The sequence below is a fragment of the Bufo bufo genome, chromosome 2 (genome assembly GCF_905171765.1).
Source record: "Bufo bufo chromosome 2, aBufBuf1.1, whole genome shotgun sequence".
Classification (NCBI taxonomy): domain Eukaryota; kingdom Metazoa; phylum Chordata; class Amphibia; order Anura; family Bufonidae; genus Bufo; species Bufo bufo.
Window position 1 is genome coordinate 791,356,607 of NC_053390.1, and position 144,179 is coordinate 791,500,785.

The following is a 144,179-nucleotide window of genomic DNA, read 5'->3' on the forward strand; positions in this document are numbered from 1 at the left end:
TGATGTCCCAGCCAATGGCTCTAATTCATAATCCATTATAATAATTGACCACTACACTTTACAGTGGCTGTTGTTATATTTTATGTAAGTTATCTATGGTTGCAATTCAGTATGTCACTCATCGTGTAACTCCTTCTCCTCTCCTGTAGGTTCAAATCTTATGTCCCTCAGTCTTTTCCTGTTTGTCAGACATGCATCACAGAGCCGGAGAGAGGATTTTCCTTTGACATCTATTATAATTTCTCAATGTACATCCAATAAATTAGTTAAAGGCATATCCATTGCATTTCTACATACAAGTTGTGTCGCTAGGGGAATGATTATACTGAGTTCACTATTTTCCATTGCTTGTACAATAGATTGCCACACAAACTCATCAGAGACTTCTCTCATGTACATCAGAGGCAGGATTCCCATCATGTACATCAGAGGCAGGATGTCCACCGGCAGCACTGATTGGACAATGTCAGACTGTGCAGGTACACAACCTCAACTGGTAGCACCCAGCTGGACCTTTATTGCAGACTACTAGAAATTTGTTTATAATGTTTAGTGTTAATAATAGAGGTATGGCACAACATAGAGTCATAAGGGTCGATGCTCCAGTGTTATTACACGGGGAATGCAAGTTGCAGGAAAGGTGACAGGATCTCTTTAAAGGGAGTATGTCACCTCCAAAATCTGTTTTAAAGTAAGCATGCCGCCATGTAGAGTAGAGTCGCCCAAACATAACCATACTTTTCTTGTGAAATCCTGTCCTCTAATCCTGAGAAATTATTCTTTAATGCAAATATTTTTTCAAATACAGCGCCATTTTGCTTTAAATGTACAGTTAACGTACAAACATTTTGACCGCACCGTGTGAATGTGTCCTTATTCTCTTCATACATCGATTAGCAGTTTTTTTAAAATATTTAAACTGAGATCAAATGACATTTTCTCAATGACTTATAATGAATGACATGCAAATATGCCCATGTTCCAGTCCTCTATGTAAATGTATCTTTCCAGCAGATGGCAGCAGAAAGAGAATCACCAATAACATTATCATCAGTGGTGAGCCTGAAATAAAGAGAGGAACAAGGATACACCTTCCTTATGTTATATCATATATATAAAGGAGTTGTCCCATTACAACAACTTATGCCCTATCCACAGGACCACTGGGGCCCCCTGCCGATCATTAGAATGGGGACCCATGTTCTTGCATGTCTGCCACTCCACGTAGATGATAGATAGATAGCTATGGGACAGATAATAGATGAGGCTAGGTTCACATCACTGTTTTTTTTCCATTCTTCTGATCTGTTAGAAGAACAGAAAACAAAAAAATGGATCCATTATTTTGAGCATCCGTTATGCTCGGTTATGCTCATTTTGCATCCGCTTCAAATCAGAAGAACGGAAAACGAAACAGTGATGTGAACCTAGCCTTAGATGATAGATAGATAGATAGATAGATAGATAGATAGATAGATAGATAGATAATAGATAGATAGATAGATAGATAGATAGATAGATAGATAGATAGATAGATAGATAGATAGATAGATAATGGATAGATATGAGATAGATAATAGATAGATAGATAGATAGATAGATAGATAGATAGATAGATAGATAGATAGATAGATATGAGATAGATAATAGATAGATAGATAGATAGATATGAGATAGATAATAGATAGATAGATAGATAGATAGATAGATATGAGATAGATAATAGATAGATAGATAGATAGATAGATAGATAGATAGATAGATAGATAGATAGATATATAGATAGATAGATAATAGATAGATAGATAGATAGATAGATAGATATGAGATAGATAATAGATAGATAGATAGATAGATAGATAGATAGATATGAGATAGATAGATAGATAGATAATAGATAGATAGATAGATATGAGATAGATAGATAGATAGATAGATAATAGATAGATAGATAGATAGATAGATAATAGATAATAGATAGATAGATAATAGATAGATAGATAGATAGATAGATAATAGATAATAGATAGATAGATAATAGATAGATAGATAGATAGATAGATAATAGATAATAGATAGATAATAGATAGATAGTATATTTGCAGTTTATCTAGGGATATCATTGTTGTCCTGCACACACTTTTCAGCAGTCAGGAAATATTGACGTTGTTCTGTCTCCTGATTTATCTTTGCTGTTGTTCCTTGGGAGAGCTCAATTTTCCAACAAAATAAATTTGCTCTGCATGGTTAGGTAAGTCATAGGTGGTCACACTGGTCAGAGATTCACCAAAGGTCACACAAGCATTAACCTAGTACACAGGAAAAACACAATTTTGTCATAAAAAGAAAAAAAATGTTTATGATAAATATTAATAAAGTCGCAGGACTGCCATTACAGCTGGTTGTCACTCAGCTTTCCAGTAACTATGAAATATATTTCTTTATATTCCCTTTCCCTCTAGTTTTTGTTTTCTGTCAGTCTTGACTGCAGCCCTAGGATTCTGTTGAATCAGGAATCAGGGAGATCAGGATGAACAGTGCTATCTCAAAAGAAAGTCTTGAAAAACCAATTATAATCACTGATCAATTTGGCATCTGTTGCTGAAATCTGAAATGGTTGCAATAAACTAGTGTCTCCAAGGCTTCGCTTCCATGAATAGGGTCCTCTGCAGATACGGATATAGTTGCCAACACTGTAATCAACCTGAAAGACCAAAGCATTAAGGGGCCTATAGCCATTTACCAAAGAAAGTGCACCATAAATCTTTATGAGGGTCCCAGCTCAGTATTTCTTATGCAAAACTCCCAGTCCTCTGATTTTTGTCAAAATAATTACATTCTTATTGCCTGTAGTTACCACTAGGGGGAGCTCAGTGAATACAGAATTATACAGTTCCTGTTAAAGAAGCAGCTCGCAGCTGCCACTGCTTTCCTCACCTATCCTTGTGGCCCGGACCTGACTCCTGCTGTCTCCTGCTCCCTGGTGGGTCTGGCCACTGTCTCCTTCTCCATGGTGGGTCTGGTAACCCTAAGGTACCTAAGGCACCTTCACCTGTGGATAGGTGCCTGAGAAATAAGATTATTAGTTCACTAGTTCTTGCAGAGGTGTGCTATATCTTGTTATCTTCCTGTGTACTGACCTCCACCTGTTTACTGGATTCTGACCCTCTGTTGCCTGACCTGACCTGTGCCTGACCTCCATATTGACAGTTTGATGCTTGCCCTGATCTTAGACTATTTACCATATAACACATACTCTGCCTGCTCTGACCCTGGCCTGTCCTTGACTAGAGTCCTGCCTGACCCCTGGGTGCTTGGTACTGGTGTCTTTGACCCCCGTTGGTCAGCTGTCAATCATACACAGACTACCTCAGGAGGTAGCAGCCTGGTGGTTCCCCTGTAGCAAAGTCTAGACCCCTGTACAGGGGTTAGTGGGTGAAAACCAGGGGACTTCAAGGTCAAATCTGTTGGTTGACCCAGTGGATCCACACCCACTTGAATAAATCTAAATGCTGTGAGCTCCCCCTAGTGGTGGCTGTAGGCATTTATAATTCAATCCTATTTCTGAGTAAAGGGAAGCAAGTAAATTGAAAAAACATTATTCTTTGGTTTTGGGATGTCAGGAGAATTCCAGAAGGCTTCTTCAAATGAAAATAAAATATTGAAAAATGTCATAAAAAGGTCCATTCGTGGTGAGTGATAAAGGGCCCATGACCCTTATTTCTCAGATGCCCAAACAATTCTCAGGCTGAACTTGCCTGGTTAAGATACAACCAAAGAAATCTTGCCATGGCTGGACATCAGGTAACTTGTCTTTGTCTTTTGACCTTTTCTGGAATTGCTTCAAAAAAACTGAATAAGAAAACCTCTAAGGTTGCAGGAAAATGCATGCAGCGCCCGGTAATGACCAATGACCTGTGTACATATATTACCCGCATAGAAATGGGACAGATGAAATGGTTTTGCTGAGGACACTCGAATATAGACATTGATGAAGCATTGGGGACATTCGGAGTATAGTGCAGCTAATATTCCTTATCTCTCATAGATTCAGACACAAGGAGAAGACAATGGATGACTCCACCGTAAGTTACATTAATGGTATTTTATGGGTAAAGTTCATATCGTGAAGTGCTTATTGATAAACGCACTTGCCAAATTTACCCTTGGTGTTGTGACCTTATGGCTTCTGTCTAATGCTGAGACTATCTCTCCAGCCCACCTGACCATGTACACAGTGCAAACAGTACAAAACAAAAGAGTCACACTATTCCAATTCATTTAATACAGAATGGTGTAACTGGCAAATTTATAAATCACTTCATTTTAAAAAAATCTGCCTGCATTCACCTGAAAAAAGCTGTATAGTCATGGCCACTAGGGGTCTCACTTTCACCTAAGTTGCACTCCACTACCCATTGTCAGGCAAGATCCGTCCCTGGTAACAGAGACACAGAAGATGGCTGAGAGGAAGTGGGGGGTGTCATAGCTAGCTGACATTGTGAACCTGATAAAACAACTGCTTCTAGACATCACAGGAGCCTCCTGCTCTTCTGTAAGTGTGATTTAGCCTTATTATCAGCTTTCTGAGCTCCCAGAAGTGAGATCAAGTGAGATCACTGCATACAGTACTGGAAGAAGAGATATACCCCTGCTTCTGAGAGAGATGCATCTAGCTGTGCAGCTAAAACAGGTAATAATATGGCTGAAAGGGACTTTAAAGAAGCCCAAACATAACTGTCCCTTCACAATTATGATTTTACAATGCAAACTTTTTTTTTTTTTACTGAAGGTACGCTCTAAAACCAGCCTATGTGGGTGCTGTGGGGCCCCTGGAGACAGCCAGCTCTGTTGCGTGGTATCTCATCCAGCCAACCAATACCCTGTTTTGCCCTGATGAGGGATAAGAACTCAGACACAGCTGTCTATGGGCTGTCTGTCTTTTGGAGAAGTCTGTGGCATGAGCTAAATTGTATATTTTTCCCATGGAGCGTTGTCTTCTTGAAAATAATACATCCACTGAGTCTCTTCAATGAGAACCAGTACCAGCAAAACTATTGGGTGGTAAGAACCTGTTCAGGACTACAATGCCTTGTTAGCAATTAAGGGAATGGGGTAGTGCCCCACGGGTCATAAAATTGACCTAGTGGAGAAATGAAACACAAAGCCTTTCAGTTGTGGGTAACACAACCCAGAACCACAATGGGTCCTCCTCTCTATGACGTGTCCCACTGATCTTACAGCAGATGTTACCAAGTTTTTATCAGATCAAGACTGCATCCTTCAATGGGGTTTGAGCTCCACCTAAGAGACGATGTCTACAGCGCTCACTGGATGCCCCCAATGTTAGGTTTTCATGGGCACAGTACTCATTAATGCATGTGGGGAAAGGAAATTTGGATGATAATGTCCACAGGATAGGCAGTTGTCCTATAACTGAGATAATGATGGTCCCCTGATCAAATTTCCCTGGGTGATCTTCCAGCCACAGACTGAAGGAGAGACTCTCACCATTCGAGTATATGAGAGTAAAAGCTGAGCAAGCTTTCATGGTGGAATAGGGGGTCAGGAGAAGCTCATTTTCCCATTGAGTGAGGGTCCCAAATAAATTTATGGCATGGTAAAATAAGTAGGACAACTCTATTCCACCTGACTACCTACACACCCAACCAATGTTCAGTAACCTCTATTCAAGGGTACTGTATTTCGTGATAATTCACTATCATGATGAGTACAATGAAAGGTTTTTTTCGAGAGTAAAACATTGATGACCTATCCTCAGTATAGGTCATCCGCATCTGATAGGTGGGGGTTCAGTACACCGGTGCCCGGTCACCAATCAGCTGTTTGAAGAGGGCACAACGTTGCGGTGAGCACCACGGCCTCTTCATAACATACAAAGCACAGCTCCGTTCATCATATAGTGGTTGTACTTGGTATTGCAGTCTAGGCCCATTTACTTTAATGTAACTGAGGGGCGCCTAGGTCATGTGACCAATGAACATGACATTATTGGTCTAAGCGGAAGCCCCCACGGCCTCTTCAAATAGATGATCAGCAGGGAAGCCAGATATTGATCGTGGGGGTCTGACCAATGTGGATGGGAGTCATCAATATTTGACTCCCAGAAAACCCCTTTAAGTCACGCTAAAAATTCCAATAATTCAGCACTTTTTATTTTATTTTACAAAATTGTCTAGTAGTCCAGAAAAAACGGACTAAAAGCAATAGAAAGGAGCATTACTGCCTATACATGTATAACACCATATAGGTGACTCCCCTGATAAGGGTTGGAGGGGGACTCAGCTTCTACGGTCACGGTTCAATTACCGGTCAAGTAGACGTTCGATTAGCAAACCAGAGGAGAGATAAAATATGACGAGGAGATGATCATTGATTGCCATTCTTCGCATCATGGTCATTTCTCATGAGGATGAACCTACGGGCGACATTGCAGGAATTTTTGCGCAGAGAATTATTCCCTTTGTCGTGTGTAATTGTTACTAATTAGTCCCATCGTTACTTCCCCAACACAGCGAGCTGATGAAAGGGGGCAATTAGCATAACAAGGGAGGCATTAGCCCGGCGAGTACCAGGAGGCCCGCTATACTGTGTGACCTGTGTGTACGGCGACATGAGACGTGTCCCCCTGTATTGTGTCTGTAGCAATGAGACACCGGTGTCGCTGAGGATTATGATATTTGACACTATGACAGATCAAAGCGAATCAGCTGTCTGTGCCGAGGTTGCCGCTTCTTATCCAGTGCGCCGAATGCGCCACACTGAGTGCGAACGCTTTGAGGATTTTACTAATGTAACCTATGACAGGATTAGAAAAAGCTTTCTGCCAGAAACAGCGCCACACTACTCCGTGGGTTGGGTTTGGTACTGCAGTTCGGCTCCTTCAAACAAATGGAACTGAGCTGCAATACCACACACTACCTGTGGACAGGTGTGGTGCTATTTCTGAAAGAAAGTAGCCTTGTTTTGAAGAGCATTTACCCTTTAACCCCTTCTGACTCACTGACGTACTATTATTACTCTGTGCCATAAGAGTATGCCATAATAATAGCACTGGGCCTGGGTCATCGCTTGCTATACTAATCAGCAGGCCCCTGGCTCTCAAAGCCGGGATCGAAGATAACTCAGATCCCGGCATTTTAACCCCTCAGATGCCGTGTTCAATGTAACCGCAACATCTGATTGATTTGACAGGGATGGAGGGAGCTGACTCTGTCCTCCGTTCAGCACAATTGCAGCTGGCAGGCTGGTGCCCTCTGAAGGGCCCGGGCCTGCCATATCCCGGCTTCTATTGCATCCTGCCTCTGCCAGGAGTTATTAGTGTACTTGTCAAATGACTACAGGATATAGGATAAAACAGGGATATTGCAGCGTATAATACAAGCGACCCAGAGATCTCAGGTATAAGCCCACTAAGTTGACTGAAATATCTAAAATAAAAAAAATATATTAAAACATATCCCTATATTTATATATATATATATCCCTATATTTATATATATATATATATATATATATATATATATATATACTGTGTACACCATATTTTTCGCTTTATAAAATACACCTTATTATAAGACATAGCTAGGTTTTAGTGAAGGAAAATAAGTAAAAATATTTTTCATCAGACTTCAGATCAGACCCCCAATCTTCATAGAAACCCTAATCAGACCCCTAAGATCATTAGACCTCAGTTCAGGCACCCCCCCCCCCCCCCAAATCTCCATCAGGCCCCCAATCTTTATCAGACATGAGATCATACCTCCCAATCAGACCTCAGATCAGACCCCCAATCTTCATCAGACCTCAGATCAGACCCCCCAATCAGACCTCCAATCTCCATCAGACCTCAGATCAGACCCCCCCAATCAGGCCCCCAATCTTCATCAGATCTCAGATCAGACCCGCCAATCAGATCAGTCCTCAAATCTCCATCAGTCCTCAGTTCAGACCCCCCAATCAGATCCCCAGTCTTCATCAAACTTAGTTGAGACCCCCAATCTTCATCAGACATCCAATCTTTATCAGATCTCATATAAGACCCGCCAATCAGACCTCCAATCTTCATCAGACTTCAGATCAGACCCCCAATCTTCATCAGACCTCAGATCAGAGCCCCAATCAGACCAATCTCCATCAGACCTCAGATCAGACCCCCCCCCAATCAGACCCCCAATCTTCATCAGATCTCAGATCAGACCCGCCAATCAGATCAGTCCTCCAATCTTCATCAGTCCTCAGGTCAAACCCCCCAATCAGATCCCCAGTCTTCATCAAACTTAGCTCAGACCCCCAATCTTCATCAGACACCCAATCTTTATCAGATCTCATATAAGACCCGCCAATCAGACCTCCAATCTTCATCAGACTTCAGATCAGTCCCCAAATCTGCATCAGACTTCAGATCAGTCCCCCAATCTTCATTAAACCTCAGATCAGACCTGCCAATTAGTCCCCCAATCTTCATTAGACCTCAGATCAGACATGCCAATCAGACCCCCAGTCTTTTTCAGACCTCAGTTCAGACCCCCAATCTTCATCAGGAACCCAATCTTTATCAGATCTCATATCATACCCCCCAAACAGACCTCCAATCTTCATCAGACCTCAGATCAGACAGTAAAATAAATAAAAGAACTTACCTATGATGCTCCAGATGGCGCCTCCACTCTGCAGATCCACAGCTCTCTTCCTGCACTCACTGCTCCCTGGTCTTCTGCCAGCCCTGTGCTGGACTGTGACCTGACGTAGCACAGTATCAGGTCATAGTGTATGCCTACATGTACCACGTCCTTATGCTATACACCAGGGGTCAGCAACCTCCGGCACTCCAGCTGTTGCAAAACTATAATTCCCAGCATGCTCCATTCATTTCTGTGAGAGTTCTGAGAAGAGCAGAGGAAGTATGCATGCTGGGAGTTGTAGTTTTGCAACATCTGGAGTGCCGGAGGTTGCCTACCCTTGCTATACACAGTCAAAACAAAACAGGGAGTGGTAAGTACAGCTAGCATTGCTAGTGTTGGTGAACAGCCTTATTTTAGGTTCTGGCCTTGGCCAAATGACATACAGTATAGATTAGCCCCTCGAAGCTGATGGCTGACAAGAAGTGGATTTTTACAGTTTAATAAATCACTTAAAGGGGTTGTGCTAACATTAAATATTATTTTAGATCAACATGAAAAACTAGTTACTTTTGTAATTTATTTTCAAAAATGTTACAAAAATGTTCTAGTTGTGAGATATTCTCTTTACTTCATTATAATAGTGCCTCCTGGTGTTTACTATGTATAGTAATGTGCACGTCCACCTACTGAGGTGGTCACACATGTTCAGTTCCATCTTTCTACTGTCATCATCCATATGTAATGTTAGAAGCTGTGACAGTGACCGAGAGAGAGCTGCAGCAAAAAGAAAACACCACCTGTGCCGTGACTGTAAGCTGTGATAGGGAGAGAGCTACAGGAGAAAGGACATGCCCCCTGAGCTGTGATAGGGAGAGAGCTGCAGTAGAAGGGACATGCCCCTTGAGCTGTGATAGGGAGAGAGCTACAGGAGAAAGGACATGCCCCCTGAGCTGTGATAGCAAGAGAGCTGCAGCAGAAAGGACCCCCGCCCATCGATGTAGTAAAAAAAAAAGCTGTAGCAGAAAGGACACACCCCTGATCTGAAAGCTTGAAACAAATCTATCAGAGCAATTAGAGCAGTGAATGTGTCCATGTGTAGAAAAATATTGTCAGGTACCATAGGATGTTTGATTTACACTTTTTATGTTAGTGATGGCATAAACCCTTTAAGGCAGGTAAGTCTGGACACAAATGGCTGAGCTTAGAAAGACTGTGAAGAGATACTGTAATAACGAGCGCACGTTTCTATTTTTGTTAGAAGGTGTTCTTAAGGGGGTTGTCTGATGTAGGGAATCCCTGCACTATTAATACCTATAGATGTCATAGAGGGGTCCTTCACTTGGAACCAACCAAATGCCAGGAAGTCAGACCCGCCAGCTGATCGTCATAGGCCTGGCAGCTAAAACCGATGTCAATCTGCTGTAATTGCTGAGAGAACCTGTAGGCAGATGCACAGTGGCCACTACAGTCGAAACACGGTATTACAAGACATTCTTTCAAATGAATGTATGACCATGTTGCCCTGAGTCCTCCAAAGCTGGAGATGCTCTTTGCTCTGGCTTGGGTCCTCCTGTATGCCCTAATTTGGACCTTGTTGTAATAAGAGCCCCCCTCTTTAAGGACGTTCTCATAACTTGTTGGGATTCTTTGAGGACTAGATGTTTTTAGTCAAGAAAATAAAATAAATCGGTTCCTGCTTTAGGATTTTTTTATACATAAAATATTTGATTTTATCTGAAATCGTTAAAATTGCTCCGCTCCAGATAAGGAAGATCATAGAGAAGGAAGCGAGAAGCGTCTCCTCTCGTACAAAAGGTTTAACATCTGTTATTCTGAGTCAATGTATCCAAATAGACTTTTATAATTTATTTTTCTATCATTTGTAGTTGTATTTGGAGATAAGCTATTTCTTTTCTATTGTCTGTTCTCCCGCAGATCTCTATTGAATCGCAGTCTGGTTAACCATTCAGAAAAAAAACCCAAAAACTTTATGCTCGTCTTTCATTCCCGCTGCTGGATATGCAAATTAATTCTTTTATTTGACTCCATGATGAAGGAGAGGGAGGGGGGGCGGTGGTAATGTACAGAATAAGATATAACTCTGGCACGCTTAAGGGCCCGCTGCTGATAAAGGGATAAAAAATCTTTTAAGGAGAATTTTTGCAATTGGCTGTCAGGTGTTTGGATTCTGGTTATTTGCCAGCTGGTTAATTGCCACCTGGATACCATAAGGCAGGGGGATTTACAGTAGTTATTGGTACTTATCTATTCCCTCAGCTTGTCCAGGATTCAGCTTGAATTGAATACATTTCCCAGACTCCCAGCACAAAGGACACGTCTCCCTCAAAAGTGTGCTGGCAATAACCACTAGAAGAGCTAGCTATTGCTCCTACTGACTTTTATGAAATTGTATAAATATGAATGCAATCAGCTCCCTCTAGTGGTGGCAGTAAACAGCTAGAATTTTATCTTTGAGTTCTATGGCACTCTGGTGGTGCTGTTTGTGATGAAAGTATTGTCTATTGGAACCAGGCTACTGGATCTGTTTACAGTATGTTGTATATTAGCTGTCATTATAGGGATGTTATCTGTACTCATTGGCGGGTCTCTTTGAAAAAAGTTTCATACTGTCTAAAGTACAATGCATTTCAAGTCTCCCTGAAATCGATTGGTAAATAGCCCACCCAGATAAGAGCAAAGTCAGCAAAGCTCACCGATTTAGGTGGGACCACTTTCTATCTTATATATAGGGGGTAGTATTGACTTTCATTGGAAAGATGATGTTGGTGGAAATCAGGATCGGGTGTGTTGAATTTCAACATGTCTGATAATAATAAATATAAAAAATAATCTAATCCCCGATCCTCTGCTGCTGCCACTCTTATGCTGCTGTGATCTGCATTCGTCTCCACTTCGTGTTCTGGGCTTGACACAGGAAGTGGTTTGGACTGCCCGCTGGACCAGTGAAGTGCTGAACGGCCTCCAAGCCATTTCCTGTATTGAGCCCGGAACCAGGAAGTGGAGAGGAGCAGGCACTGGAGCAGTTAAGGAACAGCAGCAGCAGAGGATCAGTGAGGTGAGTAATGACTATTTCTTTATTTTTACCCATTTTGACACTTTTACCTCCCTGGCAAAGTCCTTTAAGTTCTGTGTTGTATTCAGTCTTATTAACTCCCTTATCAGCACAGTACTATTATCCATGTAAAATCACAAACAATTATGTCAGTAATTGGTTTATTTTCATTGTATACTTTGGGGAAAAATCTGCAGAAAATTGTTGATTTAAGCAAGTTAAATGTTTAACTAACAAAAGTGTGTTTGCCTAATGAGGTATATAATTCATAGATGGACCCTGGCGTAACGTTGTGGCTTCATCAATACTTTTGATCGCCTATTGATAACTCAATCTGTGTTATTACACCCCTATTAGTGTGAAATACAACCGTTCTGAAGGGCTTATTCCACCCTTAAACATATTCTCAGCGAAACCTTGGACGAAGCAGTAATGAGAGGCTGATTGCAGAGATCCTTAGGTTGGAACATTTTAATAGATGGCTAATTAATTCTTAATTAATATAGTAAAACCACAGAAGGAGGCAAACACATAATAACAAGCAGTAAATGGGATGATCTCTGTGGGAATAAGTAGCTGTAAAAATCCACTAATGAATTGTGTAGTAATGTGAAACACTCAGCCCCTATGAAAAATAGGTAAAAGTGCAGTCACCCAGCGGGTCACTGCCAAAACTGTTAAAATGGTTCACTGCTAAGGGTTAAAGGATGTTATCTATGCACTTTCAGTAGTGCAAATGGTTATGTGACCTTATTATAGACATGTATTCTAAAAGGCTGTATATGGGAAGGAAGCAGTTAACTGGCAGACCTTACAGACAGTTTCCAGGTGGTGGGCTGGTTAGTGAGTTGTTGGCAAGTAAGTCATTGTAGCAGACACCAGTGTGTGGGCAGCATCCTTTGTGTAGCTGTAATAGAAGAGAAGAAGAATTGTTATCCAGGGAAACACCATCCCTCTTAATGAAAACTGCCAGAAAAGCAACTGTGCTAAAAAACCATTCTCCGAGAGAGATAACAGTCTTCTATAGAAGGTTGAGGACCATTAAAGGGACAATGTATGGATAAGAAAGCCAGTGTAAGGTAACACACGTTTATGGCTGCAGACTTCACTGCATGTGAATTGGGTTACATTGCTTCTGGTGCCCTCTACACTACTGAGATGGATCGGTGATCCATTGAAGAACAGCAACCTACAGTTGGGCATTGCAGATATATTAAGGAAAGATTGCTTTCTATAGCTAAAGAGAGACTTAGAGGGGACTGTCACTGTTACCATTTCCACAGACTTTGGGAAAAACCTACCTTGGGATATATCTAATAATTGTGCCCATAATTTGTACTGTGCCACCCATCATCCACTCAGTAAATGAAAGACTAAATTTAGCTTTAACCTTGTAGGACTGGTCATTTGTCTGAACATCTGATCTGGGCACCAAAATTCTTGCCTTAGAGCCCGCTGCTCATTTAACAACAAGGACAGCACCCCAGCCACCACCACCAGGCAGAAGCTCCTAGATCCAGGGTAAGAAAGGGTTCATCCCTCCACTTACTGCATGCCTAGCCTGGGGGAGCACTAGAGCAGGTTTAGCCCCTGTGAGGACTGCAACCAACCTCAGAACCACCACCACTACTCTCATCCTCTCTATCTCTCTTTACACCTTCTCTGTGGGCCAGCACACTGGAAGGGGCCCCCAATTATCCTGTTACATTTATAATCCCTGATCTAGACAAGATTTTTCTGTGGCAGAATTGCAGTTGTATTTTATCTTTGGCCCTCAACCTATGGCTCTATAGAGGATGTGAAACTACAACTTGGAGACAAAAGCCATTTATTGTGTGTTTGGGTGGTTGATTTTTCTCCAGGGGTGATATATGGAAAGTCCACAACTAGAATGCTACAGCTCCTGAGTGGTAGGCCAGCCTCAGCCCACTGCCCAAGTGTACTGATTTTGGATGTACAATTTTGGTCTGTTCACCCATATTGGACATTATCACTTGTTTCTTTCTTCACTATGGCCAAGAAGAAGTCCATGCTTAGGCCCTTCTTACCATATATGGAAGACTTATTCTCCTACATGTCTTTTAGGTGTAACATAGGGTCAGATTTTATCACTATAGAAAAAAAGGAATATGTCCTACAAAAATATTATTGAATGTTTCCCTATGTTGTGATTTAAAAAGACATATGTCTTAAAGGGGTTGTCCCATGAAAAATATTGTACAGTTTTCAAACCAGCACCAGGATGTAAATACTTTTGTAATTGCATGTAATAAAAAATGTTGTATAACCACTGGTTATTCAATAAATTGTATCTGTATAGCCACCTGCTTTTTGCTCTTTTTCTTATTTCTTTGACCTGCTCACTGTGATGGCCGCACATGCTCAGTTTCAACTTTCAACGGCCTCCTGAGCTGTGATAGGGAGAGCACAGACACGCCCCCCTGAGCTGTGATAGGGAGAGCTGAGACACGCCCCCTGAGTTGCAGCAGAAAAGACACTCCCCTTGAGCTGCCAGCTTGATTTAACCACCTCAGCCCCCAGTGCTTAAACACCCTGAAAGACCAGGCCACTTTTTACACTTCTGACCTACACTACTTTCACCGTTTATTGCTCGGTCATGCAACTTACCACCCAAATGAATTTTACCTCCTTTTCTTCTCACTAATAGAGCTTTCATTTGGTGGTATTTCTTTGCTGCTGACATTTTTACTTTTTTTGTTATTAATCGAAATTTAACGATTTTTTTGCAAAAAAATGACATTTTTCACTTTCAGGTGTAAAATTTTGCAAAAAAAACGACATCCATATAGAAATTTTGCTCTAAATTTATAGTTCTACATGTCTTTGATAAAAAAAAAATGTTTGGGTAAAAAAAAAATGGTTTGGGTAAAAGTTATAGCGTTTACAAACTATGGTACAAAAATGTGAATTTCCGCTTTTTGAAGCAGCTCTGACTTTCTGAGCACCTGTCATGTTTCCTGAGGTTCTACAATGCCCAGACAGTACAAACACCCCACAAATGACCCCATTTCTGAAAGTAGACACCCTAAGGTATTCACTGATGGGCATAGTGAGTTCATAGAACTTTTTATTTTTTGTCACAAGTTAGCGGAAAATTATGATTTTTTTTTTTTTTTTTTCTTACAAAGTCTCATATTCCACTAACTTGTGACAAAAAATAAAAAGTTCTATGAACTCACTATGCCCATCAGCGAATACCTTGGGGTCTCTTCTTTCCAAAATGGGGTCACTTGTGGGGTAGTTATACTGCCCTGGCATTCTAGGGGCCCAAATGTGTGGTAAGGAGTTTGAAATCAAATTCTGTAAAAATTGACCTGTGAAATCCGAAAGGTGCTCTTTGGAATATGGGCCCCTTTGCCCACCTAGGCTGCAAAAAAGTGTCACACATCTGGTATCTCCGTACTCAGGAGAAGGTGGGGAATGTGTTTTGGGGTGTCATTTTATATATACCCATGCTGGGTGAGAGAAATATCTTGGCAAAAGACAACTTTTCCCATTTTTTTATACAAAGTTGGCATTTGACCAAGATATTTATCTCACCCAGCATGGGTATATGTAAAAAGACACCCCAAAACACATTCCTCAACTTCTCCTGAGTACGGAGATACCAGATGTGTGACACTTTTTTGCAGCCTAGGTGGGCAAAGGGGTCCACATTCCAAAGAGCACCTTTCGGATTTCACAGGTCATTTTTTACTGAATTTGATTTCAAACTCCTTACCACACATTTGGGCCCCTAGAATGCCAGGGCAGTATAACTACCCCACAAGTGACCCCATTTTGGAAAGAAGACACCCCAAGGTATTCCGTGAGGGGCATGGCGAGTTCCTAGAATTTTTTATTTTTTGTCACAAGTTAGTGGAAAATGATGATTTTTTATTTTTATTTTTTTTTCATACAAAGTCTCATATTCTACTAACTTGTGACAAAAAATAAAAACTTCCATGAACTCACTATGCCCATCAGCGAATACCTTGGGGTCTCTTCTTTCCAAAATGGGGTCACTTGTGGGGTAGTTATACTGCCCTGGCATTCTAGGGGCCCAAATGTGTGGTAAGGAGTTTGAAATCAAATTCTGTAAAAATTGACCTGTGAAATCCGAAAGGTGCTCTTTGGAATATGGGCCCCTTTGCCCACCTAGGCTGCAAAAAAGTGTCACACATCTGGTATCTCCGTACTCAGGAGAAGTTGAGGAATGTGTTTTGGGGTGTATTTTTACATATACCCATGCTGGGTGAGATAAATATCTTGGTCAAATGCCAACTTTGTATAAAAAAATGGGAAAAGTTGTCTTTTGCCAAGATATTTCTCTCACCCAGCATGGGTATATATAAAATGACACCCCAAAACACATTCCCCACCTTCTCCTGAGTACGGAGATACCAGATGTGTGACACTTTTTTGCAGCCTAGGTGGGCAAAGGGGCCCATATTCCAAAGAGCACCTTTCGGATTTCACAGGTCAATTTTTACAGAATTTGATTTCAAACTCCTTACCACACATTTGGGCCCCTAGAATGCCAGGGCAGTATAACTACCCCACAAGTGACCCCATTTTGGAAAGAAAATGTCCACATAAAGATGGTACCCCTTGCCGAATAAGGGTGACACCAAGTCCCAGACTGTCTTCCCACTGCTCCCCAGGTAGTCAGGGCAACCGACCGGCTCCAGGGTCTGATCTTTTCCCTCATAGATCCGAAATTTGTGGGTATAGCCTGTGGCCCTTTCACAGAGCTTATACAATTTGACCCCATACCGGGCACGCTTGCTTGGGATGTACTGTTTGAAGCCAAGGCGCCCGGTAAAATGTATTAGGCAGTGGCGTACCTCCAATAGAGGCAGACCACGCAGCTGCTATGGGGCCCCTGGGGGAAGGGGGCCCGCAGTGGAGGATAGGCCCCGCCCACTAATTACACTTGTATGGCTACCTGAGAAAGTAAGAGGTGGCGAAGGACCTTTGGTGATGTCATCAACCATGTGACCAGTGCAGGAAGCCAATGAATAGCAGAGCAGCAGAAGTCTAAAGGACCTTTGGTGATGTCATCAACCATGTGACCAGTGCAGGAAGCCAATGAATAGCAGAGCAGCAGAAGTCTAAAGGACCTTTGGTGATGTCATCATCATGTGACCAGTGCAGAGGACTGGTGAAAGACCTGTGGCATATCGCTGTGAGGGGGCGGAGCTTCTGTGTGGTGCCTGAAGGAGAGGTTAGTGGTGTTCTGGGATAACATAACATCCTAGAAAAGCTGGGAGTTGTAGTTTTGTCGTATTATATGTTTCTCAATGTAATTTAAACGTATGCCCTAGTACAGGCTGGTAATGCTGGGAGTTGTAGTTCTCTCCTCTTATACCCCCTCTTTGGAATGTATACTGATGACCCATAATAAGTCTGGCCATACTGGGGGTTATAGTTATTTCTTTTTAAAGCTCTTACCTGGTACAACTAGATGATGTCCTATAATCTGGACATGCTGAGAGTTGTAGTTCTCTTTTCTTAGGCTGGATTCTCATCACAGTTTAGTTTTCCGTTTTGCATGCAGGACTTTTTTCTGTCTAAAATAACGGATCTCCGACAGAAATGGCATAAACGGATGCCAAATGTGCAGAACTGATGCTTGAAATACAGGATCATTTTTTTTTTTTTCTTTATTTTTCTGTTTATCTGACGGATCAGAAGAACTGAAAACTAAACGGTGATATGAACCCGGCCTTATACTCTGTGTAATATCTACTTGTATCTGATCATAACAGCCTGGACATGCTGGAAATTGTAGTTCTCTCCACTTTCACCTCTCCCTGTGTTGCTCCCTAATTTCCAATAATAATCTGGTGATGATGAGACTTGTAGTTCCCTTGTCACTATTATAATGTTCTGCAGCAGCTGAGGTGTGTATTACTTGTTCACTTCTGTGCTGGTGACGGTCGCTGTTCTACCGTCATAGGAGCACAACAACGAAAATCACCGCAGTTCCGGATCTGGCACTTCATGGACGACAACACCTGACGGATCCCGCTGACTATGATAAGATATGTCAGGTTTCCATCTTCCAGGCTATAAAATTGTGTCCAGCATTTATGACCTGATCCACGAATGAGGCCCCAACACAGATGTGAACGAAGCTTTATATGTTCTGCAGCAGCTGAGGTATGCATTAGGAGGTTCTGACAGTTCATAAGGCAAGGGGGGCTATGGTGGCACTGGTATACTATTATGCCAGCACCACCATAGCACCCCCTGTGTGCTGCTTATAGTGGACAGTGCCCTCAGACAATGAATGGGGACAATCAAAAGCGGGTTTTTTTCCCGGTATTGAGACCCTATGACGGATCTCAATACCGGAAAATAGAAACGCAAGTGTGAAAGTAGCTCCTAATGTCTACACGGCTGCAACTGCTGGGGGTATGGCAGGGGAGAAGCCAGGGCAGGTGGTGGGATGGGCCAGTGGACGGAGTTAGTGGGGCCCCATTAAGATTCTTGCTATGGGGCCCAAGGATTTCTATGTACGCCCCTGGTATTAGGGACTCGTCTACGCAGATGTTTTGCTCAGGGGTATACAAATCTGCAAATTTCTGGTTGAAATGGTCTATGAGGGGCCGAATTTTGTGGAGCCGGTCAAAAGCTGGGTGGCCTCTGGGACGGGAGGTGGTGTTGTCGCTAAAGTGCAGGAAACGCAGGATGGCCTCAAATCGTGTCCTGGACATAGCAGCAGAGAACATGGGCATGTGATGAATTGGGTGCGTTGACCAATATGACCGCAATTCATGCTTTTTTGTCAGGCCCATGTTGAGGAGAAGGCCCAGAAAAATTTTAAGTTCGGAAACTTGGACTGGTTTCCACCGGAAAGGCTGGGCATAAAAGCTTCCCGGGTTTGCGGTTATAAATTGTGTGGCATATTGGTTGGTCTCTGCCACGACTAAGTCCAAGAGCTCCGCAGTCAAGAACAGCTCAAAAAATCCCAGGGCCGTACTGATCTGAGCCGTCTCAACCCGAACTCCAGACTGGGCGGTGAAAGGGGGAACTACTGGTGCGGCTGAAGTTGGTGACTGCCAATCAGGGTTTGCCAGCACCTCAGGGATTCTAGGGGCTCTACGGGCCTGTCTGTGCGGTGGCTGCGACGGGGTAACTAGTGCACGTGCCACCGTACCAGCTTCAACTGCCCTTCTGGTGCTCGCTACTTCACCATGTTGTACGGCAGTGCTGGTACTAGGTCCAGGAAGGGCTGCGCTGCTGGTGTATGCCTCACCACGTGATCCGGCAGCGACAGCCCCACTCTGCTGCTCTTGAAGCGGATCCTGCATAACCTGTGGTCTAGCGACACGGGGCCGGGTACGCCTGGTGCTGCCAGGGACCTCAACCTCCTCGTCCGAACTTTGGGTCAGAGAGCCACTGCTTTCTACAGGTTCATATTCTGACCCGCTAGATTCATCAGATGAGGGTTCCCACTCCTCATCCGACTGGGTCAGAATCCTGTAGGCCTCTTCAGAAGAATACCCCCTGTTTGACATTTGGACTACTAAATTTAGGGGTATTCCCTGAGACTACCCAAGAAAAAAAGCAAGCCTGTCTTACAAAGGGGAGGCTAGCGAAGTACCGGAGGCCGCTGCGGTTGATAAAAAATATCAAAACTGATTTTTTTATCGCCGCAGAGCGTGTAAAGTGAATGTGCAGTGATCAAAAAAAAAAATTTTTTTGTCACTGCGGTGGGGCAGGCGTGGGTGAACGCACGTGTGGGCGACCGATCAGGCCTGATCGGGCAAACACTGCGTTTTGGGTGGAGGGCGAACTAAAGTGACACTAATACTATTATAGATCTGACCGTGATCAGTTTTGATCACTTACAGATACTATAAAAGTACAAATGCTGATTAGCGATACGCTAAACAGTGAATAAAAGTGACTGCGGTGCGGTGGGGTGGGCGCTAACTGACGCTAACTACCTAACCAAGGGGCCTAAACTATCCCTAAAACCTAACAGCCAATACCAGTGAAAAAAAAAAGTGTCAGTTTACACTGATCACTTTTTGTCTTTCACTAAGTGATTGACAGGGGGCGATCAAGGGGTTAATTTGGATGATGGGGGTGATGGATGGTGATCAGGGGCTAAGGGCAGTGTTTGGTGTGTACTCACAGTGATGTCTGCTTCTCTGCTGGATCCAACCGACGAAAAGGACCAGCAGAGAAGCAGAGAAGCCATATAACAGATCATATTTACTAATATGATCTGTTATCTGGCTTGTGATTCGATTTTTTAAAAATCAGCAACCTGCCAGCGACGATCATTGGCTGGCAGGTTGCTGATGAAATACTCCTCTAACTTTTGCCGGCCCGCGATGCGCATGCGCGGGCCGGCTGTGACCGAAATCTCGCGTCTCGCGAGAGGACGCGCCGGCGCGTCCAGGAGGAATGAATCAACCACCTCCAGGACGCGTCTGTGCGTACAGCGGTCCGGAGGTGGTTAAATCTAGCAGAGCAATGCATGTGGAGATCTCTGGATCCATGTGAGGCTGGTTCTAGCTTTGTTAGAAAGAGATTGACGATTTAGACTTCCGGTGCTGGTATGTAGTGACATGACTAGCGGAGCTTCGCTACCCTTCCCAGCGGCATCACCGCCCACAGACCGCCTACAGGCTCATTTTTCCCATCCATTATGTGGGATACCCCGTAAGGCTTCTGCGGGTGTATGGAGAGGTATTTATTGAGGAGTGGGAAGAAACTGCATGATGGCAAGGATCAGAGGCCTAGGCAGCGTGTCAACAACGTGTCCAAGATGGCGTCTGAGAATACTAGCATCCTGCCTGATAGCGTTCCCCTGGACCAACAGCCTACTCCCTCCCAAGAAGATATCTTTGGGCTGATTCCCAGCCACCAACCTTAAGTGCCTTGCTGTTGAGGTGGCAAATCATATGGCTCCAGACCTCAAGGCCTCACTGTCAGCTACAGTACAATCAGCTCTCACACAGCTGCAAGAAGCATTTACACAGCAAGGCTATTGCATTAATGAGCTTGAGCAATGGACCTCGTGTGTGGAAGAAGACCTATGAGGCATCAATGCAAAAGTTGCTATGCTGCAGCGTGCGGTTGAGGAGCTTAGGGATAAGGTGGACGATTTAGAAAATCGCTCTCGCCGCAGTAACCTACGCCTGGTGGGGCTACCGGACGAGGTACCGGGGTTGGAGATGCGACGCATTTGTGAGTTTGACCTACATAAAGCACTTGGCATATCAATACCACAAAAAGTGGAATGAGTGCATAGACTGGGACCTAGCTTAAATGCTGCTGATGGACCTAGAGAGAACATGAAGAGGTCCCCGAGAGCGAGGCTGGTCATCATGAAGTACCTAGATTTCACAAAGAGAACATCATACGAGCCTATCAGGCTCGCAAAGAACCACTGACTTACCAAGGTCATAAAATCATGCTGTTCAAGGACTACTCTGCAGTAGTGACAAAAAAGAGACAAGCTTTCAGCGGGGTTTGTACTTCTTTATTTCAATGTAATATCCGATTTCAACTAGTGTACCCGGCAGTGCTGCGCGTCAGAAGTGCAGATGGATTGTTCAAGACTTTTGAATCCGCCTCGGAGGCTGAAGCCTTTTTCACTCAGGGTCCATATTTATCAGATCGAGAGGGCAGCGAGGTCGTAGATAAAAGCAGACCAAGAACCATGTTGCGCAACTCACCTGGATCATCACCGGGTCAAAAAAGTGGGGGATGGACCACATAACACCAGCAGCCAAGGAGCAAAGGCAACATCGGCTCTGAGGGACTTCTTGCTAGGATCCACAGATACGCCATAATGTTGCGTCGAACTATGAAGGTACTGTCACATTAGGTACTTTCCTTCCCCAACATGTCCAGATTTGGAGGGAATGGAGTGTCGTGAGATACCAGAAAAAAGGAAGTCTACGACTTTTCTTCTTTTTATAGTGGGACTACCGCTTGGTTCACAATGTTACTTTTTTTTTCTGTTGGAGTTATTATTGTTTTGATCTTGCTGATTACTTCCATGCCTACATGAGTCTGCACAGTGAGGGTGAGATGCTGTCTTATATTAGATAATGGTTAAAATAATCACCTGGAACGTCAAAGGTCTGCGCTCCCCGCTGCATCATCTCAAGCGCCTAGGAGCAGACATCGCCCTTCTGCAGGAAACGCACCTAATAGAATCTGAGTTCCAGAGAATGGCTAAGCTTTAGGTAGGGGAGGTTTATGGATCTCCAGAAGTTGAAGGTAAAGCAGGATTGCTTACACTAATACATAAAAAACTAGTCCATAAAGTGCAGGCTCAGGCACCAGATGATGAAGGAAGAGTGCTAGTTTTAAAGATAACTGACCCGAGTGGAGAACTCATAATGGATAGGCCCTGAATGTGGCTGAGAAGCCATTTTTTTAATCCTTGAGAGACAGGCTTCTGCAAGATCCCATACCGGACAAGATAGTGGGGGGTGATCTTAATGCAGTAGCAATCCCAAATGAAGATCACATAGAGGCAGGTGACCCTAAGGCCACTACAAAAGCGGGTGGTGGGGTTCAGACCGCCTTCCTAGAGGACTCATCTTTGCTGGATGTGTGGAGGATCTCGCATCATGGTCTAGAATCGATTACTGGTTCACAGATCCCCAGCTGATGTCTAGGGTGCAGGAGGTATCCATTGGAGATCTGGTGATCTCAGATCATTCACCAGTTATCCTGATTCTGGTGGACACGGTCCCGAGGGGAGCAGAGTTTGTATGGCAGTTCCCATCTTTCCTAGCGAAAGACGAATCCTTTGCCGTTATGGTGCAGGGTTGGTGGCTAGAGTATAGTACTTTAAATCAAGAACATGTCTCCAATCCCGCACTGTTTTGAGAGGCGGGTAAGGCAGTGATAACACATGTAGCAGGGCTTAAAAAGGCAACCAAAACCCAATATATTAAAGCTAGCAGGGTGGTTAAAAAGGCATATAGAGAGTTCATACAAACCCAAACGCCCCAGCATAAATAAGCCTGGATTGAGGCAAGACGAGATTTCGAAACCTGGGCAAATAGGAGGGAAGGTTTCTACAAATCCCAAGAGGAATTAGAACTCCATAAATATGGGAACAAGGCAGGGAGATTGATGGCCAACTTAGCTAGGGGACGTCACCCACCACGTCCCTTGTATCAGTTGCGCAGCAGGCCCGGAGGTGCCCTGGAGTCAAACACTTCGGAAATCCTGAAGATCTTTAGGGACTATTATTCAAACCTGTATTGCAAGCCTGTGGGCAGTGGAGTGGGAGAAATACATTTTCTGGAGGAATTAGATCTTCCGGTTTTGACCCCTGAACAACTAGGCTATCTCAATGTGCCCATCACGGCAGAAGAGATACAAACTACAATTACCCAGCTACCAGGCGATAAGGCCCCATGACCCGATGGATACTCAGAAGATTTTTACAAAATATTGAAAGTGCAGGTCTCACCTACCCTGTCATGCATGGGTAATGCGATTCTGCAGGGGGAGGTGTTATCACCGCAGATGAATTTGGCCCACATTAGATTGCTCCCATCAGAGGGCAAACCTTCCGAAAACCCGGCCTCTTACCGTCCGATCTCCCTTATCAACCAAGACCTGAAAATTTTCAGTGGTCACAAACATCCGCAGAGTCCTGGCGGCCCTTGATGCAGTAGGTCGGAGAGGAGGGGGGGTCTCGGCTCCTGCCATGGTCACACGGGTTGCTGAAAAAGCATTTGATAACAATCATTGAGAGTGGCTAGGAAAAACTGGGGATGATGGATTCCTTTAGGATGTTTCTGAAACAGCTCTATTCCAACCCACAAGCTAGAATAGGCACCCAAGGCTTCTTGTCTGACCATTTTGTTCTGCATAGAGGCACCAGGCAGGTTGACCCCTGTCTCCTCTTTTAATCAACTTGGCAGTGGAACCCTTGGTACGCTATCTGAATACCTGGGGAGAATTTGAGGTTATTAAGGTAGGGAATGTTGAGCTGAAAGTAGCCTTTTTCGCAGATGATGTTCTGCTGTTCATGGAACAACCCCGGGAGGAGCTGTTAGGTGTGCTAAACAGCATCAATGATTTTGGAAAGTTCTCAGGCTTCAGAGTTAACACAGCCAAGTACGCACTCCTACAGTTACAGCGAAGGAACGAAATGGCCAACCAGGAGTCTCTATGTGGAAAACCGATAGCAAAAGACAGTATAACCTATCTGGGTATTAAAGTGGGAAGCATGGCGGATTCTCTGTACAAGCTTAATTATACTCCCCTAATCCATAAGATAGTTCAAGAACTACGTAAATGGCACAACCTACCTCTATCACTCTTGGGAAGGATACATTTAATTAAAATGATGAGCTTCTCAAGACTTTCATAGCCCCTTCAGACTTTGCCCTTATTGATTAAACATATGGATATAGCCAAGTTGCACAGTGAAATAACACATTTTCTGTGGCGAGGTAGACACCCTCGAATAGATATAAAAAAAACTCATGGCCCTCAAAATAAAGGGGGGAATGGATATGCCAAATATACGATTATATAACCTGTCCTACCTACTCATACATATTATATGTACTGGAGAAAAACCTCTGCTCCCCTTGGGACCCCAGCTCCACACGGAACTGAAAGATTTGACTATGTATCTCAGGAATTCAGCCCTTTTCAGACATACCTTGGCAGCATGGAGAGCTCTTAGAAAAGATTTCCGTTTATGTCAAAAGATATCGAAATAGCTACCTGTCACGAGCCTTGGCTTAGGTCCTGACTCTGTGTCTGCATGTGCGGTTGCCTTGGGCAACGTGGTTTGCATGTGAGGCACTTTTCCTTGGATGTGGTGTTTCCCCATTTTGGTATGCACGGGGTTAAGGTGTGTTTGCTAGGTGTGGTGGGTGTGACCTCAGGCCTCCTTATATGTTGGTGTGTTGGAGCCTGTGGTCAGTCTGATTTTGTCAGTCTGTGTAGGAGCTCTGCTCCCTGGCTGAATGTCTTAGTCTGTGTGAGCCACCCCTATTTATTATATTGTTTCCCTTGCTTTGTCTATGTGTCCCCTCCGGTGTGTTTCTGTTTTCCCTCCCCCACCTGGTGTACGTTGTTATGGTTTGGGCCTTGTTTGGAAGTTTGTGTTGTGGTGTTTTTGCTCCGGAAGGGGCTTGCTTTCCCGGAGGGGTTTAAGACTGTGGGTTTCCCAGCCTGGAGCCTCCTTCCATCATGGCTGCGGCAGGTAAGTGTGGATAGCATTGTTATGTTGCTGTGTAACTTACCTGCCGTACTGTTTATCCCATGGTCTTGCATCCTGTCTGCTACTGGGCCTCTTGAGACACCATTCATCCGTGGTGAAGGATGAATGGGTGGTCTCTGCCCTGTCACCAGGCCTAGGGCATAGCAGGGATAGCAGGGTCCTAGATTGGTGAGCATGAGCCCCCTTACCTTCTGAGGCGGCTCATGCGCTAGGAGTCTAGGGAGAGCTCAGGGTTACATTAGGAGGTGACCTGCTCCCTGTTCCCTGCTATCTGGCGTTGCAGCCTCAGCCATTGCACGGTGGGGGGGTTTTCCCCACTCCCCGCCGTGACACTACCATTATGGGGCCACCCAGAATTTGAGCAAGGTAGGAGTAGTGGTCTCTTTAAAGGATGGAGAGCAAAGGGAATCCTCACAGCCCAACATATATTGCATGATTTAGAGCATAGGTGGTTGACATATCAGGAGGTCAGAGACAAATACATGCTAAACCCCTTCCAGGGCATCCAGTTTGCCCAGGTCAGGAAATTTCTCACTGACAGATTGTCTGATCTCTCGAGAGAAACCAATCAAAATGGCTTTGACAAGATCTTACTGAGAGGGGCAGGGCCCCAATCCATATCCTTTCTTTACTCCAAAGTCAAAGAAGCTTTAGGGGATGGGCTGCCCCCACTGTCATTTAGACCATGGGCCCAGATTTTGTAATATCAAGAGGTGGGGGACAAGATTCTGAAAGGCTGGTGGGCACTGAGAAAATCAATACTAAATGAAACCTGGAGAGACACACATTTTAGGATAATGCATAATGTTATATATGCTTTCAATTTGCCGCCAGCCCCTAGCAGACCAAATAGACTAACAAGTTGCCCAAAATGTCTCACACCACACACAGATCTGCATCGCGGTCTTTGGGCCTGCCCGCAGACCTATTCTTTATGGGGTCAAGTAGCACAAACAGTCAAAGATATAATATTCCCTCAATATTCCCCTAAGACCTATGATCTATTTCTTCCATTACTGGGAGGAAACGGGCAGTGAGGGCCCAACCAAACAAAGGCTACCGGTCCTATTTCATGCCATTTGCTTGGTGACTAAGAGATGTCTCTTGCAAAATTGGCTGCAACCCACGATCCCCTCAAGAGGGTCAATCTTGCAAAACCTGAAAAGTTTATTGTCACTGGAACGTAGAGAATCAGAAAGCCGTAAGGAGGGAAGTGTAGGAAAGTTCTTTAAAAAATGGCAAAGCTTTATAGTGCAAATCCTCTCTAGCTCGGAAATGGAAACAATAATGAGACCCTTTAATCTTACCCAATGGTATTTGACTGAGCAATTAAAAGGCACGTTAGATAGGCTGAAACAACGACACTAACATAACACCATTATTAGGCTGAAAGGTACAAAACCCGTGGAAGGCCCTCGCTGGATTAAAATATACAGTATGTAACATTCAGACAAAATGCTTTGGTCATGAAATGTTTCTATTGTTCTTCTAGGTGCAGGACATGTTTGTATATGTTTTAATGATGGTTGTATGTTTTTAGGGACAATGTATCGTGTCTCAAATAGAAAAAAAAAAAAAAAAAGACAGAGATTGCCATGTACTATATGATGTCTGATTTTCATTTTTTACATTACCGTATTTTTCGCCCCATAAGAAGCACCCCCCCCCCAAAAAAAGTGTGTCTTTTGGGGCGAATACTAATGAGCGCTTCCATTATGGAAGTGCTCATTAGTACCGGAGGACCAGGAAGCGGTTAAGGCTCTGTACTCGGCTGTCGGCTGTGCAGTGGCTGCACACAGCGTGAGGGCGCTCTGTGGCCTCACGCTGTGCGCGTCATATCACAGCACACAGCCAACAGCAGGATGAAGAGGATCACGCTGTGGGTGAGGAGCAGCAGTGTCCGGAGCAGAAGAGGTAAGTTTTTTTTTTAAGTTCTCTGTGGCATGGGGGCTGCTAAGAGGCATGGGGGATCATATGGAGGCTGCTAAGAGGCATGGGGGATCATATGGAGGCTGCTAAGAGGCATGGGGATTATATGGGGGCTGCTAAGAGGCATGGGGGCTCATATGGGGGCTGCTACGAGGCATGGGGACTCATATGGAGGCTGCTAAGAGGCATGGGGGCTCATATGGGGGCTGATAAGAGGCATGGTGGCTCATATGGGGGCTAATCAGAGGCATGAGGGCTCATATGGGGGCTGATAAGAGGCATGAGGGCTCATATGGGGCTGATGAGAGTCATGGAGGCTGATGAGAGGCAATGGCGGCTGATAAGAGGTATATGGGGTCTTATATGAGGCAATGAGGGCTGATGAGAGGCATGGGGCTCTTATCTGAGGTCTGATTGGGGATCAATCACATTGGGGTCTGATCTGAGGTCTTATTGGGGTCTTATTAACATTGGGGGTCTGATATGGGCTGTGAGCTGAGGTCTGATTAACATTGGGGTTCTGACTGCTGGTTTGTCTGATTAACATTGGGGTTCTGACTGCTGGTTTGACCTGAGGTCTAATGAAAAAAAAAAAAATTCTTCTCTAAAACCTGGGCCGGTGCGTCTTATAGGGCAAAAAAATCGGTAATCATGGGATAACCCCTTTAACGCAAAAGTGCATGTTATAAGACATGCTTCATGTTTCCAAATGTGCCCCACCACATTTCTTGTAAATATCTTGAAAAAATGTATTCAATGGAATATTTGATGTGAAACCGTGACATTTCTACGCAAATCCATAAAAACGTGTAAATTTATTGGATCAGCCCGGATCATTATCTTGTATAGACTTCACCAACTCCCTCAAAACCTAGCAAAACAATGAAAGCCACTAGCACAACTTTTCTCAAAAGTCCCCATATCAGTTACAAAAATGTGTCACACAACAATTTGTGGTATCTGATGAAGGTCTGTGATCTGTTGTGGGTCTGTGATGGTAGTAGATGTTGACATTGGGTAGTTCACTTTAGCGTTGTCCTGTGACGGACCTTAGATGAAACCTGGACATGTAAAAAATTTCCTACAAGAAAAATGTCATGTTCCAAATTGAAGCTTATGAAATAAAATAAAAATCCATACTGAATTTACTGATGCCCTTATTTGATCTGATTGAATAGGCTAAAGTTAAGTTACTCCTATGGCTCCAAAGACTCCTAAATAAGTTATGGTTTCACCAATATGGCGGTGATAGTGAGTGGGAAGGATAAAACTGTCCTCTGGGACCACAGTGAGGATCTCATAGCAAGGGCAAATTAGAGGAGGACACGTCAGAGATACATCATTTGACTTTAGGAATGCGAGTGGTCTGCAGTATAATACACTGCTCAAAAAAATAAAGGGAACACTTAAACAACACAATGTAACTCCAAGTCAATCACACTTCTGTGAAATCAAACTGTCCACTTAGGAAGCAACACTGAGTGACAATCAATTTCACATGCTGTTGTGCAAATGGGATAGACAACAGGTGGAAATTATAGGCAATTAGCAAGACACCCCCAATAAAGGAGTGGTTCTGCAGGTGGTGACCACAGACCACTTATCAGTTCCTATGCTTCCTGGCTGATGTTTTGGTCACTTTTGAATGCTGCCGGTGCTTTCACTCTAGTGGTAGCATGAGACAGAGTCTACAACCCACACAAGTGGCTCAGGTAGTGCAGCTTATCCAGGATGGCACATCAATGCGAGCTGTGGCAAGAAGGTTTGCTGTGTCTGTCAGCGTAGTGTCCAGAGCATGGAGGCGCTACCAGGAGACAGGCCAGTACATCAGGAGACGTGGAGGATGCCGTAGGAGGGCAACAACCAAGCAGCAGGACAGCTACCTCCACCTTTGTGCAAGGAGGAACAGGAGGAGCACTGCCAGAGCCCTGCAAAATGACCTCCAGCAGGCCACAAATGTGCATGTGTCTGCTCAAACGGTCAGAAACAGACTCCATGAGGGTGATATGAGGGCCCGACGTCCACAGGTGGGGGTTGTGCTTACAGCCCAACACCGTGCAGGACGTTTGGCATTTGCCAGAGAGCACCAAGATTGGCAAATTCGCCACAGGCGCCCTGTGCTCTTCACAGATGAAAGCAGGTTCACACTGAGCACATGTGACAGACGTGACAGAGTCTGGAGACGCCGTGGAGAACGTTCTGCGCCTGCAACATCCTCCAGCATGACCGGTTTGGCATTGGGTCAGTAATGGTGTGGAGTGGCATTTCTTTGAAGGGCCGCACAGCCCTCCATGTGCTCGCCAGAGGTAGCCTGACTGCCATTAGGTACCGAGATGAGATCCTCAGACCCCTTGTGAGACCATATGCTGGTGCGGTTGGCCCTGGGTTCCTCCTAATGCAAGACAATGCTAGACCTCATGTGGCTGGAGTGTGTCAGCAGTTCCTGCAAGACGAAGGCATTGATGCTATGGACTGGCCCGCCCGTTCCCCAGACCTGAATCCAATTGAGCACATCTGGGACATCATGTCTTGCTCTATCCACCAACGTCACGTTGCACCATGGGCGTCCGCAGGGAGGGGCAAGGGGGAGCAAGTGACCCCCCCTGGGGCCAGCAGCACTGGCGGATCCAGGGGGGGCAACGGGGCAATTTCCCCCCCCACCGAGCTGCTCAGAAGTGGGGGGGGGGGGCGGCGGCGGGGCACAGGGAGATGAATGCTTCCATTGTGGAAGCGTTCATCTCCATAGTCATCTGTATCGCCGTCCTCAGGACAGCGATACAGATGACTGTGCTGAGGCAGGGGAGGGAGAGGTGTGTCCCTTTCCCTTCCTCTGATAGGCTGCAGGCACTAGGCGGGCAGCCTATCAGAGGCCGGCGCAGGCGGCGCGATGACGTCATTGCGCCGCCTGAGCCGCACAGCGCAGGACACAGGCCGGAAGAGGCCTGCATCGCATCGCTGCCAAGGAGGTAAGTATAAGTGATTTTTTTTTTGTGTACAATACTGGTGGCTACTGGCACATAATGAAGGTCTCTGGCTACTGGCACATAATGGGAGGCTCTGGCTACTGGCACATAATGGGGGGCTCTGGCTACTGGCACATAATGGGGGCTCTGGCTACTGGCACATAATGGGGGGGCTGTCATTACTGGCACATAATGGGGGGGCTGTCATTACGGGCACATAATGGGGGGGCTGTCATTACGGGCACATAATGGGGGGCTGTCATTACTGGCACATAATGGGGGGGCTGTCATTACTGGCACATAATGGGGGGCTGTCATTACTGGCACATAATGGGGGCTGTCATTACTGGCACAAGGGGGGGGCTGTCATTACTGGCACATAATGGGGGCTGTCATTACTGGCACAAGGGGGGCTGTCATTACTGGCACATAATGGGGGGCTGTCATTACTGGCACATAATGAGGGGCTGTCATTTCTGGCACATAATGGGGGGCTGTCATTACTGGCACATAATGGGGGCTGTCATTACTGGCACAAGGGGGGACTGTCATTACTGGCACATAATGGGGGGCTGTTATTACTGGCACATAATGGGGGCTGTCATTACTGGCACAAGGGGGGGGTCTGTCATAACTGGCACATGATGGGGGGCTGTTATTACTGGCACATGATGGGGGGGCTGTTATTACTGGCACATGATGGGGGGGCTGTTATTACTGGCACATTATTGGGGGCAGTATAGGGGCATCTACTAAGGCCACAAAGAAGGGGTGTTTTATATGGGGGCTCTGTACAGTAGAATTTTATACTGGAACACATTATGGTAGGTACTATGAGGAAGGGGGGAGAGGAGTACTATGGGGTCATCTACGGGGGCACTAAGAAGGGGTATTTTATACTTGCAAATTATGGGGGACACTGAGGGCATCTACTGGGGCATTTTATACTGGTACATTATGGGGGGCACTAGGAGGAAGGGGGGAGAGGAGCACTATGGAGGCATTTACTGGGGGCACTATATAGGGGTATTTTATACTGGCACATTATGGGGGCACTATGGGGACATTAGCTCAACTGGGGGCATTACAAGGGGGTATTTTTTGCACTGTCACATTATAAGGAGAATTATTTCTACAGGGGGGCGGGGGCATTATGGTGGGCTTTATTACCCCACATGGTATGACCCCCTAGTAGCAGCACCATCCTCTCCCTGCTCTGCTATCCCTCTGCCCCTTCTCCAAATCCTTATTATGAAATCTTTCTCATTAGGATAAAACACATCAGCTCCGCCGAGCCCCCGGCCAAAGTGTTGAAGTGGTGTCCGAGATCCCCAAGGGCCAAGCCAAGTAATTGTAAGTTTTCATCAAAATATGTTTATGTTATACACATATAGCCTACACTGTGCCACACAATATACAGTATACCGCTACACTGTGTAGTCTGTTCTATAAGCACCATTGTTTTGTGGCGGCGAACAGAAAATAATCTGGAAGTTCCCCTCCTGAGACCAGGCTCTGGATCCGCCACTGCACAGCTAATGCGTTATTATACTTTGTGATAATGAATATTCCCCTCCCCTTCATTACATTCTCAGAAACAAGCAGAGCATGGATGTCAATAAAATTATGCCCCCCCCCTGGAAAAATTTCTGCGGACGCCCATGCGTTGCACCACAGACTTTCCAGGAGTTGGCAGATGCTTTAGTCCAGGTCTGGGAGGAGATCCCTCAGGAGACCGTCCGCCAGCTCATCAGGAGCATGCACAGGTGTTGTAGGGAGGTCATACAGGCACGTGGAGGCCACACACACTACTGAGCCTCATTTTGACTTGTTTTAAGGACATTACATCAAAGTTGGATCAGCCTGTAGTGTGTTTTTTGTTTTTGTGTGATTTTGTTGTCAGCACATTCAACTATGTAAAGAACAAAGTATTTCAGAAGAATATTTAATTAATTCAGATCTAGGATGTGTTATTTTTGTGTTCCCTTTATTTTTTTGAGCAGTGTATAAAAGGGAGGGACTAAATGCACTATGTATTTGTACTTATACACTGCGTGCAGAATTATTAGGCAAATGAGTATTTTGACCACATCATCCTCTTTATGCATGTTGTCTTACTCCAAGCTGTATAGGCTCGAAAGCCTACTACCAATTAAGCATATTAGGTGATGTGCATCTCTGTAATGAGAAGGGGTGTGGTCTAATGACATCAACACCCTATATTAGGTGTGCATAATTATTAGGCAACTTCCTTTCCTTTGGCAAAATGGGTCAAAAGAAGGACTTGACAGGCTCAGAAAAGTCAAAAATAGTGAGATATCTTGCAGAGGGATGCAGCACTCTTAAAATTGCAAAGCTTCTGAAGCGTGATCATCGAACAATCAAGCGTTTCATTCAAAATAGTCAACAGGGTCGCAAGAAGCGTGTGGAAAAACCAAGGCGCAAAATAACTGCCCATGAACTGAGAAAAGTCAAGCGTGCAGCTGCCAAGATGCCACTTGCCACCAGTTTGGCCATATTTCAGAGCTGCAACATCACTGGAGTGCCCAAAAGCACAAGGTGTGCAATACTCAGAGACATGGCCAAGGTAAGAAAGGCTGAAAGACGACCACCACTGAACAAGACACACAAGCTGAAACGTCAAGACTGGGCCAAGAAATATCTCAAGACTGATTTTTCTAAGGTTTTATGGACTGATGAAATGAGAGTGAGTCTTGATGGGCCAGATGGATGGGCCCGTGGCTGGATTGGTAAAGGGCAGAGAGCTCCAGTCCGACTCAGACGCCAGCAAGGTGGAGGTGGAGTACTGGTTTGGGCTGGTATCATCAAAGATGAGCTTGTGGGGCCTTTTCGGGTTGAGGATGGAGTCAAGCTCAACTCCCAGTCCTACTGCCAGTTTCTGGAAGACACCTTCTTCAAGCAGTGGTACAGGAAGAAGTCTGCATCCTTCAAGAAAAACATGATTTTCATGCAGGACAATGCTCCATCACACGCGTCCAAGTACTCCACAGCGTGGCTGGCAAGAAAGGGTATAAAAGAAGAAAATCTAATGACATGGCCTCCTTGTTCACCTGATCTGAACCCCATTGAGAACCTGTGGTCCATCATCAAATGTGAGATTTACAAGGAGGGAAAACAGTACACCTCTCTGAACAGTGTCTGGGAGGCTGTGGTTGCTGCTGCACGCAATGTTGATGGTGAACAGATCAAAACACTGACAGAATCCATGGATGGCAGGCTTTTGAGTGTCCTTGCAAAGAAAGGTGGCTATATTGGTCACTGATTTGTTTTGGTTTTGTTTTTGAATGTCAGAAATGTATATTTGTGAATGTTGAGATGTTATATTGGTTTCACTGGTAAAAATAAATAATTGAAATGGGTATATATTTGTTTTTTGTTAAGTTGCCTAATAATTATGCACAGTAATAGTCACCTGCCTACACAGATATCCCCCTAAAATAGCTAAAACTAAAAACAAACTAAAAACTACTATCAAAAATATTCAGCTTTGATATTAATGAGTTTTTTGGGTTCATTGAGAACATGGTTGTTGTTCAATAATAAAATTAATCCTCAAAAATACAACTTGCCTAATAATTCTGCACTCCCTGTATGAATTCCTACTTATCCTTTCTTTGACTATGTGAACTGTGTTGCTACTGTTCCACCGCCTACTGCCACAATTGGGATCCATTTTTACTGATGATTAGCATTATGTATTGTCATTTTTTTATATATGTATTTGAAATAAAGATGTTATTTAATATTTAATAGTGGTGTGGTGTCGTGGTGTTGCATTTGATTGGGACCACACACTGGTTGTGTAATTTGGAAATAATTCTTTGGTGTATTATATATATATAACCTGCAAAACCCTTGAGGACACCACCTGAGAGGTGATAGATGTTAGGCACAGCGAATGGCATCAAATAGTTTTTAGGGTACGATCACATTTTTTTTTTTACTGTTTTTTGTGCCCTTTTTTACATATATATATATATATATATATATATATATATATATATATAGACAGGAAACCGGACAGCACTCCAGATAAAAATAGGTGGTTTATTCACCCATGTGGTGTAGGCACCACACCACATGGGTTAATAAACCACTTATTTTTATCTGGAGTGCTGTCCGGTTTCCTGTCTATTATACTGGGTAAGCAGCTATACCCTTGGACCTAGCACCCTGTCGGGGGGTAATAATTCAATTAAGAATTATTAATTATGGCCATAGAAATAATTAACCATAAAATTTAAAAATTTATAAAAATTGTCATAAATTCTTTAAATCATGACCTGGTGAATTGTAGACAACCTAATTGATACAATTCACATCTGAGTCCGACTATTTCCTCAGATAAATAAGTTCTTTTTGACGTGAGATGACGTTAATGATAAAATGTAGTTCTACATTATACAATAATACACAGGTATTATAAAAAATATGCTGATTTATTAGTTACAAGGTTATAAGCATATATAAGTAAATAAACACAATGATACATGCAAATGAATATATATAGCGTTAATATAAAGCATTACAAGCTTAACAATACATGTGAGTGGAAATAACTTGTCACATTATACACAAGCTATTATTAGGTTAGGATATCAAAGTAGGAACATAAGTTATATACATTACTTCTGTTCAGAGAAAACCTCATGATATCAGGATGGGCATGTCTAATCCTAGACATCAATATAGAATGCTAAATACATTCTGCCCCTTCCTAACCAACTACACATCACATGACTTCAAGATGGGCAAATCCATCCAAGGATATAACTTAGAAGAGACAACTATATCCTTCCGCCCCATCCTGGACTATTTTCACATATGTGACTTTGGTAAGACTATTAAGACAAATAACAGGGATCTAGGATCTTAAATGGGAAGGACTTGACGTCTTTCCGGTGGAAATCCATCACTTAGCTTGGCGAAGAATGTTCTATCAATATATATATATATGCAATTATTTAATGCTTTGCTAGATTATGAGTCTAGATTCTTCTGCAGGTAGAATGAAGCCTCACAATATCCTAAGACTACATCTCAATATGGAGATGATCAATTTATTTAATCATTTATTTATTCGCCAATCTAGATGGTATAATTTCCCCCACACTATCAAATTAGTCTTAATAAAATGAAATATCATTTTCTGTGTCTCTTACCAAGTTCTAGCAGGAATCTCACTTCTGCTCCTAGGAAAGCTGGGTGGTCCATCATAGCGCATCTCATTATGGCTTCCATCTTGATAGACCTCAACTTCTCCTCTACTAGCTAGCCCTCTTTTCTCTTGAACCCCTCCTTTTCTCTTGATCGCTCCTTCCTCTCTCACTCTTTCTAGCTTTCTTTTTTTAGCCACATAAGAAAACTTTGGTTCAAGTTGATCCTATTCTTAAAGGCAATGAGATGAGCATTAATTTTGATTATAATGTCATTAGATAATATTGTATACGTATGAAAATGTACAACAACCCGCCATTCTTGTTGTCCAGTGCCGCCATCGTGTTTCATTGTATATATATATATATATATATATATATATATACAGTGCTCAAAAAAATAAAGGGAACACAAAAATAACACATCCTAGATCTGAATGAATTAAATATTCTTCTGAAATACTTTGTTCTTTACTTTGTGCTGACAACAAAATCACACAAAAATAAAAAAATGGAAATCAAATTTTTCAACCCATGGAGGTCTGGATTTGGAGTCACACTCAAAATTAAAGTGGAAAAACACACTACAGGCTGATCCAACTTTGATGTAATGTCCTTAAAACAAGTCAAAATGAGGCTCAGTAGTGTGTGTGGCCTCCACGTGCCTGTATGACCTAACTACAACGCCTGTGCATGCTCCTGATGAGGTGGCGGACGGTCTCCTGAGGGATCTCCTCCCAGACCTGGACTAAAGCATCTGCCAACTCCTGGACAGTCTGTGGTGCAACGTGACGTTGGTGGATAGAGCGAGACATGATGTCCCAGATGTGCTCAATTGGATTCAGGTCTGGGGAACGGGCGGGCCAGTCCATAGCATCAATGCCTTCGTCTTGCAGGAACTGCTGACACACTCCAGCCACATGAGGTCTAGCATTGTCTTGCATTAGGAGGAACCCAGGGCCAACCACACCAGCATATGGTCTCACAAGGGGTCTCATCTCGGTACCTAATGACAGTCAGGCTACCTCTGGCGAGCACATGGATGGCTGTGCAGCCCTCCAAAGAAATGCCACCCCACACCATTACTGACCCAATGCCAAACCGGTCATGCTGGAGGATGTTGCAGGCAGCAGAACGTTCTCCACGGCATCTCAAGACTCTGTCACATCTGTCACATGTGCTCCGTGTGAACCTGCTTTCATCTGTGAAGAGCACAGGGCGCCTGTGGGAAATTTGCCAATCTTGGTGCTCTCTGGCAAATGCCAAACGTCCTGCACGGTGTTGGGCTGTAAGCACAACCCCCACCTGTGGACGTCGGGCCCTCATATCACCCTCATGGAGTCTGTTTCTGACCGTTTGAGCAGACACATGCACATTTGTGGCCTGCTGGAGGTCATTTTGCAGGGCTCTGGCAGTGCTCCTCCTGTTCCTCCTTGCACAAAGGCGGAGGTAGCGGTCCTGCTGCTGGGTTGTTGCCCTCCTACGGCCTCCTCCACGTCTCCTGATGTACTGGCCTGTCTCCTGGTAGCGCCTCCATGCTCTGGACACTACACTGCTAGACACAGCAAACCTTCTTGCCACAGCTCCTGGGCCAAAATGGTATGATGGCTATTACCGAGGCCTGATCCTGACGGTTTTTCATCAATACCCTCGGAATCATGGAAAAGGGAGGGAAGATGTACGCCAGCCTGAACCTCCACAGTATTGTCAGAGCATCCATCGCCAGGGGGTTGTCCTCCCTGTATAGGGAACAGAACCTCTGTACCTTGGCGTTGAACCTGGTAGCCATGAGAATTATCTCTGGCATCCCCCATCTGAGGACTAACTGTCTGAAGATCTCCGGATGCAGTGACCATTCCATGGTCGGTAAGCCGCAACTTAGGCGGTCCGCGATGACTTGAGGGAGCCTCGGATGTGAGTGGCGGATAGATGGGATAGGTTCAGCTCTGCCCACCGCAGAATTACCCCAATCTGAAAGAAGGGGTAGGGATCTTGTGCCTCCCTGCTTGTTTATATAAAGCACAGCAGTCATGTTGACTGGACTTTCACTGCTTTGCCCCGAATCTGAGGGGCGAAGTGAAGGAGGGCTAGCCGGATAGCACGCATCTCGCGGAGATTCGAAGAAAGATGCCACTCCTGAGGAGACCGAGATCCCCGAACTGGGGATCCGACTAAATGGGCGCCCCAGCCTACAAGGGACGCGTCCGTAGTCAATATGAGCCAAACTGGTTGGGTCATAGACTTCCCTGCTGGTAGATGGAACCACCATCTGAGGAAATTCCGGGTTTGGTTGGATAGGGAGCACAGGGAATCTAGCCCAGCCGGGCTGCCGTTCCATTTGTTTAAGACCTCCGCTGAAGAGGTCGGCGGTGCCATAAAGCCCAAGGGACTGCATCCGCAGCCGCTGACATGAGCCCCACCATCTTCATGAGGGTCCGTATAGAGACTCGTCGTGGTACATAAAGAAACCTTGCCAGGTCCTGAATCCGCGTTCTTCTTTCTGGTGTAAACTGGAGGGACATCTCCAGAGAGTCGATTATGAATCCTAGATAATGGATAGAGGTTGAAGGGCTCACGTTCGACTTCTGCCAGTTGATAATCCAGCCTAGGCGGAACAGAAAGGAATTGCGACATGAAGATGATGGGAAAGTAGAGGGACTAAGGGGGCTAGAAGAAGCCAGTCGTCCAGGTAAGGGACAATGGTCAGCCCTGGAGTCTCAAAGCTGCCACTACCGATACTATCACTTTGGTGAAGATCAGGGGGGCAGATGAGATTCTGAAGGGAAGGGCGGCAAACTGAAAATGCCTGCACACTCCTTTCATCTGGACCGCGATCCTGAGAAATTTCCAGGAGGAAGGATGGATCGGATGTGGAGGTAAGCATCCTTGAGGTCCAGAGTAGCCAACACATCCCCAGGATTGAGGCGGTGGCTGACTGACCTTATGGTTTCCATGCGGAACCTGGTTCCCCTTACGAAACGATTGAGGAATCTCAATCTATTATCATCCGAAGATCTCCTGTCTTTATGGGTACCAGAAATACTGGAGAATAAATGCCTAGACCATTCTCCCCTGCCGGTACCTCCTCCAGGGCTCCCTTGGAAAGGTAGTCCTGGATATAGGACTCAGATTTATCCTTTCTTTTTGTCTGGCCGGCAAAAAACTGCGCATGGCGATGAATCTTTCTAGGGGGAGAGAAACGAGGTCTATTAGATAGCCCAAAGCTACTATGCTTTGGACCCAGGGATCTAAGATCTACTGGGCCCATAGGTTTGCAACAGAAAGACGACCTCCTCATTCTGGAAGGTGAGGAGGTTTATGGGAAAAACCAGAGGCGTAACGACAGGGGTAGCAGGGTTAATCCAAGAGCCTCAGAGAGGCCCAAAGTTAGGAGGGCTTTGACTCCTTGGTGGGTTTTCGGGAGCGTCTAGAAAATCTTCTAGACTGCCCCCCCCAATCTCTACGTTTAGCCTGCTGTCCAGATCTGCCTCCACGATCTTGTCTGCCTCGGGTCCGAAAGGGCTGTTGAGGGAGACTCTTTCCCTTTTTATCGGAGAGTCCATCCATGATGGTGTCTAGTTCCGAACCGAATAAACGGTTTGGTTCGAAGGGGAGCCCACAGAGATTATATTTGAAAGCATTATCCGCATTCCAGGGCTTTAGCCATAGAGGTCTCCTGGCAGCTGACACTAGAGCCATTGTCTTGGCTGCCAATTTCAGCTGTAAATCTAGGAAACCTAGGAAATCCATGGCCAGATTTATGGATTTAAACACGGCCAGGATGTAGTCTCGGGAGACACCTTGGTCAACCTCGGTCTGAATCTGGTTCAGCCTGGACCGTAAGAAGGAAGTAACCTCAGTGGCTGTGATAGAAGTTGAGGCCGAAGCTGCGGCCGCCGTGTAGCTCCTTCTCAGGGTGCACTCTGTCCTCCTATCTAGAGGGTCCTGCAGGCTAGACCCATCGTCTGCTGGAACTAGGGTGCGCCTGGACAACTTGGCTAGAGCCATGTCCACCTTAGGAACCCCATGATTCCACTAAGCATTTAGCCATCGGAAACATCTGTTTGAATCTCCGGGTGAGGACTGGACCTTTCTCCGGTTTTTTCCATTCTGTGCGCATCACAGAAAGGAGGGTCTCATCCGCCTTAAAGACTCGCTGGGTCCGACAAGCGGGATCGGAGGACTCCCCTATGTCAACATCACGGTCCCCCGACCTGATGGACTTCAATAGCTTCTGTGTTTTTTCCGGAGGGAAAAAACATGAAGTAGATTCTTCCTCCTCAGAGGAAGATGACCACACAGAAAGGGGGGTGGGTCTGACGGTAGGGTCGGCAACATCCATGGGCGTCTGGGAGAAGCCAGGTAGTCTCTCATTCAGCAGGCTTATGACCCCCTTGATGGAATCATCCACATATGTCTTGGCCCACTGGTACATGTCCTGCATCGTGGGTTCCTTAGTAGAACCGTAACGGCAACTGTCGCACCTGGAATAGGGGCAAGAATCGTCTAAAGGCGTATTGCAATCGTAGCAGGCCAGGTGTTTCCTCTTGGTCGCCGATTTTCGCTGCTGGTCTGAATCTCTAGGAGAAGCCATAGCTGAAACGAAAAGAAAGGATTAAAACATCCCTAAAAACTCAAAGGGAGTTTAACACCTATGTAACGGCACGAACCAGAGGAGTAAGACAGGCAAAATAGAAATTATTAGAATCTGAAAATTCAATAAATAGCAGAAATTCTCAGTCGGCACAGGAGACTCTGGAGCTAGCTTATCAAGCAGCCCAGCCAGAGACCGACTGAAGGAACTCAGGGAGCTTAAATAGCGAAGCTCCGCCTAGGGGAGTGGTTTCCTATGACAACCCTCCTCCTAAACGATACTGCTGAATAACCTGTTCCTTTTTTTTTTTCTCAAAAAAACTTATGCCTAAGTGAGGAGCCCTCACATCACATCCCCCCCTGTGGAATAGAACCCGGGCCGAGAGACCGGAAGTGACGCCGCAGCAAGGCTGGGCGTCACTTCTGGTCATGGCGGCGCCCATGCCACGCCGGCAGCGGAGCGCCGCAGAGTCACATCGCAGGAGGGGAGCCGTAGATGAAGCAAGCATGCCCCCAGGTACCGCAGCGCGATCAAATGGGGGAAAAATTATAAAAAATAAAGCGCAAATATAAGCGCTCCTATGTTTAAAAGAAAAAGGAGACAAAGGATAACTCTGATAGAGTCAGAAGCGTCTCCAACTCCCCAAAAGGAGAGGAAAACTCGCCAGTCCACCTGTCCAAAGGACAGAAAAAAACACGGTGGGCTGGGGGGGTGAACCCCTCCCTTTAAGGGAGCTGGAGTTCTTTCATTGGTTACTCTTGGGCTCATTAAAAATTCCGCCGGTCCTACCAGTCCACGGGGGGCAGTTAACCCCATCTGTGCTGCTGGTAGGACGTAAAGGAAGCTGCTTTTTTCCTTGTCAGTATGAACTGGTCATTAAAAAAATGCCTGTGCTTCTTCCCATTGAAATGAATAGGAGACTGTTTGGAGTCGTTTTTAGTGCTGATTCGCACCCAGAAAATGCACCAAAAAAACTCTTATTTTTTTAAAGTTTGTCAAACTTTGTCTTAGTCATTAGTGGTTTACACTATATAACTGTATGGTTTAAGCACTAAGTATTATTTGATCGATGTTTGATGAAATAGCAGTATTATGCAGACATTGTGCAGCAGTATTATTTGAGCACTATATGGTGGTGTTATTTTGGCTATCTATGGCAGTTTTATGTAGAATCTGTACAGTGTAATTTTCAGCAGTTTAGTTGAGCAGTTACTAGATTGTGTCTTCTCTAGCGGTATTATGTACAGTTGTATTATTTGAGCACAGTTTATATTATTTCTTAACCAGGAATGATATAGTTTGTCCACAACATGTCACAGCCAATGTACTCAAAATTATGATGCGCAGTTATCTAGTAAACAGTAAGTGCGCGTGATTGTTACACTTTGTAATTAGAGACATGTCTCCGCCACTCTAGAATGAATTTACATACCTAATCTGTTTCCAGGAGCCTGCTAATTGATGTAAATAAATGCCATTACAGGAAGCTAATATGTGGAGTCCCATGTAGCTGTTCATTAGAAGATAATTAAGAGTTCGCTAAAGCAGGAGGCATGAAGAGTTACAAAAATCCAGATAAGGTTGATTAATTCATTTAGATATTGTTTTATTTTTTTCTCATATTCCTCTGTGATGGGATTTATATGATTTTATATGCCTAATGGTGACAAGATCCATATATTAGGCTACATTTTATTTTAACTTTCTCGTTTTGAGTAAGTGACCTGATGAGTTGCAGAATTATATGCACTGAAGAGCAAATGCTAAGGTTCAGCATGAGACACCTTTGTGGTTCAATATAGATTTCCACCTACAGTACATACATACATTTTATTCCACACCTCAATGTATTATTACATGATAAACTCTCGTGACGCACACCGAATTTTTTCGTAGCACCTTTTTTTCCATATTTTTGTAAGCCAGAAAGGCCGCTGTAGAGGTTCTCAGGTGCCCATCAAAATGTAGTCCTCTCATACACAGATGCAGCCTAACACGTGTTCACAACGTACATGGATGTACATATATACCTGCTCACTCCATGCAAGGTCACACACATATGCACAATTACTAATCACACGAACGCACACATTTTAGAGAAGAGCGAATTTTTGACAAATTTGATTCAGCAGCTTCGCCGAAGTTCCCCAAGAAATTTGATTAGTTCCAAATTAATTAGTAACAAATCACTATAAATCATGTATACCCAGGCCACTCTGCCTTAGGGTATGGCCACACGGAGCAACCATGCTGCGGGCGGGTTGTGGCCATGCTGCGGTAAAGAATCGCGCGGCCAATTACCCTGCAGATGCCTTTCACTTAATAATGAAGACTGCACTGTATAGTCGGTCTTCATTGTTAAAGGTTGTGTGGTACCTTTAATGTACCTTTAAACATGGGCTGTACCCACTTCTCCAACCCCAGCGCTCTCCTGCCCTACAGGTGGGAGCCCTTCTTCTGCCATCTGCTTTTCCTCCTTTTCCACATCATTTAATATCAATGACAATATGTCCTCAGGAACATCCAGCTCCTCAGCTCTTTGCATCTTGCTGACTTATCTAGAAAGTAAAGCCAGAAAAAGATGAGAATGGTGTGCCCCGGGTGCCGGCTCTGAGGGGGTGCCAGCAGGCCCAGAAGCAATGAGCGCTTCCATCAATACAGATGGAAGCGCTTATTGCTGGAGCACTGACACCCGTGACCCACATACTGCGGCGGGGCAGGGAGAGGAGCGCATAGTTACCTGCCCCGCCGCCGATCACTGCCATAGGCTTCAGGCCTACTAGGCCTGAAGCCTATGCGGTAGTGAAATCCCGGCACAGGAGCGCTTGATGATGTCATCGCGCGCGCCTGTGCCGGGACTCAGCAGCACAGTTCCGGGACTCAGCAGCACAGTGCTGGGACCCTGAGTCTGCGAGCAAGCGCAGGTAAGTATTTAGCTTTTAGGGTTAGAATTTTTTTTGTTTTTTTTATCTGCCAGGACAGAGGACGTGTGGGGGGGGAATATGGTGGGATACTGTGTGGGGGGAAATTTTTTTTTTATTTTATGTGCCAAGTTCTTTGGGGGACATGAAGGGGGTGCACACAGGGCGACGTGGGGGAATATGGTGGGATACTGTGTGGCCCAGTAAGGGGCAAATTATTATGGGAGGGATGGCAATGTGGGGGACACTACTGTGTGGGGGGCAGTGTGGGGGACACTACTGTGTGGGGGCAGCGTGGAGGACACTACTGTATGGGGGGCAGTGTGGGGGACACTACTGTGTGGGGGGCAGTGTGGGGGACACTACTGTGTGGGGGCAGCGTGGAGGACACTACTGTATGGGGGGCAGTGTGGGGGACACTACTGTGTGGGGGGCAGTGTGGGGGAAACTAATGTGTGGGGGGGCAGTGTGGGGGACACTACTGTATGGGGGCATTGCTATTGGGGAGGCACTGTAGGGGCCATTCTATTTTTTCTGGGGACACTATAGAGGGATTATTACCTGGAGCACAATATAGGGTGTTATTATTATTACTGGGGGCACTCTAGGGGACATTATAGCTGCTGTAGACACTATAGGGACCTTTGGGGTAATTTATCAAACTGGTGTAAAGTAGAACTGGCTTAGTTGCCCATAGCAGCCAATCAGATTCCACCTTTCATATTTGACAGCTCCTTTGGAAATCCAGTTCTACTTTACACCAGTTTGATAAATGACCCCCAATTATGTATATTAGGGTCACTATTTTTTCAGCAGTATAGTACCTGGGGCATTGGGGGGCACAACGGGCACAGTGTTGGGGGTGGCAGCTGTGGGGACACCAGGATAGGGAGGTTGATGGAAAAATTGAGAAATCTAACGTGGCTGTGTTACAAACTCAGTAGAGACGAGATGCGGCTGAAAGAATTTCTCATGGCGGTCTAACGGAGGAGAAGAGGAAAGAGAAGGTCTACATGACAGGAGATGTCCCTGGATGTAAGAGGTATGTGGTCAAGTATTGGGGGGAGGGGGCAGAGAAATGACCCACCCCGGGTGCCAAACACCCTGGGCACGCCACTGTCTGCAGATCCTCTCAAGCTCTGTCAGGTTGGATGGGGACTGTCAGTGGACAGCCATTTTCAGGTCTCTCCAGAGATGTTTGATTGGGTTCAAGTCAGGTCTCTGGCTGGGCCACTCAAGGACATTAGTAGTATCTTTGTACAATACTTTGCTCCATTCAGCTTTCCCTCAACCCTGACCAGTCTTTTTGTCCCAGGCGCTGAAAAACATCCCCCCCCCAGCATGATGCTGTCACCACCATGCTTCACTGTAGAGATGGTATTGGGCAGTGCCTGGTTTCATGCATGCTTTCAAGTGCCTTTTACTGAGAAGAGGCTTCTTTCTGGTCATCTGCCAAAAAACCTAGATTGCTGGACTGCTACAGTGAAGGTCATCTTCTGGAAGTTTCTCCCAAATGCACACAGAATCTTTGGAGCTCAGCCAGAGTGACCATTGGTCACTAGTGATGGGCTAGTCATGAGCAGCACAGGCAATATTTGTTTTCACGATATTTTGCGAATTCTTCGCATAATATTTGCAATAAATTCACTAATTCATTATTTTCGCGATTGCACAAATCGGCACTAATGATGTGCATATTTTTTGCACAATACATGCAAATTCACATTTTATCAGGTCTGTGTAGATATTACTGATTGGTGCACTAAGTATTGTTGTGACATCACAGCACTATTGCAGCCAGACAGTAGTGCAGGGGCAACACGTGAGGTGCACGGTGGACCAATGAGGGGCCAAATAGAAACACATAGTTCATCAGTTTACTCACGGTTAGGCTCCATTCACACGTCCGCAAAATGGGTCCGCATCCTTTCCGCAATTTTGCGGAATGGGTGCGGACCCATTCATTCTCTATAGGGACGGAATGGATGCGGACAGCACACAGTGTGCTGTCTGCAGCCGCAATTGCAGAGCGCAGCCCCGATTTTGGGTCCGCAGCTCCGCAAAAAGATAGAGCATGTCCTATTCTTGTCCGCAGCTTGCGGACAAGAATAGGCATTTCTATGGGGGTGACGGGCTGGTGTGTTGCGGACCCGCAATTTGCGGGTCCGCAACACACCACGGACGTGTGAATGTAGCCTTAGCAGAAAGCCTCCCTGGGCTGGCAGCACAGTGTTGAGGTGGACAGCACGAAATCCTCCGGGGCACGCTCTGTGGAAGGGAAGCATCAGCCAAGATGGTGGTTGAGGTGCCCTCGATGTTAGGGGTGCTTAGGGTGCTTGTTGCGGCTGAGACCCTTGATGGTTTTTGTTGTGACGCCAGTACCGTTACTGGTGGTACAACCAGTAGTGGTAATAATGAGGTAGACAGTGGTAAGATGCAACTCACAACTTTTACTGTTGATGACTTTGGTTGCAGCAGTACAAAAATGCAGTCTCTTGATGTTAACAGAGTTGATTCTGCAAATCCACTGTTTCTAGGCTTTTTAGGCTTGTCTTGGAGCTGTGGGTTAGGTGTACCTTGTTCTTATTGATGTGCTCAGTCCTATTCCTTGTCTTTTCCCTACAAGCTGAACATTGGGACAGGCAAACTCATCTGTCTCTCAGAAGTATGGTGTGGCTGCCAAGCTATAAGTCCTCCACCATGCGCAAAGGTGTCTGTGGCCCTCAATAATGGCTCTTATCACTGATGATTCCTTAGGAAGCTTGTTTCTATTCCAGGGAGGCAAACTCTTCTCCTACTGGTCAGGGATGCAAGTGTATAGTCCGGCCACAGAAGGAAAACGCTCTTCTGCGCCTCACATCTTAGTATCACCTCATAGCGAAGTTGACTCCACTGATCTGTGTCATGGAGTCTTCACTCTGCATTCTCTCCCACTAATGTAATCTGATCTACTCAGATCTGCTCTAATCTCTAACTCCTTCTCACTACTCTCCTCACTAGGCCTGACCTAGGTATATATAAGACCTAAGCTATATCCCCATCTAAAGGTGAGATGTATAAATTACACCTAATCTGCCTGGTAACAGGGATTTTGCAGATACATTAATACAAAGTCATACAGTACCACACAATTCAATTGTTAAGACAAAAAGTGCTTTTAAGCAGTGCCCACACACACGTAATGGGACGCTGCACTATGTCTGTAGCATGTATGTATGGACAGCAGAGAAACAGTAATCCCTATCACACTACCTAACACCCTGCACTGGAACCTATCAGCTACACTATATCAGCTAGCCTATACTGACTATCTCCCACTAACTATCTGTATTATGTATATATGAGCTAACTAACTATCTAATGTAATTGGATAAGGAATAGGATCCAGATGAAAGCACAGAGCACATCAATGTCACTGCTCTCTCTCTCAGAACTGCAAAAAAACAGCAGAAAATGGCTGCTGGGGAGGTTCTTATATAGTAAGGGGTAGGCATCTTTCCTATTGGTTGCTAGAGATGTTGCTAAGCTCAGACAAAGACATTGCAGCCTTCTCATTGGCCCACAAGCAAGAAGAAGGTTACTGATAAAAAAAAATCTAGAATATTCACGATTACGAATATATAGCACTATATTCTACATCTTCGCGAATTCACGAAGTGATGATATTTGCGATAAAAATTTGCGATTAGACTATTTGCAATCAACACTATTGGTCACCTCTCTTACCATGGCCCTTGTCTTCCGATTACATTTAAGAATTAGGGAGGCCATTGCACTCTTTACGGGCAGCAGAAATTGTTTGTACCCTTCTCCATATCTCTGCCTCCACACAATCCTGTCTCTGAGCTCTACAGGCAGTTCTTTCCTCCTCAGGCCTCTTGCACACGACCGTGTGTCCCCCAATACACAGGACACCGGCCGTGTGCATTCCGCATCACGGATGCGGACCCATTCACTTGAATGGGCCCACAAATCCGGAGATGCGGTGCGGAATGGAACCACGTAACGGGAGCACTACGGAGTGCTTCTGTGGTGTGGTGTTCCGTTCCGTGCTTCCGTTCTGCAAAAAGATAGAACTTTTCCTATCTTTTTACGCAACGGACGGATCATGGACCTCATTCAAGTGAATGGGGTCACGATCCGCATGCGGCTGGCCCACGGTCGGTGCCCGTGCATTGCGGATCGCAATTTGCGGTCTGCAGCAGGGGCAGCACACGTTCGTGTGCAAGAGGCCTCAGGGCTTGGTTTTTAGTCTGATATGCATAGTCAGATATGAGATCTTATATAGACAGGAGCTCAAAGATGATCAAGAGAAATGGAAGACCATCAGAGCTAAATGTCAAGTGTCCTACCAAAGGCTCTGAATACATATGTCCATGCGAAATTTGGGTTTTCCTTTTTCATAAATTTTTCTAATATTTCTAGAGACATTGAGTATAGATTGATAGGGTGAAAACTAGATTTTTTCTTCTATATTAGCACAAGGCCTCAACATAAAAAATGTGAAACAAGTGAGAGGGTCTGAAGACTTTCCAAATGCTCTCCACATAAATGGATACACACATGTGAACACTCACTACGCATGCACAGATGCACTCATATACACTGTACATGTTCAACACATACATGGACGGACATGCGCATGCTTATTAGATATATACGCACACTCACTACTTACATGATTGCACACATATGCATGTTCCCCACATACACAGATACAAACATGCTAAATTTATGCATCTATGGTCCTACTGTATTTGGTTATTACTTAAGTTCCTTGAAGCCTATGTCGTGCCTTATTTTGTATAACGTATCACATCAACAGTCCCATACTTCTCCTGCAATGGTAGCAGCACAGCAGATCTTTGACGAAATAGAGATATATGACGAAATTGAACTCAAACTAAGCAAGAGATTGCATTCCATATGCTGATAAAGAAGAGCAGATTTTTGGTGTTTTAGCACCACCTGCTGTTTGTTCTTTTTTTATTTCTTTGTCCTGCTCACTGAGATGGCCGCACATGCTCAGTTTCATTCTTCAACTGCCTCCTGAGCTGTGATAGGGAGAGCTGAGACACGCCCCCTGAGCTGTGATAGGGAGAGCATGGACACGCTTCCTGAGCTGTGATAGGGAGAGAGCTCCAGAAGAATGGATATGCCCCCTTAGATGCAGCAGAAAAGACACTCCCCTTGCTATAATTACTGATGAGCGGCAGGGGTCATATTCGAATTCGCAATATTTCACGAATATTTCGTCGAATATTCGCGAATTCGAATATTCGTTAGGAGTAGTGTTGATTGCGAGTTTTCGTAATATGAATTTTCGTAATGAGATTTTTCGTGATGCGAATTTTCGCAATGAGAATCAATGGGATCGTGAAAACTCAGATCTGATATATTCTAACCCCCAGGCGTTCCCATGGTGACGGGGGCGCTTGTTGGGGAGGAGTACTCCAAAATGAAACAACTGTACAGATTTAAAAAAAAATAAGACGAATATTCTAGAAAACGAATATATTTGTTTTTTAGAATATTCGTAATATTCAAAAACAAGAATATATATTATAAAAAAAAGTTACTTAAGCAGGGAGGAATCATGACTTCAGATGGAAAAAAATACGAATATTCTAAAAAAACAAATATATTCGATATAGTGCTATATATTCGTTTTTCAAATATTCGTAATATTCTAAAACAAGAATATATATCAATATAGCGAATATTCGAAAAAAAAACGATTGTAGAACAATTTAGCTAATATAGTGCTTTAATCTTTTTTTTAATAGTTGTAATTTTTTTCCAATCTGAACTTCAGATGAGAAAAAAATTACAACTATTAAACAAAGAAGATTATAGCACTATATTAGCAAAATTGCTCTATATTATTTTTTTTCAAATATTCGCTATATTGCTATATATTCTTTTTTTTGAATATTACAAATATTCTAAAAAAATTATATATTTGTTTTTTAGAGCATTCGTCTTTTTTTTTTTTTAATCTGTACAGTTGTTCCACTTTGGCATACTCCTCCCCGACAAGAGTCCCCGTCACCATAGGAATGCCTGGGGGTTAGAATATACCATCGGATCTGAGTTTTCACAATCTCATTGATTCTCATTACGAAAATTCTCAATCAACACTACTCCTAAAGTCAAATATATTGCAGTCTTCTCATTGGCCCACAAGCTAGAAGCAGGGAGGGATCATGTGTACTGATTAAAAAAAAATCTCGAATATTCGAAATTATGAATATATATCACTATATTCTAAATATTCGCGAAATTCTCCAAGTGCCGATATTCGAGATAAAAATTCGCAATTCGAATATTCGTGATCAACACTAGATATAATCTAGCAGAACAATGAATGTGGAGATCTCTTGATCCATGTGAGGTACAGGGCTGGTTCTAGCTTTGTTCAAAAGATCTCATTGTGTACTATATGATGTCATATAGTATCATGGGATAACCCCTTTAATGTAAAAAATTAAAAGCAGACATTATATAGTACATGGCAGTCTCTTTGTAACAAAGCTAGAACCAGCCCTGTACGTCACATGGATCCAGAGATCCCCCCATTCATTGCTCCAATTGCTCTGCTAGATTTTTTTCAGACTGGCACCTGAGAGGACGGGAGCATATCCTTTCTGTTGCATCTCTCTCCTTATCACAGCTCAGGGGTGTGCCCATTCTGTGGCAGCTATCTCCCTATTACAGCTGAGAGGTGTGTCCTTTCTGTTGCAGCTCTCTCCCTATTACAGTTTAGGGAGTGTGCCCATTCTGCTGCAGTTCTCGAACTATCACAGCTCATGGCGCGTGCCCATTCTACTGCAACTCTCGCTCTATCACAGCTCAAAGCGTGTGCCCTTTTTGGGCACAGTCTCCCTGTAACTGTTACAGCTTCTAACAGAAGATATGGCTGACGGCAGTTAAAGGATGGAACTGGACATGTGCGAACGTGCTCCTAAAGCTCTTTAGGTGGATGGGCAGATTAAACACCAGGGGGCACCATTATGACCACCTCAGTGATGTTATGGGTGGTCACACATGGACCTACGCCATACTGATACATTTTATTGAATAACTCACTAGGTATACAAAAATGTTAACTACATTCAATTGCAAAACTATTCAGATCCAGGAGACGGTTTGAAAAATGTAGAATATCTTTGGTGCAATATCCCCTTTAATCTCAGCTCTGCTACCTCTGACAAGCCCAGCTCTGCTGCATCTACACAACAAGACATGACGTGCTTCTTCATTTGATAGCTGATCTATGTGGCCCTGCATGAGATGTATATAGCTCCGAGGCATTAGCGTACAGGCCTAGTATCATTCAGCTGCAGCGAGGATGAGGAAGATAAAATATGGCTTTTGGGATGACTAAGTAAACTAATTTCTATCTTACAGCATTTTATCCAGGGCTACTTATTATAGCATTAAGAGACAGCACTGAAATATTACATATAACAAGGTGAGACAATTGGGCTCCAGTATCTCGCCTTGTAAGGTAAGAGAATTTAATTATTTTCCTTCATTTAGATATAGTAGTCACGAGCAATCTAGAGGAATATGTTACCAACAGTCCTTACAGGCAATCTATTTTACCTCCCACCCTTGCCTCCCCCATCCGAAAAGAAAGGATTAAACTGGTACAAATGGCATGCAGGTTCCTGTACCCACATTCATCATTTCCTTTTCATTTTTTATTTTTTTCACTTTTTTGCTTTTTTGTACAGATAGGACGCTTAGATTTTTTTCTTAAGATAAGACATGATTTAAGGTTAATGTGAATTTAGATTTCTCTGTATTAAAGAATATATATATATATATATATATAAAAAAAAAAAAAAAAAACAGCGCCGGCAGTGTCGTTAGTAGCTTAAGTGGCCTGCGTTACAATCAGTAACCCTGAAGTATATTCCGCCATCTCTTCTTTTTTTTTTTTTCAATTGCCCACCACAGCTTATATTACAAATACATAAATCATAATGTTTCAACAAAAGCAAAATTTAATTTTCTCCTTTCAGCCGTTATCTTGGCCGGGTGGTATATGGCATGCTGTGGCTGAGTCATTTATTACACTGGATGAATGGATAATGGCAGGAAGAGTCTATTATGGCCAGCTTTGTTAGGGCTTTCAATGTGCTGCGGGAACCTGGGGAAGTCTAGATCTCTTTACATCTGTAAAAGATACAGGAGTACTCTATTACTTCATACCAGCGCTGAATTAAATGCACCGCTCGTTTGTGTCTATAGATAGATCTTTTATTTTTCTACAAAAAATTCTTGTGCTAAGGAAACAACCTAATTCTGAGAATAAGAATAATATTTTTATAAGTTCAAATTCAGTTATGATCATTAAATATTTCCAGGTCTTGTCATGTTAGCTATCTATCTATCATTGGCAGTGGATGTGGAACCACTGAAACAACTGACTTGGCGATCCCCTGATTTTGACCCTTTAACCCCTATACAGGGATCTAAAATTTGCTGCAGGGGGCCCACCAGGTTTCTACCTCTTGGAATAGTCTCAGTGTAGTTGGGAGCTAACTCACAGGGGTCAGCGATACCAGTTCGAAGCACCAAGGGGTCACACAATACACACAGTCAGGAAAGAGGCTGAGGTTAGAGCAGGCAGAGTTTGTGCATATCCATAAAACAAATCCAAGGTCAAGGCATGAAGAGTTTGAGTATATTCGTAAAACAAGTCCAAGGTCAGGCAGACAGCAGAGAATCAGACTCAGAAAACAGGCAGACTGACTTGGCGACCACCTGGTTTTCACCCTTTAACCCCTATACAGGGATCTGATCTTTGCTGCAGGGGGCCCACCAGGTTGCTACCTCTTGTAAAAGTCTCAGTGTAGTTGGCAGCTAACTCACAGGGGTCAGAGATACCAATTCGAAGCACCAAGGGGTCACACAATACGCACAGTCAGGAAAGAGGCTGAGGTTAGAGCAGGCAGAGTTTGTGCATATCCATAAAACAAATCCAAGGTCAAGGCATGAAGAGTTTGAGTATATTCATAAAACAAGTCCAAGGTCAGGCAGACAGCAGAGAATCAGACTCAGAAAACAGGCAGACTGACTTGGCGACCACCTAGTTTTCACCCTTTAAACCCTATACAGGGATCTGGTCTTTGCTGCAGGGGGGGGGGCTCCAGGTTGCTACCTCTTAGAATAGACTCAGTGTAGTTAGCAGGTGAGCCACAGGGGTCAGAGATACCAGTTCAAAGCACCAAGGGGTCAGGCAATACGCACAGACAGGAAACAGGCTGAGGTTAGGGCAGGCAGAGTTTGTGCATATCTGTAAAACAAATCCAAGGTCAAGGCATGTAGAGTTACCATGTAGAGCATATCCATAAAACAAGTCTAAGGCCAGTAGACAAGCAGAGTATATACATGGCAGAAAAAGCATGCCTTCACTAGGACTAGTAAACACTAGAATAGCTAAAGCTCAGGCAAAGGGTTGGAACACAGAACAGCCCAGAACACAGAGGAGGGTTGATCAGCACCTTAGTCAGCAGCTGAACAGAAAGAAAGAGGGAAGATTAACATTTGCATTTCAGAGAAATTTTACTGAATTCTATCCCCAGTAGACATCTGTTGAGTAGAGTGATGCCTGTGCCTTTCCGGGATGGCGGGTCAGTGGCGGACATGGGTTGCCTGTGAAACACTATCATCTATCTCCTATCTATCTGTGTATCTATCATCTATTTCATATCAATCTATATATCTTCAGAAAGCCCCGGAGAGGGGCGCAAAGGGATGGTAGTGGTAGTTGTGGCTCTGAGGGTGGTGGTAGTACTCACAGTTCACAGCGGCTATCTCCACTCTGGCACTCCCTAGGGCCATGCAGTGAATGGAGGGCGCACCCTTTCTTCCTTCGGAGCACTCCCTGAAATTGGAGCTTCTGCCTGCTGGTAGTTGATATGCCCTTTGTGTTACTTGTTTCTCTGGATGCAAGACAGGAGGGCAAGTTAAGTGCCTGGCAAATGGTAGAGTCAGTAACCAGGCCAGTTGGTTGTATTAATGTCTCCATTTACTAAAGTGCAAAATGGGAGTAGTAGTTCATCCAGTAATAACAAGACACAGTTCCAAAGCATATAACAGTGCAATTCTTTCCAAATAGTAGTGTATTGATAGCAGCAATGAAGGAGGTTGTAGTACTCTTTCCCTCAGTTTCTATCTCTCTCTCTCAAGTCTCTCAGCAGAACCATGGTCATGCAGTGAAGCTTTTGGTAGATGCTTCTGCAATTCCTGGGGGGATGGGAGTGCAGATTTAAAATAAAGTTGGCCAAACCGTCTCAAAGTGTGGAAGAGTGTTCTAGCAATTTTCTCTTTCACAACATCAAGATCTCTCTCTTCCATAAATGTGCAAAATACCTTCTAGACCTTGCAACTTCCTTTTCTCTGAAGCACTTGGATAGCAAAGGTGCTTTCTTGGCCGTAGAAGTCTCAGAGATGGTAGTTCTCTGAACTGGGGCCTAGCTCTGAGGAGCTTCCACATGTATAGCAGGTTTTCACTGTAGCTCAGCTAGATATACACTCCACTGACTTTAACTAAACAGGAGGAGGACCCAGGTCCCACCCGCCCCCCCTTCCCCATTTATTTCTAAGGGAGTTCTGAAAATAGCCGAGCGCTGGCTTGGCTATTTTCAGAACTGGAATAAAAGTGAATGGACAGCTAGTCGCGCATGCGTAGTGCGCTCTCATTCACTCTGGCAACTCCAATACACCCTTTATTACACATAAAGGAGGGCATCATACACACCCTTGAAAAATTATGATTGATGGCCTACTGGTGACCCTCAAAAACATTTAGAGCAAGGGCCTGCTGGTGACCCTCAAAAACATTTGGAGCAAGGGCCTGCTGGTGACCCTCTAAAACATTAGGGGCGAGGACCTGCTGCTGATATGACCATCTAAAACATTAGGGGTGAGGGTCTGCTGCTCATCTGACCTTCTAAAACATTAGGGGTGAAGGTCTGCTGCTAAGCTGACCATCTAAAAAATTAGGGGTGAGGGCCTACTGCTGACCTGACCATCTAAAAAATTAGGGGTGAGGGTCTGCTGCTGAGCTGACCATCTAAAAAATTAGGGGTGAGCAGTGGCATAGCTAGAAATGCCAGGGCCCACAGCTAATTTTTAAATGGGGCCCCCTCTCCCAGTAATTTTTTCGCAACCCCTTCCTTTCATACCGCCCCCATTCCTGCGGCTAATAAAGATCACTCTCTCAGACCAGGTCCGGCAGCTGTTCCATTTGTTTCCTACAGTCGTGGCCAAAAGTTTTAAGAATGACACAAATATTAGTATTCACAAAGTTTGCTGCTAAACTGCTTTTAGATCTTTGTTTCAGTTGTTTCTATGATGCAGTGAAATATAATTACACGCACTTCATACGTTTCAAAGGCTTTTGTCGACAATTTCATGACATTTATGCAAAGAGTCAGTATTTGCAGTGTTGGCCCTTCTTTTTCAGGACCTCTGCAATTCGACTGGGCATTCTCTCAATCAACTTCTGGGCCATTTCCTGACTGATAGCAACCCATTCTTTCATAATCACTTCTTGGAGTTTGTCAGAATTAGTGGGTTTTTGTTTGTCCACCCGCCTCTTGAGGATTGACCACAAGTTCTCAATGGGATTAAGATCTGGGGAGTTTTCAGGCCATGGTCCCAAAATGTCAACGTTTTGGTCCCCGAGCCACTTAGTTATCACTTTTGCCTTATGGCACGGTGCTCCATCGTGCTGGAAAATGCATTGTTCTTCACCAAACTGTTGTTGGATTGTTGGAAGAAGTTGCTGTTGGAGGGTGTTTTGGTACCATTCTTTATTCATGGCTGTGTTTTTGGGCAAAATTGTGAGTGAGACCACTCCCTTGGATGAGAATCAACCCCACACATGAATGGTCTCAGGATGCTTTACTGTTGGCATGACACAGGACTGATGGTAGCGCTCACCTTTTCTTCTCCGGACAAGCCTTTTTCCTGATGCCCCAAACAATCGGAAAGAGGCTTCATCGGAGAACATGACTTTGCCCCAGTCCTCAGCACTCCATTCACCATATTTTCTGAAGAAGATCAATCTGTCCCTGATGGTTTTTTTTGAGAGAAGTGGCTTCTTTGCTGCCCTTCTTGACACCAGGCCATCTTCCAAAAGTCTTCGCCTCACTGTGCGTGCAGATGCGCTCACACCTGCCTGCTGCCATTCCTGAGCAAGCTCTGCACTGGTGGCACTCCGATCCCGCAGCTGAATCCTCTTTAGGAGACGATCCTGGCGCTTGCTGGACTTTCTTGGACGCCCCGAAGCCTTCTTAACAAGAATTTAACCTCTTTCCTTGAAATTCTTGATGATCCTATAAATTGTTGATTGAGGTGCAATCTTAGTAGCCACAATATCCTTGCCTGTGAAGCCATTTTTATGCAACGCAATGATGGCTGCACGCGTTTCTTTGCAGGTCACCATGGTTAACAATGGAAGAACAATGATTTCAAGCATCACCCTCCTTTTAACATGTCAAGTCTGCCATTTTAACCCAATCAGCCTGACATAATGATCTCCAGCCTTGTGCTCGTCAACATTCTCACCTGAGTTAACAAGACGATTACTGAAATGATCTCAGCAGGTCCTTTAATGACAGCAATGAAATGCAGTGGAAAGGTTTTTTTTGGGATTAAGTTAATTTTCATGGCAAAGAAGGACTATGCAATTCATCTGATCACTCTTCATAACATTCTGGAGTATATGCAAATTGCTTTTATAAAAACTTAAGCAGCAACTTTTCCAATTTCCAATATTTATGTAATTCTCAAAACTTTTGGCCACGACTGTACACTGTCTATACTGTCACTGTATATCATTTCATTGTGCAATACTGTTGAGGGGGCCCTGACAAAATCTTTTAGTCCTCCACCTCCTGGATGGGCCCCTTTTGGTTCAGGGCCCCAAAGCAGCCGCTTCCCTTGCTTCCCCTATAGCTATGCCCCTGGGGGTGAGGTTCTGCTGCTGATCTGACCTTCTAAAACATTAGGGGTGAGGGCCTGCTGCTGATTTGACCATGGAAAAAATGATAGACGAGGGCCTTCTGCTGAACTGACCATCTAAAATATTTGGGGTGAGGGTCTGCTGCCAAGCTGGCTCTCTAAAACATTAGGGGTGAGTGCCTGCTGCTGATCTGACCATGGAAAAAACTATGGGCGAGGGCCTGCTGCTGAGCTGACCATCGAAAAAAGTATGGTAGAGGGACTGCTGCTGAGCTGACCCTCTAAAACATTAGGAGTGAGGGCAGCCTAATAAGCATGCTGATATGATAGAGGAGGAGGAGGAAGAGAAAGGGAAGTTTGAACCATATACCCTCTTTTGTGGTGGAAGGGGTGCATGGGAATATAGTGTATTCAATACACCATAAAAGCCACATTTAAAGTGCCTTTATGTTCAGCCGCTTTCCTCTGGTGGAGTAGAGACGTTAGGGGCAATGCAGGCCTTGCTCATTTTTATAAGAGTCAACCTGTCAGCATTTTCAGTTGACAGGTGGCTGCGCTTATCAGTTATTATGTCCCCAGCAGCACTAAATACCCGCTCTGACAAAACGCTGGCGGCAGGGCAGGCCAGCACCTCCAAGACGTAGAGCGCCAGTTCATGCCATGTGTCCAGCTTGGACACTCAATAGTTGTAAGGCACAGAGGGATCACTGAGGACACTGACACGGTCTGCTACATACTCCTTCACCATCTTCCAAAACTTTTTCCTCCGTGTGACAGTAGGCAGCGCATCAGGGTGAGGGTGCTGGCAGGGAAACTGGCCCTTGGAGAGTGTTGACTTGCCTCTGTTAGAACTTGCCTCTGTTAGAATGTACTGTGAAATATACTGCCACTGTCCCTCAGGAGTAAGAGTACCACGTGGCCCAATTGCCCTTGTGTAGTGCCCACATCTACCTAGTGGGACACTACACCTCTTCAAGCGCGCTTGGAAAGAGGCCCAAATTACGGAATGGCGATGAAAAGAGCTCCTAGGAATATCCCAGTGTGGAATCATTTGTTTGCAAAGACTCTCCATGGTGGGTGGAAGGAGGATCAAGGTGAGGATTCTGTTGACCAGACTCTTGGCTACTGAGACTGGACTTTGTGGAAGACAGGGCGGTGCTTAACCGACTGGAAGCATTATGTGCTGCAATCCAACCGACCACCTGGTCACACTGGTGTGACATCGAGAGTGGTGTCCTGTGCCACCCAGCAAACTGGGACATGAAGCTAGGTATCATGGATGAGTGTGTTTCTTGTGCTCTGGCAGCAGGCACAGTTTCACCGCGCACAGGGCCACAGCCTCTGCGTGCATCATCAGCAGCACGGCCACTGCCCCGTCCCTTACTGCTCGCCTTCAGCATATTAAATGGTATATATGCTTGCAAGTATGTCACATGTACAGTAGCGCAGGTTTTGTAAGTGTATGCGCAAATAAATTAGACTGAATGTCACTGATATTTAGAATAGGCAAACGTTATACTGGAGTTGTAGCACAGGTAATGTCGCTGTCACCAGTGGCGAAAAAATGACACTGAATGTCACTGATATTTCGGATGTGCTAACGTTATACTGGAGATGTAGCGCAGGTAATGTCGCAGCGGTAATGCAGCGGCTAAACAATTGCACGCAAGTTAGCGCAGGTTGCGCTAAAAATATATTTTGCTGCCAGACACAACAATAGTCCTTAAAAGGACTTTTGGGTCTCTAACACCAACCCTGCCTAACAAAAAAATCAAATCAAATTCCCTACACTATCTTTCCCTTCTACAGCACAGCTCTCCCTGACTAAGACTGGCCGAACCATGTGTCATCGGGTGCTATATAGCACCCTATGGCGCGTACCGGCCAGCCAATCACTGTGATGCCAGTAACCAACATGGCTACGGCATTACAGTGAGTGGCAGTAGTTACCTGCATGTTTATTGGCTGCGTAACAGCCAAATAACGTGCGGGGAGGAGACTCGAGCATCGTGCTCGAGCACACGCGGTATTCAGCCGAACACCACGATGTGCCGAGCATGCTCGGTCAACACTAATTCTTATGGTCAACGCTATTCATATTGCTCTCATAACAGAGGCACTGCCAGACAATACACTGTAGGACCATGTAAAAGCTAAGGATTCAGCGGGACAGATTTTATGTTCTCCATAACCTTTGAATAAAACCATTGTTCGGACATGGTCGTCTTCACTTCTGCTCGGAAATCACATTCGGTTTTGTTACTCACCGGTCTTTGACTCACTTGACTTTTAATAATTGACTGTAGGGGTAAGTCTCTGCGTGCCCTTTAGGCATACGATATGTTAGCATAAAGATTGGACTTATCAGCAGACGCCATGTATATATCAGTAACCAAGGTGACTAAGGTGATCCAGGGATTTTTTATTTATTTTTTGCAGCGTGACATCTGTATAGTTGCATCGCCACATTTGAGTACAGTCCTATTTGTATCATGTCGTGAATTGATGGCATTAAAAGATTAACATTGCTTCCCGGCTGCTTTGTGGAAACATTATCATACAGACACCAGTGAATTTCAATAAACCGGAGAATATTTCCTATTCTTGTGATTCATGGTGACTCCTATTATAACCAAGAGGTACGATTCACCTGCTATTAATATTGGGTATGTTTTACTAGCTTTCAAAAGCAGGAGATATTACTCTTAACCAACCCATTAAATAATCATAAATTACGGTATACACGTCTTATATTTTAGGGCTCATGCACACGACCGTATGGCTTTTTCAGTGTTTTGCGGGCTGTTTTTAACGGATCAGTTTTTCCCTTTTTTGTTTCAGTAGTGTTTTCGGTTCCGTTCTGTTTTTCCGTATTTCATATACAGTATACAGTAATTACAAAGAAAAAAATTGGGCTGGGCATAAAATTTTCAATAGATGGTTTCGCAAAAATAGAACGGATACGGAAGACATATAGAGTACATACCGTATGTGTTCCGTTTTTTTTTTTTGCGGACCCATTGACTTGAATGGAGCCACGGAACGTGATTTGCGGGCAATAATAGGACATTTTCTATCTTTGAACGGAACGGAAAAACGGAAATACGGAAACGGAATGCACACGGAGACACCAGGTTTTTTTGCTGACCCACAAAAAAAGTTTGTGTGCATGAGCCCTTATACAGATGCAGTAGAGCGGAATTTGACATTTCTATCTTTTAGAACTCATTTCATCGAGGCACCGTACAAAAAAATTACTGGTAGTTCTTAGGAGTTTAAGGGTCCATGCAGACGTCCGTAGTGCATTGCGGAACCACAAATTGCGGATCCGCAATACACCCGGCCGGCGCCCCCATAGTACTGCCTATTCCTTGTCGCAATTGCGCATCTATATAGCACCCGATGACGCTGTTACGGCTCATTCGAAGCCAGGGAGAGCTGTGCTGAGGAAGGGACAGACAGTGTAGTCGTGTAATAGGAAGATTTTTATACAAAAAACTTTTCAGAGACCCAAAAGTCCTTTTAAAGGACTATTGTGTGTGACAGCAGCAATATATATTTTTAGCGCATCCTGCGCTAAATGCCGTGTAATAGGGCCGCTGCGGACAGTATACATATTCGCGCGCCACATCTCCTTTGGTAAATTGTGCCATCCCTAAAATATCAGTGACATCCAGTGCAGTTTTTCCGTAGACGGTGTCCGCTGTGGACATTTTTAGTATTTTAGATGTAAATACGCAAAAGTATTAGGCGCAGCGCGCAGTGAGTGAGGACGCTCGCCTGCTGCCGTCCTTCCACTCACTGCGGCCCTGTGCCCTAATACTAAAATGTGACGATTGCGGGTGCTAGGATTGACAGAGGGCGTCAATCACCCTTCACAAGGACGTGGCCAAACGGTGAGGGGACGGGAGCCCTCTAGGTGCTGGCAGCCAACGCCCCACTAGGCACCTAGAGGCTCATTTGCATATTATAAAGTAATTATTTAGCGCGAACGACGGCAGGGCAGGGAGATATAAGTCATACAGTTTATGTTCTGCTGACATTAGCACTCGCTCAGGTCAGGCCCAGCTACAGTCAGGTCCATAAATATTAAGACATCGACACAATTCTAAAATTTGTGTGGCTCTATACACCACCACAATGGATTTGAAATGAAACGAACAAGATGTGCTTTAACTGCAGACTGTCAGCTTTAAATTTGAGGGTATTTACATCCAAATCAGGTGAACGGTGTAGGAATTACAATAGTTTGCATATGTGCCCTCCCACTTGTTAAGGAAGCCAAAAGTAATGGGACAATGGCTTCTCAGCTGTTCCATGCCAGGTGTGTGTTATTCCCTTATTATCCCAATTACAATGAGCAGTATAAAAGGTCCAGAGTTCATTTCAAGTGTGCTTTTTGCATTGGAATCTGTTGCTGTCAACTCTCAAGATGAGATCCAAAGAGCTGTCACTATCAGTGAAGGCAAGCCATCATTAGGCTGAAAAAAACAAAACAAACCCACTCAGAGAGATAGTAAAAAACATTAGGCGCAGCCAAAACAACTGTTTGGAACATTCATAAAAAGAAGGAACACATCGGTGAGCTCAGCAACACCAAAAGACTCGGAAGACCACGGAAAGCAACTATGGTGGATGACCAAAGAATTATTTCCCTGGTGAAGAAAAAACCCTTCACAACAGTTGGCCAGATCAAGAACACTCTCCAGGAGGTAGGTGTATGTGTGTCAAAGTCAGCAATCAAGAGAAGACTTCACCAGAGTGAATACAGAGGGTTCACCACAAGATGTAAACCATTGGTGAGCCTCAAAGACAGGAAGGGCAGATTACAGTTTGCCAAACGACATCTAAAAAAGCCTTTACAGTTCTGGAACAACATCCTATGGACAGATGAGACCAAGATCAACTTGTACCAGAGTGATGGGAAGAGAAGAGTATGGTGAAGGAAAGGCACTGCTCATAAACCTAAGCATACCACCTCATCAGTGAAGCATGGTGGTGGTAGTGTCATGGCGTGGGCATGTATGGCTGCCAATGGAACTGGTTCTCTTGTATTTATTGATGATGTGACTGCTGACAAAAGCAGCAGGATGAATTCTGAAGTGTTTCGGGCAATATTATCTGCTCATATTCGGCCAAATGCTTCAGAACTGCGAATCACAGTGGAGATGGACAATGCCCCAAAGCATACTGCAAACGCAACCAAATAGTTTTTTAAGGGAAAGAAGTGGAATGTTATGCAATGGCCAAGTCAATCACCTGACCTGAATCCGATTGAGCATGCATTTCACTTGCTGAAGACAAAACTGAAGGTAAAATGCCCAAGAACAAGCAGGAACTAAAGACAGTTGCAGTAGAGGCCTGGCAGCGCATGACCAGGGATGAAACCCAGCGTCTGGTGATGTCTACGTGTTCCAGACTTCAGGCTGTAATTGACTGCAAAGGATTTGGAACCAAGTATTAAAAAGTGAAAGTTTGATTTATTATTATTATTTTGTCCCATTACTTTTGGTTCCTTAACAAGTGGGAGGCACATATCCAAACTGTTGTAATTCCTACACCGTTCACCTGATTTGGATGTAAATACCCTCAAATTAAAGCTGACAGTCTGCAGTTAAAGCACATCTTGTTAGTTTCATTTCAAATCCATTGTGGTGGTGTATAGAGCCAAAAATGTTAAAATTGTGTCAATGTCCCAATATTTATGGACCTGACTGTACATAACGATTTTTCTGATGACAGAAACCCTTTAAATTATCCGCTCCACATCTCCTGTGTAAAGTGTGCACATCCCTAAAATATCAGTGACATCCAGTGCACTTTTTCCGTAGACGGTGTCCTCTTCTGACAGTAACCTAACCAGGCCCACATCTGCTGTGTAATGTGTGCGCTTAATTTTAATTTCTGTGACATAAAATTTTATTTTTCAATAGACCATGTCCTCCTCTGACAGTGCCCTGGCCCAGGCCCACATCTGCTGTGTAACGTGTGCGCTTCTAAAAATTTTCTGTGAAATGAAATTTAATTTTCCAATAGACGATGTCCTCTTCTGACAGTGACCTGACCAGGCCCACATCTGCTGTGTAACGTGTGCGCTTCTAAAATTTTTCTGTGACATTAAATTTTATTTTTTCAATAGACGGTGTCCACTTCTGACAGTGACCTTACCAGGCCCACATCTGCTGTGTAATGTGTGCGCTTCAAAAAGAATTCTGTGACATAAAATTTCATTTTTTAATAGACAGTTTCCTCCAGTCAGGAGTGGGTAATTTGCGCACCCCCCGCTTTCCTTCCTTGGATGTGGTAGCCGTTTCTCAGGCTCCCTCTCCGGAATCGAACACTGATTCCCCGTTACCCATCCATGGTCACCATGTTAGGCACATAAAAGAACATCGAAAGTTGATAGGGCAGACATCCAAATGGATCATCGATGTCACAGGGATGTGCGATCAGGCAGAAGTTATCTAGAGTCAACAAAGCGGAAGTAGGCCCTCGCCCATAATGTTTGCGATGGTCAGCTCAACTGCAGGCCCCCAACCATAATTTTTTCGATGGTCAGCTAAGCAGCAGGCACTCTCCCATAAGAGTCTGGTCAACACAATCCTCACCGCCGGGGGTCAGGTAACTAATTAGCATGGAGGAGTCTCGTTGGTTATTGGAATTAACCAGACAAATCGCTCCACCAACTCAGAACAGCCATGCACCACCACCCACAGAATCGAGAAAGAGCTATCAATCTGTCAATCCTCTCCGTGTCCGGGCCGGGTGAGGTTTCCTGTGTTGAGTCAAATTAAGCCACAGGTTCCACTCCTGGTGGTGCCCTTCCGTCAATTCCTTTAAGTTTCAGCTTTGCAACCATACTCCCCCCGGAACCCAAAGACTTTGGTTTGCCGGAAGCTGCTCGGCAGGTCATGGGAATAACCCTGCCAGATCGCCTGTCGGATCGTCTTCGAACCCCCGACTTTTATTGTTGATTAATGAAAACATTCTTGGCAAATGCTTTCGCTGTGGTTTGTCTTGTGCCGGTCCACGAATTTCACCTCTAGCGGCGCAATACGGATGCCACCGGTAAATATAGAACTAAATTTACAGGAAAGAATGTTTCCTAACAATTTTTCCTCTAAAATCGATTTTATATTCGGTTTTGTATGTATTATTGTCAGTCTGTAAAAGTGGCGTACTAATCGGACAACATCGTTCCCAGCAGCGACCTGGGAGTCCATGACCATGGTATTAGCTATACCTTCACTCGAGCTTACCTTTTTCTTGAATCCCTTCCAATGAACTCTCTACACCTTATCCCAACCAAATAACCACAACAACCACGGTTCGGATTTAAATCGGCCACAGCAGCCGTTTTTTTTATTAAATACATAAATAAATAACCACATAACAGTTAAATAACACAAAACCATAATTAACCCCTGGCGAGGGAGGTCCTAGAAGCCCCAAATAACCATAACCAACAAACCACAACCATCCGGCGACTCCATCTTACCTCCTGCCGTTAAACCCAGCTCGGAGGCAACCTTGATGAACGCCTTAAATTCCTCCAATCCCGATCCTCTATGAGAGTCCAGCCCCTCCCGCGGGGCCCTCCCATCCTTACGTATCAGTATATTTTATCCAACTTCGAAGGACCTCCCCCACCTCCCGACTGCCGCGACTGCCCCCCTTTCCATCTTATTTACGCAAGCCCACTCAACATTGCCCCATACCAATACTAACTATCCCCCCACACGAAGTTGCCAATGGGCGGGTGGGTGGGCGTTTGCCTGCTTCTCATAATGGCTCTCCCTCACCTTCTCTCTACTCCTCTTAACTCCTACCTGGCTCCGCCCCCCCGCCCCATTACCATGCCGACAGCTCCACCCATCCTCTCTCAGCTGAATTTTAACCCTATCTGCTCTCCCTTGTTTCTAAACCATGTTCATGCTGGCCTACCCCTACCGCTGCGCTTCTAGTCCGGCCTTACTAGATGCATCCAGACATTCTACCCATGCTGCATCCAGACATTCTAACCAGGCACCCTCCCCTCTTCAGAGCAGGGTGTACCTGGTTTAATGCTCGGGTTCTCCCATTGACTTCCATTGGGCCGAACATCCCAGTGTGTTCGGTCCAAGCCCCCGAGCACTACGGTTTTCGATCAACACTACCAGCGACTTGTGAGTATGACTTCTATTGCTCACTCACATACAATATTGGCACAATGAGGTAAAAAGAACACACAAGTCTGCAAGCTCCTGGTGTGGACTTGTCATTACTACAGGTGACTAAAGTGCTTTATATTATACAGGCATTTTTTGTACTGGCACACATTTGGGGGCCACTGTTCTACTGACTATGGGGAACATGATTACTAGTATGGGCACTTGGGAGCATTATTACTTCTGGGATACAGTGGGGACATTATTACTATTGGTGGCACTGTATAGGGCACTATTACTACTAAGTGCGCTCTGACAGAGAATTCTTACTATTGGTGGGACTTTTGGGAGTACTATTACTGGGGTGGGCAACATGGCACAGTATCAACTTAGCACAATTATTTTTGGGGGACATTATGGTTACACTATTAGTGTCAGGGGTACTATTTGCTGGGTACAGTTATTTTAGGGTATTGTGTGCCAAGAATTATTGAAGGGAGCACTACTCTGTGTGGTAATCGTATTTTGAGGGGGACTGTTTCTGCAGTATAGTATTAGGGAGCACAGTGGGCACAGCACTGGGGGTGGCAGGATGGAGTATTCAGAAGGTGGGAGGACGATGGAAAAGTAAGAAACTAAGATGTCTGTCAAAGTCTGCAGAGACAAGTGATGGCTGAAAGAAATCATCATGGTGGTCTGGTCTGAATGGAGAACATGATGAAAGAGAAGATTTACATCATAGGACACGTCACTGGATGTAAGAGGTATGTAGTGCTGTTTTACCCTGTAGTGCTGTATGTAATGTTAGAAGGGAAGAGGTTAGGTTGAGAATTTGGCATTGGGATTGGGGGGGGGGGGGCGGTCGCCGTTTAATTATTTGCCTCAGGCAAAGAAAAGGCTAGGTGCACCCCTGCATTGAAGGCTTCCAAAATCTTCAGGATGTCAGCTAGCTCTGACATGCCCCATTTCCCGTGAGCCATCTTCAGAGTCTCTGTTATTAGGGAGGGATCTTACCTGACAGCAGGAAGTGGACTGTAACAGGTGGAAGCGAGACACCTAGTGGCCATGACTTTACAGCTTTTTTCAGGTGGATGTGTAGTGTCCCACTAGGTAGGCGTGGGCACTACACAAGGGTCAATTGGTTCACGTGTTACTTCTACTCCTAAATGACAGTAATATTATATTTAACTATGTACTTTAATGTATTTTCTATGTGCTTTTACATGCAATGTTTCCCCTGTGTTATGCATAGCAGGCCTATTAGGGTGTAGTTAGGCATCCTAGACACTAGAGGGAGATAGGGAGCCCCTAGTATAAATGTTGAAGCCCAGACAGGGAGGAGTTAGTCTGTAGTCAGGAGTCTGTGAACACAGAAGTGAGAGGGCATCTTAGCCAGAGATATGCTAAGGGCCTCCTCCTGACATGCAGCTTGATAGTCCAGGCTGCTAGTGGCTACCAGGAGGCTAGTGAAGGACCCTAGCCTGCCTGTAGATAAAGTGAGCCTCAGTTAGCTCAGAAGATTACCCCAAGAGAAGAGATGTTTCCTCCTGGGAGAAACCTGCAGCATCCCTCACAACAGGAACAGTACAACCAGCTCAGAGAAGTAAGCTGAGAGGCAGAGGTACTATAACATAAAAGCAAGGGTCAATACGGGAGGAAGGATTTCTACCAAGGATTAAAGGAGCATTTAGGCATCCGGGCCTTGGGATCCAGCCAGCTAGAATAGCTGAAGGGGATAGTGCAGCATAGTTCTGCTAAGCATTAATTGCATACCCTCCAAGTATCTTGCAAGATTATACCTTCCATATTAAGAAGTAAACCTGCTGTTGATATCTGTGTTATAAGGGACTGCACCATCATTATCTACTGTATGTACAAAGTTGGACTGTTCAAAGTAAAGCAACGTTTGGTTCACTATACCATCTGTGTACCTCACTTATTGCTCCTACAAACCGGCGTGCCACCGTTACAGGCACTGGCGTCACGATCCTTAAAGGGACCTTGCCTCAGGCACTCAAAATACCTGCAACATCCAGGGCACCTCATCCACCATCAGGTCTGGTCCCTACATCCAGAGTGTGCCCCAGAGGAACTTGTGTCTACCTCTCCTTCACTGCCGCATGCCTGCCCAGGGTTCTCCTCCAAAAAGTGAGTAACCCTCGATTGCCCATAACCGTGACCTCACTATCGCAATACCCTGCAGGTCTGGCGTGCTGCATAAATTGGCGTCACGAACAGGATACGATCATATCCGCGCCATTGTTGGATTACAAAAACTGTGTGCCATTATCCATCTAAAAAAGTGACTAAGCCCTATTGTTTTATTGAAAATTGCTGGGCCAAAGAACTGTAATAATTTGCGGTGTGAAGATTATAGTGCATGGACTGTTTGCCATTTGTGTAAGCCACCGCTTGCTGTCAGTGAATAGACAGCGATTTGCTCAAAGATGGCCGCTTAGCTTGACTGGATTATTGCTGCGTCATCTTCATACTTTGCTGGCGGGAAAAATTGGCGCCTTCTGCTGAAAGTGCGGGAAAGGCTATATGTCCGCGCCACCGCCCTGTTTACAAATTAGCATGTCTGCTATAATGGACTCCGCCTCCCCTATGCTGGAGTACCTGGGGGGTGGCCTCCCAGAGCAATGGGAGGATCTGACTACAATTATTGGTGCCGCCCTGTCGCTCTCCAGAGAAGGATCGAGCATGTTGAAGAGGACTGCTCTGATATTATGTCGGCACCTGTTGGATTACAAATGGACTTTACTGGTGTAGAGCAAGTGTACGCTCAACCGGCCTACTCTCCGGGACCGGAGAGACCCACCTTCCCGCCACCGAGGACGCAACCGGAGAACTATTATGGCTCCTGGAGAGACTTTTTCCAACCCTCATTTAAATGGTCGGCGCTGATGGCAGAGATACGGGAGGCCGCAATAAAGAAAACAACCAAGACTAAAATCTACTACGAGGAACTGGCAAAGACCGTTCATGAGCGCCACACTGACACCCAACCCCGCCTGGAAAGGAGAATGGGGTTGGTTGTGGCATTCGACAAGGACCGAGGCTTCGGTTTTATTCAGGATTACACTACCGGCAGAGACTTGTATGTTAACCGGAGGTCCGTCAAGCGGAGCTACCTCCCGGAGCTATGCATAACCTCCGCGAGGGAGAGGAAGTGGAGTTCACCCCTGCCAGGGGCCTGCGAGGCCCTACGCCACTGCTGTGACCCGTCCTAGAAAGAAAGCAGAGGACTGGGAAAACTGATGAGGACTACACTGGCTGCGAGCGTGAACCAGCGCGCTCTCCAGAACCGGCCCATCATGCCCTTTCAAGAGCGGGGCTCTTTCATTGGCCCGAACGTCTTTGGCTACCAACGGTGGTGGAGAAAGTGGGTGAGCCCGTATCCGTACCCTGAGCTGCCCCGCCGGGAAAAGACCATAAAAGAATTAGAAAACTTGGAGCGATTCCATGCCACCCGGATAACATCCAGAAAGGGTAAAAGACCGGACGCGCAGCCTGAACCGGCAGCGGCTGCACCGGATGCAACTTCCCTACCTGTGCCAGCGGTAACCCCAGAGGACAGCGATCAGAATCCGAGAGCCTGGATGATCAGATTGTCCGGTCTGGAGGAACAACTGCATGGACTGTGCCAGATTGCTGCCGCTAGGATCTGGACTCCACTAGAAAAGAAGAGGTTCGACTCCAATACTCGAACATCGCTGGGTCAGAGGTTAAGGGTACCTGTCCCTACCAGCCGGCCACCTACTGTGTCTGCGGCCGCGGTGAGGCTTCCTATTCTGTGCACCGACGCGCAGAGCCAGTTGTCCAGAAACCCACCGGAACCGCTTGCGAGCAGCGGTACTCAGGCCGTGCAGCAGCCCCACAATTGTTATGCCTGGACGGTGCGGTCAGCCACCGTGATTACCCCTAGGCCTATGGGGCCAATACCAATTAGGGGTCCTTTCATGCTGCAGTTGCCCCCCAATACTGTGTTGTGGGCACATCCGCCTGTTGACGCTCACTACAGGCCTAATCTACAAATGGAGCGAGGGAGCACCACTGTGATGCCAAGTGGATTTGACACGCCCCTGTGAATTGGCCTGCTAGGCCATTGATATGATGACTTTTTTTTTTTTTTGCTAAGGGACCCTACTAAAGAGGATTAACCCTTTCCAGGACAGGAGTCCTTTGTTTTGGTCCTATGTTGCTGCTGCCAGTTACCCACAGCTCAGTGGAGGCGGTAAACCACTGAAAATACCACATGCATCAAGGCCATATTGTTTACAGGACCTCCTGCCTTCTTCCGCAATACGTCACCAAGTTGTGCCTATTTTTGTGTTTGCACCTTTAACCCCTTTTTAACCCCGTTTTCAGGTTGATTAAAGGATATTGCAGCACTTATTTTTATATGCCATTTTAAATAATGTGGATTACTTTTATGTGCTGTGACTTTTATTATGCCATTTAAATTCCAAGGAAATGCGCCCAGGGATAGACTCTAATGCACATGAGCCTCTGAGATATTGCTACTTTAAAGAAATGTGCCCAGAGATGGACTCCACTGTATGTGAGCCTCTGTGATCTTGTACTTCTGCCTTTGCTTCATATGCAGCTATACTTGTCACTTTCACTGAATAATTTTACAAGAAGGAAACCTGGGTACGGACTCATTTATATACCTTGAGCCTCCAAGAATTGTTATTTGATGTTTGCATTTTCTATGGACTACTACTGTTTTATTATGGACAATTTGCACTTAAAATATTAATATGGACTATCCTGGTATTATTGATACGCTGCACCAGGTCAGCGCCCCTGTTCCCTTATATTATCCTGAGAGAAGAGAACGACGCCCCATTTCACCGAACTTGCTCCTTAGCCAGCAGAACTGCCTGATAAATATATATGTATTTGCAAATGTAGATGTATGTTCCTGCTTTGCATTATTTTTGTCTTCCAGGTGCAGTATCCAGCTGAGCAGGGCCCCTCCATGTTGCGCCGAGGACGGCAACGTTGTAGCATGGGGTTATGTAGTGTCCCACTAGGTAGGCGTGGGCACTACACAAGGGTCAATTGGTTCACGTGTTACTTCTACTCCTAAGGGACAGTAATATTATATTTAACTATGTACTTTAATGTATTTTCTATGTGCTTTTACATGCAATGTTTCCCCTGTGTTATGCATAGCAGGCCTATTAGGGTGTAGTTAGGCATCCTAGACACTAGAGGGAGATAGGGAGCCCCTAGTATAAATGTTCAGGCCCAGACAGGGAGGAGTTAGTCTGTAGTCAGGAGTCTGTGGACACAGAAGTGAGAGGGCATCTTAGCCAGAGATATGCTGAGGGCCTCCTCCTGACATGCAGCTAGATAGTCCAGGATGCTAGTGGCTACCAGGAGGCTAGTGAAGGACACTAGCCTGCCTGTAGATAAAGTGAGCCTCAGTTAGCTCAGAAGATTACCCCAAGAGAAGAGATGTTTCCTCCTGGGAGAAACCTGCAGCCACCTTCAGACCCAGCACAGGAACAGTACAACCAGCTCAGAGAAGTAAGCTGAGAGGCAGAGGTACTATAACATAAAAGCAAGGGTCAATACGGGAGGAAGGATTTCTACCAAGGATTAAAGCCAGCATTTAGGCATCCAGGCCTTGGGATCCAGCCAGCTAGAATAGCTGAAGGGGATAGTGCAGCATAGTTCTGCTAAGCATTAATTGCATACCCTCCAAGTATCTTGCAAGATTATACCTGCCATATTAAGAAGTAAACCTGCTGTTGATATCTGTGTTATAAGGGACTGCACCATCATTATCTACTGTATGTACAAAGTTGGACTGTTCAAGTAAAGCAAACGTTTGGTTCACTATACCATCAGTGTACCTCACTTATTGCTCCTACAAACCGGTGTGCCACCGTTACAGGCAACTGGCGTCACGATCCTTTAAAGGGACCTTGCCTCAGGCACTCAAAATACCTGCAACATCCAGGGCACCTCATCCACCATCAGGTCTGGTCCCTACATCCAGAGTGTGCCCCAGAAGAACTTGTGTCTACCTCTCCTTCACTGCCGCATGCCTGCCCAGGGTTCTCCTCCAAAAAGTGAGTAACCCTTGATTGCCCATAACCGTGACCTCACTATCGCAATACCCTGCAGGTCTGGCGTGCTGCAGATGCAGGCATAGTTTTTAAATGAAATGATTTAGAAATTTGCTAGTTACACTATTATTATGTATTATTATTATTATTATTATTATTATTATTATTATTAGAGTGCCATTCTTTCCCTGGCGGTGTATATATGAAAAAAGGGATTAATATATAATACCATTCCATACCATAACATCATTCTCTATTAAATGAAATGTGTGTGAAAGTACATTGATCTTTAAGGACAGGGTCCATTCTGCTACATCTGTAGCCTACGTTCACATACAGAGGTGGATAAAGTTTGTGAACCCTTCAGTATTTTCTATACGTCTGCATAAATTACATCAGATTTTTCAACAATTCCTAAAAATAGATAATGATAACCAAATCAAATAAATGAGTAAAAAATATTAGACTTGGTCATTTATTTAGCTATCATTGCTTCATTTCAAACACTAACCTGGTTTGGTCGTCCCGGTTCCTGCTGCTCCGTGCGCATCACCTCTGCCAGTCAATCAATGTTGTCAGCGGTAAAGTGTGATGGCACGGCACATAACCCAGCTCATTTTGACCTTGGGTACTAATCTCTGGCTTCACATCACCATTGCGTTCACCTTCTAGTTCCTGTTGTGCATTTGTCCCCAGCTGGGATTATCCTAGGAACTGTGTGACATATTTCCATGAGGGGCCTAAGGGTAAGGACAAGAGTGCTAATAAACCTTTAATGGCTGATCAGGCAACAACTACATCTCCTGTCCCACCCATACACATACATGCTCAGTTTGCTGTGGGAAATAAGCCGTTGCCATACATCTCTGGCATTGGCTTTACTTTTGCCAAAACAAACGACCCTTCTTCCCCCAACATTTACAATAAGCCTTTGTGGAAGGTGGAGAGGATGGTGTGTGGTATGGTAGTTGTGGTCCTGATAGGAGTGGTGGCTGCAGTGAATGGAAGACGCACCCTTTTTCCCCTCAGCACACACCCTGGACGTTCTGAGGCTCCTGCCCGGTGTTGGATGGGATGTTCTTGATGTTAGGTAGATGGATGCAAGGCAGGAGGGTAGATACAGGGACCAGTGAATGGATGGCAGAGTATATGACCAGGCCTGTTGTTACAATAAATAAAGTCTCTGTTCACTGAATAGATGATAGGAGTAGTAGTACATATAGCAGCAATGGACACAGTCCCAAAGTATTTAACAGTGTAGGCTTTTCCCAATAGTTGTGTATAGACAGTAGTCATTTTCCTTGTCTCTCTCTAAGTACAATACACTTTGCAATCTTTCCAAATAACCACAGGCATGCAATCCTGTTCTTAATAACTCTTCCTGCAATTCTCAGGCTGAGGGGTGTAGATCACATATTTGGATGACCAGTCCACCTCAATATGCCTTTTCCACAGCATTATAGTCTTAGTGTCATAAATGATCAATACCTTACTGTCTCAATCCAATGCACGGCTTTGGTGGTTCTAAACCATGAGGGGCAATTACTCTGAAACAGTTGTGTGCAGATGAGATGCTGGCTTATTTAATGGATCAAATTTTAATTTTTAGAATAGCTGCCTTACATCTGGTGGTATCGGAGGCAGAACTTGCTAAGAGCTCATTTGCATTCCTTCTTCCCAGAATTCCAGAAGAGCATGTATGACCTAAAAGTCTCCTCACATTTATTAGGGTACTCTCTTGAAGGAGAGATAGTACCCCCCAAATCCTGACCTACGGTAGATCTTTCACCCAGTTAAGCCAGTACTCTCTGCTCTGCACTGATGAGGGGCAATCACCCTGAAACAGCTGTCTGCAGATGAGGTGCTGGCTTAATTATTATCTAAGTCATGCCTCAAGGCCTAGTTAAAGGGTAGAACATTGACTTATAGGATAGCTTCCATCTGGTGGCATTAGAGGCTGAGAGCTCATTTGCATCCATTCTTCACAGAATTCCAGGGGATCATGTATGGCCTATAAGCCTTCTTAAGTTAATTAAGGTAAGGAGAGATACTATCCCCCTAACTCTGTAGCATGAAATAAACCCTTGCAGTGATCCACTGGATCACTGCAAATCCTCTGTCAGAGCAATGTCTGGAGACCCTCTAAGTTAGACTGCCGGATGCATCTCACTTTTCTCTTATGTGTATTGGGGCCTTTTTTTTTTTGTCATTACTCATTATTTTAATTTAAAGCTCATTTGTGATTGTTCTATCCTCATAAATTTGTGATCTTTCACAAAAAAGTCACCCAAAAATTTTGCAAAAATAATTCATTATAATTCTAATCATTTTCCCAAGGTTATGTCTAGGACAAACTGTAAAGAAGAAAACTGAGGAATCCTATCAAGTCCTTCGCTAAGCCTTGCAATACATTGAGTATTGACCCAATTACAACTGTGCCACCTGCCTCTACAACTCAAGCTCCACCAGGTCCCACGAGAGCCACCATTTAAATGGGGGGAAGGATTCCGGCAATCAAAGACAAGTTTGGTGTCAGGCAGAGCTGACAACCCAAGGTCAGAGGTTACAATTTTGTTTGGTATGAATGTTTTTTTAATTTTCAACCAATTAAAGAAAACTTCCACTTTGAGGCCTTTGGTGAGCATTTCTTGAATGGACCATTGACCATATCAAGACATGAGAGGCTCTGGAGAGTTGTCTGCCTTTATGCTATTTCTTGAGTCCAGGAAGAAGAATAAAGAGAATTCATTCAACCATACTCCCCTCTGCACAGTAAAATAGAAAAAAAAAAATCACTAAGATGTGCCTTCTACGATTAGAAGAGGGGAAAATCCATTATTTCGTCTTGTTAATTTCAGAGCTACATGTTCACAAACATGTTCTGTATTACATTCAATTAAGTCGGGTGAAATGGAAATAAATTTGCCATGCAGATTTGTAATTATACTTCTAGCTTAGCGACTGATGGGGTGTCCGTTCCGAAAGATTGTCCGAGGAATAAAAAAAAATTATTTTTTATTTTCATGTCTATGTCAAGACAGATGAGGTTCTGCATTACCGGCTGTATTCTACCTAAAATACAGTTGATATGGATGTATTGTGTGCATCCATTTAAAAGTAAAGGGGGAGATTTATCAAAACTGGCAAAATCAATCAGATTCCACCTTTAATTTTCCAAAGGAGCTCTGAAAAATAAAAGGTGGAATCTGATTGGTTGCAATGGGCAACTTGGCCAGTTCTACTTTGCATTAGTTTTGATAAATCTCCCCCAAAATCTACCAACAAGTATTTTCATCTAGGGTTTTTATGATATAGCCACAGGATATGTGATAAATAACTACCCCCCTCTGTAGGGAGGACTCCCATTCACTAGTTTATACTTTCCCACAAGGTGATTCCATTGACCTATATACTGGCACATTATGGGGGGCACTATAAAGAAGGGGGATGAGCACTATGGGGGCATCTATTGGGGGCCCCTATATACTGGCACATTATGGGGGTGCACTATGGAGAAGAGGGGGAAAGAGCACTATGGGGGCATCTATTGGGGGCCCCTATATACTGGCATATTATGGGGGGGGAACTATGGAGAAGGGGGGAGGAGCACTATCGGGGCATCTACTGGTGGTTCTATGTAAAGCAAAACATGTAATGCAACAGCTCTCTGCAAATCAAAAAAAGTACAAAATTGCATAATATTTGCAAGTGCTATACTAATAAGTTAGAGATGCTTGGCAAATCATTTTGTACAAAATTATTTGAGCCCGTCTGCCGCAAGTCAAGGCAATCTGCCCCATAGGCTGATTTTAATTAGTGTGAGTATTTAGCTTGGCCTGCTCTCCCTCACTCACTGGAAGCCATTTGGCACCAGGAGAGAGATAGTTTGTGGACTCTCATTGCATTCTTTGGTGGCCATTTGGCACCAGGAGTGTTGGGGAGTGGGCCCGGCATGCATGTTGGTACCTGCATTCCTTGGATATAATGGAGGCCATTTTGGCACCAAAAATGACAGAAAGTAAAGCAGGCCCAGCATGCATGTGGAACCTACACTCGCTGAATTATATGGTAGCCGTCATGGCACATAACAATTAGAATTTAGTGTTAGGAACCCGTCTTACAGAGATCGCCTTGACGTACGGCAGACGGGCTCAAATTATTTTGTACAAAATGATTTGCCAAGCATCTCTAACTTATTAGTATAGCACTTGCAACTATTATGCATTTTTGTACTTTATTTGATTTGCAGAGAGCTGTTGCATTGCATGTTTTGTTTTACAGTGTTGTTCTCAGCCATAGCGACGTGCCCATGCGCTTTGGGATGTGCTGACTGACCCCCTTTTTCTTTGCAGTTTGTACTGGTGGTTCTATATACTGGCACATTATAGGGGGGGGGGGCCCACTATGGAGAATGGGAAAGGATCACAATAGGGGCATCTACTGGGGGCCCTATATACTGGCAAATATTATGGGGGGCACTATGGGGGCTTCTACTGGGGGCCCTATTTACTGGCACACATTATGTGGGGCCCTATGGAGAAGTGTGGGGGAAAGAAGCACTATGGGGCATCTACTGGGGGCCCTATATACTGGCATGCATTATGGGGGGGGGGGCACTATGGAGAAGTGGGGGAGAAGAGCACTATGGGGGCATTATATAGGGGCATTAAATACTGGCACCCATTTTGGTGCCACTATGGGGCATTATGGGGGCATCTATGTAGGGCAGTCTATAGGGGCATTTTATACTGGCACATTATGAAGGGAACTATGGGGAAGGGGGAGGAGCACTATGGGGGCATATTCTGGGGGCACTATATAGGACAGGGAGGAGCACTATGGGGGCATCTTCTGGGGGCACTATATAGGAGTATTTTATACTGGCACAAATTATAGGGGCACTATGGGCACCTTAGCTCAACTGGGAACACTAAGTGTTTGTTGTAGTGGCTCACAGTACGGTTCATTTGATCACATGAGGGCAACTCTGGGGACATTGGCTCTACTGGGGGCACTGTAACGGATCTCCTGGCACCCCGACCGGGTACCTCCGTCAATGGATGCTCCTAGCACTTCCCGAGGACTCCAAGCACTCCACTTGACACCATAACCGCCACAGACCCCACGAACCGCTGAAGCTTGGTTGAGGTCTCGTCATCTCCTACCCACCCTGGACCTACGACAAGGCTCCAGGCTTCAGTGGGTGAACCTCTCCTAAATCCAGAAAGCAGGAACAGCTCTTACAAGAGCTAGTAGTTATAGCCAGGGGAGTATAGCAAATCTTCAGCGTATAGCAATCCCCAGTGTCGATCAGTTACCCAAACACCAGCCTCAACATGATGAAGGGTAAAACAGGAACTCTTTATTGAGCACACAAGCATTGACTTATACACATTTTCCAACAAGGTTACCACCCACAGGGTTTTGTAAAAACAACCAATAAACACGTACAATACAGTAAAACACTCCCACACAAAATCCTCCCTTCTGCCTGTGATACAATTGCCTTACACAATGGGTTAATGTAATCATCACAGGCAGGAGAATACACAATGTCTTCTGTCCTTGAGACAACCAAGGAGTAATTCAATTATCTCTCAGGACAAAGGGAAATCGCCAATACACACGTGGAGACAATAGGACAGACATCACTACTCAAATATACAACGTCCCACCCTTTTACAGTGCACATAGACATTTAACATATCCCAAAATGGCACGAATTAGACCAGGGGTTCAAAAGTTTAGCATGGACTGATGAGAGGGCCCATAATCCTGGGGCAAGATGCTGGCAAACAGGCCCCTCCAAAACCCAGTGGCGAGGTTTGTTTCGCCACACAACAGGTACTAAGAGGAGTTTGTTTGTTTTTTACTGCCACACAACAGGTCATTTTTTGTACTGGCGCACATTATAATAAGTATCAGCTTAGCACAGTTATTTTTGGGGGACATTATGGTTACACTATTAGTGTCAGGGGCACTATTTGCTGGGTGCAGTTATTTTTTAGAGCATTGTGTTCCAATAATTATTGAAGGGGGCGCTATCTGTGTGTAACTAGTATTTTCAGGGGGTTTATCTGTTTCTACAGTATAGTTTTGGGCGGCATAGCGTCTCAGTATTGGGGGTGCATGATGGGATGTTGAGAAGGTGGGAGGAAAAGTAGGAAACTAAGATGTCTGTCTGTCAAACTCTGCAGAGATGAGAAATGGCTGAAAGTAATCATGAGGCGGTCTGGTCTGAATGGAGAAGATGAAGAAAGAGAACATCTACATCAAAGGAGACGTCACTGGATGTAAGAGGTATGTGGCGCTGTATTAGGCTGCCTTCACATCTGCGTTAGTGATTCTGAGAACAGCCTGCCGGAATTTACTGCTTCCGGCACTGCTGGATGCAGACAGAATGCCCGCCGGCCCCATTAGCTATAATTAACTTTTATTTTGAACATAGTGAAGAGAAATTCTGTACAAAGTGTAGGTGATGTGGGCGGCACGATATGTGTGTGGGGCTGTGTGTGGTGTGGCTTGAGGGTGGGCAGGGACACAGGGGCCCTATAATCTCCTATTGCCTGGGGGCCCCATGAGTTGTCAGTCCGCCCCTGGCCATGAAGTTCATGACTCCTTTTATCACAATCATTAGGTCCATGTCAGTGTCAGTCTGTTCTCCTGCCTACACCTTGCCTAAATGTTGAGCTACAGACGAGAAGAGCTGAAGAAGGACTGACTATATAACTACACAGTCACTCGTCAGTGTGAACATACAGTATACAAGAGTTGTATTGCAGGGTAATATAGATCACTTCTGTCTTAGGGCAGTCATACTGAATTTACTCATCATTCTCTCGTCTATGGAAGCATTTGTCCCAGCGGGATTCTTCTTTCATGGGATTTCCAGACAGTTGGTCCCAAAACAATCACACCCACTCAACTATCTGCAAATGAATAATTATTGATCTGTTGCCAGAAGTCATTTACTGCAGATTCTTTATCACAGAAGGTGACACTATGTAGCGCTGGTTCTCCACAAGACCATTTAGACACCTCCAGAAAACCAGCGGTGAGATCATCAGGCTCTAGACTTTTCCTTGCTGCTCAATGCTGGTTAACAAAAATATTTTCACTTAAGGTGTCAAGTTCTTTTGTAACGTCTGGTCAGGACTAGTAACCAATATGGCTGTACCGGGACCACCATGCCTACCAGCTTAAGAGGGTGCTGCCCCTGTTTAGAGTTTCCTAAATGGCTGTGTACAGAACTGTGCAGCCAGGGCCAAGGACTCATCTGGAAAAGGACCCCTAAGCCCACATAAATGTGTACTCAGCTTTTCATCAGACGTTGCTGTGTTCTGCGGTGTATCCAAAGTGCATTGTGCAAGAATGCCAAACCCTGCATCTACATAACGCAAAACAACAGATTCGCAAAGCGAAATGAAAGATTTGATGAATAAAAGCCTGTCTGTCTGACGCCTTCACTATATCCACAGGTAATATGGCTGAGGTAATGCCAGGCAGTGGTTTTTAAAGGCTCAGAACCCAGTGATGTCACTAGCTTCTGTTACATCATCACACATGCCTTAATCTGATTGGTTCTCACTAGCTTCTGTGATATCATTGGTGCTGCCGTCATTGTGAGATCATCACACATGGCTGAATCTGATTGGTCCTCAGTAGCTTCTGTGATGACAGCAGTGCTTAAATCAACATACAGTACAGACCAAAAGTTTGGACACACCTTCTCATTCAAAGAGTTTTCTTTATTTTCATGACTATGAAGGCATCAAAACTATGAATTAACACATGTGGAATTATATACCTAAATATGTCATATTCTAGGTCAGTGATGCCGAACCTTTTAGAGACCGAGTGCCCAAACTGCAACCCAAAACCCACTTATTTATTGCAAAGTGCCAACGCAGCAATTTAACCAGAATACTACAGTCCAATAGTATATCTTCCATGTCCTTTATCACTTATCTATAATAGCCTGCCTACATTCATTGCCCTGCCTGTGCTGTTCATAGTGCGCCCTGCGCTGATGAATGCCAGGAGAAGTCTAAGGCATATTGGTACACTATAGATTTTTTCCAGGGGCGGGTGCCCACAGAGAGGGCTCGGAGTGCCGCCTCTGGCACCCGTTCCATAGGTTCGCCACCACTGTTCTAGGTTCTTCAAAGTAGCCACCTTTTGCTTTGATTACTGCTTTTCACACTCTTGGCATTCTCTTGATGAGCTTCAAGAGGTAGTCCCCTTAAATGGTCTTCCAACAGTCTTGAAGGAGTTGTCACGGAACCATGAACCAGACGTACAACAAGAGATAAGTGAAAATAAGAAGGCTTTATTGAAAATAAAGCTGTAAAGCAAAAGTCCAAACGGATGGTGAAACCGAGCAGAGTCTTTGCGAAGCCAGAGGTCAGGAACCAGAAGGGTAGTCAGACGAAGCCAGGATCAGGAACCAGCAGGGTAGTCAGACGAAGCCAGGATCAGGAACCAGCAGGGTAGTCAGACGAAGCCAGAATCAGGAACCAGAAGCAGCAGCAGTCTTAGAAGCATGTGAACACAAGAGGACCAAGCAAGGAACTGAAGCCACAGACCTCCTATATATATGAGCTAGGCATCCAGCTCCTCCCAGTGGGAAGGAGGAACCGCAGTGTGGAAGGCTACAAGAAACCCAGAAACCAAGATGGCCGCCAGCACATGTCAAACGAAGGAGAACAGCAAGAAGGTAAGACCATGACAGTACCTCCCCCTCAAGGGCCCCTCCTCCGCGGAGCACAAAACGGTTTCTGAGGGAAGCGTGCGTGGAAGGCTCGGAGCAAGGCAGGAGCATGGACATCTGCGGAGGGAACCCAGGAACGCTCCTCTGGACCATAACCACGCCAATGGACCAAAAACTGCAACCGACCGCGGACCAGGCGTGAGTCCAGGATATTGCTCACCTCATATTCCTTACGATTGCCCACTTGGACCGGACGAGGCCGAGGAACCGAGGAAGTGAAACGATTACACACCAGTGGCTTCAACAGGGAGACATGAAACACGTTGGAGATCCGCATGCCAGGAGGAAGCGCAAGGGCATAGGCTACCGGGTTTACCCTGCGAAGCACTCGGAAGGGACCAATAAAGCGAGGCGCCAGCTTGGGAGTGGGCACTCGAAGGTTGAGGTTGCGGGTGGACAGCCATACACGGTCTCCGACCTGGTAGGAAGGAGCAGGCGCTCGTCTGCGATCAGCCTGGAGTCTCTGGCGCTGCGCAGAGACCTCAAGGGACTTCTGGATCTGTACCCAAGAAGCACGTAGGACGGAAAGGTGATCCTCCACAGCCGGAATATCCTGGGGAGAGAATACCTCCGGTAACACGGCAGGTTGGAACCCATAATTGGCCATGAAGGGAGACGTCCCAGAGGAAGAGTTCACCGCCGTGTTCCTGGCAAACTCAGCCCAAGGCAGAAGGTCAACCCAATTGTCTTGGTGATCGGAGACATAGCAACGAAGGAATTGCTCCAAGGCCTGATTGGATCGTTCTGCGGCCCCATTGGACTGAGGGTGGTAGGCCGAGGAGAAGGAGAGATGAATCCCCAACTGGGAGCAAAAGGCGCGCCAGAACCTGGACACAAACTGACTCCCCCGATCCGACACAATCTCCTTGGGCAAACCGTGCAACCGGAAGACCTCCCTGGCAAAAATCGTGGCCAACTCTTGTGCAGAGGGTAACTTCTTGAGAGGAACACAGTGGCACATTTTGGAAAACCGATCCACAATCATGAGAATGACCGTATGGCCTCGGGATGCAGGGAGGTCCACAATGAAATCCATCCCCAGGTGTGACCATGGGCGCTCCCCGGTGGCTATGGGTTGCAGAAGGCCCAACGGAAGGTGCCGAGGGGACTTACTCTGGGCACAAACGGAGCATGCCGCTACATATGCGGCGATGTCGGAACGTAGGGAAGGCCACCAGAACAGACGTGAAACAGCCCAGGACAGCTGATTCTTTCCAGGATGCCCCGCGGTCTTGGAGTTATGGTAGGTTCGCAACAACCGAGTGCGCAACTCCTCAGGCACAAAACATCTGCCGTTGGGTCTCCCAGAGGGAGCACCAGATTGAGCCGCCAAAATCTGCTCACCCAGGGGAGAGGTCAGGCTGGTGCGAATGGCGGCCAGGATCTGATTTGGAGGTATGACCGAAGTCGGAATCGACTCCTCCCTGGACAGCTCAGAGTACTGCCGTGATAAGGCATCCGCCCTGATGTTCTTGGAACCGGGTAGGTAGGAGACCACGTAATTAAAACGTGACAAGAACAGAGCCCATCTGGCCTGACGTGGTGTCAATCTCTTGGCCTCAGAAAGGTAGGTCAGATTCTTGTGGTCCGTCAGGATGAGAACCGGAACCACCGAACCCTCGAGCAAGTGCCTCCATTCTTTAAGGACCTGCACGATGGCCAATAACTCCCTGTCACCAATCTGATAGTTGCACTCCGCGGAAGACAGTTTCCGGGAGTAAAACCCACAAGGAAGCAGAGGACCCTCTGGTGTTCTACGCTGAGACAGAAGGGCGCCTACTCCCGTCTCAGACGCGTCCACCTCGAGGACAAAGGGCAACCCAGGGTTGGGATGCGACAGAATTGGAGCCGACACAAAGGCGGACTTTAGGGCCTCAAAAGCTCGGATGGCCTCGAGCGGCCAGACCTGGGAATTACTGCCCTTCCTGGTCAGATCCGTGAGAGGCTTGGCCAGCATGGAAAAGTCCCTGATGAACTTCCGATAATAATTGGCGAAGCCCAAAAAGCGCTGCAGGGAACGAAGACCACTGGGCTGGGGCCACTGTAAGACAGCCGAAACCTTCTCAGGATCCATGGAGAACCCCTCAGCGGAAATGATGTAACCTAAGAAGGTTACCTGGGATCGGTGAAATTCGCATTTCTCAAGCTTACCGAACAGCTTGTTCTCTCGTAACCGTTGCAACACTCGTCTGACATCCAGAATGTGGGCCTCCATGGATTCAGAATATACCAAGATGTCATCCAAATAGACCACCACACACTGCTGCAACAGGTCACGGAAAACATCGTTGATGAATTCCTGAAAGACTGCGGGCGCATTGCACAACCCAAAGGGCATAACCAAGGATTCGTAATGACCGGTCCTGGTGTTAAACGCGGTCTTCCACTCATCGCCCGCCTTGATCCTTACCAGGTTATATGCCGCCCTCAGGTCGAGTTTGGTAAAGACCGTGGCCCCTTTAAGGCGATCGAACAGCTCGGAAATCAAGGGTATCGGGTAAGCGTTCTTGATCGTGATGCGATTGAGACCCCTGTAATCGATGCAAGGCCTCAACTCACCGCCCTTCTTTTTCACAAAGAAAAATCCAGCCCCTGCCGGGGACGAAGATTTGCGAATGTGTCCGCGTGAAAGCGCCTCCCTCACGTACTCCTCCATGGCCTCATTCTCCGCTACCGACAGTGGATAGACTTTGCCACGGGGAGGAACGGCACCAGATTGTAACTCTATGGCACAATCGTATGGGCGGTGCGGAGGTAGGGCAACGCGCACACCTTATCGAATACATCCCGGTACTCCTCGTATTCAGGAGGCAACAGATAGTCCGAGGAAGTACACAGCAACTTGACAGACCCATGGATGCAACTAGCCCCACACTGCGGTGACCACGAGAGGATCTCGACCGATCTCCAATCGAAAGTCGGATTATGCTTCTGGAGCCAGGGGTACCCCAAGACCACCGAGTAGTGTGGAGACGAAATAACCTGGAGGCAGACCGACTCTCTGTGAACGGCACCAATGGCTATCCCAACTGGAAGGGTCTCATGAGTCACGTGTGGCGGCAGAAGGGGTCTGCCGTCTATCGCCTCAAGAGCCAGTGGGGAACCTCGAGCCTGCAGAGGAATGGAATTGGCGGCAGCGAACACACTATCAATGAACAAACCACCAGCACCAGAGTCCACCAACGCCTGGGTCGTCACCGAGCCCCCGACCCAGGAGAGGACAACAGTGATCAGTGGTTTGTCAACACGGGAAACCGGGGACGAGGAGACTCCACCCAAGATCTGCCCCCGACAGGATCTCAGGTACGAGCGTTTTCCCGGACGGTTCGGACATGCCAACCGAGACCACAGTACATGCATCGGCCCTCGCGTCTCCGGAGTGCCCTCTCCCCCTCGGACAGGCGAGCAAACCCCAGCTGCATGGGTTCACCCCCAGACAAGTCATCCCCAGGAGGCGTGGGAGGAGAGGGAGGCACGGGTGGGACAGCAAACGTAGGCACCAATCTGTTAGAAGACCTCCGCAGGTTCTCCTTAAAGGAAGGTCTCTCCCTGAGTCTGGTGTCAATCAAAATCAGGAAAGAAATAAGAGACTCGAGCTCAACTGGTAGGTCCTTAGCTGCAACCTCATCCTTCAAGGCATCCGAGAGACCATGAGAGAAAGCAGCGACCAGAGCCTCATTATTCCAGCCCACCTCTGCTGCCAGGGTACGAAACTCAATGGCGTATTCAGCTACGGATCGTGAACCCTGTCTGATGGACATAAGGAGCTTCGCAGCAGAGGCAGCACGAGCCGGCACATCGAATACCTTCCGAAGAAAAGCAACAAAACCGGAAAACTCGGCAACCACCGGATTGTTGTTCTCCCATAAAGGGCTGGCCCAGGCCAAGGCCTTGTCCGAGAGCAGCGAGATCAAGAAGCCCACCTTTGATCTCTCAGTGGGAAAGGCATGTGGCAGCAACTCAAAATAAATGCCCACCTGGTTAAGGAAACCTCGGCACTGAGTTGGCTCTCCCCCAAAGCGCTGTGGAAGAGGGGCAGAACCGGTCATACCCCGAAACACCGCAGGCGCAACAACAGGTGTCGGGGTAGACTCTGGCGCAACAACCGGAGCGGCAGTAGGAGCGAGCCCAGGAGCGACAACCGACCCATCGGCAACGGGAGCGAAATGAGCCGTGCGTTCAAGCAGGGTTTGCAACGCCACAGCGAACCGACCCAACAGGTGATCCTGCTGATCAAGTCTGGCAACCAGCGTGGGTAGCGAGGATGGCCCTGTACCGTCAGAATTCATGGCTTGGTCCTAATGTCACGGAACCATGAACCAGACGTACAACAAGAGATAAGTGAAAATAAGAAGGCTTTATTGAAAATAAAGCTGTAAAGCAAAAGTCCAAACGGATGGTGAAACCGAGCAGAGTCTTTGCGAAGCCAGAGGTCAGGAACCAGAAGGGTAGTCAGACGAAGCCAGGATCAGGAACCAGCAGGGTAGTCAGACGAAGCCAGGATCAGGAACCAGCAGGGTAGTCAGACGAAGCCAGGATCAGGAACCAGAAGCAGCAGCAGTCTTAGAAGCATGTGAACACAAGAGGACCAAGCAAGGAACTGAAGCCACAGACCTCCTATATATATGAGCTAGGCATCCAGCTCCTCCCAATGGGAAGGAGGAGCCGCAGGGTGGAAGGCTACAAGAAACCCAGAAACCAAGATGGCCGCCAGCACATGTCAAACGAAGGAGAACAGCAAGAAGGTAAGACCATGACAGGAGTTCCCAGAGATGCTTAGCACTTGTTGGCCCTTTTGCCTTCACTCTGCGGTCCAGCTCACCCCAAACCATCTCGATTAGGTTCAGGTCCGGTGACTGTGGAGGCCAGGTCATCTGGCGCAGCACCCCATCACTCTCCTTCATGGTCAAATAGCCTTTACTTTCAAAGTTTTCCCAATTTTTCGGCTGACTGACTGACCTTCATTTCTTAAAGTAGTGATGGCCATTTGTTTTTCTTTATTTAGCTGCTTTTTTCTTGCCATAATACAAATTCTAACAGTCTATTCAGTAGGACTATCAGCTGTGTATCCACCTGACGCCACTGATGGTCCCAACCCCATTTATAAGGCAAGAAATCCCACTTATTAAACCTGACAGGGCACACCTGTGAAGTGAAAACCATTTCAGGGGACTACCTCTTGAAGCTCATCAAGAGAATGCCAAGAGTGTGCAAAGCAGTAATCAAAGCAAAAGGTGGCTACTTTGAAGAACCTAGAATATGACATATTTTCAGTTTTTTCACACTTGTTTGTTATGTATATAATTCCACATGTGTTAATTCATAGTTTTCATGCCTTCAGTGTGAATCTACAATTTTCTACATAGTCATGAAAATAAAGAAAACTCTTTGAATGAGAAGGTGTGTCCAAACTTTTGGTCTGTACTGTATATGCCTAGATTTGATTGGTCTTCAGTATTGTACATCTTTACTTGTAGATTTATGAAATGTTATTGGCTTTTCAAGTCTTCTGAAAAATATCTACCTAGGTTGCATACACACGATGTGATGGCAGTGCGCATGGACGTAGCAGCCCGGAGCTCTCAATTTAGATGCCAATTTCCTATTTTTCACATAGTTATTACCTTAATTTTAAGCACAGAGAGCAACTGTATTCAGTTTGCTACAGGAGACATAGCATATAGTGTGCAAGAGCTACTGGATATCGGAATGAAAGGTCCTGTTCCACCACTACCCCCTAATATCCCGGATGAGATTTTAAGATCCCGGATCCCGGAGATCCCGGATGAGATTCTAAGGACATCGGTGGCAAAGTGGATGATTATACCGTCGAAGCGACGGCACAGGAGGAGACGGGAGAGGAAGCAGAAGCTTGGCAAGAGGGGCAGCATCAATACTCGATTAAATAACCCCCCAAGGGGCGTGGTCTTCCGGCAGAGAAAGATGGCCGCGTGAGACGATAGCTCCAGCGCCATACAAGCAACAACGGGAGAGCAAACCACTTAATCTCCACAAACAACACTCAATAAGTGGCCTATTTGTCCCGATGATGACTAGAGGCCAGCGGTCGATGAAAAAGCAGGGGAAACTGGACTTCTACCTGGAAAAGAGCCAAAGTCATAATGGCGCCGCATCCCCACCAAGATCCTCTGACGCTCCGGACTTACCTACAAAGCCTTTACCAGAAGGAGCAGACAAGTCGCCGTTGCATGAGAACCTCTCTTCTTCACCATCGCAGAATCGCTTCCGTGAAACACTAATTTCCCAGTCGCCAGGCACAGGCAGACGGGACTGTCCAGCTGCGCCATCTCCCTCCACAATCCCCGCAGGGCAGAAGTCTCGCATTTCAGCACCGTCCATACAGAGAGATGAGGTGAGGGACATTACCACACTCGTACTTCAGGCATTCCCTACAACTGACCAGTCTGCTTCGGGCAATCTTTTAAAGGACATGCTAGTCCTATTCAGCCAATCCATGCACAAAGATTTCTCCACCCTTATCCTCCCACTTCAAAACTCAGTGAAGGCTATCGATAAGCGAGTCAGCCATGTGGAATCTAAAATGGGTGACTACCTAGTATACTCAGCTGATAGACGCCCATAACGAGTTGACAGAAGAGCTTGAGCGTCTCAGGGCTAAAGTAATGGATTTGGCCCCGCCGAAACAATCTTAAATTTTGCAGGATCCCTGAAGAAATCGCTCCCAGAGATCTGCTCCCTTACCTTCAGGGCCTCATGAAGTCCCTAATTCCAGACCTCTCCTCTCATGATTTAATAATTGATAGAGCGCACAGAGTGTCGCGGCCGAAGCATCTCCCAGAAAACTTGCCCAGAGATGTACTGGCGAGAGTGCATTTCTTTCATATTAAGGAGGCATTGATGGTAGCAGCAAGGAAGAAAGGTACCTTGCCCTCTCCCTACGAGAAAATCAAAATGTTCACAGATTTATCTGCCATCACTCTTCAGCAGAGACGTACACTGAGCTCATTCACTACAGCTCTGCTGCAGAACAACATCCCATATAGATGGGGGTTTCCAACAAAAGTTTTAATACAGCACCAGGGGACTCTTAATGACATATGCTTACTGGAGTCAGGGAAGGAACTCTTGGACCCTTGGAACATCGCCATGGAGGATTTCAGTCCAGATCCGACAGCACCCACCCGACTGCACCCAGAATGGCAGCTAGTGTCACAAAAGAGAAGACCTAATCGTTGATTCTTTGGTTCAACTGACATAGATATAATGGTGCCAGTTGGCTTCTTCCCGGCCGGAAGCCATAAGATATGCCCCTTATAGTAGGTCGGCACTTAATGCCGGCCCGTTTCTTTTCTTCGTTCCGCTTTTGTTTGTTAATTTGGTTTTATTGTTTACAATTCGCTCATGTATATGTAATCCTTAGGTTTCTCACGAGGGCTTATACCGAACTTGCCGCTCTGGTCCACTTCCACTGCAGACCTGGTATTCTGTCTAACTTCAGGTTCATATTATCTACTTACCAATATTATCTACTGACACAGCCTCTACCCTTCTACATATGGTTATTAAGATAGCCGCCCTGAATACCAAGGGCCTTAATAGTCCTTTTAAACAATCTATGCTGTGGAAGGAGGCTAAAACTTTTAAGTGTGACATTCTCTGCGCCACTCAAAGGCATATAATAAAAGCAGATGCTCATAGATTGAAACATACCCATTTCCCCCATGTATTCCATTTTCACTACACCAAAAAACAGAGAGGTGTAATGGTGGCGATTAGGGACTCAGTAGCTTTTCAACTGGTAGAGTCCATTGTGGACCAGAGTGGCAGGTTTATCATTATAATCACTTCCTTAAATAATGTGTTATACACCCTAGTGTTCTTATATGCTCCAAACAAACACCAAGTTTCCTTTCTACAGAAACTTATAACTAAGGTGAATAAAGTAAAGAAAGACCTGGTCCTTTGGGGTGGAGACTTTAATGTCGTGATAGATCCTTCCATTGACACTTCGGCTCTCGCTAGAGATCATCCCTCTACTCTGGCTCCTCTTCTTCTTAAAGAGGATCTATATGATGTCTGGAGAATCCATCACGACAGAGAGAGGGACTATTTCTTCTACTCGAGTGCACATAACTCCTATTCTAGGATAGACCTCTTTTTAGTCAATAGATCTCTCTTACGTAAGGCCTCCCAGACCTCAATAGAACTGATTACCTGGCCAGAACATGTTCCTATCACTCTGACTATTAATGAATCAGCTATTACACCACCTTATACCCCTTGGCGCAATAATACTTTCTTATTAGAACACCCCAAACACAAAACTTTCTGATGCGCTGGTTGAATATTTTCACACCAACGATGGCTCGGTGTCAAACCCATTCTCTCTATGGAATCCCCACAAAATGTTCATTAGAGGAATATTTATCAAAGTAGGCCACAGAGCCAAAAAAGAAAGAGAGGAACGCATGTCAAAAGTAATGCACCAAATCCAATCGCTGGAGTCGTTGAACAAAGCTAACCCTTCGGCGTCGCATGCAGACTAATTACAATTTTTGAGACTCCAATTAAAGGACTGTCTGTTGTATAGTCATGAAAAACATTTGAAATCTCTTAAAGCTTCCTATTACTCACAGAATAACAGAGCGGGAAAATTGCTGGCCCACGGATTAAAAACAAGATCAACCAAGTCTAAAATCCCATTCCTTACTTTTTCAGGGTCAGGCTTAAAAGTAATGGACCCACAAGCGATAGCCAACTCTTTTAAGGATTTATACAAATCCTTATATAATTTATCCCCCCAGACAGAACCCATCCCCCAAATGCCAGAGGACATAAACCACTTTCTGTCCTCCCTTGACCTCCCCTGTCTCAATAGCGACCAGTTAACACAATTTAATGCCCCCATCTCAGCGGATGAAATATTAGGCATCATCAAGAAACTTCCCCACAATAAAGCCCCAGGCCCTGATAGCTTATCCACTGCTTACTACAAGACGTTTCAAAAGGTGCTTTCCCCATATATGCTCCGAATCTTCCAGCGGACGATGGATACAGGAGACCTTCCGAAGGAGATGCTGGAAGCAACCATAGTAATGATTCCCAAATCAGATAAACCATCTGATGACCCCAAAAAATACTGCCCGATCTCGCTCTTAAATACAGACATCAAAATTTATGCTAAAATCCTGGCCATCCGTCTAGCTCGCTTTATTCCCATTCTCACTCACACTGATCAAGTCGGATTCGTTAAAGGCAGACAAATTCAAGAAAACTCCAGGCGGATTCTAAACATCATAGATTTCTTACAGAAGAGTAAAACTTCTGCTTTACTGGTAGCGCTTGACGTCGAAAAGGCTTTTGATCTCATTTGGGATTCTCAGGGGCAATTTTGTTAGCCATTAAAGCTTTATACACCTGTCCAAGCGCCAGAGTTTGGATCAACGGTGCACTTTCAGAGCCCTTCAATATAACCAATGGTACCCAACAGGGATGTCCCCTTTCCCCATTGATGTTCGTATTATCAATAGAACCCCTAGCCCAAGCGATCAGGAGAGACCATAGAATAAAGGGTGTCACAATTGGAAACAGAAGTCATACAATCAGTTTGTATGCGGACGACATTATTCTTTCTCTAACTAATCCTCTTAATTCCTTAACTTCAGCTTTAGGTATTATTTCCTCATTTGGTGATCTATCCTTCTGCAAGTTAAATGCTACTAAATCCCAAGCACTTCCTCTAATTATCACCCCTCAACAACTCCGGCTCTTAAAGTCATCCTTTACACTAGACTGGCAAGATTCCCAGATTGACTACTTGGGAATAAAACTGACTCCTGACATTTCCCAACTTTACAAAGTCAATCACCTTCCTTTCTTAGCTGCTTTAGAAATGGAACTCCTTAATCTAGCAGAATATGAAATATCCTGGGTAGGTCGAATCACAGTGTTCACGCTCCCAAAGCTCTTATATTTATTCAAAACGCTACCAATAACCCCGCCAAAATCCTTTTTTCAATGCGTGTTCCAAACACCTTAACACCTTTGTATGGAACAAGCGGAAACCTTGCATATCATCAGTGTTATTGCAAAAGGCCAAATCTCTCGGGGGCCTAGGAGTTCCCAACATATATGACTACTTCTTGGCCTCACAGATAGTCCACCTGAGAGACTGGTGGCTGGAGGATTACTCTAAACACTGGGTCCACATAGACTCCGCCCTGACTTCTTCACATAACCTTAAATCTCTCCTATTAGCATCTCTCTATCCTTCCTTTTGGATCCCGAATACACCAACCCTGGTTTCTACGGCCCTAAAGAATTGGTCCCAATTTCACAAACTTAGCTCCAATTCCCCCCTATCACAGTGCTCGAATATCTTATTCCAGATTTGACTGTCACATCCTGGAGGAATTGTGGATTAGACACACTATTCAAACAGTTTGAGACAGAACAGCTACACACCTTTGAATACTTACACACTACTTTTCCCCTATGTTGACTTTTATAAATATCTCTGTATCAGGCATTTCCTCCAAACTAACGTTCCCTTTCAGGCCTCTGCCAATTCGGAGATATTTAAAGTATGGTCACTCCCCCTTCAAACAGCACCCGCCTACGCCCACTATATATGATATTAAGAGATAAAGAGTCTTTTACGAAGTCGACTCCTTTCCGTTCTTGGGAAAGGGAGCTAGGCACCTCCTTCTCGGAGGAGCAATAGAAAAAAGCTCTAAACAAAGGGGTTGAGATGTGTCCTTCATTATAAATCTTTGATGAAAACTATCTTGAGATGGTATTTGACTCTGGACCGTTTGAGCCATTTTTTCCCGGGAGTCTCACATTTATACTGGAGAGGATGCGGGGACAGGCACACTGTACCACGTCTTTTGGTCTTGCCCTTTTCTCCATAGATTATGGAAAGGTGCCTTCTCCCTCACTTCTGATTTGCTGGGTCACCAGCTCCTTCACCTTCAATGGCTCTATTGTTCATAGATTTAGACACCATCCCGTACAACCTCCAGGTAATCATAGGGCATCTCTTTCTATCAACTAAACTAGTCATTACCCACAATTGGAAAGCTCAAATATTCCTATCTTATCAGATGCCCTTGTAAAACTAAATACCACTTATATATATGAAGAAACTATAGCAAGAGCTAACCATTCCTCTTCTAAGTTTGCGAAGATGTGGAACTTCTGGGCAAAGTCAAAATACAGGTTTTTTGACTTGTTCACATTTGTATTAAAAGTAATATATTATGTCCCTTGCGAGAAGAATACCCTATGTTTTTCTCTTTGGTTTTCCTAATTTTGATTACTTTATGTTATGTATAAAACTTTGGTCAGTACTGCCAAATCGGCTAAGTGAATGTGCTGACGTGTTATACATTACTTACTGTATGTACTCTTTGTCGGTACTTTTCCAAAAATAATAAAAATGTATTGAATAAAAAAAAAGAACTCCCCAAACAAGCAAGCGCTACCCAGCCTGTTCATCGCAAATACCCAGTCTATAGTGAACAAGATCGATGAGCTGAGACTGAGGATCTCGTCTGATAGGATGAACACTTGCGCCTCATTTTTCACCGAAACCTGGCTAAATACTAATATCCCTGGTGAGTCTATTGAACTTGCGGATCAGACTTTTTACCGAATGGATCGAACTGCTGAGTCCAGTAAGAGGAAGGAAGATGGAGTGTGCATTTATGTCAATAATGCTTGGTGCACCTCCACAGTCATTGCTGAACAATATTGCTCCGCTGATTTAGAACTTATGACACTTAGGTGTAGACCGTTCTACTTACCGAGGAAATTCACAGTCGTGTATCTGGCACTGTCCAAATTGCTCTCATAGCTCTCTGTGTTTTATTGTGTCAAAAAAACGATTTGATAGATATGCAAATTAACCTGAGATGAGTCCAGCGTGAAGGAGCCCAGCACCGCCCCGCATCCTCCGAATCTCCTCCTTGCTCCCCGACGTCACAAAGCTAGAGCACTGTAATCTCGTGATGCGCGAGCTAGCGCATGCGCAGTTAGTTCCCTGAGGCTGATGCCAGCACAGGGAAGGAACACTATGCCGACACTGCGCATGCGCTATCTCGCGCATTGCGAGATTACGGCGCTCTAGCTTTGTGACTTCGGGGAGCAAGGAGGAGATTCTGAGGATGCGGGGCGGTGCTGGGCTCCTTCACGCTGGACTCATCTTAGGGACAGGACTCATCTCAGGTTAATTTGCATATCTATCAAATCGTTTTTTTGACACAATAAAAACACAGAGAGCTATGGGCACTGGATATTGCAGACATGCTAGCGGCGATCTAGCAGCCCATGTTCTCAGCTCTATTGCCAAATTCCAGAAGACAGGTTTCCTTTAAGCCTACTTTGCATACAATCAGAGTTTGGCCTGAAGAAGCCACATAGAGACTACAGGATTGTTTTGAGGACACAGATTGGGATTTGTTTAAACAGGCAGCTACAAAGTAAAATCACACAGACTTAAACATATATGCCTCCTCTGTCCTATCCTATATTACATTTTGCATGGACAATGTCACTGATACTAAAATCATCCAGACCTTCCCAAATAGGAAACCATGGATAAACAGAAATGTCCCAAACCTTTTGAAGGCACGTGACATTGCTTTCTGAAAGGGAGACCCAGAGGAGTATGAAACAGCCAGGTCCAATCTGAAGAGGGGCCTTAAGGAGGCAAAGCACTGCTACAAAACAAAAATACAACATCATTTTACAAGCTCTGATTCCCGACACGTGTGGAAGGGTATCAAGTCCATTACGAATTATAAGAGCAACACCTGTTCTATCAACACTGGAAATTCTTTCTCTCTTGATGACCTAAATCAGTGATGGCGAACCTTTTAGAGACTGAGTGCCCAAACTGCAACCCAAAATCCACTAATTTATCACAAAATGCCCAACACGGCAATGTTACCTGAATTCTACAGTCCAGTATAGTATCTTCCATATACTTTATCATTTAGCTATAATATCCTGTCTGCATTCAATGCGCTGCCTGTCCTGTTCATAGTGCGCCCTGTGCTGATGAATGGCAGGAATAGTCTTAGGCATATTGGTACACCATAGACTTTTTCCAGGGTGCAGGTGCCCACAGACAGGGCTCTGAGTGCTGTCTCTGGCACCTGTGCCATAGGTTCGCCACCACTGACCTAAATCATTTTTTTGTACGATTTGACAGACAATGAGCTGCCTATCATCAAATTAGCCAAGCAAGAGGCTCCATCATGTTCCCTGATGCTGAGGGCACATGAGGTAGAATAGGCCTTGAGCCACATTAATCCCCACAAAGCAGCTGGCCCTGATGAAGTTCCTGGAAAGGTCCTAAAAAACTGTGCTAAACAGCTGAAAACAGTGTTTACCAGTATGTTTAACAGCTCACTAGAGCAGGCCATTGTCCCCACGTGCCTGAAGTCCTCCGCAATTGTCCCAATTCCAGGCAGGGGTGAAGACCTTAAGTGATTATCGCCCGGTGGCTCTCACTCCTTGTTATGAAGTGCTTTGAACAACTTGTCCTCAGGCACATGAAGAGCAAGATCTGCACCTCCATGGACCAATACCAGTTTGCTTGCAGAGCACATAGGTCAACTGAGGATGCCGTATCACTTATCCTTCACACTGCGCTGTCACACTGGAGCAGAGAGACAGCTATGTGCGGATGCTGTTCATTGATTACAGCTCGGCCTTTAACACCATCCCTCCCAACAAGTTGGCAACGAAACTGAACAACTTGGGTCTCAGCTCACACCTCTGCAACTGGATACTGGATACTGGATTTTCTTACAAAAAGACCACAAATCGTACGCATGGGCAAGCACTTCTCTTCATCCGTAACACTAAACACTGGGGTACCGCAAGGCTGTGTGTTGAGCCCTCTCCTTTACTCCCTCTTCACGAATGACTCTAAACCTATTCACAATACCAATACCATTATAAAATGTGCAGATAACACGACCGTGATAGGCCTGATCTCCAACAATGATGAAACAACCGATAGGAAAGAGGTTGAGAACCTAGAGAGATGGAGTAAGAACAACGACCTCCTACTCAATACCAAGAAAACAAAGGAGCTGATTCTGGATTTTAGGAAGAAGAAACGAAAGGGACACCACCTCATTAGCATTAATGGTGGAAACGTGGAGGTAGTTCAAAGTTTCAGATTCTTGGGAGTTCATATTAGTCAGGACCTGTCATGGATAAAAAACACAACAGAAATTACCAAAAAAGGCCTTCAGAGGCTTCATTTTCTAAAGAGAGAAAGACAACTCCCAAAACAGCTGCTAGTCAATTTTTACAGGTGCACCATAGAATCTGTTATCACATACTGCATTACAGTGTGGTACTCCGGCTGCTCTTCTGAGGACAAGAATACCCTCAAGCGCATCATTAGAATGGCTGGAAGAATCACTGGTACTCAGTTACCATCACTGGAGGACATCTTCACTGCTCGTTGCGGCAACAGGGCAAAGATTATCTGCGGGGATCCAACTCACCCCGGCCACAGCCTTTTCACTCCACTACCCTCCGGTAGGCGTCTTAGAGCCCTACATGCCGAACCACTAGGCTGAAGAACAGATTTTACCCCAAAGCAATCAGTCTCCTAAATGCTCGGAGATTATTGCCCCTTCCTAGGATAGAAACTACCACAGACTGAAAGCGACTGCTGCATTCGTGACTCCATGATGATCTCTTGTCTGCAGTGGTGTCTGAGATAGTTGGTATATATACTCATAAGCACTTCCTACTTTGCTCTTGCTATATATATATATATATATATATATATATATGCTGTGAACTGTGAATAGTAATGCTTTCTAGTGCAATGTCTTTATTTTTTTCTATTATAATACTTTAATTTAAATGTCAATTCTTTGTTCCTCTGTCCATGGCATCTAGGATTGCTCGAACAACATTTTATTGTATTGTACATTGGATTCATTGTATTGTACAGTGACAATAAAGGCATCTTATCTTATCTTACGACCCTGCCCACGTTGCGGACTGCAAACCGTGGGTCTGGAAAATATTGGCATCGTCCGTGAGCACTCCGCATTGTGGTGTGGATCCATTGACTTCATGATCTGCAAGATGCAGCGAAACATAGGATATGTCCTATGGTTTGCTGTGTGGAGGCACAGGCCCGTGGGCTTCTGGCGGTCCACAACACGGTCACAGTGGCACCGCGGTCGTGTGAATGTAGACTTTTACAATGATAGATCATGTTCTACCTTATTACCACAGGGTTAACCCCTTTATAACCAAGTCATTTTCCTTCTTTTTTTTTTTTTCTCCCTGACTTCCTGGAGCCATAACTTATTTTATTTTTTCATTCAGATAGCTGTCTTTTTTTTTTTTTTTTACAGGACAAGTTGTACTTTTGAATGGCAACCTTTTACATTGCATACAATGTAGTGGGAAGCTGGAAAAAAATTCCAATTGTGATGGAATTGGCAAAAAAAAAAAAAACATTCCAACACAGTTTTATGGGTTTCATTTTTACGACTTTCCCTATACGGTAAAAATGACCTGTTCCCTTCATTCTCCGGGTCAGTACAATTACATCAATGCCACATTTATATAGTCAAATCAGCATAAAATTCACCATATAAATACATTTACTAACAATATTAGAGATTTTATAATAGGATAAGTTGTCACAATAGTTTTTTAAGTAAAGAGCATGTGTGAAATAAGAAAGTGACTTGTTAAAAATACCTTTAATAAATAATCAAGTGGGTATAGGTATATATATACCAACTGTGAAAGAACTACGTTGGCTGAGAATACTCAGTAGGGGAGTAGTAGCCCCTTGGACAAAAAAACATACATAATAACACGGTAAACACAAAAATGGATAGGTACGGGAAAATTAAAATAATTGATTATAGCCCGATGTGTACAGGGCTAGGAACAAGGACCAACTATCCCTGGAGTCCCTAGAGGTCTGCTGTGCCCAGGGCGGCCCCCTAATGGTGGAGGTTCCCTGTCCCCGTACCTAGTGCTAACCGGTCCCTGGAAATCGATTTCCAGGGACCGGTTAGCACTAGGCATGGGGACAGGGAAACTCCACCATTGGGCGGCCGCCCTGGGCACAGCAGACCTCTAGGGACTCCAGGGATAGTTGGTCCTTGTTCCTAGCCCTGTACACATCGGGCTATAATCAATTATTTTAATTTTCCCGTACCTATCCATTTTTGTGTTTACCGTGTTATTATGTATGTTTTTTTGTCCAAGGGGCTACTACTCCCCTACTGAGTATTCTCAGCCAACGTAGTTCTTTCACAGTTGGTATATATATACCTATACCCACTTGATTATTTATTAAAGGTATTTTTAACAAGTCACTTTCTTATTTCACACATGCTCTTTATATAAATACATTTACGGGATAAAAACGTTTAGATTTTAATAGTATAGGCATTTTGGGACATGACAGTGCTAATGGTCTTTATTTTTTATTGTTGATTTATTTTTAATATGGGGAAAGGGGAGTGATTTGAATTGCAGTTTTTTTTTCACTTTTTTTAAGTCTCCCTAGGGGACTTTAACATGCGATCATCTGATCACTTCTCCCATAGACTGCAATAAATTATTATTGCAGTCTATGGGAGACTCACTATGTTCCTATGGAGCCTTGCCACAGGCAGGGCTGTATAAGAACATTGCTGTGGCAGGCCTTGGATCCTTCAGATGGCCCCAAGTGCCCACAGCAACTGAACTGCTCCCTTGGTCTCAGTGCAGGGGAGCCGTTCAGGCCCCAGAAGCACATCATTCCCAGGATTTCATGGCTCAGATGCTGTGGTTGCAATTGAACATGGCATCTGAAGAGTTAAATGTCTGTGATCGAAATTATTGCCAATCACGAACAATGCTTCTGGGTGTCTGCCAGGGGCGTTGCTAGGTTAAAACATTCGGAGCCTGGGCCCCTGATGTTTTGTCCCAGGCCCCAAATGTCCTGCCTGCCAGATAGATACAACTGTATTGCTGTCCTCAGGATAGCAATACAATTGAATCTAATGCCCTGCAAGAGCTGAAGGACCTGTGATGACATCACATTTCATGTGATCAGTTCTTAATGCAGTAGCTGAAAAGGATCTGCGATGATGTCACCATCATGTGACCAGTGCAGGAGAGGATGGCTCAGCAGTGAAGAGAAGTCCTGGGAAGAAGCTGTGGTGAGGTCTGTACATGAGGAGAGGTAAGTGAAGGGGTAGATTACTCAGTGTGAGAGGCAGAGCAATGTTGAGAGTTTTAGTTATTTAACTGGGACTGTATGTTAGGGCTGAAGGGAGGAAAGTTATTTACATAGGACAGTGGGTGGAGTGATGTTATTTACATGGTACTGAAAGTTGAGGGGGGTGATGTTCTTTACATGGGAATGCATGTTGGAGGTGGCTGTGGGAGGGAGTGTTATTATTTATATGGGACTGAATGTTGAGGGGCAATGCTATTTACATGGGACTGCATGTTGGAGGTGGCTGGGGACGATGTGATTTTATTGACATGGGACTGTATGTTGAAGGTGTCTGGGGGGTGATGTTATTTACATGGGACTGAATATTGAGAGGGTGATGTTATTTACATGGGACTGTATGTTGAATTAAGGCTGGGGAGGGGGTGATGTTATTTACGTGGGACTGTATTTTGGAGGGGGCTGTAGATAGAGAGGGATGTTATTTACATAGGACTGTATATTGGAGGGCGCAGGAGAGATGTGTGATGTTATTTACAAAGGACTGTATTTTGGAGGGGGCTGTAGATAGAGAGGGATGTTATTTACATGGGACTGTATATTGGAGGGGCTGGAGAGATGGTGTGATGTTATTTACATGGGACTCTATGGTGGAGGGGCTGAGGAATTATAATTTCTTAGGACAGTAAACGGAGGAATATAACTACAGGGGGCACTGCAGGGAGCATTATAAATACTGGGGGCACTTCAGGGTGAGCATTATAACCGTAGGGGGCGATATAAATACTGGAGGCACTGTGGGGGCATTATAACAGTAGGGGGAGATATAAATACTGGGGCACTTCAGGGTGAGCATTATAAAAGTAGGGGGCATTATAAATACTGGGGACATTAGGCGTTCTTATTACTACTGGGGGCTCTATAGGAGGGATATATAGATCCACATTATTTCTACTAAGAGCACTGTGGGGGCCTTATTACTACTGAGGGGTCTGTAGAGAGCTTTATTACCACTGGGGGAACAATAGGGGGGCTTATTTCTACTGGGGGCTCTGTAAGGGCATTATTAATACTGGAGGACTGTTCTACTAATGGAGGCACTCTTGGGGAGCACTATCACTGTTGGAGGCACTCTAGGGGGCAGTATTACTAATGAGGGCATTCTAGAAGGTAATTACTATTAGTGGGACTATGAGGAGCACTATTACTATGGGGGGCACTCATTTTCCTTCAGGATAGTATTTGGGAGTATTGGGGGGTACAGAAAGCAGCAGGATAACATAGTGGGGACTCCAGGTTGGGAGATGATGATAGAAATGTAAGGAAGCTAAGATGGCCGTGTGTCACACTGTACAGAGATGAGGCGCGGCTGAGAAAAGTTGTACGGAGTAAATGGAGAAGATGATGACATCAGAGAAGACGTCACCTGGGAGGCACTGGATGTGAGCGGTACGTGCTGCTGTATAGCAAGTACAACAAAATGTCTTCAGTGCTAGTGTTTTCTGGGGGGGGGGGGATTTGCGTTTGGTGGTCGACTCAGAGAATTGGGCCATATGCATTGGGACTTGGGCCCCAGATCTTTTGAGACCCTAGCAACGCCCCTGGTATCTGCTGTGTAAAAGAGCAGGCATGTTGTGCTGCACTGTGGTATCCAGTGTTGTTGAGGAGGTATGTTGTGCTGCACTGTAGTATCCAGTGTTGTTGAGGAGGTATGTTGTGCTGTACTGTGCTATGTGTTAGTATTATTATGTTATGTGATGCAATTAGGGAGGTACCGTTTGATTAGGTGTCTCTATTTTCCACTTTTATTTTCCTTCTTGTGTTGATGGTTTGGTTATACCACAGCATGCATTTTCGACACTATTTTTCAACAATATGGGGTGGAGGATGAAGTATGTGGGCTGGTGGGCATTGTGGGCTACTTTTTAATCCCAATCGAATGCCTGTGTGCAGCCTTTGAACAACTTGCCTTTGCTTTGAACAACTTCCATTCTCCTTCCCTCTCCTTTGTGCTCTGTATAGCAGTAATATTTGGGCACTGTATGACACTATTGTGTGGACAGCGCATGGTGGTATTATATGGACACTGTATGACACTATAATGTGGACAGCGAATGGTGGTATTATCAGGGTACTGTATGGCACTGTTATTTTGACAGTATACTGTGGTACTATGTGAGCAATCTATGGCACTGTTATGTGTGGTAGAATTTTTTAGGTCTGGTGTGGCTCTGTTATATGGACAATGTTTGGACGTATTACTTGGCTGCTATATGGAACTGCTATATGTACAGTATAGGTAGTATAAGCACTAATGTGAGTGCTGGAAATGTTTTAGCACTGTATGGTGGCATAATTTGGCAACTGTAAGGCACTCTTATGTGGACTATGAAGTATTATTATTTGCATGGGCGCTGTATGTATTGCTATATATTAGGGTGTTTCATTTTTCCAAAGATGTGATTTTCAAGATTGGATAATATTTAGGGGTTGCACACATTGATCACTTTTATTACTACTCTCACTCCTGTACCTAGGAAGTTGGTCTAAAAACGACTTCAGTTTCAGGATCCCAGGGGCTCTGCATCAAGCAAGGTGGATGGCGAAGGCAATATATGCACTTAAAATTGTCCTCTTCACTAAACAGTTGAATATTCCTCAACGAGAATTGAAAGGAATGAAACGGGTTGCACATTTTGTCAGCCTCATATACCGTATGTTCGCTTTTTGCACGAGGCAATTGTAAGTCGATGGGCTCCAAAGAATGATTTGGATATGCTCCAGCTTCTGAGCACTTACCCAGATGCCGACGTAAAAAAAAGTGCTCTCACAGTTGCTAAGAGACACCTTTGCTATCTGTCAGAAACAAACGTAGGATTGGCTTTTTTGGACGAACGTATTACTCAAAATATGACAAAAAATTTAGAAACCAAGCCTGCAAAGAAAAAGGAAATGAAACGATTAGAGGGTAAAAACCTAGTTTTTGAAGGAAAAGACCTGAGCCATTCCGTTACTAATAAAACAAAGACGTTCTTTGAATTGTTTGGGATCCACAACGTGACAGAATACTGCAGTGATTCTCTAAGAAGCCATGTGAACGCTCTTAAGGTGGTCAATGATACCGCAGAAAGAGGAATTGCTCTGATAAAAAAGTTTAACGAATCGGTCAGGGACGAACAACAAAAACAATTCTTGTTGAGGGTAGTCGAGCATCACAGAAAAGAAGGGATTGCATTGTTCAAACTTGATTAATATAACAGGTTTTGCCTATCATTCTACCTATTATTTTAGTGTTTAGTTTTAATATTATTTTAAGTTTGTGATTTCTAGTTTTCCCAATAGAAGTAATTAACATTGAAAAATCTTATTTTTTTCCTTCTTTTACAAAACTAATCAAAGTGTGCAACCTCTAAATATTATCCAATCTTCTTGAGATTTGGCATATATATCTTTCCACATCACTGAGACTCAAAGTCTGCAAAATTTTTACATTAAATTTTTTTCCATTACAAAATGAAACACCCTAATGTATATGTACTGTGATGTGTACTGGGAAATTATGTGAGTATTGAATGGCACTATTATGTGGACATTCATGGTATAATTGTAACGGGCGCCTCCTCCTAGGGCCCTCTATAACGTGACCCAGGTGTAGGAAAGCCGGGTGGTATAGTGCGGCCTAAAATGTCTCTTTATGTGTCACGGTGCTCCTACCTGGATACTGCTGGACCCCAGGCTTTGGCTCCGAAGCAATAAATAGGGGGAATAATTGAGGGATAAAAGAATAACTGGAGTCCAGACCTTGAGATGAAGTTCAATGGCAGCTTTACTTTGCATAAACGTTCTCCAAAACAGTTTACAAGCTTTGTCTTAGTTCCAGCAGGTTTTAGCATGAAACTGGCAGGCAAACTCCACTCTGCTATATCTGTTTCTCTCTGACTCTGCTGTACTGACAGGCTGGCTGTATAACTCAGCTTTTTCTGTATGCTGCACTTCACTTTGTAGTCTGACTCTAGGTTATGCCAGGGAACTTTCTTCCTGGCTCCTGAAGCTTCAAGCTTTGGCCTCCATGGCCAGCAGAGCTTAGCTTTGGCCTCCATGGCCAGCAGAGCTTAAGGTGCTCTGGCTGGTGTGGGCACGTCCAGCAGAAACGTGCCCCTGCACACCCTTCCCCTAGCTGGGGGTAAGCTAGACTGGAACTAACTGGTCCCCACCCTTCCTGCAGGAAGTAGGACTAGTCCACTTCCCTCCGGAGGGTGGTTAGAATGGAATTGTTAGCTCCATTCTATCTAAGTATAGCTCTGCCATATTTTCTGCCACCTGCTGGTGAACCAGGCATATTACATGTAATAAACAGTTATATAACGTTAGAAATGCACAGTGTGGAGGACCTGGAATAAATGCATAAGATGACATGAGGTTAGACCAATAAAGACAGTAGCAAGGCGCAGAAGTGGGGTGTTACAGTATCAATTGGGAAGTGTATGGCACTCAGGGTATTGTAGCATTATTTATGAACTGCACTGCCTTATAGGTGTTATTTTTGCATTTTATGGCAGAACTGGTGAGGATCAGTGTCACGACTGTGACTGATCCAGACAGGTCTGGGAGGAGAAGGTCGCAGCGACTTGCTACTCGCGATAGCTTGTGAGTTTGCTCCGTGGTTCAGGGTATGTCATCTGGGTTTTGCCTTGTGAACCTTTTTGTCCTGACTGGGAGTTTGTAGGCATCCTTCTCAGGTGAGTCCTGTCTGCCACTCCCAGCTACTATATTAGTTTCACTTTCACTTGCAGTCATTGCCAGATATAGTCCTTACTTCCAGTTCTATTCTGACCTTTGAAGGAGATCGTTTGATGGTGTTGCTGTGGAGCTCTTGTCCGGCGTGGACTGTCGTGATTGGGATCGCCTTCTCTGCTCGTGACTGGATAAGTCTATCTCTGATATAGTTTGTTTGTTGCTGTCTTCCCCTGCTGTTCTCCTAGACATGAGTGATGGTGACTAGTGCTCCCATCGGCCTTTCCCCACTCTAGGCTTTAGGGTGACTGAGGGTTTAGGCATCCTGCTCGCCGCACGGGTTCACACCCCGTCTAGGGTATCAGGGCAGACAGGTGCCAGCTTAGGGTTAGTCAGGGGTGGCCATACTATTCCTATCCGTAGATAAGGGTCCCCCTTCCCCTCCGTCTGGTGCGACACGACTGCTGCTGGGGTAGCGGTCGTGACAGTATATCTGGCCTTTTATTTTTCTGTTTTGCTTTGTATTTTTCTGTTCCACTATGGATCCGGTTACGGTTTTGGCGAAACAATTACAGGGATTATCCCTTGAAGTGGCAGGATTAAAAGCAACAGTGCTGCAGCAGCAGCAGCCATCCTTGGGTTCCACCGTTGCTACGGGAAACCAAGGTACTCCTGAGCCAAAAGTGGCTTTACCTGATAGGTTCTCAGGAGGGAGAGACCAATTTGTAACCTTCAGAGAAGTTTGCAAATTGTTCTTCAGGTTACGCCCTAGATCCTCCGGCGGTGAGGAACAACGGGTGGGTATTGTAATTTCTCTCCTGCAAGGAGATCCGCAGGCTTGGGCTTTCTCCCTACCATCAGACTCTCTGGCCTTACGATCAGTGGAGGAGTTTTTTGAAGCCCTGGGTCTCGTATATGATGACCCGGACAGGGTCTCACTGGCTGAGTCTAAGCTACGTGGACTTCGGCAGGAGAACCGGTCTGCTGAACTATATTGTTCCGAATTCTGTAGGTGGGCTACTGATACGTTATGGAACGACTCGGCCCTTAGGAGTCAGTTCTGCCAGGGGTTGTCTGAAAAATTAAAAGACGCGCTGGCGGTATACGAGGTCCCTGGGTCTCTGGAGGCTGCTATGTCTCTGTCCATAAGAATCGACAGACGACTCAGGGAGAGACTATTAAATTTTATGGAGGCCTTTATAGGGCAGGGATCGGTTTGTTATGATCCAGTTGAACCAATGCAAATAGGGGGCGCCACTAGACGGGTGAATCCTCCTAAGTTCCGCTGTAGGTCAGAGGTTTGTTTTCGTTGGGGGGGAGGGGTCATTTTGTAAAGGTTTGTCCCTCAGAACCCAAGAGACCACAAACAAAGGAGCCGCCGGGAAAACTAGAGTCCCCAGATTGTGTGGAGGATAACAGTCTGGGCGTATTCGTTTCCTCCATACGCATGTCTCAGTTTTTGTTGTCCGCTACTGTTGAGGCGGGCAATAAGACTGAGATCTGTTCCGTCTTTTTGGACAGTGGGGCGGGGGTCAACTTGGTGGATTCACGGTTTGCTCAGGCTCTGGGTTTTACTCCAGAACCGATACGCAGAACTATTCCTGTTTTTGCCATCGACTCCTCCCCTCTTACTCAGAAAGAGTTAACTCAGATCATTCATAATATCCATCAGCAGGTAGGGGACCTCCATAAAGAGCATATCTCGTGTTATGTCCTGGACGGTCTTTCGGCTCCTATGGTATTGGGGCTTCCCTGGCTGGTGACTCACAATCCAGTGGTGGATTGGCAGGCCGGGGAGATTGTGGAGTGGAGTGAACATTGTAAGGACAACTGCTTGAGTAGTAGGTGCTCTACACTCTCTGTAACATCTTTACCTGCCTTTCTGTCAGATTTTATGGATGTGTTCTCTGAGAAGGGTTGTCAGGGGTTACCACCTCATCGTCCATATGATTGCCCGATTAATCTACTACCTGGGGCCAAACTACCTAAAACCCGGTTATACAATCTTTCCGGCCCGGAGAGGAAGGCTATGAAAGATTATATTTCGGAGAGTTTGGCTAAGGGACACATCAGACCCTCTTCTTCACCTGTGGCTGCAGGGTTCTTTTTCGTTAAAAAGAAAGATGGGGGCCTACGTCCTTGCCTGGATTTCCGGGAATTAAACCGGATAACTATCCGAGATCCCTATCCTCTTCCTCTCATTCCCGACCTCTTTAATCAGGTTGCTGGTGCTAAATGGTTCTCCAAAATGGATCTCAGAGGAGCCTATAACCTGGTTCGCATCAAAGAGGGGGATGAGTGGAAGACGGCTTTTAATACTCCGGAAGGGCATTATGAAAATCTGGTCATGCCATTTGGTCTTACTAATGCGCCTGCGGTATTCCAACATTTTGTCAACGATATTTTTAGTCACCTTATCGGGAGATTTGTTGTGATATATCTTGATGACATCCTGGTCTATTCTCCGGATCTGGATACACATAAGATCCATGTGAGACAAGTGCTGCAGATATTAAGGGCCAACAAATTGTTTGCTAAGTTAGAAAAATGTGTGTTCGCCGTAAAAGAACTGCCATTTCTGGGGTATGTGTTGTCAGATTCAGGTTTCCGCATGGATCCAGAGAAAGTCCGGGCGATTTTAGACTGGGATCTGCCTGAGAACCTGAAGGCATTGCAACGCTTCCTGGGGTTTGCCAATTTTTATAGAAAGTTTATAAAAAACTATTCCTTGGTGGTCAAACCACTGACGGATATGACCCGAAAGGGATCCGATTTTTCCAAATGGTCACATGCAGCCAAAACTGCCTTTGCATCTCTGAAGGAGAGATTCACCTGAATTTTGCAATTGTGCGTGTGCTTTGCATGATTGCACCTTTGAGTAACGTGCATGTACATCAAGGCTTTTTTCCTTTAATTAAGGCTACATTCACATGACCATAAGTGTTTTGCGGTCCGCATTTTGCGGACCACTCGTGGCCGGCGCTATATACTGTAGAGAATTGCTATTCTTGTCCCCGATTGCGGGCAAGAATAGGACATGCTCTATATTTTTGCAGGGCAGCAGAACGGAACTATAGTTGCGTACAATACATGGTGTGCTGTCTGCATCTTTTGTGGCCCCATTGAAATAAAGATTGCGGATCGGATGCGGACCCATTCATACGGTCGTGTGAATATACCCTTATAAGAAAAACTAAGTGCTATTTTCATTTCAGTAAGAAAAATTGCAAAACGCTCCTTCAGCGTGCAGACTCTTGTTTGACTCCCTACAATAATCTCAGTTGTACGAGGCAACATCTCTATAACCTGTTCCTTAAAGGGTATTCCATTTCATTCAAGTAATCTGCTATCCAAAGGATAGGGGATAACTATTAGGTTGGAAGGAGTCTGACTGCTGGGACCCTATCTGAATATAAGAACGGGGGCCCTGTGGATAGGGGATAAGCAGGGGTGCACCACCAATGAGGCCAGGTGAGGCGACCGCCTCAGGCAGCACCGGGCAGGGGCAAGAGAGGCACAACCGAAGGGCCATGGGCTGAAGGGAAGTGGTTAGGTTAAGAAATTGGCATTGGGGGGTTGGGGCGCCATTTCAGTTTTCGCCTCAGGCAGCAGAAATACTAGGTGCACCCCTGGGGATAAGTTGAAATAAACGGATGTGACAGGTCCTTTAAATAGGACCTGGGATCCCTCCCCAGGGAGAATCACTGCTGTTGACTGCGCCATTGACAATACATGGCCTCAATTGAGTCTAAACTAATGGCATAGGAGTGGGTAGTGGGGGGTGGGGGCTAGAAAAAGAAAACACCGGCAGAATCTGTGGAGTGGTGGCTACAGCCAGGTACAATGAAGTGCTGTTATTGAAGGGCATGACAGGTCCTCTTTATGTCCTCAAGATACACATGCGTTTACTCAAGCTTATATTTCCAGTTTGCGTATAAAAATAAGTTTTTCTTTCGACTTCTCAAATCTTCGTTACCAACTAAACCTCCGTTTCTTTTTTCTTCGCCTTATTGCAAGATTTGTTCAAGGGATGTAATAAAAGTCAGGAAGATATAATACTAGGAACAGATTGAAAGAACACACCGTAGATGAGGAGATAGCAAACTACTTCGAGGTCATAAAGATCTTAAAAGACATGTTTAACAGCAAGCTGCAGCTATAGGTAAAAGAACGGGGAGGATTGGAGAATGTTACAAGGAGAGTAGGAATTAAGATACTGTTCTCAAGAATTTAAAATTAAGGTAAAATTTCAATTCTCATGAAAGAAAACTGTTCATGTACACAGTAAAGGCATATGCTTGGACCTTATATGGTGCCACCTGGAGTCACTGTGGGTTTGTATTACAGCGCTCTGTGTGGCCTTGTATGGCATCATATGAAGGGAAGATGGTTGGGTAAAGAGCTGGTGGAAAGTTTTTTCTTTATTACTTTTACCCAGTCAAAAGCCTACAGATGTGTCCTTACTTGTTGCTCCACTAGGCTTGAGGTATCTGAGATGGGTGGTATAAGGTGACCAGTTTGGAAAGAAATGTTTTTTAAACATTTTGTTGGGTTTATGCTATACAGGGAGTGCAGAAATTTTAGGCAAGTTGTATTTTTGAGGATTAATTTTATTATTGAACAACAACCATGTTCTCAATGAACCCAAAAAACTCATTAATATCAAAGCTGAATATTTTTGGAAGTAGTTTTTAGTTTGTTTTTAGTTTTAGCTATTTTAGGGGGATATCTGTGTGTGCAGGTGACTATTACTGTGCATAATTATTAGGCAACTTAACAAAAAACAAATATATACCCATTTCAATTATTTATTTTTACCAGTGAAACCAATATAACATCTCAACATTCACAAATATACATTTCTGACATTCAAAAACAAAACAAAAACAAATCAGTGACCAATATAGCCACCTTTCTTTGCAAGGACACTCAAAAGCCTGCCATCCATGGATTCTGTCAGTGTTTTGATCTGTTCACCATCAACATTGCGTGCAGCAGCAACCACAGCCTCCCAGACACTGTTCAGAGAGGTGTACTGTTTTCCCTCCTTGTAAATCTCACATTTGATGATGGACCACAGGTTCTGAATGGGGTTCAGATCAGGTGAACAAGGAGGCCATGTCATTAGATTTTCTTCTTTTATACCCTTTCTTGCCAGCCACGCTGTGGAGTACTTGGACGCGTGTGATGGAGCATTGTCCTGCATGAAAATCATGTTTTTCTTGAAGGATGCAGACTTCTTCCTGTACCACTGCTTGAAGAAGGTGTCTTCCAGAAACTGGCAGTAGGACTGGGAGTTGAGCTTGACTCCATCCTCAACCCGAAAAGGCCCCACAAGCTCATCTTTGATGATACCAGCCCAAACCAGTAATCCACCTCCACCTTGCTGGCGTCTGAGTCGGACTGGAGCTCTCTGCCCTTTACCAATCCAGCCACGGGCCCATCCATCTGGCCCATCAAGACTCACTCTCATTTCATCAGTCCATAAAACCTTAGAAAAATCAGTCTTGAGATATTTCTTGGCCCAGTCTTGACGTTTCAGCTTGTGTGTCTTGTTCAGTGGTGGTCGTCTTTCAGCCTTTCTTACCTTGGCCATGTCTCTGAGTATTGCACACCTTGTGCTTTTGGGCACTCCAGTGATGTTGCAGCTCTGAAATATGGCCAAACTGGTGGCAAGTGGCATCTTGGCAGCTGCACGCTTGACTTTTCTCAGTTCATGGGCAGTTATTTTGCGCCTTGGTTTTTCCACACGCTTCTTGCGACCCTGTTGACTATTTTGAATGAAACGCTTGATTGTTCGATGATCACGCTTCAGAAGCTTTGCAATTTTAAGAGTGCTGCATCCCTCTGCAAGATATCTCACTATTTTTGACTTTTCTGAGCCTGTCAAGTCCTTCTTTTGACCCATTTTGCCAAAGGAAAGGAAGTTGCCTAATAATTATGCACACCTTATATAGGGTGTTGATGTCATTAGACCACACCCCTTCTCATTACAGAGATGCACATCACCTAATATGCTTAATTGGTAGTAGGCTTTCGAGCCTATACAGCTTGGAGTAAGACAACATGCATAAAGAGGATGATGTGGTCAAAATACTCATTTGCCTAATAATTCTGCACGCAGTGTACAGTCTGTGCCTGTGTGAGATTGTATTGAATTTATATCCAAAGAAATTCATGGACACGTAAGGGTGGACCAAGGCCACATCTGCCATGAGGCAAGATGAGCATCTGCCTCTGAGGGAGTGGCAGTTTACGGCGGGGCAATAGAGCCCCACCAATCAGCCACTAGGCCTGCAGCTTATGAGGCAGTAGAATGGCACAGGTGTTTGCAATGACAACATCGCAACCTCCTGCGCCAAGTCTCAGGTTGCACAATTTACATACACCTGCTTCCTGGTGACATGGCAGCTCAGGCTACAGGGTGGAAGAGGCCTGTGACCTGCATCACAGATGACGGCATGGAACAGGCGTCAAGTGAGTATTTCTTTTTCTTTTTTTTAACTACTGTGGGCTGTACAGAGGGGGGGGGGACATTATACATGTTGGCACTACAGGGACATTTTAATATAGGTGGCACTACAGGAGGATATTATACATACTGGCTCCAAAGGGGCAATTATAATACAGGGGCACTACAGGGGAGGTAAGGACGACTGGGGGAGGTTAGAACTAATGGGGACACTATAGGGGGCTATATTACTACTGTTAGCTCTATAGGTGAGCCTAATAGATTAGTCTTATTACTACTGTGAGCTCTAAAGAGGGACCTTGTTACTATGGTGGCATTATTACTACTGGTGGTACTGTGGGGGCATTAGTATTATTATTGGGCACAATAGGGAAGGCATTGCTACTGATGGGGCACTCTTGGGAAGCATTATTTGGGGGGGTACTGCAGGGGCGTAGGGGGCACTAGGAGGGGGAGGATGTTGGAAAAGTGAGGAATCTAAGATGTCTGAGTGGCAAATTCTACAGAGATGAGATGAAGTTGTCATGGTGGTCTGGTCCAAATGGAGAAGATGAGGAAAGAGAACATCTACATCAGGGGAGACATCACTGGATGTAAGAGGTATGTTGTGTATGTAATGTCCATCAAAATGCTGTATGTAGGGCTGGGGGGTGTTGGACTAAGAATTTAGCACGAGGGGCACTATTTCAATCTTTGCTTTAGGCAGCAGAGATTTAAGGGTATATTAATATAAAGTGTACTGTACCTTGGGTTTTGAACCTTCACACTTAAATAATTTAGTGCTCTGTGCTGTATGCTAGCTGCATTTGCAAGTTCACAAGTTGCACACTTCATACATTCCAAAATAGGGATCTGGATGACACTTGACTTCCTGCAGCCCTTACCTTCCATTTGCTCATGCAAGAACACATAGATAAGGTAGAGAGACTGAAAGAAAAATAGCTAAAATATCTGGGAATGTTTTACCGAAACAGTATGTACACCAAATATAGTGTAGTGCCAAGTTAGAAAGAAAAATCTTTGTGATGTTAAATATTTTGTGTCAAAAGGTATTATAGGACAGATACCTTTATTGTCTACCCCAAAAAAATATATTTGCAAGATTTCGGAGGATGAAGGACCCTTTATCATGCAGGTTTGCAAATAAATGACTCCAGGCCGAAAGTGAGCTAGCTGGCTTTAAGAAACAGTGACCGGGACTGGGCTGCAACTTCACCGATTCTGTAACATGGCAGATAAGGCCTCTTTCACACTTGCGTTGTTGGGATCCGGCATGCACTTCCGTTGCCGGAGGTGCCTGCCGGATCCGTAACAACGCAAGTGTACTGAAAGCATTTGAAGACGGAACCGTCTTCCAAATGCTTTCAGTGTTACTATGGCACCCAGGACGCTATTAAAGTCCTGGTTGCCATAGTAGTAGTGGGGAGCGGGGGAGCGGTATACTTACAGTCCGTGCGGCTCCCAGGGTGCTCCAGAATGACGTCAGAGCGCCCCATGCGCATGGATGACGTGATCCATGTGATCACGTGATCCATGCGCTTGGGGTGCCCTGACGTCACTCTGGAGCGCCCGGGGAGCCGCACGGACGGTAAGTATGCTGCTCCCCCGCTCCCCGCTACACTTACCATGGCTGTCAGGACTTTAGCGTCCCGGCAGCCATGGTAACCACTCTGAAAAAGCTAAATGTCGGCTCCGGCAATGCGCCGAAACGACGTTTAGCTTAAGGCCGGGTCCGGATCAATGCCTTTCAATGGGCATTGATCCCGGATCCGGCCTTGCGGCAAGTGTTCCGGATTTTTGGCCGGAGCAAAAAGCGCAGCATGCTGCGGTATTTTCTCCGGCCAAAAAACGTTCCGTACCGGAACTGAAGACATCCTGATGCATCCTGAACGGATTTCTCTCCATTCAGAATGCATTAGGATAATCCTGATCAGTATTCTTCCGACGACGGAACTCTATGCCGGAAGACAATAACGCAGGTGTGAAAGAGCCCTTAGCTTCTTGTTACTGAATTAAGAAGGAGAGGTCAGCAGTATAAAAGGTTTAGTTTGAAAGGAAATGCTTCACAAAGGTAAAGAACATGAGGATCTAGGAGCCCTGTTAAGTTTTTCTTTTTCATTTAAGGTATGCTTTTAATTCACTTGATTATATTGTACTTCTATTAGTATGTCTTCAAAGTTAATTTGAACAATCCTTCTCACCATCACAAATGCATTTTAGCTAAAATAACTTGTGCCGGAGGCTGCAGAAACCCATTTAGAAACACTTTCTCATATTCTGACAGAGCAAAATATTGCTTAATGATTTAAGGCTGATCTCTTTATCCTGCAAGCAAACTTCCTATTTCCATGAGCAGATTGTTTTATTATGCTTGGTATTATCAAGGTAAGACGTTGTATGTGGACATCATTTCTTTTTTAGAGGAACATTTAATGGAGTTGTCTGAGATTTTGATATTGATGGCCTATCTTCAGGGTAAGTCATTAATATCTGATCGTTGGGCGTCCAAATCCTGGCACCCCCACCAATCGACTATTTGAAGAGGCACACGGTATAGATGTAGCTCATTCCCAAGTGCATGGGCCTGGGCTGAAATACCAAGCAGAACCATCATACAATGTGCAGTGCTGTGCGTGGTAAGCTGTGAGGAGGCCACATCCAAGGGCGGATTGGCCATAGACCTTACAGGGAAATTTACCAGTGGGCTGATGCCCAGGAGGCCACCTGGGCCCTCCTCACGGGCGGCCAGTGGAAGTTTTTGGGGATGTATTTTGTGTTGCTGGCAGTATTTTATGATGTACTGTGGTATTTGGCTCTGTTGGGGTGGTATAATGTGCCACAATATGGTATTGCTGGCTCTGCCTTACATCAGTTTGGACCCCATTACAAAACGGGGCCACTTTTAGTATTTTTTCCAGGGCTACTTTAAGTTCCCAGTCCATCCCTGGCCACAGTGCTCACCAGAGTGCCACAGCCTCTTCAAACAGCTGATCAGCGGGGTGCCAGGAGTCCCACCAATAAGATATTGATGACCTATCCTTGAGGACAGGCCATGAATATCAAAATCTCAGACAACCTCTTTTAGTGCATTATAGAACTCTTTAACTAACAGGGCAGATTTACTAAGGTACAAGAGGGGCCACTGTAAGAAAAAGAGCATAGATTTTACAAATAAAGGGAAGCTAATTATAAATCCTCACATTGTAGCATATAGAGATGAGCAAATCGAACTTGACGAAGTGGAATTCGATCTGAATTTCAGGGAAAATTCGATTCGCACCGAATCCGAATTTCCTCATGCTCGTGGTATTGAATCACATTTTTTTCCTAAAATGGCTGCTGCACGTGTGAGGACATGGAGCAAGGAACTCTGGGAACGAGGGATCACCCATAATGCCATGCATGCAGCCAGCCAGCCCTGTGATTTCCCAGCCCTATAAATAGTCTCAGCCATCTTGGATTCTGCCATTTTCCAGTGTACTTAGTGCAGGGAGAGATGTCAGCAGGCGCTAGGGACAGTGTTGGAAAAACTTTATTGTGCTAAAAAAATTATTTACAAGTGCAGGGAAAGATTATTCAAGGTGTAAGGAAAGGATAGGGAGAAATAATAATAATAAAAATAATAATAATAACAGGGTTCAGTAGGGAAGGGTTACAGCCTGGGTAATAGGAACAATCCTACTACACCTTGTAGCACTGACTTAGGACCCAAATTGCCATTATACAGCTCTGTAATTTCAGTAGACCATTCTGGTTTTGGGGTGATACAGCCATTAGTGCTGTGTGATACAGCCATTAACAGGGTTTATTACAAGGAAATATTTATACGTCTTATTTGCCCTAGTGCGGTGCAGTTATATGTTCTAAAGCATTTTTTGGCTTGTATTAGTGCGAACAAAGGGCTTATTAGCCGCTGTGCGGTGAAGTGCTAAAATTACAGCACTTTTTGTTGTGTATTAGTGGCAAAAGTAAAATATATTTGGCATTCAGAGGTGCAGTTGTATGTTCTAAAGCCTTTTGTGACATGTATTAGTGGCAAAAAAATATATATTTGCCGTTCAGCGGTGCAGTTATATGTTCTAAAGCCTTTTGTGGCATGTAAAAGTTGAAAAATATATTTGCCGTTCAGCGGTGCAGTTATATGTTCTAAATCCTTTTGTGGCGTGTATTAGTGGCAAGAGTAAAATATATTTGCCTTTAAGCGGTGCAGTTATGTTATAAAGCCTTTTTTGTCGTGTATTAGTGGCAAAATAAAAATATATTGCCTTTAAGCGGTGCAGTTATATGTTCTAAAGCCCTTTTTTGTGTGTAATAGTGTGAAAAAAGGGCTTATTAGCCATTGTGTGGTGAAGGGAGAAAATTACAGACTTTTTTTGGTTGTTTTAATTTCCTTTTTATTTATTTATCTGATCTAACAGTATGTCAGACAGAGAAGTGCCAGGCCCTGAACAGGGGAGTGGCAAAGGCCAAAATGTTTCTGGCGCAGGCACAGGTCGCAGCAGAGTAAGGGGGTGTGGCAGCTGGAGTCGCAGCGAGAGGCCTGAGCTCCCGGTGTCATCTAGAGGTCGTGTCTTGACCAGAAACCCAGCGGTTCTTGAATGGTTGAATTGGTCATTTCTCTTTTGGATCCACTCCTGTTTTTTTTTTAGGCATTAGTAATACTGATGGATTACTGACCAAATGCTGACAGAGTGCAGTTGGATGCTCAACAGACAGGATCTGTTTTTTGTGAGTTATTGTTCTGACGGATCAGAGGAAGGGCAAAATAATCTGTGACGTCAACACAAACTTACTACTGACACCCTCTACATTTTGTTAGGGGGCTCTTGTATAAGTGTTTAATAGTACAGGTTCTGTAGACATCTATGTGGAATCAGCTGACGATAGTGTAAAAGGAGTGCACTTCTTCTTGGCGCTAACATCGACCTGTAAGGCTGAGTTCACACTTGAGTTATTTGGTCAGTTTTGGCCCCGTGACTGCCCAAATAAGTGAAGTGTGCAGTAATTCTAAGAGCAACGCCTGTCATCTGCATGTCATACTGATTCACAATATTGTTTCGCTATCACAGCAGACTCCCTATGCGTGTTACTGCAAGGCACAGTGTTCTACACTAATATACAGGCTCTCTGCAGCCAGGATATAGAAGTTTTTTAACATGATTCGCCGCAAATAAATTTGGATCGAACCAAATTTATTCTGAAAATTCGGCAAACCGGCCGCATTGAATTTTTTTAAAATTGGCTCATCTCTAGTAGCATTAGTATAGTTGGATGAGAAGTATAGCACCCTCTTTTCATAGGAACTATAACTCCTGGTCTTCCTAAATGTTATATGTGCCCTTGGGATATCAAAATCTGTGACAAAAATTCTATAGTATCCTATAACAGATTATGACTGACCTAAAGGGGGCTATAAACATTACATAAATGTCAGCTGAAACCATCAATTTTGGCGGTATTGGGGTTTAATATGTATGGGGTCTCCTGACTCTTCTCCAGTAGCAGATGCGGTGCAAAAGAAAGATCAGGCATGTTGTATCCTTAATTCCTGCAGGAGATTGGCAGAAAGATTGGAAATAGCTTATTCCTCTCCACCCGCTGAAGGAACCCAAGCTCAATGTACATGTTTATGGTGAAGTCAGAAAAAATAACTGTTGGTTAAACAAGGTAATTAGTAAGCATGGTACATCACCCCAACATAAAAGTCTCATCCAGTCTACAAAAGCTAATGAGACATAGGTCTTTTTAAGATGAAACATTTTCATGTGTGTTTTTCCTTCCCAGGTGAAGAGGTATATGTAATTTGTAACAACACCGGTTATTCAAAAGACCACAAAATTGGACTTTACCTATAGGAGTCACCTAAGTACAAACACTTGGTACTCAGAAATCCCAAGGATAGGGCAGAAGGGCACAACAACCAGATGGTTACAAGAAAATTATATGAGATTATGTGTCAATATTAACTAATACTTAAAAATAACTCAACGAGGAACTAAATAATAATGGCAATGGATGTACGAGTTGGAAGTCCTGAAATGGAGCAGAAGATAATGGGATTCACGTAGAAAGCGGTGAATGACAGAGGCAAAATCAAAGACACCATTGAATTGACCCTGACCTGCAATATAACCAAGCGAAAGCCAAGGCAAATCAAAACCAAAAAGAAATCAGAATCCACAGCAACACAATTACTATGCAACAGCAACGAAAGACAGTATAACAACAGGTCCCAGGATACACTGATACAATACCAATAGCATGGACTATGATACAAAAGTCTGGGAACAAATGCACAGAGCTTTCATTATACCTGGCAAAGAAGAACAGAAACTCTGAAGAGTTAGAAAAAAGCTTACCAATCAAAATCTCCTCCCTAAATTAAAGGCGTTTTCCAGAAGTACAATAGTGACGATACAATAGTCAGTAGCTAGGTTTTGTGTGCCTTTATTTAACTGGTGGGCCACCCGTGAACCACGCACTTCCAATCTCATCTACTTAATTGAAACAAATTTTCTCTTAGAGAAGTCATTAACACAGAGGTTAATTAAGGTGGCCATATACATTAGTCTAAGTTGATCAAATCTTCGATAACAGATCACCATAGTCTGAAAATAAGTTGGTTGTATCTTTCTTTAAAAGAATGATCCAAGAAAGATCTTACGTCCACCACCCGGTTAAATTGAACATGTATGGCCAGTTTGAATGACTGTAATGGTCAATATGGACTAAAGTATGCATGGCTGTGTCTGTGAAACAATCATTCATCAGATAATTGTTAAAATGCTGTTCATCTATAAACCAACTTCTATCCAATGTGTATGTCCACCTTAAGCGTATGCATCCTGTTAAGATCTCACCAAGAGCTGGGAGGTGACCCTTTCCCTGCCTCTCGCCTAGAGCCTGGTTGGTGGTTTAACTGTTAGTCTTTGTGCACGTCCGCCGTGACATTATAATCCGCCCAAAACTCTGACTGTCATTGCTCAGCGGTTTTGTAATGGCGTCAATTGAGGCATTAGTTGACCGCATGCAGGGGCTATCCCTAGAGGGTGCGGAGCTGCGGGGTTCGGTCACACGGTGTCAGAGTGCTCTGGCATCAGGAGGAGGTCAAGTTTGTGTGGAGCCTAAAGTGGCTCTTCCTGATCGATTTTCAGGGGGTACGGATGACTTTGTCCGTTTTAGAGAGTCCTGCAAATTGTACTTTCGGCTGCGTCCATCTTCATCAGGTGATGAGGGTCAGAGGATAGGAATAATTATTTCTCTGCTTAAAGGGGACGCGCAATCCTGGGCCTTTTCTCTGCCGCCTGGTTCTCTGGCCCTCCGGTCGGTGGAGGAATTTTTTAAGGCTCTGGGATTGATCTACGATGACCCAGATCGTGTCTCGATGGCAGAGTTGAGATTACGTAATTTATTTCAGGGGGAACATACTGCAGAGGCTTATTGTGTTGAGTTCAGGAGATGGGCTACTGAATCAGAGTGGAATGATCCTGCATTACGTAGCTAGTTTTGTCAGGGGTTATCTGAAAGACTGAAGGATGCCCTTGCTTTTCATGAATACCCAGACTCTTTGGAGAACGCCATGTCTTTAGCAGTACGGCTAGACAGACGTATCAGAGAGAAGTATAGGGCTTCTCCTGCACAAGGTATTCCTTCTGTGAGTGGTTTCGCCTCTACTGCCTCCCCGGGTGATGTTACAAGTAACGCGGGGGTAGCGGAGGAACCCATGCAATTGGGTCAGATTTCTTTCCATTCGGATAGTAGAGACTTTAGGAGATCGCACAAACTATGTTACTATTGTGGAAAGAGTGGTCATTTTGTTTTTGCTTGTCCTTATGTTAAACCACAGGTGGTAGAGAAAAAGAAAAAAAAAACTTCCCTGACACTTGGTAGCATGAATGGTGTGGTGGAGCAGGCAGGTATGCAAGCTCCCTGCAGTTCCCGTTTTCTCCTTCCAGCTATGGTGGCGCTGGAGTCAAGAAATGTTTTTTTAGAGGTGTTCCTTGATTGTGGTGCTGGTGTAAACCTAATTGACTTTCTTTTCCTCCAAGATTTAGGACTAAGTACTTACACTTTAGAGAATGAGATTCGTGTTTTTGCAATTGATTCTTCCCCTCTTTCTCAAAGAAGCCTTACTCACATTGTTCATGGTATTCACTTAAGGGTGGGTGATTCACATGTGGAAATTATTTCTTGTTTTGTCTTGAAGGATTTGCCAGCATCTATAGTTTTGGGGTTGCCATGGTTGACTAAACATAACCCAATTATAGACTGGCAAGCGAGACAAATCATCGATTGGAGTGAGTTTTGTTCTGATAATTGTTTTGGCACTTCAATCTCTGGTGTGTCCACTTCGGCTTTACCTCCGTATCTCTCAGATTTTGCTGATGTCTTTTCGGAGGGTGGGGCTCAGGAATTGCCCCCTCATCGTGACTATGATTGTCCAGTCAATCTCGTCCCAGGGGCTAAGTTGCCAAAATCTCGGCTTTATAACCTTTCTCAACCCGAAAGAGAGGTCATGCGAAAGTATGTCGCCGAGAGTTTGGCAAAAGGGCATATTAGACCATCTAAGTCTCCAGTGGCAGTGGGGTTGTTCTTTGTGAAGAAAAAGGATGTATCACTGAGACCGTGTTTGGATTTCCGGGAATTGAACCGTATTACTGTCCGGGATCCATATCCCCTGCCTTTGATCTCTGACCTTTTTGATCAGATTGTTGGAGCCAAGGTGTTCTCCAAGTTGGATTTGAGAGGGGCCTACAATCTGATCAGAATCAAGGAGGGGGATGAGTGGAAAACGGCCTTCAATACGCACGAGGGTCATTTTGAGAACCTGGTTATGCCTTTTGGGTTGACGAATGCGCCAGCAGTATTTCAGCGATTCGTCAATGACATTTTTCATCATTTGGTGGGGAGGTTCGTAGTAGTTTACCTGGATGATATTTTAATTTATTCTCCTGATCTGAAGACCCATCAGGATCATGTGAGACAGGTTTTGACGATCCTTCGGGAGAATAAATTATATGCTAAATTGGAGAAATGTTTGTTTGCGGTGCAAGAGCTTCCGTTCTTGGGATACCTGCTTTCTGATTCTGGTTTTCATATGGACCCCCGAGAAGGTCCGGGCGGTTCTGGAATGGGACCGACCAGAGAATCAGAAAGCCTTGATGCGGTTCTTGGGGTTTACGAATTATTATAGAAAATTTATTTCAAACTATTCTACCATAGTAAAACCTCTCACTGATATGACCAAGAAGGGCGCCGACGTCTCTGTCTGGTCGGATGAGGCATTGCAGGCCTTTTCGGCTATTAAGGAACATTTTGCGTCCGCTCCCATTCTGGTGCAGCCGGATGTGTGTCAGCCATTTGTTGAGGAGGTTGATGCATCAGAGGTGGGGGTTGGAGCGGTACTGTCACAGGGTTCATCCCCGGGCAAGTGGGTCCCGTGTGCCTTTTTCTCCAAGAAGCTCTCGGTCGCAGAGAGGAATTATGATGTTGGAGATAGAGAGTTGCTGGCGATCAAGTTGGCCTTTGAGGAATGGCGCCACTGGTTGGAGGGGGCAGTTCACCCCGTTACGGTATATACAGACCATAAGAATTTGGCATACCTGCAATCTGCCAAGCGTCTGAACCCTAGGCAAGCCAGATGGTCACTGTTTTTTACCAGGTTCAATTTTGTGGTTACCTTCCGCCCAGGGGTCAAGAACGTCAAGGCAGATGCCTTGTCTCGCAGCTTTCCTGGGGGAGGCGATTCAGAGGATCCTACGCCGATTTTAGCGGATGGGGTGGTGGTCTCCGCTCTATACCCTGAATTGGAGATGGAGGGAGCCCAGGAGGGGGCTCCTGGTTATTGTCCCCCAGGGAGGTTGTTTGTTCCTGAGGGCCTGCGATACAAGGTGTTCAAGGAACATCACGATACTGTCCTTGCTGGACATCCTGGTGGTAAGTCCACCTGTGATCTGGTGTCCCGGAGGTTTTGGTGGCCAGGGTTACGTAAGAGCATTGAGAATTACGTGACAGCCTGTGAAACCTGCGCTCGGTCAAAGGTTGCTCATACTCGACTGGCTGGTTCACTTCTTCCATTGTCTATTCCATCTCGTCCTTGGACGCATTTGTCTATGGATTTCATTACGGATCTGCCGAGTTCCTCCGGGAGAACAGTGATTTTGGTGGTGGTTGACCGTTTCAGTAAAATGGCTCACTTTATATCACTAACTAGTCTGCCTAACGCTAAGACTCTGGCGCAGATTTTTGTGGTTAATATTGCGAAATTGCATGGTATTCCTTCGGATGTGGTCTCTGATAGGGGCACGCAGTTTGTCTCTAGGTTTTGGAGGGCGTTCTGCTCTCGGCTTGGCATTCAACTTTCTTTCTCTTCGGCTTTTCATCCGCAGTCGAATGGTCAGACGGAGCATACTAATCAAAACCTGGAGACCTACTTGAGGTGTTTTGTGGCTGAGAATCAGGAGGACTGGTCCTCATTCTTGTCCTTAGCAGAATTTGCGTTGAATAACCGTAGGCAGGAGTCCACGGGTAAGTCGCCATTTTTTGGCGCATACGGTTTCCATCCTCAGTTTGGTACCTTTTCTGGGACTGGTTCCTCTGGGATGCCAGAAGAGGAGAGATTCTCTTCTGTCTTATCCTCCATCTGGCGGAGGATTCAAGAGAATTTGGAGAAGATGGGTGAGAGGTATAAACGAATGGCTGACAAGAGACGTGTGACTGGTCCAGACCTGTGTGTGGGTGATCTGGTATGGTTGTCCACTAAGAATATCAAGTTGAGGGTGCCATCTTGGAAACTGGGTCCAAGATTTATTGGTCCGTATAAAATTTCTGCGGTGATCAATCCTGTAGCGTTTCGGCTGGATCTTCCGCATACTTGGAGGATCCATGATGTGTTCCACAGGTCGTTACTAAAAAAATATGTGAAACCAGTGGAACCATCGCCATTGCCTCCTCCTCTTCTGGTTGAGGGAAACTTGGAGTTCAAGATCTCCAGGATTCTCGACTCTAGAATTCTTCGGGGTTCCCTTCAGTACCTGGTGCACTGGAGGGGATACGGCCCTGAGGAGAGGACGTGGGTTCCGGCGCTAGATGTCAACGCCAGCCGACTGGTGAGGGCTTTTCATAGGTCCCATCCGGATAAGGTTGGTCCAGGGTGTCCGGAGGTCACCCGTAGAAGGGGGGGTACTGTCATGCCTCGTCCTGACGGTGTGCGGAGGTCGGCCAGGATAGCAGCACGAGTTTAGTGTTTTGTTTTGGAGCCGTGCTGGATCCGCCTCCCATCAGGTGCACTGGGTGGGGTCATGAGTTTAAATAGCACTCCACCCCAGTGCTCTGAGCGGATTATATTATTCACTTATCTCTCTGCGCTGGAACAGACAACCTTCCTCTCCAGCTTCCAAGACCTAAGTGTGGTTTCTTGTTTGATTGTTTGGTGTCATCTTCCCCATCCAGGTTCTGTGCGAGCAGGCTGCTCCTATTTCCCCTCTTCACCATCTCAGGGAATTTAGGGTGTTTCAGTCCAGGCATGGGGACACTTCATACCTACCACAAAGGTATGCATGTGGGCTGAGCAGTGCAGGGAGAGAGGTCAGGGATAAGTTAGGAGGTGACCCTTGCCCTGCCTCTCGCCTAGAGCCTGGTTGGTGGTTTAACTGTTAGTCTTTGTGCACGTCCGCCGTGACATCTGAGTCCCGACACACCCACCAAACAGCTTTTCCAGAGAGTTACCTTGCTCACCAGAGCTCTGGTGAGCACAGATAGCTCCCGGCAGCTTTCCTAGCACAGTGTCGTGCATTGTATTGTGGCTGTGGTTGGTACTGCAGCTTAGCCCCATTGACTTGAATTGGGCTGAGCTGCAACAAGGCCATGTGACCGATGTACGATGAGGTTTTGGTGCTCACGGAGAACCAGTCTCTTATGACAGCTGGTCAGAGGGGGTCCAGGATGTCGGACCCCCTCTGATCTGATATTGATGACCTATCTAGAGGATAGGTCATGAATATAAATTCCCAGATAACCCCTTTAAAGTTTTTGTCCAAGGTTTGAAAAGAATGAGAAATACAAGTGATCAGTGCTCCTGAATGCATTTTATTGACCAAAATGAAGAGTCCTCTTACACGGCCAATGCCGGGACACTAATTATCACCAGTCGATGATCTTCAAGTCAGTTGGAGCTTGCTTAAAGAGTCGTTCACACAGCCCAGTGCAGAACTACAACAGCCCATCCCAGATTCCGTTTGCCCACTCTCAGCAGCATTACACAGCGCATTTTAGGGGCCACAACCAAAATCCAAACAAGATTTTTTCCTGTTGGTTGGGTGATCGGCTTCACCTCTACACGGGCCAATTATTGGGAACGTCATCATTGGAACGGTTAATCTCGATAATTGGCCTAAATGTACAATGGCTATAGTGGCTGGTCCTAGGCCCATGACTTTTAATGCATGGGGGCCCAGATCACCCTCATTCCAAGCTATTTGCCACACTTTAATTTTTCCTTGCATGCTGTAGACTACAAAGATGCTGCCTATACGACTAAAACTAGAAGGCGTCTCAGCACTTCCCAACTTCTAATCTGAAAAATGCTGAAAAGCCCAAAAAAAAAATGAAAAAATAATAGACATTAGAAAAATAAAGTGGCGTTCAATACATAATAGGTTACATGCCTGGCAAGGCAGTTGTGACAATAAGGCAATAGAGGGAATGCATAATAGTCCCAGGACTTTTAATTTGTGACTAATTTGTTGTACAATGAGGTTGCAGCTCTCTAATTGTGATTGCCATTTTAATTTTACTCATGGCTGTGCAACTAACAATGTATGGTCTGGTAATTAGAATTAATTGTACTTTCACCTGCATATTTCTATTAAGTGCTCGACTTTAGTCTCAAAGCTTGAAAGATGCTGAATACGTTTAAGCAAGTTCAATTATGCCAGACTGAGTACTCCCCACATTAAACTGCAATTTACCCATTCACATATTAACACTACATTTATTTTGCATTGTGCTTCAGATACGTATGGGTAGGGCCAAAATAGATATTGTGAAGCCTCACCCAAAAAAGAGAAGATCGGCATTGATCTTGGGTGGCTTTCCTTCAGAAGGAGCACAGCCTCAGTTCTCTCTCTTAGCCTGCTATCCTAATTAGCGTAACTTGTTGGTGGAACACTTGGCCTGTAAACTTCTCAGTAGCTACACCCATCGATCCTATGTATGTTGGTACTATTTTTTTGGAGACCCATCCTCAAGAAGACTCTGCTCACTTTCTAAATTCACCCTGGTATCCTATGCATGTTGGTCCCATGTTGGTCCCCTTGAAGACCATTTCTACATCAATTTTGCATGTCAAAGAGGTTTTCCTAAATTGTCATTTTTCAAAAATAGAGACAAGTGGATGAGCAAAGCCTCATTAGTATTAGAATGTCATCAACTGGGTTCTGGCGGCCCTCCAGCACCAAGAACTTGGGCCACATGCCTTATCAATTCCTACTTCTTAGATACACCCCAGTATCCTACAGTATGTATGTTGGCTCTTTTCTTTGAACAGTCCCTCGAGGACCATTTTCTACATAAGTTTTGAACTGCTTGCTCAAATAGATTTGACTAAATTGTAGGTTTTTTAGAGACAAGTGGATGAGCAAAGTATGGGTAAAGTAAGAATGTCTTCTCCTGGAGGCCAGGAGTGGACAGAGATGTTTTAAGACTAATAGTTCACAGTCTACAGTAACAGACCCAACACAAGAAGGCCAAATTTGTATAATGCAAATAAAAACAAATGTTGGGGTCACTATTAAAATGGTCATCTCAGATGATCAAAAATGATGGACAACCCCCTACAATCGTTTAAAATTGAAAAAATAATAATAATATACTCTTCTTTTTCTCCAGTCCTGTTCTCTGCTGCACTCCACCAGTACACTGATGCTGCTGCACATAACCACTGCAGCCAATCATTCTTCTCATCGGTCTCAGCAGACACTATAAGGCCTCTTTTACACGGGCGTTGCGGGAAAAGATGCGGGTGCATTGCGGGAAAATGCGCGATTTTTCCGCACCAGTGCAAAGCGTTTTAATGTGTTTTGCACGCGCATGAGAAAAATCAGCATGTTTCGTACCCAGACCCGAACCCGGACTTCTTCACAGAAGTTCGGGTTTGGGATCGGTGTTGTGTAGACTTTATTATTTTCCCTTATAACATGGTTATAAGGGAAAATAATAGCATTCATAATAGAGAATGCTAATAAATTAGGGATGGAGGGGTTAAAAAAAAAAAAAAAAAATTAAACTCACCTCATCCACTTGTTCGTGCAGTCTGGCTCGTCTTCTTTCTTCTTCTTCTTCTTCGAGGACCTGGGAGGAAAAGGACTTTTGGTGACTGCATGAACGAAGTGGATGAGGTGAGTTTAATTTTTTAATTTTTTTTAACCCCTCCATCCCTAATTTATTAGCATTCTCTATTATGAATGCTGTGATTCTCTATTATTAGAGCATGCTGTGATTTTCACTCAACGCACAAGTGATGCGTGAAAATCACCGCTCATCTGCGCAGCTCCATTGAAATGAATAGGTCCGGATTCAGCGCAGGTGCAATGCGTTCATCTCACGCATTGCACCCGCACGGAATTCTCACCCGTGTGAAAGGGGCCTAAGAGTTGTTCAAGATTTTTAATTATCTCCGACAACCTGGTAAGCTATTGAGGCAATTAAAAATCTAAATAGTAGAGTACCACATTGCTTAGAGAAGGAGACCAGACTAGTGTTGGCGTTCGGGTTTGGGTTAGCTAAGAATTCCGTAATGATTTACGTCACCACGGACCATAACGGAATTCTATGAGGCATTCCGTATTATATTCCATCATAATAGAAGTCTATGGCCAGCATTGACTATGACTATGAAACATCCGAAGTCGATTCGCATAACTTCGTTTCAATACTGAACAGAGCGAGCGCTCCGTACTGTATTAGAATGTATTGGCTCCGATGAGCCAAAGGTATTACTTTGTGAAGTATCGCGAGACTTCGCATAATAACTTCAGAAATTAATTTATACTGTAAAAAAACTTTTCCCGAACTCAGGTTCGTTTCCAAGTGGTCGTTTTTTTACAGTATAAGGCCTCTTGCACATGAACGTTTTTTCTGTTCCCGTTCCATTTTTTGTGTTCCGTTTACTATCCGTATGCGGAACCATTCACTTCAATAGGTCCGCAAAAACAATGGAAGGTACTCCGTATGTATTCCGTTTCCGCATTTCCATTCCATTCAAAGATAGAACATGTCCTATTACTGCCCGCAATTCATGTTTCATCCGAAGTCGATTCGCTCATCCCTTTCTATAATGGAAACCAATACAGAATACATCTTATAGGCTTCTGTGGTGCATGCCCTCATAGAGTGGTAACGGAATCCATTACGGATTTCTTTGATAACCCGAACGCCAAACTTGCAAATCGCAAGTTTGCTCAACACTAGTCCAGATTCAAAGCACACAAATGGCTGCATCAATGCAGACAGCCAGGGAAGAATTGGTACTCAGTAGCTCCCCCCTACAGGTTCCTGCAAGCATATCATCTGCATCAGAGGACAGAAATACTGAAATGACATCAGAAGCCAATCAGTATGAATGTAAAAAGCTCCCTTGGCAATTTTTAATCATGATATTACTCTTTGAATCATGTACTCAGTGCTCCAATATTATTATACAGCAAAAATTTTACCAAAATGTTGAATCTATTTTACATATTGGAAAATGTAGCTAGCTCCTCATTGTAGCATGAGCTAAGTTAGCTTTTAGTGAAGACTTGAACAAAAGGGCATCTGTAGCTATGCATATGGTCAATCGGAGTCAAAAATCACATTTTTGTCACATCAAATTATTACTATTATTATACTGCTTTATATGCTAAAAAGTTGTACATATTGGAAAGTACATATAATCGCTTACAGGAAAGGATCTAAATTATTTTTTTTCTTTTCTTTTTTGTTTGCTTTTTGTCACCTCAAATAATTGGAATTTAGCTCTTCATTCTGCTGATGAAATGCTTGACTGTTTTTCAGGGTCTGCATGGGATCTGTGTTGATACCATCTGTCCATTCTCCTGACTTAGAAAGGTCAGCACAAGAAGCAGCTGGGCACTCATGTGTTCCTAATGGGTCACACCCCTTTGAATTTAAAATGTATACTTTAATTACTTGTAGACCTTGATAAGCTATTAGAGAGTCACATTTTTTTCTTGGTGATAGGTTTGTTACTCTAGATAGTGAGGACATAGAATTTAGTTCTAATTCATGTAATTTGTTAAATTGTTTTAGTTTTTTATATATAGTCAAAATTATATAGAATATATATACTGTGTGTATTATATATATATATATATATATATATACACATATACTGTGTATATATATATATATATATATATATATATATATAAATAAATTTGAAGGACAATATGTTTGAGAATGAAAAATGAATACACATGGCCAAATTCAGTTTTTTAATGCAAATACCTTCCAGAACACCTTCTGGAAGGTATTAACACAGTAGTGTTAAACCTGTCTAGCTTAGACAGCCATTGGCAGATGGCAGACCCCACCCCACAATATGGTGGAGGAACTGCATATTTAGGATAGCTTTTGGCTAGATCATCATTTGGCCAAGAATTGTTCCTCCCAACTACACCTTAAATACGCACACTAAGCTTGGGCATGCCTGCATGTCTTCTCATTTTGGACAGGGGATAAAGTCACCACCAGAAACCTCTGAAGGAAGCTTATCTCATGCAGGAACAAAGAATTAGACATGCTGAAATCCAACATGCTTCATCCTTACTCCTGATCTTTGCCATTAGAGGACTCCTCCCATACATGTTAGATTATTGACCAGTCCTGCTAAAGATGACTGAGATGTTTGTGGCCAACTTAATGTTCATGTTTATCTACAGAAAACCATCACAAGTGACTCAGTGAAGTCAACGGATGTCCATAGTGTCCACTGTTATTAAGCAATTGAGTTTTCCAGTACTCAGAACTACGTTCTATGTACCTCACAACTTTAACTATTAAGGCAACTATTCTCTATCAGCTAAAATCCAAGGGACACCACTATTGTAAAAAACAATCCAAAGTACTTGGGGTTGTATGGGAGGGGAAGCCCGGAACCCCCTCTGTTCTTATCAGTTTGCCCAATTTTCTTTATATTCTAGTTGAGCTTGCTAAGTCCAATGACAAATCCAATGTGTCCCAATGAGGTCCAAAAAGCCACCCTGCTTTTTGCCACAGTATTAAGATACATGGTTGGGGTAACAAACTGAATCTTTGGCCTGCTTGATGGAAAGATATTGATTACCTACATAGTTGCCAACTGTCCTGAATTTGCAGGGACTGTCCCTGGTTTTCAGAGACAGTCCCAGCAAATTCGGGCTGTCCTGGGCCAAAAACAGGCAGGGCTAACATAAACCCCGTCCATAAATGAATGGAGTTGGACATTCCTAGGGTTGGGGGTTTTTAATGTCTCGATTTTTACCAACCAAAACGTTGGTAAGTATGGACCTCAGAATAGGTCATCAATATCATATTGGTGGCAGTCCAACTATTGCGCGTTGTCTCGCTTGTAGAGGTGGCACATTGTAATTACAACTGCTTGACGATTCAAGGGAAGGGTACGAGTGGTTGTAATTACATTGTGCCACCTGTACAAGCGAGATGATGCCCAGGAAATGTTGAAGCGGAAACGGTATTCACACCGGCAAAGCTACTTCGTCAGCTGATCGGTGGGAGTCAGACCCCCGTCGATCTGATATTGATGACCCATCCTGAGGATAGGTCATCTATATCATTGCACTGCACCACTCCTTTAAACAGGAAGCTTCACTTAAGGAAGTACGCATCCCATGAAAAATCCAGATTTGGTCATGTGATCTTCCCACGCACCGTCAGTTCATACAGCTGATCGCCAGGGGTGTCGGACTTCCGCCAATCTGATATCACTAGTAAAAGGTCATCACTAGTAAAAGGCTGGAGAACCCCTTTAATCATGTAAAATAAGATCATTTTTATGATTGAGAACATGAGGAAAATTCCAAATTTCAGTAACTTTCCTCTATCATTGCTTCCCCTTAAATGGACCAATAAACGTACAATGACCATAATCTTTGCCTATTGCCCAGATCAAAACCCGTGCCACCAGTAAACATGCGCATGACATGCTGGGACACGCAGCACATTAGAGTCAATGCCAGAATCTCAATAGAAAAACCACTCAGCATCCATGTTAGAGACACTTGTGACTTTACTGGCAGCAAAGGGTGGGGTCTAAAAAGAGGTTAGATTAGGTGCGTGTCTGGGGGTCTATGGGGTAGATTTATCAAAACTGGTGTAAAGGAAAACTGGCTTAGTTGTCCATAGTGACCTTTCATTTTCCTAAAACGCTCTGAAAAAGGAAAGGTGGGATCTGATTGGTTGCTATGGGCAACTAAGCCAGTTTCCCATTACACCAGTTTTGATAAATCTCCCCCAAAGTCTTGTAGGGCTAGAAGAGCTGAATGTAATGATGTCCTTCAGATGGAGATCCATTCTGGAGAAAAAGTAATTCTAACCCATATGCAAATGAGTTGCTAAGAGCACAGAGGGCGGGCCCAAGCCTTGCTCCTCCTGCTTCCTCTGCCAAACCACTCCCTCTCCTTCTCGATTGACAGGGCCGGATGAGATGACTATACAGGAAGGAAAGGGAGAGACTGGCAAAGGAAGCATGAGGATTAGGAGTGCATGCAGTGGCTTGGGTCCTCCCTCAGTGCACTTAACTGCTCCATATGACTACAATTTCATATAATGGCATGCTGAGACTTTTTTCTGTTTGATTAAATTGAGCCATGTTCAATTGAATGCCATATTACATAGGTATAGGTGCATAATATGGTGCTGTATGGAGGCTCCATAGTAGTCATTAGCTATGAGCGAAGTATTGAAAAATTCAATTTGGCTGCTTCGCCAAACTTTACAAAAAAATTACTCAAGAAGCTCATTTCAGTGGGTGCAATGACAGGGAGTGCCGATTGCGCATCCCCCCATCATTGTACCTCTCAGATGCCACGTTCATAGCTGATCGTGGCATCTGACAACAATAATACAGTGTAAAAAAAATTAAACATTTATAAAATCATACTTACCTTTCCATTTGATCGCGAAGAAACGGCCGCCGCCATCTTGATTGAAGATCTAGGGCGAAATCTTGCATGGTCCATGATGACATCATCACTTCAGCCGGCATGGTGATGTCATACCTCACTGCGCATGGGATTTCGTGCAAGATCTTCAATCAAGATGGCGGTGGCCGGCTCTTCGTGCTCAAACGGATGATTTTTTTAATTTTTTTTTACCACCATTCAGAGAAAATCGATTCTCTACCACGAAGCACAAGGAAATTTGGCTTCCCAGGAAATAAAATTTTCCCTGAAATTAGGATCGAAGTCCAAGTGGACTTCGATTCGCTCAACACTAGTGGTCATATAGCTAGGCAGTCCATTACCCAGGCCAAAAATTTAGCTCACCGCCTAGGCTTCTCTCTAATTAACCTGGCTAAGGAAAGTGAATGGTTGGGGCCCTTTCAAGACCCTTTTATCCAGCTACCCCCCCCCCCCCAGCTGTGTTGTCCGCATCTTTTGCGACCTTATTGAAATGAATGGGTCTGCACATGTTCCACAAAGTTGCGGAACAGGTGCGTACCCATTCATATGGCCATCTGAATGGTACTCCATATTCATTTTAGGGACATTTTCCCTAATGGCAATTCATAAAGCAATAAAAAAAAAAGGGGGAAAAAACTTAAATATGTATCTATAAAATACATAATAAAAGAAAAAGAAAACCTAGTCATAGCATATATAATGGAAGCAACAATGTATAAAAAATATTTTTTATTCCATTAAATTGCAGCATTTCTAACATGTATAATAGCTGGGCCAAATAAAACTGTGGCTGTTGGTTAAAAAAAACAAAAAAACAAAAAACAGGGAAACATTTGTAATTTAAAGGAAATTTGAGAAAATTGTCCATTCCCCTCTCTATTATCTCTCCTTCCTATAAGCTTCGCAGGGACTGCTCAAACATCAGCATGCAGCATTCTGTTTCCCAGCCTTCTTCAGAAATTAGCTGACACGTCCAGTGCAGATAACAGAGAGCTGTAGCATTAAGACTTGAGAAAGCATTAATCTTTCCTAAATTAAAATCTGTACCACAGTGTTTAAAATTGAGGCCACCATGGTTCAGTTCTGTTTGACCGCCAATTTTGATAAAAGTGTTTTAAGATAGGTGAGACATAGATAAATTGCCCACAGCTGCACAACAGCGGAAAGGGTAAGCGTTTAGTATAGCGGCTCCAATCATACTGTGGTGTCAGCCACATGCTTACATAAAATGCAAAGCAGAAGTAAAATACATTGTAATGTATTTATCGGATGTGATACAGACACTCCTCCGAAGGAGATATGCAGCTGGGAGCATTTACTGAGACAAAGATAAGACTGAAGTATAAAATCACACATATTATATATAAAAAGGATATATTATACAAATAGTCAACTAATAAAATATGGAGATACATTTCCGCAGTTATATATATATATATATATATATATATATATATATACACACACTATAAAATCGATTTGTGTATGTGTGTTTAAAATGTAATTCTTATTCTAATAAAAAATTAAAAATAGAATAAAAAATAAAGTCATTGATCAAATAAAAATTTCAAAATGAAATCATTGAAAAATGAATAAAAAGCATAAAAACTGAATAAAATGTAAATAACAGTTAATAAACTAAAAAGTATAATAAAATGAAAGCAAATATAAAATCAATATAAAATGTGTACATAAATATTGAATATATGCATAAATATATATATATATTAGGGTGCATTCACATCACCGTTTAGCTTTTCGTTCTTCTGATATGTCAGAAGAAGAGTGAGAGGGGAAAAAAACAGGATCCTGTAAAAAAAAAACATCCTGTTGCATCAGTTGTCATCCATTTGAGCCATTTCCATCTTAGATCCGTTTTTTTAGAAGGAAACCAAAGTACTGCATGCAGGACTTTTGTTTCCATCTAAAAAAACAAATCTCAGACAGAAATGTCTCAAACAGATGACAACTGATGCAGCAGGATCCGTTTTTTTTACTGGATCCTGTTTTTTTTTTCTCTCCCTCTTCTTCTGACGGATCAGAAGAACGGAAAGCTAAACGGTGATGTGAATGCACCCCTATATATAAATTCATATGAAATTAGTAATACAAAATTAGTAAATTAAAAATAAATATAAAAATGGAATGAAATATAAATAACAGTTGTTCAAAGAAAATGAAAAGTATAATACACTAAAATCAGCAGATTAAAAAGTTATATAAAAATGGAATAAAAAATTCTAAATCATTCAAATTTAATTAAAGAAAAAAAGAGAAAAATAATACCAAAATTGACCATCAATATTTAACATCTGATTTTTCATGTTTTTTGCCTATTTCCTTGATGAATTATTATTATCAAGGACTACATTTTCTCAATAAAACTCTCCAGAATGCATCCATAACTTGTCTAAATAATACAGTACGGAAAAGGTTAAGTAGAGAATTTTTTGAAAGTTGGAATACTTTAAAATGTTAGATTTTGTGAAAAATTTGGTCTTAAAAATAAGAAGGGAAATACTAGGAATAATCTTGTGAGCGGGGATGTTACGACGAGGTGTGATTTTGGTGGCGTGTTTAAATGCATACTTACATTTACGATGTGAAAATTACACAATAAACTGACAAAATTGAAGCAGTTTACAGTAACCACTTCTTGATAACGCTTTGATGTGTATTTTAATAAACTGATTAATATCTCTCATTTTAACCTACTAAAATGTTTAATTTGAACTTATCCTCATTTAATTTTGTTCTGCTTGCTGTATTTAAAATGGAAAGGGTACCCAGGGGTGTATATATGATGTGTAATGTCATATTAGTTTATCTATATGCTATGGGAACAGAATTATGCACATGTATGTCAGACGAAGGGTCACCGTCCCACATGGTGATGTAAATGAAGGTGCTGGACCTTCACTATCACTGTAAGGCTCTTGATAGTGACTGAACAGGTCTGACTGAAGTCCATCAGCACCACGGTCAATACCGATTGCAGTGGGAGGTGGCCTAATTTGCTTCTAGAAGCCCCCAAAGGCTCCCAAGACTGGCCAGTGATAATGCCTGTTAGAACATACCATACTTGGGGCAACAATTGGGAGCGATTATTCATTCGCTCGGTTATTGCCATTTGTAAACTTGGCACCAGTCATCCAACAAATGAGTAAGGTTAGGAGATAAAAATGATCGTTTGTTGGCAGCACATCACCTCATGTGAACAGGGGATATTCTGCTAACAAATGAACACTGTATGGGGAAGAACAATCGTAGTAACGATCATTCATCCCCATACTACTGATGTTAAATGTCAACGATCAGTGACGTTGATCATCGATCGCTAAATCTACGCCTGTAAAGGAGATATATCTTAAAAGATTCTTGCATGTTTTATAAGATGTTTATTCATTATAATTTAAAAGTCACCTAAGAAGGCTGAAAAAAAAGATTAAAACTAACATTAACAAAATAAAGTAATCATGTAAAAAAAAAAAAGATCACTGTCAGATCTCCAAAAACAACTTCTGGATTATGGAGAACAACTTCAAATGGAAATTGAAAAACTATAGAAATTAAAATAAAAATAAAAAACTGGCATATTTAGTAAATAAATAAATAATAATAATAAAAATAATATATACATATATATATATATATATATGGGTTTTCTGTGATTTTCATATTGATAGGCTATCCACAGGATAGGTCATCGATATGAGACTGGCTGGTGTCCAACTGCTGACAATCAGCTATTTGAGGAAGCCACAGCCTCTTCACAGCTGACCATGTACAGCACCTTCCATTGTATAGCAGATGTGAATGATATCAGAGCTTAGCCCCAATAAAGGGATTATCCAACCCCTATAATGATCCCCCCTAATGTCCGGGCCCCTCATATAGATTATACTTACCCCGTGGAATAAGTATAACCTATATGAGGGGCCCAGGCATTGGAGGGGTCATTATAGGGATTGGATAACCCCTTTAACTTGAATGGGACTGTATTGTGCCTAGGCCACATGACCAATGTACATGAAGTTAAATGGCATTGGAAGATGCTGCAGAGCTCACAGAGAACTACAGACTCTTCATACAGCTGATCGGCAGGGGTTCCTGAAGTTGGACCCCCACCAATCTGATATTGGATAGGTCAACAATATTGAAAAAAATCCCAGAAAACGCCCCAAAAATGCGGACTTACATGTTCCTTAAAGGGTTCTCCAGGAATAAAAAAAATGAAAATTCTTAAATATTATTGTATAATAAATATATTCACAAATACCTTTGATTATTTAGAATGGCTTGTTTTGTCTAGGGAGCAATCATTAGGAGAAATAAAATGGCCGCCGTCCTATCTGTACACACAAAACCTGTCCTAATCGCACAGGAGGACAAGTTACTTCACCACAATAAACCATATAGTTGCCTCATCCTCCTCTCTGCTCTGCTTGTCAGGAATCATGATCCCGAATACAGGTGAATCTCTGTGGGAATGGAGATCATGAGGAGACATGAGAGGAGGGTAAGGTGTAGATAATGAGCAGCAGCACTCGTATGCAGTCTCCATTACCACAGCAACACATAATCTCCATTACCACAGCAACACATTACCACATTAGCACCTCATGAACTTAATTCCCCAGAGAATCAGCTAAAGTTCTTATCATCTGTATTCAGGATCATAATCCCTGACAAGTAGAGAGGAGGAGGAGGAGGCAGCTCCTTACCTCAGTGTTGTGAAGTAACTTGTCCTCATGTGTGATCAGGACAGGTTTTGTGTGAATTAATGGGACAGCGCCCATTTTGTTTCCCCTGATGATTGTTCCCCAGACAAAACAAGCCATTATAAATAGTGAAAGGTATTTGAGAATATATTTGTAATAAAATAGTATTTAAAGAGGACCTTTCATCGGTCCAAACATTGTGAACTAAGTGTCATGATCTGTACAGCGGCGCCAAGGGATCTCACTGCACTTACTATTATCCCTGGGCGCCGCTCTGTTCTCCTGCTATGCCCTCCGGTATGTTCGTCACTTGGTTATAGTAGGCGGAGACTTAGGGGACTTGTTTATAGTAGGAGGAGACTGCCCTTGTTCTCCTGGGCGTCACCTTCTCCCAGGCTGTAGCGCTGGCCAATCGCAGCGCAGAGCTCACAGCCTGGGAGGTTTTTATCTGCGCTGTGATTGGCCAGTGCTACAGCCTAGGAGAAGGAGACGCCCAGGAGAACAAGGGCAGTCTCCGCCTACTATAACCAAGTTCCCGAACATACCGGAGGGCATAGCAGGAGAACGGAGCGGCGCCCAGGGATAATAGTAAGTGCAGTGAGATCCCTGGGCGCCGCTGTATATATCATGATACTTAGTTCACAATGTTTGGACCGATGAAAGGTGCAGCGTCCCACTATGTGTGTGTGGGCACTGCTTAAAAGTACTTTTTGATCCTAACAATAGCATTGTACAGTTTGGTATAACTCTGCATTTATGTATCTGCAAAATCCCTGTTAACAGGCCTATTAGGTGTAATTTATACATCTCACCACTAGATGGGGATAAAGTTTGGGTCCTATATATACTCAGGTCAGGCCTAGTGAGTCAGATCAGATCAGTTCTGGTTAGTGGAGTTCAGTTGAGACCACAGGTCAGTGTGAAGATCAGAGAGTGAAAAGGTGCAGATCCAGCACTTCAGCTCTAAAATGAAGTTTTAGTCCAGAGAGGGACAAGAGAAAGTATAGAGTCAAATTTATCCAAAGGATAAAAGCCATAAACCAGGCATAAAGGACATTTGGGATATTTTAGGTGAAGGATACCACTGCTCCAAAAAACCAAGAAACCTGACAAGCCTAAAACAGTGGATTTGCAGGATTAACTCTGTACCATCTAGAGACTGCATATTTGTACTACTGCAACTAAAAGACATCCAAAGTAAAAGTTGTGAGTTGCATCTTACCACTGTCTACCTCATTATTACCACTACTGGTTGTATCACCATTACCGGTACTGGCGTCACGACAAAAGCCATCAAGGGACTCAGTCGCAACAAGCACCCTAAGCACCCCTAACATCAATTGCACCTCAACCACCATCTTGGCTGAGGCTTCCTACCACAGAGCGTGCCCCGGAGGATTTCGTGCTGTCCACCTCAACACTGTGCTGCCGGCCCAGGGAGGCTATCTGCTAACCGTGAGTAAACTGATGAACTGTGTGTTATACTATTTGACCCCTCATCGGTCCAACGTGAACCTCACGTGCAGGGCTGGGACAAGGCCATTTGGTGCCCAGGGCGAAGATGGCAAACTGCGCCCCCCTCCCCCCCCGTTTTTAAGAAAGAATCAATGTTGTTTCAAAACAAGAATATACTTAAAGCAATAGAACAAAGGACTGTGGGACTTTGAAAGTCACAGACACTATAAAGTTCCCCCCCATCATCATGTGCCAGTATAAAGTCCCCCCCATCATCATGTGCCAGTTTTGTAATAAGCCCCCCCAATGTGCCAGTAACACTATTGTAAAAAAAAACAAAAAAAAAACACTTATACTTACCTAAGTGTCAGCGATGCGATGCAGCCTCTTCCTGTGTCCCACGCTGTAATGTAAGGCTCAGGCGGCACGATGACGTCATTGCGCCGGCCTCTGATAGGCTGCCGGCCTAGTGCCTGCAGCCAGGGGCGTACATAAAAATCACTGGGCCCCATAGCAGGAATCTAAATTGGGCCCCCATTCCCCTTTTATAGCCCCTCCCTTTGTTCCATGAACTATTCTTGCTGCTGCGTTTTATAATTTATGCCATCAGGGCCGGAATGGGATTACAAAACAGCCCTGGCACACAAAAGAGGTATAATAGATGCAGATGTATATTATATACAGCAGTGTACAGTTATGTGAGGTACGCGGTATAATAGATGCAGTGTGTACAGGTATATAGTATATTCCCTAGTGTTCTGATATGTGAGGTACAGGGTATAATAGATGCAGTGTGTACAGGTATATAGTATATACAGCAGTGTACTGATATGTGAGGTACGGGGTATAATATATGCAGTGTATACAGTATATACAGTAGTGTAATATGTGAGGTACGAGGTATAATAGATGCAGTGTGTGCAGGTATATAGTAAATACAGCAGTGTATTGACACCTCGTACCTCACATATCAGTACACTGCTGTATATACTATATATCTGTACACACTGCATCTATTATACCTCGTACCTCACATATATAGTATATACAGAAGTGTACTGATATCTGTACACACAGCATCTATTATACCTCATACCTCACATATCAGTGCACTGCGGTATATACTATATATCTGTACATATTGCATGTATAATACTGTGTAATATATGCAGTGTGTGTGCATGTATGTGTGTGTATATATATATATATATATATATATATATACACAGAGCAGTGTATTGATGTGACACATAGAAGGTATAATACTGTAGATGCAGTGTTTATAGAAATATGTGGTCAGTTATGCATTATAGTCACTGTGAGGTACATGAGGTAGTGGTAACTGTCTGAAGTAGTATACATGAGTGAGCAATGAGTAAAAACAGGGCATGGAGGGGGGGGGGGGTAAATGATGAAAAGTGGAGGACCTCCTCTTACCTCTCCATTCCAGTCTGTATGGATCAATACAGAGCTGCTTGTGAACTTTTAATACTTGCTGTTAGGGGTTGAAGGACCTGTGATGATGTCATCACAGGTCCTGGCAGATGTACCTTTGAAACCTAGGAACTACACCATTTTTGGTGCAGTTCCTTTGCTAGATTCTGCAGGACCTGTGATGTTGAAGATGATGTCATCACAGGTCCTGGCAGATGCACTGTTCTAACCTGGGAACTACACTTTACACTGTGCAGTTCCCTTACAGGACCTGTGATGACATCATCAAAGGTCCTTTAGCTTTAGAAAGGTAAACAGGAGTAATTAGGGGGCGGGGCCTCTCCTCCACTTCGGTGCCTGCCTGCAGCCTATCAGAGGAAAGGGAAGGGACACGCCTCTCCCTCCCCTGCACCTCCGCTGGCACAGACAGTTTACAATGGAGATGAGCGCAATGGAAGCGCTCATCTCCCTGTGCCCGGCGGCGGCTGCTCACTTGGGGGGGGGGGTCATTTTAGTTGGGGGGGCACATGGGGGGGCACAGCATGATGTAGGGGGGGCCGCCGCCGTGGCCCCCTCTGGCCCCCCCCTGGCGACGCCACTGCTGCTGGCACTTCACCTGCGCCCCCCTCCTGTCCACAAATGGTAGCGCCCAGGGCACCCGCTCCTTCGGCCCCTGCCTTGTACCGGCCCTGCTCACGTGTTCCCCCTGCGACTGGCTGGCTGCAAAGGTCCTCTTTAAGTATTTTCATTTTCTTAATTCCCGGAGAACCCCTTTAAAAAGTTAAATGATGCCTTGAACTACATTAATTCCTGCCAAAAATATGGCTTGGTAGGATGAAAAACATTTCTATGGCTAGGTTCAAAAAGGGGTTTGAAAAAGTTGTCATTATACAATATATTAAAGTTTTATCCCATGTTTATTGTAAAAAATGAAAATCAGACATCATACAGTACATGACAATCTCTTTCTAACATAGCTATGACCAGCCCTCTACCTCACATGGATCCAGAGATCTCCCCGTTCATTGCTGCAATTGCTCTGCTAGATTATCTTCAGCCTGGCAGCTTAGGGGGGTGTGCCCTTTTACTGCAGCTCTCTCCCTATCACAGCTCAGGAGCAGTTGAAGGATGGAAATGAGCATGTGTGTCCAGCTCAGTGAGGTGGACAGAAAAAAAACAAAAAAACAGCAGGTGGCGGTATACAGATTATTGAATAACTTTTTGGTGATACTACATTTTTAATGACATGCATTTACAAAAATATTTTGATATAGGTTCTGGTTTGCAAACTGTTGAATATTTTTAATGGGGCAACCCCTTTAATATAATTCTTTCTTTCTGACATTTTTTGCAAGTATTGGTCAAAAGGCTGTGGTCTTTAGAATTGGAATTAGTATTCAAAATATATGATCAAATATTTAATTACTATATTAATATATTTATTTATTTAATAATTGTATCACTATGTTAACCATTTTTTATATTTTTATCATTACTATTTACTGAACTCCATGTCATTTAACTCCTAACATAGCCTTTATACATATTTACGCATTCATATTTTTTATTTTTAAGTTTGCTTTTTTTCTTTCATTTATTGGCATTTTGAAGATTTTCTCCACTAAAATGTCATTAATATCAATACAGATGATTAAGTTTTGTCTACGCCCATCCAACTGGCTACATGCATCCTCCATGTTCCTTCAATTGAATGCCCTGCATGCTGTGTTAAAGGGCTAATGCAAAGTTTATGATAGAGAACATGTGGTAATAGGGTTACTAGTGGTCAATGGAAGGTCAAGTGCTTTAAAATTGGATATAGACTATTCCATTAGAAATATCAGCACAATGTCAAGCTGGATGCACAGCACATACACACACACACACCCTTTATATTTTCGGGCATGTGTTGCATTAGCAAACATTTGCATTTCCTATAAAATAAGTATTCCGATGCTCCCCTGCTATTCCTCCCGGAAAAGTATGAATACATTGTTAACCATTTCCTCTTTGTCATAAGAAAACTTTGCAAACTGTTAGAGTAATGTGAATAGAACAGGTCTTAAAATCTGGCAAACATGGCAAATTTGAAACAGAAATTGGCAATCTTAAATATGTGGAAATAATTTGCGGAAATTCATGCACATACTGCAGAAAGAGCCTCATTTATAGAAACCAAAAATTAGCATTTTCTGTAAGTTAACACTGCACTTTTTGCGACCCCTCGGCCATCCTGATGTTTACTGGGGGCACGATCAGGCATGGGCACATCAGGGGCTGCGGAAAGGGGGAGGGATCATGCATACATTTAACAAGATTCCGATCCCCACAGTCATGAACTTTCGCCGGCATTAGAATCCTCTGATTGGCTAGTCTGTAAAGCTTGGGACCACACTCATTGGTCCCGGGCCGGTTAGCTGAGATCCCTGGCTGTATGTAATAGCCAGGGTCTCTGTAGACATGGTGACAATTTGCAGCCATGACGAACCTGTACGTTATGGAGGCTAAATGCAGTTCAGTCCATGACGTACAGATACGTCATGGTGGCTTAATGGGTTAAAGGGAATCTGCCACCACATATTGCAAATACAGCTGGATGACCAAACCGCATGGTTTTGGTCCCATCTTCTTCGGTGCCTGCATTGCTGAGAAAATCACACTTTTATTATATGCAAAATAGTCCCTAGGTGCAACGAGGGCAGTGGTGTTGCACCTTGTTTTGCACCCAGAGACTCCACACAATCTGCTTGATGCCACGCCCCCACCAATTTGAATGACATGGTCAGGCAGTGAACACATCATTACTCTTGAAGTCTCTCATCAAAGTCTTGCGCCTGCACCATTCGCTTCAGTGTGGCTTCTGTACTGCACCTGCGCCACCCAGAAGACAAAGAAGAAGGCATCGCTGACAAGAGGAGGGGAACGGCACTGGATCTGCCTTGCGCAGGGTCAGACTGGCCAACCAGAGCGACAGCGATCCTCTGGTAGGCCCAGTCTCAGAATCCATAGTGGACCCCAAAGGTCCAGGAGAAAAATCCTATTTGGAGCTGTCTTTGGAGATAATAACTTGACACTAGAGTCAGTTTCTTGGATTCTTTATTCATGGTATAGGGGGTGGGCCCTGAGAATAATTTCTTCTGGTTGGCCCAAAGAACCCCAGTCCAACAATGGCCTTTGTTGTAGTCAAATATATAAGTCTATTAACAAAGACGTCCATAAACTGACTCCCAAACTACAAAACAACATGAAAAAGCTGGACGACCAAACAGCACACATTGAAACTAAAACTGGCTTCAGTGGGCAATGACATAGTGGATGGACGCTCAGCCTTAGAAGATGAAGTCAAAAAGCTGGCAGAGAAGTTTACAGACCTTGAGGACAGGCCTCGCAGGAACAATATATATAAAGTTCCGAAGATTTCCTGAAAAGATAATGGGGGAGATTTATCAAAGCTCGTGTAAAGGAAAACTGGCTTAGTTGCCCAAAATAACCAATCAGATTCCACTGTTTATTTTCCAAAGGAGCTCTGAAAAATGAAAGGTGGAATCTGATTGGTTGCTATGGGCAGCTAACCCAGTTCTACTTTACACCAGTTTTGGTAAATCTCCCCCAATGACTGCTGACCTTATCCACTATCTGCACCAACTCTACAAACACCGGGTACCATCACTTTCTCCCAGAGAGCTCACCAAGGACCAGACGCACAGACTCTTTAAATCTAAGTTGTTTCCATATACAACACCATGAAATGAAAGAAGAGTTTATTAAAGGGGTTCTCCCATGACTAATGTAAAAAATGAATATCAGGCATCATATAGTTCATGACAATCTCAAAGCTAGAACCAGCCCTGTACCTCACATGGATCCCGAGATCTTCACATTCATTGCTCTGCTAGATTTATATCAAGCTGACAGCTCAGGGGAGTGTATTTTCTGCTGCAGCTCAGGGGGCGTGTCTCAGCTCTCCCTATCACAGCTCAGGAGGCGTGTCCATGCTCTCCCTATCACAGCTCAGGAGGCGTGTCCATGCTCTCCCTATCACAGCTCAGGAGGCGTGTCCATTCTCTCCCTATCACAGCTCAGGAGGCAGTTGAAGGATGAAACTGTGCATGTGCGGCCATCTCAGTGAGCAGGTCGAAGAAATAAGAAAAAAACTAACAGCAGGTGGCTCTATACAGATACATTTTATTGAATAACTCGGTAGCTGTACGAAAATTCTAATTACATGCAATTACAAAAGTATTCAGATCCAGGGTCTGGTTTGAAAATTGTAGAATATTTTTTGTGGGACAACCCCTTTAAGGCAGCACGTAAACATAGTCCTTTACCAGACCCCTACCCTTATGTTTCACTACATTTCGACCTATCTGTTGCCACTATTCAACCAAGACAATTTTTAGATATTACCAACGCTTTAAGAGAGCATTGTATTGATCCCGTAACGTCACTGGCACTAATTGGCGGTCTTTAGCGTTGTCCTAGTCGTGTACAACAGCCTAGCCTAGGTCTTTGCATAGCATACCAATGTGAAGCCCGGTACGTCACCAGTAGTAAAGAAAAAGCCTTTGCCCTGTGCTATGCTGCGCAGGGCAAGGAGGAGCCTCGGAGCATGAAATTCTCCACTCATACATGGTAAATGAGTGAAGGGGAGCTTATGTCCGGGTTCAGCTCTGAACTTGGACAACCCCTTTAATCAGTGATGTATATGTACCACAAAATGGTTCTATATAAGTCGCCCCTCGAGGAAAACAACCCCACATATGACTCCATTAATGTTATGGCTTTTGAAATGTGCCAACATAAAAACTTATTTTTCTTATGAAAAGTGCTATTGTTGTGCAAGAGTAGTTAAACATACTGTAAAAAACATGTTTTTTTTTATAACGGTACCAGTACCAACCAATAAAATAGAGGCAGAAATTGCTTTCTGTAATGGAACGCCTAGCACCCCGACCGGGTACCTCCGTCGATAGATGCTCCTAGTGCTTCCAGAGGACTCCAAGCACTCCACTTGACACCGTCAGCGCTGCAGACCCCACGAACTGCCGAAGCTTGGTGGAGGTCTCGCCGTCTCCTACCCACCCTGGACCTACGACAAGGCTCCAGGCTCCAGTGGGTGAACCTCTCCTAAATCCAGAGACAGGAACCAGGAACAAGCTCTTACAGGAGCTTATACTCAGGGGAGTATTATGATATAGCAATCCCCAAGAGTGTAGTTATCCCATCCCCCAAACATGAGCCAAGACTTCATAAAGGGGTAAAGCAAGAACTCTTTAATGGGTTATTTTTCAGCCTTTTATGCAGGTCTCCTAGCAAGGGACACTCCCCCTGGGGCCCTTGTGAAAGACTGTGACAGTTTATATTTTAGCCAATCACATGCATTTACAGTATTGAAACCCTCCCAGCAATTGTACACAAAATCCCCTTCCCTCTGTCTGTAACACAATCAACAAAATACAATGAGCATTGTCTGAGACGCAATTAACTAACACACTGGCATTGTCTGAGACGCAATCCACAAAATACAATTAGCAAACGTAATGGGCTAACTTAATCACTACCAGACAGAAAACACACATTTTTCCCAACACACAGAAAACACCTCAAAACCCCACACATCCCCATAATGTATATATCCATGGATAGCTCTGATCTGGGTGAACAACATATCCAAAAATCACCCAGATCCGAGCAGGGGTTCCCGAATTCCATGGAAGTCACATTTGGCCGGCCGCAAGCATGGCTTTCCTGCCCAAAACAGTTCCACAGATTTAAGCTGTGCGGCCGGTCTGTCTTCTCCTTCAAAGTTAGTATGGGCCATAATCCTGGGGCAGGAGGCTGGCAAACAGCCCCCTCCAAAACACCGTGGCGAGGTTGGTTTCGCCACACATCTCCCCCTCCCAGGGAAGACTAATCAGATACCTGACCTCACGCCGGTCAGTACCTGAGTTAGTCTGGCAGTCCACCCACAACCCAATACTGGACCTGTTGAATTTTGGGGCCTGACTCTGTTCTGTATGTCCCCAGCTGTTGAGTGGGCATCTGCTACTCCTTGCTTCCTTGTGGTTCTCTAGCTTGGAGCTGTAGGTACTTGGTGGGCAGAGGCCGACTGCACTCTGCCCAGATGCCAGCTCTTCCGCTGGGGTAGCCAGTGGGGAGTCAGCCTCTGGACAAGAGGATAGGAGAGGGCAGAGGCCGACTGCGATCTGCCCAGATGCCAGCTCTTCCGCTGGGGTAGCCTGCGGGAAGTCCGGCTCTGGAGAAGAGGATAGGGGAGGGCAGAGGCCGACTGCGCTATGCCCAGATGCCAGCTCTTCCGCTGGGGTAGCCTGTGGGAAGTCCGGCTCTGGAGAAGAGGATAAGGGAGGGCAGAGGCCGACTGCGCTCTGCCCAGATGCCAGCTCTTCCGCTGGGATGGGGTCAGGGAATCCTGCCCCCGGAACCTTGTTGCAGATCAGCTGTGGAGAGGAGGGATCGTTTACCTCCTCCTCCTGGCATTCCTGCAGGGTTGGTGGGGGATCCGTACCGGCCGTCCAGCATCCCGGTAGGCCTGGTGCAGAGACTGCGGTCCCATCTGCACCATCGGAGTTAGGGGTGCTGTCCCCCTGTTGTTTCCGGTTGTCTCCTCTCCCTTCAAAGTACACTGCCGCTGAGGAGTGAGACCGACTGTCTCCACTACCCGTGATGCTGGTTGTTGCAGGGGTGAGGGACCGACCATCTCCTCCCCCTGGACTCCCAGTGGCAGTTGGGGATCTGGGCCGCCTCCACAGCCACCCTGTTGGGCCGGTGGAGTGACTACGGTCCCATCTCCACCCGCCGACTGGGGTTCCTCCCAGTACCAGTCTATGAAGTCCCCTACCTCCACAGTTGGTGAGGAAGTAGGGGATACCTCAGCTGTGACTTGCCAGGGGTAGGGCTGCAGGTCTGGGCCTGGTATCCAACTGTCTTGTATCTTGCGCTGGGCTTGAATGGAGCGAAACAACTGTTAAAAATCTTGCTCCATCTCCCACTCCCTTTGGACCAGAAAGGTCAGATCTGCCCTCACCCCACTAGTTGTAGGCCAATTGTGCAAGTCCCCCCTGTAGTCAGTAATGTCCCAAAATCTAGATTCTTCTGTGCTCCCAAAGTCAATGTCTTCAAAAGACTCCCACAATAACCCAGGGCAATTATAATTCTCACCTTCGGGCTTGGCGTACTCCTCCATCCATGGAGACTGTCGTACTGTGTCCCACCATAGTGCTTGGTAAGCGTCATCCAGCCAGGTTTCCTGCCATACCAGTGTCTCAAGCTCTGACACCCACTCCGTCAATGGTTGCTCTCCCAGTAGAGGTAGTCGGAGCGCCAATCGCATTCATAAATGTGACGGTATCATCCGTGTCACCGTCTAGTATTCCCTTCTCCCCTTGAAATAGCACAGCCAAATAATCCACAGAGCCATAGATTGCTATTATCGCTAGTATCGCTGGTATCGCTGGTATCGCCAAATAAGTCTATACATTAGCCCAAGCTGAATGCTAGAAATACTTTACTGGAAAGCTTCACATTGAAAAAAAAATACAATTTCTTTTATTCCCTGCTCCCATGCAAGGGAGACACCCACAACAAACATACTGTCATGACTGTGACTGATCCAGACAGGTCTGGGAGGAGAAGGTCGCAGCGACTTGCTACTCGCGATAGCTTGTGAGTTTGCTCCATGGTTCAGGGTATGTCATCCGGGTTTTGCCTTGTGAACCTTTTTGTCCTGACTGGGAGTTTGTAGGCATCCTTCTCAGGTGAGTCCTGTCTGCCACTCCCAGCTACTATATTAGTTTCAGTTTCACTTGCAGTCATTGCCAGATATAGTCCTTACTTCCAGTTCTATTCTGACCTTTGAAGGAGATCGTTTGATGGTGTTGCTGTGGAGCTCTTGTCCGGCGTGGACTGTCGTGATTGGGATCGCCTTCTCTGCTCGTGACTGGATAAGTCTATCTCTGCTATAGTTTGTTTGTTGCTGTCTTCCCCTGCTGTTCTCCTAGACATGAGTGATGGTGACTAGTGCTCCCGTCGGCCTTTCCCCACTCTAGGCTTGTTAGGGTGACTGAGGGTTTAGGCATCCTGCTCGCCGCACGGGTTCACACCCCGTCTAGGGTATCAGGGCAGACAGGTGCCAGCTTAGGGTTAGTCAGGGGTGGCCATACTATTCCCATCCGTAGATAAGGGTTCCCCTTCCCCTCTGTCTGGTGCGACACGACTGCTGCTGGGATAGCAGTCGTGACACATACATTAACCCATAACACAAAGGTTACAACCCACATAGACACCATGGTTAACATAATCAACACAGGCAGGAGAATACACATTGCCCTCTGTCCTGAGAGACAATCGAATTACAACTCGGTTGTCTCCAGGACAGAGGACAATCGCCAATACACACAGAGAGACAATGGAACAGACATCACTTACTCAAACATACAATATCCCACCCTTTACAATACACATAGACATTTACCACATCCCAAAATGGCACGAATTAGACCAGGAATTCAAAAGTTAGTACAAGTCTCTTTGGCCTGGCTGTACTTGGCTTTTCTGCACAAAACCGGTGCATACAACATGGGACCATAATCGCATGGTAAGAGGTGGGCAAGTAGTCCTCTCCAAGCACTCGTGGCAATCTCAAAAGAGGGGAGTTTGTCACAGTAATCTCTGCTCCTCACTGGGAAGACTCTCACCCCTCCGATGCTGCACGTCCTCCAGGGCCTGGTGCCATACTTCTTTCCGCTCAGCATCCCTGTAATCCGGGTGATCTTCCTCATGGAATGCTGTGCAGGAACCAACGGCATCCATATTGCTGTAGCCAGGGGCGCTGTACGGATACTAGCGTTGCCCTCAATTTTGTAATTCCACGAATGGTGTCTCCGAGCTGCTTCTCCTCACACTAGGACGCCATCCCACTGCTTTCCACCAATGTAACGGAACGCCTAGCACCTCGACCGGGTACCTCCGTCGATAGATGCTCCTAGTGCTTCCAGAGGACTCCAAGCACTCCACTTGACACCGTCATCGCTGCAGACCCCACGAACCGCCGAAGCTTGGTGGAGGTCTCGCCGTCTCCTACCCACCCTGGACCTACGACAAGGCTCCAGTGGGTGAACCTCTCCTAAATCCAGAGACAGGAACCAGGAACAAGCTCTTACAAGAGCTTATACTCAGGGGAGTATTATGATATAGCAATTCCCAAGAGTGTAGTTATCCCATCCCCCAAACATGAGCCAAGACTTCATAAAGGGGTAAAGCAGGAACTCTTTAATGGGTTATTTTTCAGCCTTTTATGCAGGTCTCCTAGCAAGGGACACTCCCCCTGGGGCCCTTGTAAAAGACTGTGACAGTTTATATTTTAGCCAATCACATGCATTTACAGTATTGAAACCCTCCCAGCAATTGTACACAAAATCCCCATCCCTCTGTCTGTAACGCAATCAACAAAATACAATGAGCATTGTCTGAGACGCAATTAACTAACACACTGGCATTGTCTGAGACGCAATCCACAAAATACAATTAGCAAACGTAATGGGCTAACTTAATCACTACCAGACAGAAAACACACATTTTTCCCAACAACACAGAAAACACCTCAAAACCCCACACATCCCCATAATGTATATATCCATGGATAGCTCTGATCTGGGTGAACAACATATCCAAAAATCACCCAGATCCGAGCAGGGGTTCCCGAATTCCATGGAAGTCACATTTGGCCGGCCGCAAGCATGGCTTTCCTGCCCAAAACAGTTCCACAGATTTAAGCTGTGCGGCCGGTCTGTCTTCGCCTTCAAAGTTAGTATGGGCCATAATCCTGAGGCAGGAGGCTGGCAAACAGCCCCCTCCAAAACACTGTGGCGAGGTTGGTTTCGCCACACTTTCTCTCCCAGAAAGAGTTAATAAAGGTTAATAAACAATTACTATGTACCCCAAAATTGTGCTATTTTAAAAATACTACTCATATGCAAAATAAACCCATACAACAGCCCTTATGCAGCTACATAAATGGAAAAAAAGAGACGGGTAATAGTTGTGGGGGTGACAAAGACAACATTTTTTAGTGGTCCTGTCATGTTGAATATGGTAGAACATGACAGAGATAGCGGTTAATCAGTGATAGGAATGCCTATTCATCCATCATAGATCAACAAATTTGACGCTGTAAAAATAATTGTGGCATTGTGGCAAATCGAAATGTCAGTAGTAGTGTCATTTACACAAGGCATTTCTAATGAAGACTAGGGAACGGTGCAGCCCTGTACCCCACCCACACTACTATTCCTACCTACTTGCACAATCTACCTTAAACGGCGGCACACAACTTGGCGACGGTCCCTAACTTGACTAAATGCAGGGACCTAAACCTTAGGAGATAAAAGAGTAGTCAGACAAAGAAAAAGGTCAAAACCAGACAGGCAAAACC